Here is a 144,179-nt window from a genome sequence, read left to right on the forward strand (position 1 = left end):
TTCAAAGAAGGAATAATACCTATTCTACTGAAGCTGTTTCAAAAAATAGAAACAGAAGGAAAACTTCCAAACTCATTTTAGGAGGCCAGCATTACTTTAATCCCCAAATCAGGCAAAGATCCCATCATAAAGGAGAATTTCAGACCGATATCCCTGATGAATATGGATTCCAAAATCCTCAACAAAATCCTAGCTAATAGGATCCAAAAATACATTAAAAGGATCATCCACCACGTCCAAGTGGGATTTTTCCCCAGGATGCAAGGGTGGTTCAACATTCTCAAATCATTCAATGTGATAGAACACATTACAAGAGGAGGGAGAAGAACCATATGGTCCTCTCAATTGATGCAGAAAAAGGCATTTGACAAAATACAACATCCTTTCCTGATTAAAACTCTTAAGAGTTTAGGGATAGAGGGAACATTCCTCAAGTTCATAAAATCCATCTATGAAAAACCCACAGCGAATATCATCTTCAGTGGGGGAAAAGCTGAGAGCCTTTCCCTTGAGGTCAGGAACACGTCAAGGATGCCCACTCTCACCACTATTGTTCAACATAGTACTAGAATCTTAGCAACAGCAATCAGACAACAAAAGAAATAAAAGCTATTTGAATTGGCAAAGAAGAAGTCAAATTCTCTCTTTTTGCAGACGACATGATACTTTATGTGGAAAACCCAAAAGACTCCACCCCCAAATTCCTAGAACCCATACAGCAATTCAGTAATGTGGCAGGATACAAAATCAATACACAGAAATCAGTTGCTTTCTTATACACTAACAATGCAACTGTAGAAAGAGAAATTAGAGAAACGATTCCATTTACAATAGCACCAAAAACCATAAGATACCTTGGAATAAACCTAACCAAAGAGGTAAAGGATCTATACTCTAGGAACTACAAAATACTCATGAAAGAAATTGAAGAAGACATAAAAAGATGGAAAAATATTCCATGCTCATGGATCAGAAGAATAAACATTGTAAAAATGTCTATGCTACCCAGAGCAATCTATACCTTCAATGCCATCCCGATCAAAATTCCAATGACATTTTTCAAAGTGCTGGAACAAACAATCCTAAAATTTGTATGGAATCAGAAAAGACCCCGAATCGCCAAGGAAATGTTGAAAAAGAAAAACAAAGCTGGGGGCATCACGTTGCCCGATTTCAAGCTATATTACAAAGCAGTGATTACCAAGACAGCATGGTACTGGCACAAAAACAGACATATAGACCAATGGAACAGAATAGAGAATGCAGATATGGACCCTCAACTCTATGGTCAAATAATCTTTGACAAGCAGGAAAAAACATGCAATGGAAAAAAGACAGTCTCTTCAATAAATGATGCTGGGAAAATTGGAAAGCCACATGCAGAAGAATGAAACTTGACCATTCTCTAACACCATTCACAAAGATAAACTCAAAGTGGATGAAAGACCTCAATGTGAGACAGGAATCCATCAAAATCCTAGAGGAGAACATAAGCAGTAACCTCTTTGACATCGCCCACAGCAACTTCTTTCAAAACGCGTCTCCAAAAGCTAGTGAAACAAAAGCAAAAATGAACTTTTGGGACTTCATCAAGATAAAAAGCTTCTGCACAGCAAAGGAAACAGTCAACAAAACAAAGAGGCAACCCACAGAATGGGAGAAGGTATTTGCAAATGACACTACAGATAAAGGGCTGGTATCCAAGATCTATAAAGAACTTCTCAAACTCAACACCCACAAAAACAAGTAAGTCAAAAAGTGGGCAGAAGATATGAAAAGACACTTCTCTGAAGAAGACATACAAATGGCTAACAGACACATGAAAAGATGTTCATCATCATCAGCCATCAGGGAAATTCAGATCAAAACCACATTGAGATACCACCTTACACCAGTTAGAATGGCAAAAATGGACAGGGAAAGAAACAACAAATGTTGGAGAGGTTGTGGAGAAGGGGGAACCCTCTTACACTGTTGGTGGGAATGCAAGTTGGTACAGCCACTTTGGAAAACAGTGTGGAGGTGCCTCAAAAAGTTGAAAATAGAGCTACCCTATGACCCAGCAATTGCACTCCTGGGTATTTACCCCAAAGACACAGATGTAGTGAAAAGAAGGGCCATATGCACCCCAATGTTCATAGCAGCAATGTCCACAATAGCCAAACTGTGGAAAGAGCCGAGAGGCCCTTCAACACATGAATGGATAAAGAAGATGTGGTCCATATATACAATGGAATATTACTCAGCCATCAGCAAGGATGAATACCCAACTTTTATATCAACATGGATGGGACTGGAGGAGATCATGCTAAGTGAAATAAGTCAAGCAGAGAAAGTCAATTATCATATGGTTTCACTTATTTGTGGAACCTAAGGAATAGCATGGAGGACATGAGGAGAAGGAAGGGAAAAATGAGGGGTGGGGGAATCGGAGGGGGAGACGAACCATGAGAGACTATGGACTCTGAGAAACAAACCGGGTTTTAGAGGGGAGGGAGGAGGGGCGATGGGTTAGCCCAGTGGTGGGTATTAAGGAGGGCACGTACTGCATGGAGCACTGGGTGTTATACGAAAAGAATGGATCGTGGATCACCACATCAAAAACTAATGATGTATTGTATGGTGACTAACATAACATAAATAAAAGAAAAAAAGAATATAAGTGCATTTACACATCTTGGTTTATTCACTATATCAATAACAAAACTTGTCTCACTTTATTCCCAGAAGCAAAAATTTTTGGTGAAGAATAAACTAGAACTAGTACATTTATACATGAAATTATATAATTTCTGGGCAATTAATAAATATTTGATCACCAGCTGTCTCCTCATTGTTTACAGGAAACATCATTAACTGTTTGAGTGTATAAAATTTCATTGCTATTAACTTTCGAGTGGCAACCAAGAGTTCCCATATGGGAAAGGTTTTGATAGCAAGTTATTCCCAATTTCGAGTGTCTGCCCTTATAATTTTGACTTGATTCTCAAAATTGAAACTATCTTATTTTCTCTGACTCCAAAGTTTATTTTAATTGGTAGTTCATATGTACTGCCTTTGATATACCTAAGTGCCTGAAGAATGGTCTACCTTTTCGGGGTGACTAACATGGACATCCCAAGAGAATTTTGTATATGCCAAAGAGATTATATTTCAGACCTCAAAGTTCCAATTTGGGTAAAAAAAAATCTGTGTAGGTTTTTCTGCTATGAAGTAAAAGAATAATCAAGATGTTCTCATTTTTTAATGATGTGGATATAGAGATAGATGATAGATAGATATCCATTTCAAATGGATTTATATTGCCTTGTTAAAAATTTTCAGTTAGGACCATCAGTTTAGAACTACTTAGGATATTTGTCTTGATTTATACTCTACGTTAGAGAAGATGGTGATGAAGACTTGTAATTGATAAATGGAGTGGCAGAGACAGACTTTCAATCTGAGGATCATATTTTTTATTAATGACACCCTACTTTTTACTAATGTAGACTCTATATTGTCTCTTCTTATTTTTACATATTAGAGGTAAATAACACTTGCATTCTATAAGCAATTGCTTTTCATTTTGAACAATCATAGAATGTTAGAGCTAGAAGAGTTAGTGTTTATCTGGCCGAATCCCCTCTGTAACTGAGGTACTGAGTGACTTGCCAAGTGTCGCAAGCCCAGTTAGGGGGAGAACTAGGAGGCCTGGCTCTCAGTTCAGTGCTCATTCTCCTCTGTTATTAACCTGTGCCCCGGTACAGGTTGAGAAATTTAAAAATAATTATTGTTCGCATTTGGGTAGGTGCAGGAGGAGTGTTTCTGGAGGAAAGTAGAATATATAGGGAAATAGGAAATTTGTTGTTGCACTTGACTTTCAATGAGAAAAGCAACTTGGCCGTGGGTTGTAAGAAATCGTATTCTACGTATGCAAATATGACTTGTAAGTGATAGAAGGGACGGGGTCAGGAGGGACAGGGGATTTTCTTGGCCACAAAACTGCAGTGACTCTTTGAGAGAAAACATAAAGTGGCATGCATAGACCTGTGTCTAGGGCTGCCTATCCGAAAATATTGTGATGTACACAGATTAGAAAGAAGCAATCCGGGCTAGCTGTCAATCTGACCAGAAATAGAAAAAGACTAGAATTTTTTTAAAAGTAACTCTAGACCCCAAGGTAAATCATATTTTAAAAATCCAAAATCCAAAATCATAGGAATCCTTGCATTTAGAATGAATCTAGAGATACAGTGAAGTGTTATTTTTTTCGTACCCAAACACTTGACTAAATGGCCCCGTCTAGAGAGTTATAAGTTGGTTTGTTCCCCGACCTTTAACATTGGAATAAAAATATACACTTTATGTACTTTCCAGGGCCCTCGGGAGCTCAGGATGAGCTAATATCTGAGATGGTTAGGAAAAAGGTAAAAATACAGGTAAATTTTAAGTTCCCGTTTTGTAAATAACTGAGTATGGAGTAGTTTATTGCTTCTACAAGAACTCACAGTAGCAAAAAACAGAACAAAACAAGAAACTCGCACTAGCTCTACCAGGAATAGAAAGTGTCACTGGCAGGTTATTTATAGTTATCTCAGGAAAGGACATTTTTGTATACTGCATAGCCCTTGACAAGAAGGCAAAAGTTACCTCTGACAAATTCTATGAGGTTTTTTAATTAATATTTTACATAAATTTATAAATATTGTTAGAAAATATCTCAATATGGTGAGACAAAAACCTAAAGTCCCATTAGTTAAATAGTAAGGAAACATTTCTTATTAATCTGTAGCCTCATTATTACCCCTGCAGACAGAAGAGAAGATGGTCTAAAATAACAATTGGTACCCATTTAAGGGAGGGGGTTTGGGGTCACAATTGTAGCTAGTTTTTATAAATTTATGGTGATTGTATTGCTGTTGGATGTGATCTTCCTGGGCTTAATTGCTGCTTTATTAATTTATCATTAGTTGTTTTTTCTTTGATTATTAATAACCTCACTTACTTGGGAGTGTATTTATAACTCAGTGTCTCTATACCATCTATAATGTTAAATTTGGGAAATATTTGGATAAAATCCTATAAACTTTTATGCTGCTCTTTAGAGATATGTTCGTGAGATAAAAACAATGACAGCAAGCCTCCTGATGATATGAAAAAATGTAAATTCTTTCTGGTTGTTTTGTGGCTATAAAACAATCACTAACACATTATTTTTTCTATTTCTATGAGATACTGATTCATGTTATTAGAAACCTCTACATATTCTAGTCATAGTATTTGAACAAGCATTTAAAAAATTAAAATTGATATCTTGTGTGTAGGACAGTCACAAATACGAGGCATTTTTGACTGTGAAAAAAGTTATTAATGTGATAGTTTTTGTAAAGTAGATGAATATTTAACACAGATGATGGGCATGTTTATTATATTGTATATACCATTGTATTAGGACATTTCGAGTAATTTTTGTAATCAGAGCCACCAACAAAATAGGCATTATGTATATCCTCTCTTTCATCACACATATACACACACATACATATAATATTGTAAGAAAAAAATTCTTTAACTTTTAATCTGTTTGATGCCATTTATTCATCCATCTATTTGTTCACTGATTTATTTACTCATTAAATATATATTGATTAAACATGGATGTTTGCTCTACAATTTCTAAATTTCATTTGTTTTTATTTTTCTGGTTTTGAATTAAAAAAATTAGTTTTTTCTCCATCTATTCACATTTATATCATATCTATTCATGTCTGTATCACTTTCCAAATAGTTTATACATGTGAATTCTAATACATGTGAATTATTATTATGATAACATATTGAATTTTGGTATATTTATTCTTTGCTGGGTCTGGCAAATCAGAGATTTTTATGGGTGGTGGGTTGGGGAAAATCTAACTCAGTAAAAATGAAGAATGTGGATGTTTTACTGGAGAGGATAAAAAAAACCCTCAAGATATATAGTATTCGCCCACTGTGTTATAGGGTGGGTTCCTAATGAAGCCTACTACTGATTAGTCATTTTACAACTTAGTCTAGGATTAACATCTCTCATGAAAAATATACATTTTAAAATTACTTGCATATATGTAGTCATCCCCAAAGACAATATATATGTATTTCATTTTCTACTCAACTACTTTTTACAGATTTTGGTTTGAAATTTGATGCTTTGTAATGTCCTAAGAGCTTTTGCTAACAAATCAGTTGGCTGCCAGGGTCATTTACTGTAGTCTATTTACCCCCACTCTTTTTCTGTAGGCCTGTTATATATCACTTATTTTATAATTAATGCTTATTGAATGGATTCTTTCTTTTTTCTTTTTTTTAAAAAAGATTTTATTTATTTATTCATGAGAGACAGAGAGAGAGAGAGAGAGAGGCAGAGGGAGAAGCAGGCTCCCAAGGAGCAGGGAGCCTGATGCAGGACTTGATCCCAGGACCCTGGGATCATGACCTGAGCCGAAGGCAGACGCTTAACCATCTGAGCCACCCAGGCGCCCTGAATGGATTCTTTCCATAGACAGTAATTCCAGACACACTTCTACTCTGAAAATAGAAGGCAGGTTTATTGAGATGACTATGGAAAAACCCATGAAAAATTCAGCTTTTAAGCATTATTGAGGTGTTTCAAATTTTCTAGAAGACAGGGCAAGAAAAGACTGAGAGAATCATGGAATTTAAAAGTTATGATTAATTGAAATTCTAGTAAGAGTCAGCAGGGCTGAGTGTCATTCATCACACTGATTTGATATGAGGGATGTGAGACTTCAAGGTTAGGCAAGGTGAGCTGGGAATTTCATGGGAGGGACGGCTTTTCTTTATTCTCTTCTGAATGGAGATTATCAACCTAATAGTCAAGAAAAGAAAGCAAGTATTTAAAGAGGTTACCCTTTATGATACCAAATCCTGTCTTTGGTTCATCTTCTAAATTCATTCTTATTACTTTATTTAAATGCTTTTGAACTTTTCCTCAAGAAAAACTGGATTAGAAAAAGAAAATTCCTTAAATATTCTAAAGTCAGGGTACTTTGATAGAGGTAACATGCAAATATTTTTTAATCATACTGCCATACATTTATCAAGTTGAAAGGAAAATTGATGGGGTTATTAGTATCTTCGTAGGTCAAGGCAGAACACAACTTTCTCTGTGCTTGTATTGGAAGCCCCCAAGAAACAGACATTAAGAATTGTGTCTGGAAATCATATTTGGAAAAATATGGCTTTGCCTGTAGTAAAGAATGTCTGTGATTACTTCATGTGTGAATTTAACCTACCTACAAAGGCAAAGGCATTACTTAAAAAGCCACTGACCTCCCATCTGCACCTGACTGTGTAAAATTTAGGGCAAGGAGGGGTGCAGATTATGTGCTTTCTGAAGATAGCTGCCTCTCACAAACAGAAGGGAAAGACAAAGGAGCACATTGGACTCCTTTTTCCAAACTCACCAAGCAGATGAGTGATTTTTCCCCCTTGCAGAAAAGTGAGGAAAGGTAAGGATAAAGGCCATGAATTTTACTCCAGCAAAGTCTTTCCACATGAAAATATGGGGGATGAAGAATATGTGTATGCCTTTAATATTTTAAAGTCTTAGAGATCTGAAATCAATTCAAACTCATTTAGCAATTAAGTAGCATGTTATCTTGTGTTAGGTAATTACAGTCACAAGGAATATTATTAATTTAATTTCTGTCACAAGAGATCTAGAATTAACTTCCTTTGGTTAATATAAAAGGTATAGCAAAGTTTCAAGAAGGTGGAATTTGTGAGCAGATTCCTTTTTGCTTTATTTTCTGGGGGAGAATAAAATAATTGCTTTAATAATTCTTTTTTTTTCTTTCCTGCATTTTTTTATTGGGTTATGTTAATCACCATACATTACATCATTAGTTTTTGATGTAGTGTTCCATGATTCATTGTTTGCGTATAACACCCAGTGCTCCATTCAATATGTGCCCTCTTTAATACCCATCACCAGGCTAACCTATCTCCCCACCCCCCTCCCCTCTAGAGCCCTCAGTTTTTTTCTCAGAGTCCGTGGTCTCTCGGGGTTCATCTCCCCCTCCAATTTCCCCCCTTCATTCTTTCCCTCCTGCTATCTTCTTCTTCTTTTTAAACATATAATGTATTATTTGTTTCAGAGGTACCAGTCTGTGATTCTTAATGTGGAGGGAAAATTTATCAAAAGAAAAAAGTCCAAACATTTCAGATGCTATAATTCCACCCAATACTAATCTCTTTAATTCTTACCCTTAGGCTTTTTTTCCCAAAAATTTGGACTGGTTTTTCAAGTATATATTTGTTATGAGCACATGTATACATGTTCGGTGTATTCCTTGCTTTAAAAAAAAAACATTAGATATCAGAAAAAGTCTCTTGTCTTCAAGGAACTTACATTTTAGTAGGGAGGGCACAAATAAACATAAATGCATGTATCAAGTATGACAATTATGAACAAATTTAAGTCATAACAAGTGTTGTGAGGACCAGAAGATGGCAGTGGGTGCTATTATAGGTAGTTGGACTGACAAGTCCTTCCCAAGGTAGAGCTTTAGAGCAAAGACCTGAACAAAGCCATGTGAATATCTTTGTGGAGGAGCACTCTAACTAAGGAAAGAGGAAGGGCAAAGGCACTGAAATGGTGTCAACTATGCTGGGTGTGCTCAAAAAGCAGCAAAAAGCTCATATGGTAGACATGGAACAAGAAAAAGGAATAGCAGAAGGTAATTGTATTAGTGGCCAAGGGCTAGATCCTGTAGAGCATCATAAGGACTTTTTATTTCAACTGCAAGCAGTTATTAGAAGGTTTTGAGCTCTAATGACCTGATTTAAATTTAGAGATATCATTCTGATCGCTGTATTGAGACTAGACTTTTTGGAAAGTATGGGAGGAAGCAGGGAGAACATTCATTCAAAACATTTCCTTAATGTCTATTATATGCCTACTGCAGGAATGGAAGTAAATTCACCTTAGTGAATTAAAAAAACAGTCCTGTTCTCCTGAAGCTCATGTAAAAATAAATATATGACCTATTAAGGATCAGAATGTAGAAAAATAACACAGGGTATAGGGACAGAAAGTGGTGGTGGAGGTGTACGGGCATGTACATATTGGTTGTATAAAGAAGGGTCAAGGAGAGTGTTCCAAATAAGGTAACATTTAAACAAAGACCAGAAGGAAATGCAGATATTTTGGGAGAGATGCTTGAGAAGGAGGAAGCAGCAAATGCAAAGGCCCTGATGGAGCTGGATTGGAGTGAATGAAAGGGAAGTGGTTAAATGAGGTTAGGGAGAGAATGAAGGGAGAGGTGGTGAAGGGTTTTCTAGGTCACGGATTTTATGTTGAATGACATGAGAGACTAATGGAAGCTTCTGAACAGGGGAATGTGATGCTCTGACTCACATTTTAAAAGTAACACTGGCATGAGGGTTGCTGGAGTGGTCGGGGGTGGGAGGGATGGGGTAGCTGGGTGATGGACGTTGGGGAAGATATGTGCTACGGTGAGCGCTGTGAATTGTGTAAGACTGTTGAATCACAGATCTGTACTTCTGAAACAAATAACACAACATATTTTAAGAAAAAAGATAAAGAAGAAGATAGCAGGAGAGGAAGAATGAAGGGGAGTAAGTCAGAGGGGGAGACGAACCAGGAGAGATGATGGACTCTGAAAAACAAACTGAGGTTTCTGGAGGGGAGGAGGGTGGGGGGATGGGTTAGCCTGGTGATGGGTATTGAGGAGGGCACATTCTGCATGGAGCACTGGGTGTTATGAACAAACAATGAATCATGGAACACTACACCAAAACAAATTATGTAATATATGGTGATTAACATAACAATAAAAAATTAAAAAAAAAAAGAAAAAAAAGTAACACTGGCTGCTGTATGTAGAATACACAGTGGAGGAGCAAGACTAGATGGCAAGGAGCAAGGATGTTCTGGAAGATGGAGATTTATGCCAATCCAGCCCCCTTCAAGAAGGGACTTGCCGCCCAGCGATGAAGGGTGTGGTTAGCTGACAGCATCTGGTTGTAAGCTTCAGCACAGATTTGCCTCAGTTGCTAGAGTGGCCCCAACCAATCACTGAACAAGGTGATGGCGCAAGGGTGCAGCCATTTCTACCCAATGCAGGACTCCTCTAATGGGAAAACTTTGTTTCAGAACCCCTTGTTGGGCTGTCAGAGACCTTGGCAGGTTGGCATCATTGTCCATCCCACTTCCTTGCTTTTCCTTTCACAGGTGAACCTCAACCAATACACTTTTTGCACTCCTAACTCCATCTCAGTGTCTGCTTCCTGAAGAACTCAAACTTCAACAGATGGAAAAAGTTAGATGAATTAAGAAGCTAGGATGATAATTCAGGCAAAAGATGATGGGGACTTTAGGTAGGTTAGTGACAGTGGAAATCTTGAGAAAAATATTGTGGATATACATTGCAGGTGGAATGAACAGTAATTGTTAGAGGATTGAATGGGGGTGTGATAGAAAGATTCAGTCAAGGTTGACTTCAGGTTTTTGCCTTGAAAAATTGGAAACATGGGGCTGCTTCTCTTTGCTAAAATAGAGAAAATGGTAAATAAAAGGGGGGGGGGACAGGGTACAGAGCTTAGAAAAAATTAAGAGTTCAATTGTAGCATGTTAATTTTGCCATTTTAAGTTGGCTTTACAAGTCTGGGATGATCATTGAGGAGGATATGCATTTGGAAGTTATCAGCCTATTGCAGTATCTTAGCTACAAGAGTGGATGGGCTCACCTAGGAAATGAGGTTAGACAGAGAAGCATTACAAAGTTTACAGGTCAAAAAAATAGGCAAAGCCTGTTAAGAAGTCTGAGAATGTATAACCACTGAGTTAGTAAGAAGCAAGAGTGCAAATACTGGGGGCTCACTGAAGAAAGTCTTTCAAAAAAGAAGGAAAGATCATTTGATTCAAATATTGCTAAAAGTTACAGTATAGTGAAGACAGAAATCACTACTGGATTTAGAAACATGGAGGAGTTGATGGCCTTGATAAGGATGGTATTGGTGAGGTGGTGAACACTGAAGCCTGAGGGATGGGAGCCTGAGGGATGGGAGTTCGAGAGCAATATGAGAGTGAGGACAGTGCAAGCACAGTACAGTGCTTTAGATAAATTGACCAATAGCTGGAGCCAGTGTACTACTAGCGGGATTTATTACATGATTATTATTATTTTAATAAACACATTTATCAGGTACAATATGCCAGACACTTTCCTATGTGCTCTTATAAACATCTAATTTAATACCCATAGAAACTCTAGGTTGGAGACACTATTGTTATTTCTGTTTTCCTGGAAATTTGAGGACAGAGATATTAAGTACATTGCCTAAGATCACACATCTAGTAAGGTGTGCAGGTGGTAATTCAACCCAGGTCATCAGAATCAACAGCATTCTCCAGAATCAGTCCTTCCAACCCTGTTGCTATCTATGGTGCTGGATAGCTGTGTCTTGGAGTTTATATACTGATGGGAATGTTAGTATAAAGAAAATCTGATGATATAACAGGGGGAAGGATAATTATAGGAGCAAATTCCTTGAGTATGCAGGAAGGGATCTCAATTCAGTGCATAGCTAGAGAGTTTGGCTTTAGATAGGAGCAGGGATTGTTCATACATTGTGATAGGACAGAAGGCTAAATATTTGCATGCAAATTAGGTAGGATTTTAGTTTTGGTGCAAAGAGAGTGAGAAAGTTCTCTTCTGATTGCTTATATTTTCTATGAAACATGAACCCAGGCCTTCATTTGAGAGTGAGAAAAGGAATAAAAATGATGGAGGATTGAAGAGAATAAAAGAAGGTACAAAATAGTTGGGGGGGTGCTGCTTTTTTGTGTGTGTGGATCAAATTTAAACATTTAAAAAATAATAGCTAATGATTATATGTACTATTAAGCACTTATTATATGTAAGTCTTAAATATATTAATATATTAATTCATTTATTCCTCTCAGCAATAATATTAGTACTATTATACCAATTTTGCAGATATGAAAGTGAAGACATAGAAAGCCATAGAACAGTTTATTGGTTAGGACTCCGTTAGCAAGGGACAAAGACCAAACTCACTCAGAAGCTTATTGGCTCATAGTGTGGGAGAGTACAGGGAATGTCTAGCACAGCTGAGTTCAGGCTCTTCAGTGAGGTCATATAACCATTAATTTCGTCTTTTTGGTTCCCTCTGTGTTGGATTTATTCTCAGCGTAGCTCTTCCCCAACACTGCGATGTCCCAAACATTTCTCATGGTGGTGGCTTCTAATAGCTTTCAATTCACACCCTTAGAACTTATTAACCTCAGTGGAAAGAGACATTTTCTTTCCCAGTAGTTGCCACACAAATCACAAATTTTAGGATGATCTGGGATAGATGCTGTCCTTGAACTGCTGGAACCAGAGGGATGGAATTCATTGATTGGCCAAACCTACATCATGGAGAGGGTAGTACTGGTCCCATCTGAAATTCATGGGCTGAAAGCTGAGGAGGAATTGCTTCTTAAAGTAGATTTAAGATGTTATTACTAGAAGGGGAACTGGACGCAAGGCAAGGGAAAAAATGAAAATCTATTATTATTGATTACCTTCAATAATCTCATGAGGCCATTTAATAGTTTACCTTCAAATAATCTCATGAGGTTCTAAGGTTGTCAAAACCAGCTTAATGAAATTTCATTGAAGGTTTGTCAAAACTAAGAGTCAGCAATATTTATATTCTTTTTAAAAAAGATTTTATCTATTTACTTGAGAGAGAGAGAGAGAGCATGAGTGGGGAGGAGAGGGAGAAGCAGGCTCCCCGCTGAGCAGGGAGCCCGACGTGGGGCTCGATCCCAGGACCCTGGGATCATGACCCGAGCCAAAGGCAGTTGATTAACCAACTGAGCCACCCAGGTGCCCCAGCAATATTTATATTCTTGTAGGTAGATAATAGGTGCTGGCTGAACAAAATTATCAGAATTTTTACTTGTTCTTCCTAGTACTTTTTAGTCATCTCCTGAACATGTGCCAATTTACAAGATTTTGCTCAGTTTGCTTTAGCAAATTGTGTTCCACTTTTGTTTTATTAAACTGCAACTTGCACTTATATAATGATGCCACTGGAGGAAGAATTTTCAGTGGTGTTTGGAATAAATAATAACTATAATTTGATGCATGGGGAGACAGTTCTCAAAGGTTAAATAATTCATTTCAAGATTTACATGGGCTGAGATGAAATAGAAACTCTGTTTTGACTTATTTTGCTTCTTCTTCCCTATTCCTATTTTCCCTTCAGTGATAAATTTTCTCCAGGGAAAAGTTGAAATTTGATTTACTAATAATAGGAATGACCAGGATGCCATTAGAAATCCAAATGGGAACACAAAATACCTGCTTCTGTTTTACTCTTTGCAAAGGTTTTAACATTAATATATATCTGAGAAACATTGTCTATAATATGATATTGTTAGTATTTCACACCATAGTTGTAAGGTTGTTTTGGAATTACTTTTTTGGAAAATTTCAATACACAAGTCCTGATTATTTTATAATGAACTCTGATTTACTTATCACTCAGCTTCAAAAATTGTCTGCTCGTGGCCATTTCTTTCTTCTATGTTATGATTGAGTTTGCACTTTATAAAAGTAACCCTTTTTTTAGTGGTAGTAACACTCGTAAAAACAGTTTGAATTACAGTGAGGTTGGTGTCAGCAAAACATTTAAGTAGCTATTGTGTTAATCTAGGTGAGAACCTGAATTTAAGGAAGTGAGAGATTGGATTTTAACATATGTATGTATGCAAAAGATACAAGATCTATATAATCTAGCCATTGGTTGAATGAGCAATGCTCTAAAATAGTCTGACAAGGGAAATATTGGTGTCATTTTATTTTTTCTTCTTCAGTTTAAACATCACCAATATGCTACTAAACTAATTTGAGTGCTTGTTAGAGCTATAACTCTCTTTTGTAGTTAGTACCTAAAACTGTGATAATAGATTTATGTAACTTTCTTTTTTTATTAAATATATTTTTAAATATTTATTTATTTTAGAGAGAGAGCACATGCGGGGAGGGGCAGCAGAAGAGGGAGAGAAAGTCTGAAGCAGTCTCTGCGCTCAGGGCAGAGCCCCACACGGAGCTTGATCTCATGACCCTGAGATCATGACCTGATCCCAAACCAAGAGCTGGAAGCTCAACTGATTGCACCATCCAAACACCCCTATTTATGTAACGTTCTGATTAAAATTTATACTCAGATTAAAATTTGTTACAAAGTTTTGTGGAATGAGAAAATAATTTTTGATTTCCTGGCTTTTGAGAGAGGAAGAGAACATGTAGGAAGGTACCTGAGGCAAAATAGAAGCCTAATAAATGTGATCGTGGAAATAAGTAAATATATTCTTCAAAAAATAGTTTAGAAACAATTCTTTAATTTTGGTTTTAAAAATCTCACCTATGTCTAGAAATTGTCTGGGTATGTCTGTAGTAGGAATATGATAGAATAGTTTGTCAATTATACTTCAATAAAGCAAGAAGAGAATACAATAGAATAAGATTGTAGAAGTACAAATTAAAGAGGGAAAAACTCAACAGTGAAAAGAGGAGGAAGCAAGTAAATAACCATCTGCCATTGGTTTAGTTATGTACCTGTGAAAGTCAGGGGGCTGGTCTGGTTCTGTGATCCTGTGAGTAAAAGAAACTGTTTTTATTAAATGTATTTATATATAAATGTATATAGTATGTACACACACACACACACACACACAGACACACACACACATCAGTATTTAGTGACTCAGGAGGTTAACTTATAGCAGTACTTGGTTTAACATGTAGATATCACAACAGAAAAGATAAACATGACTTTGATTTCTAAAATTTTTATTGGAGTTTATATTGGCATTTCAAGTACAACAAACCATGAAAAGTGACTCCCTTCCTACTCTAACTTCACCACTTGTAACAACATCAGGGAGGAAGACAGAAATCCTGTGCTTTGATCATCAAAATATAGTGTCTACATAAATTGAGCACTTACAGGATGGCATTATGGGGGTTGATACTTACAAAAACACAGTGGAATAGATAAAGTGCAACTTTATCTTTTCACCTTGGACATTTATAATTCCCACTGTAAGAAAAGCTTCCCCTACCCATCCTCCCTTGCCTCTACCCCCAACACTTCCAGGAAACTTATAGTACTTCCAGTAACATGTTTGGTCACCAAACTGCTAGAAATTGGAGTGGAACACTGTTTATATACAAATCTGATTAGTATTCTTTGGAGAGTATCCACTTCATTGGTTCTACTCCATCTGAGAGCAGACGGAGCCCTAAAGTGAGACCATTCTTATTTTTCAAAACCATAACCTCTTCTGGAAGCTGTTCTTTTTAATGAAGTGAGTTTTCAGGATGGACAAAATCCTCTTCCTTGTCTATGTCTAATATACATGGATAACTGATTTCCTGATGTGAAACACATACTTTTGAAATAATGTTTTTCTTTAAACTGTGTGCAATAATTTACTTTAGACTTTAAAAATATCATCAGTTATTGTCTCCTTTTAATTTAAATTGTGTTAATATTTTATGATTCCTTTCACTTTGGACACTTTGCTTTCTCTGGGTTCATTGTTTTGTGTGATTTTTGGCACCAAAAGAAAGGAATTAAAATAAAAACTTAATAAATAAAAAAATTAAAAAGGCAACTTGGGTAAATCATGGAAAGAATCTTTTAAAATTAATGGCCCCATCCAGTGAAAAATCTAATTCCAAGAAACTAGTAAAACTTTGAGATTTTTCTGTATCCTTAAAAACTTTTCAAAGTCATGAGAACAGTAGCCACATAGCAATGTGATTCCTCACTTATATTTGCAAATGTTAACCAAAATAGCCATATGATGACAGCTTTTCAGTTTGGTTAAATATACTATTCTAATTAAGAAATTAGAGCTCTGAGAGAGACACAGCATTTATTGTTTCATTCCTTCATTATTTAATTCAAGAAGTATTATCGATAATCTCTTATGCTCTATGTAAGATGCTAGAACTTAAAGTATGAATAAGATGCATCCTTACTTTATGCCATACATATACTATTACTAAGTCTAAAATATGATTGTCATGAGAACCAAGGATTTATTTTTGTGCTTAAAATAGAACTCCCCCCAAAATGGAGGCCAATTGACTTAATGAAGCATGGCATTAATAAAGTTTCTGCGATAGTTTGATAAAAGTGGTGAGTGCCATAAGCACACTGGACTCAAAAAGATCCTGTGACAGTACCATATTCAACTTTTCAGCAGTTGTCTTATCACATTCTATTTCTGTATGTCCTTTTTTTTTTGCAATAGTTCCATTACCTACGACAGTGACTGACACTCAATAAATATTTGTTAGACGGATGAATGAAGCAGTAAATTGACATTGTCAATCATACTCATCAGAAAAATTTTCATTAAGCAGCATTTGTATTTTGGATAAATGGCCTCTCTTGCCCCAAATTAAAGAATCAAGTTGGCAGGCAACCAATTAAACTCATAAATACACCTTTCTATTTTAAAATTCAAAATTGGCAATGTCGTGTCAGGAATATAACATGATCTATGACATCAAGTGATGTTATTAAGTGAATTTTAATGGTTATGCAGTCTTTTCCAAACTTAATTTGTGAGTTTGTTTTGGTTTTGTAGTTATAAAAGGGTTAGCCTAAAGCACCTTAAGTTGCTGTGGTTGTTAGATCTTGTTCTCCGTGAAGGAACGAGGAAGCTAACCTGTCTAGACTCACTCTTGGAGGCCACTACAGATTGTAAAGGGCAAAGAGTGACATTTATTGAGTGTGTGAATGCACTGGCACAGCCTTTAGAGGTGGGAATGAGAATGGAGAACACTTAATAAGCCATTTCGCTGTTTATATGATCTACTTCTGCTTTCTGAAAAACACTGGAAAATTCTTTTTTTACTTTTTAGTTTTCAGAGGTTGCATAGACTGAAAGCAGCAGAGCATTTTTCCTTATTGGTTGAATATGACCAGAAATATCAATTTTGAAATGAAAATTGAAGCATTAAAAGCATAGCTTAAAGACAAAATACTCCAAAATACAGTCCTTTAGTACTGTACGGTGCAATTCAGTAATCCAAAGCGTATTTTCAAGCATCAAATATGAGCCTGCCACAATTGTAGGCACTTGGATCCAGCAGGGTAGAAAACAAAGCCTCTGAACTTAAGGGCTGATATATTTTTTCTACTTGAGGACAGAGAGAGAAGAGTGGAAAAAAATACTGGAATGGTGATTTGGAATTGCAGTGCCCACTCAGATGCTATTTAGCTTTTTGACATCGGCAGGATTTTGCCTTTGCTTCCTTGTCCACAAAATGTGAAGTTGGGCTTTTTTTTTTTAAATAATTTTAAACCAATAGAAAAGTTCTAAGAATAGTCCAGAATGCTCCCACGAAATGTTGATTTATAAAATGGTTTCAGTACCTATTACACTAATGTCTCTTACAACAGAAAGATCCAATCTAGTATCATATGTTGCATGTAGTCGTCATGTCTCTTCAGTTCCCTTATATCTGGAATTGTTCCTCAGTCTCTCTTTGACCTTTATGACCTTAAGTTATTTAAAAATTACAGACTAACTGCTTTGTAGGATTTAGCATTGTCTGGTGATTCCTTTGATTAGATTCAGGCTATTAATATCAGAGTAGTGGTTGTGTGCTTTTTTCACTGTGTTCCATCACATGGCACTTTGGGTTGTTTCGTCCCATCCTTGGTAATGTTAACTTTGATCACTCGAGTAAGGTGATAGCTTCCAGATTTTTTCACTGTAAAGCTATTCCTTTCTCTTTTATAATTATTGTGTACTTTGTGAGGAGATACTTTACACAACATAAATATCCCATTCTTCATTCAACTTTCACTCACTAGTTTTGTTGATTTTTTTTGCCTAAATTAATTATTATGACTATGGTTGTCAAATGGTAATTTTCAAATTCTATCATTGCTTCTACATTTATAAGTTGTCATTTTACTGCATGGAACACTTTATTATTTATTTCAGTGCAGATGTATGGATCCCCATTTTATTTGGTAGGATAGAAGCTATCACTAGGTTTTTGGATACTAACTTGTCTCAGTTTTGGACAGTGGGACCCCTCCTTCAAGCTAAACTCTCTGTCTGACATGATTCCATCATTTTTTGGGTGCATTTCCTTAATTGCTGGGTTAACATATTCCAGGCTTATTCTGTAATGTTTTTGCCCCAGTCCTAGAATTAGATTTCAATCCAAGAGGCCCTGGTAAGTCTTAGTGATGCAGATGCTGATTGCTATTGGGGTTTCACTGTTCCCAGGACCTTCTCAGTACCCAGAGCCAGGGCGTATGTATCTATAGATCATCTAGGTTTTCCCCTTTCTCATGTTTGTAACTTCTTTCTCTTTCTGTGAGAAATCTCAATTTATTTGTTTCTTTGTTTAATTTCCCAATCCCAAAGGACTGCTATCCCACTTAGAAGCTTCCCTGACCTCAACCCCCCGCCAGGCCTCTCTCCTTCCTTGATTAGGATCCTCTAATGGCTCTTCAAATCATTAAGGAAGGAAAGAAAGAAGGAGGGAAGAAAGGAGACTATTAATTTTGAACAAGGAAAATAGTGCTGTGCAGATTATTTTAAAACCAGAGTAAATGCATAGTAATGTATCAGGGTAATATAGCGGTTGGGTTGGATTAATTGTGTGACATTTTATTAACAAAGTAAAATACAGGTTATATTTTTAGGTTCCATATCTGCTGCCTTGCACCTTCAAATCTAACATTCTTCTCTCATGTCAAGAGTAGTGTCTTTGGACTATACATTTGCTGTTTACACTGTTTTTCAGTCTTCACTAAGGAAAGGAATGAATACATGGATTTCTTGGTTTCATCTGGCTAACGACTGAGAGATATCCTGTCCAATTTTTTGAAAAATGTATGAGCATTTTTAATTGAAACAATATGAGTAAATTAAAAATAAACTCACTGAAGGAGAAAAGAATCCAGAGACTTCCAATAGTTTGTGAGCCTTGAAAGAAGTTAAAAATGGGAATGTCTTGACATTCTTATTTTGAAAGGTTGAGCTTAAAAATAAAAGTGACCTGGAAAACACAAACCTTGATTAGACATTGAACCGTAACATTACAAAAAAAAAAAAAAAAAAAAAGGCTGAGAACAAATAAGTCTGAAAAAGAGAGAGCATTGCTAAGGGGCAGGCGATATTCTTCCATGGGAAAAGATAATGAATGATGGCTAAATGGATTTCGGAAGGAGTTTATTATTAGATAATACTCTGGGGAGGTAGATGGCATATTTAGCAAGTATTCTAACTAACGAAAGAACCACACCTTGAAAACCTTGCCTCTTTGATTGTCTCGGTTATTATTCATTCCTGTAATCTTTCTAACACCTGGAAGCACACCACTTTTTACTTATAGGGGCATTTCATTTTCAGTTTTTTCCATGGCCATTTCTAAATCTTCAAATTCTGGTTCTTATTTTAAAAGAAGTTAGTTTTTAAATACATAATGAGTTTCTCCGGCTGTTTTCCAGCATCTCCGCTCCTGATTTCCCCCCTACCATGATGAAGATGTATCACAGACTTGTTAATTGCACTGGTGGGTATCAAGTTTCCTGAAGGACAAAATTTTTTTTTAATCACTAAAAAGCTGCTTTTAGAGTACCTACTATGTGCAATGATCCCATTTGACATCACTGCCTCATAAAACATGCTTGTAGTCACATGGAAGATTAAAAAATGCATAGTAATTATAGTATTCCAGAATTCTCCTTGTTGATTTGGCTATTTTAATAAGATTCCTAGTTGGAAGTAACAGAAATTAATTCAGCTTAACTTAGAAAAGAAAGAACTATGGGAAGAATTTTTAGAAGTTCTGAAAACCCGCTGAAGAAATCAGAAAACAAGGCTCACTTGCAGGATACACTACCAGGATCTGGATGGAGCTGATCTGGATCATGGGTAGTTTATACAGAGAAAACTGGATTAAAGTAAGGAGGCAATAATGTAATTATAAGCATCTAGAGTACCAACAGTCCTAGTTTGCCTTGGATAATCATGGTTTTAGCACGGAAAATCCCCCTGTTTTAGCAGACTCTTTAGTCCCAGGGAAACTGGGATGGCTGGACACCCTTCTAGTAACATTTGGCTGAAATTTAATCCTTGTACAAGAATGTGATTTAAATATTTCAGTTAAAATCATGGAAAGGTATGCTTCATAGTCAATATATAAAACCCTGAAATTGAGAGGTAAATTCTGTTAAAATAGCAATTTAGCAGGTGCTTTAACTTAACTGGTCACTATCATTAGCCTTATTGATCCATAAATCTAGGTGTAGACACAGCTACGGTTAAATTTATAGAAAACTCCTCCATGTACATTGTGATCCATATTAAGTGCCCCATTTACCTAACAGTCTTCACCGGAATCTTCCTTCTACTATAAAGATTTGTTAACTCACAGTATAAACATTACACTGTCTCTACTTTGCTGGCTAATGCCGACTGGTAGCTGGCTTTGCTGAGTTCTACCTACATGATCTCATTTAATTCTCGCAACAGCTCTATACAATTGACTCTGAGAAATTTAGTTACTTGCTCTTGGTCACATATCTAGTAAGCAGCAGAGCCAAAAATTGAATGCATATTTCTTTGACTCTAGAGTGCATGCCTTAATAAATTCATCCAAATTGTCTCTCACTGGTCACTGACATTTTTTAAAACTATATGATCTTTTCAGAGAGGTAACTCCCTTGTGGGCATGTCATATATGCTGCAAGAGACGTGTATTAGATAGAGTTGCAGTTCTCAAATCCAGAGAGCTTTTAAAAATATTGGTATCTAGATTTCCCCCCCAGAACTCTGATTTAGCTGATTTGGCATGGGTTCTGACCACTTAACATATTTTTTTAAAAAACCTCAACAGGTGACTCTTAGGCTCAGCGAGACTTGAGAAACCACTGATATAGTGTACAAACTAGTATCTCTCTAACCATGGAGGTATGAACCATTAAGAACAAGAAGCTGATCTGAGAGAAGTTGAGGCAGGTTTGAAGGATCAGGTAGGGATATTATGGAAGATTGAAACATCATTGAATGAACAGCAATTGATTATATCACAGTTATCTGAAGAACGATAATCTTTCTTTTCATATCTACACTACAACTCATTTACTTCAGCTGTCCTCACACTTTATTGCATCCATCCCCTTTGTCACCCACTATTAAAATAAAAATGCACAGAAACAAATAACAAACAACTGAAACAAAACAAGTTATTAGCAAGCCACCTTGGTGCTCCCTTAAGTTAGATATCTGCCCTAAGTGAAATTGTGTTGATAATAAGTGAGCACAGTGCATATCATATCCCTAACTTTAATTTCCAAAAATCCAATTCCAGTTTTGAACTCTTCCTGGGTAAGAGAAAAGTAACTATTAAGAAAGAGAATAGGGAGAAGATTCTAAGTCTAGACAGCTGGGAACTGGAAGAGAAATCAAGATTCCAGGCAGATATACAGGTGACATGTAGGTGCTGAGATATAAAGCAAGATAAATAGCCAGAAAGGCAGCCACAATAACCTGAAGATTTTTCATAACTAGTACCCTCTGTCCTGGGGGCAGTACCCTCTCTGGAACCCTGTTAAGGCAGGACCTGATTCTTAGTTTAGCTAGTTTGATTGTCAGATTGGGTACTTGAGTGTTGTGGTCTAAGAGACAGTAGGAGAGAAGTGACTTTTGACAGCCTAATGGATGAGCTTAAATCTTTTTTATTGAATTATGTCATACTTACAGATAGGACCATTATATTCTCTTGAAACAATTAACCAACTTATACTAAATTATCTGCATGAATGCTGATGCAAAGCAGTTTTAGTAGTAAAAGAAGGCACACTGAATTCTTTGAAATGACCACAGAAGTCAGATTTGAAATGACCACAGAAGTCTGAGTTGAAAATACTTTCAAGTATAAGACTATATATATATCACTTATAGGAAAAACACAAACTCAGTATGAAAGCAGATGTGGTACTTCGGAATAACACCAACAGGATAATACAGTTGTTAAATTGGCCCCAAATACCAGCACATATACTTTTTTTAAAAAAAGGTTGACAGGGAAAACATATCTCTTGGGAGTGTAGGCTAGACTATCTGTCAAAGGGAGAATTGAAACCATATTTCCATTAGAGGTGGTCATTGATCATTCGGTGAAGATTTCTGTAGACAAATTGCATAGACTATGTCATCTTCCACTATCTTCTCTTACATATGCAGACCTCAGACATTCTTCAAGGAAAGGCAATTTGGCACTCAGAATTTGGGCAGGATTGTTAAAAATGTGATTCCAGGAAAGGATCTCTATAGACATCAGCTGGAGAAAAAGTAGTTGGAGAAAACAGAGGCTGTGTGTTGGATCTGAGCACCAGTAAATCAGCAATACTATAATCTAAGGCTGAAGCCCAGAGGTGGCTCCAATTTTTTTTTAAATTAAGAATTTGATTTATCTATTTGGTAGATATGGGGGCAAAGAAAAAAAACTGTAAATGAATTAACTGGAAAATTGAAAAAAGATCTCTCTTTCTGTCTCTCTCTCTTTTTGGTGGAGAGCCCTAGAGTAAACATTACTACATTAACAGAAATATCTTGAGTCATCCAATGGCATTCTCAGATATGAATATGCATATAGGTAATATATGAGTAACTTGAAAGCTGTTTCTTAGTAGAGACAAAAAATGTATATATCTTTTTAAAAAAAATTTTTATTGTTATGTTAATCACCATACATTACGTCATTAGTTTTTGATGTAGTGTTCCATGATTCATTGTTTGTGCATAAAACCCAGTGCTCCACGCAGAATGTGCCCTCTTTAATACTCATCAACAGGCTAACCCATCCCCCCAACCCCTCCCCTCTAGAACCTCAGTTTGTTTTTCAGAGTCCATTGTCTCTAATGGTTCGTCTCCCCTCCGACTTACTCCCCTTCATTCTTCCCTCCTGCTATCTTCTTTTTATTTTTCTTAACATATATTGCATTATTTGTTTCAGAAGTACAGATCTGTGATTCAACAGTCTTGTACAATTCACAGTGCTCACCATAGCACATACCTTCTCCAATGTCTATCACCCAGCCACCCCATCCCTCCCACCCCCCACCACTCCAGCAACCCTCAGTTCGTTTCCTGAGATTAAGAATTCCTCATATCAGTGAGGTCATATGATACATGTCTTTCTCTGATTGACTTATTTCACTCAGCATAACACCCTCCAGTTCCATCCATGTCGTTGCAAATGGCAAGATCTCATTCCTTTTGATGGCTGCATAATATTCCATTGTGTATATATACCACAGCTTCTTTATCCATTCATCTGTCGATGGACATCTTGGCTCTTTCCACAGTTTGGCTATTGTGGACATTGCTGCTGTAAACATTGGAGTGCATGTACCCCTTCCGATCCCTACATTTGTATTTTTGTATCTTTGTGGTAAGATACATTTGTACATTTGTATCTTTGTGGTAAATACCCAGTAGTGCAATTGCTGGATCGTATGGTAGCTCTATTTTCAACTGTTTGAGGAACCTCCATACTGTTTTCTAGAGTGGTTGCACCAGCTTGCATTCCCACCAACAGTGCAGGACGGTTCCCCTTTCTCCGCATCCCTGCCAACATCTGTCGTTTCCTGACTGGTGTGAGGTGGTATCTCATTGAGGTTTTGATTTGGATTTCCCTGATGCCGAGCGATGTTGAACACTTTTTCATGTGTCTGTAGAAGACAAATTAATTGCTTCTACAAATGTAGAAGACATTTGGATGTCTTCTTCGGAAAAATGTCTGTTCATGTCTTCTGCCCATTTCTTGATTGGATTATTTGTTCTTTGGGTGTTGAGTTTGGTAAGTTCTTTATAGATTTTGGATACTAGCCCTTTATCTGATATGTCATTTGCAAATATTTTCTCCCATTCTGTCGGTTATCTTTTGGTTTTGTGGATTGTTTCTTTTGCTGTGCAAAAGCTTTTTATCTTGATGAGGTCCCAATAGTTCATTTTTGCCCTGGCTTCCCTTGCCTTTGGCAATGTTTCTAGGAAGAAGTTGCTGCGGCTGAGGTCGAAGAGGTTGCTGCCTGTGTTCTCCTTTAGGATTTTGAAGGACTCCTGTCTCACGTTTAGGTCTTTCAACCATTTGGAGTCTATTTTTGTGTGTGGTGTAAGGAAATGGTCCAGTTTCATTCTTCTGCATGTGGCTGTCCAATTTTCCCAACATCATTTGTTGAAGAGACTGTCTTTTATCCATTGGACATTCTTTCCTGCTTTGGCAAAGATTAGTTGACCATAGAGTTGAGGGTCCATTTCTGGGCTCTCTATTCCGTTCCATTGATCTATGTGTCTGTTTTTGTGCCAGTACCATACTGTCTTGATGATGACAGCTTTGTAATAGAGCTGGAAGTCTGGAATTGTGATGCTGCCAGCTTTGCTTTTGTTTTTCAAGATTCCTCTGGCTATTCTGGGTCTCTTCTGGTTCCATACAAATTTTAGGATTATTTGTTCCATTTCTTTGAAAAAAGTGGATGGTATTTTGATGGGGATTGCATTGAATGTGTAGATCGCTCTAGGTAGCATTGACATCTTCACAATCTTTGTTCTTCCAATCCATGAGCATGGAACGTTTTTCCATTTCTTTGTGTCTTCTTCAATTTCTTTCATGAGTATTTTATAGTTTTCTGAGTACAGATCCTTTGCCTCTTTGGTTAAATTTATTCCTAGGTATCTTAGGTTTTGGGTGCAATTGTAAATGGGATCGACTCCTTGATTTGTCTCTCTTCTGTCTTGTTGTTGGTGTATAGGAATGCCACTGATTTCTGTGCATTGATTTTATAGCCTGCTACTTGACTGAATTCCTGTATGAGTGCTAGCAGTTTTGGGGTGGAGTCTTTTGGGTTTTCCACATACAGTATCATATCATCTGCAAAGAGTGAGAGTTTGACTTCCTCTTTGCTGATTTGGATGCCTTTGATTTCTTTTTGTTGTCTGATTGCTGTGGCTAGGACTTCTAATACTATATTGAATAGCAGTGGTGATAGTGGACATCCCTGCCGCGTTCCTGACCTTAGGGGAAAAGCTCTCAGCTTTTCCCCATTGAGAATGATATTCGCTGTAGGTTTTTCATAGATGGCTTTTATGATATTGAGGTATGTACCCTCTATCCCTATACTCTGAAGAGTTTTGATCAAGAAAGGATGCTGTACTTTGTCAAATGCTTTTTCTGCATCTATTGAGAGGATCATATGATTCTTGTTCTTTCTTTTGTTAATGTATTGTATCATGTTGATTGATTTGAGGATGTTGAACCAACCTTGCAGCCCATGGATAAATCCCACTTGGTCATGGTGAATAATCCTTTTCATGTACTGTTGGATCCTATTGGCTAGTATTTTGGTGAGAATTTTTGCATCCATGTTCACCAAGGATATTGGTCTGTAATTCTCCTTTTTGACGGGGTCTTTGTCTGGTTTTGGGATCAAGGTAATGCTGGCCTCATAAAATGAGTTTGGAAGTTTTCCTTCCATTTCTATTTTTTGGAACAGTTTCAGGAGAATAGGTATTAATTCTTCTTTAAATGTCTGATAGAATTCCCCTGGAAACCATCTGGCCCTGGGCTTTTGTTTGTTGGGAGATTTTTTTTTTTTAATATTTTATTTATTTATTTGAGAGAGAGAATGAGAGAGAGCACATGAGAGGAGGGAGGGTCAGAGGGAGAAGCAGACTCCCTGCTGAGCAGGAAGCCCAATGTGGGACTCGATCCCGGGACTCCAGGATCATGACCTGAGCCGAAGGCAGTCGCTTAACCAACTGAGCCACCCAGGCGCCCTTGTTGGGAGATTTTTGATGACTGCTTCAATTTCCTTAGTGGTTATAGGTCTGTTCAGGTTTTCTATTTCTTCCTGGTTCAATTTTGGTAGTTGATACATCTCTAGGAATGCACCCATTTCTTCCAGGTTATCGCATTTGCTGGCATAGAGTTGCTCATAATATGTTCTTATAATTGTTTGTATTTCTTTGGTGTTGGTTGTGATCTCTCCTCTTTCATTCATTATTTTGTTGATTTGGGTCATTTGTCTTTTCTTTTTGATAAGTCTGGCCAGGGGTTTATCAATCTTGTTCATTCTTTCAAAGAACCAGCTCCTAGTTTCATTGATCTGTTCTACTGTTCTTTTGGTTTCTATTTCATTGATTTCTGCTCTGATCTTTATTATTTCTCTTCTCCTGCTGGGTTTAGGCTTTATTTGCTGTTTTTTCTCTAGCTCCTTTAGGTGTAGGGTTAGGTTGTGTATTTGAGACCTTTCTTGTTTCTTGAGAAAGGCTTGTATTGCTATATACTTTCCTCTCAGGACTGCTTTTGCTGTAGCCCAAAGATTTTGAACAGTTGTGTTTTCATTTTCATTGGTTTCCATGAATTTTTTTAATTCTTCTTTAATTTCCTGGTTGACCCATTCATTCTTTAGTAGGATGCTCTTTAGCCTCCATGTATTTGAGTTCTTTCCAACTGTCCTCTTGTGATTGAGTTCTAGTTTCAAAGCATTGTGGTCTGAGAATATGCAGGGAATGATCACAATCTTTTGGTACCAGTTAAGACCTGATTTGTGACCTAGGATGTGATCAATTCTAGAGAATGTTCCATGGGCACTAGAGAAGAATGTGTATTCCGTTGCTTTGGGATGGAATGCTCTGAATCTGTCTGTAAAGTCCATTTGGTCCAGTGTTTCATTTAAAGTCTTTATTTCCTTGTTGATCTTTTGCTTAGATGATCTGTCCATTTCAGTCAGGGCGGTTTTAAAGTCCCCCACTATTATTGTATTGTTGTCAATGTGTTTCCTTGCTTTTGTTATTAATTGCCTTATATAATTGGCTGCTCCCATGTTAGGGGCATAGATATTTACAATTGTTAGATCTTCTTGTTGGATAGACCCTTAAGTAAGATATAGTGTCCTTCTTCATATCTGATTACAGTCTTTGTTTTAAAATCTAATTTTTCTGATATAAAGATTGCCACCCCAGCTTTCTTTTGGTGTCCATTAGCATGGTAAATCGTTTTCCACCCCCTCCCTTTCAATCTGGGGGTGTCTTTGGGTCTAAAATGAGTCTCTTGCAGACAGCATATTTTGGGTCTTGTTTTTGAATCCAATCTGATAGCCTGTGTCTTTTGATTGGGGCATTTAGCCCATTTACATTCAGGGTAACTATTGAAAGGTATGAATTTAGTGCCATTGTATTGCCTGTAAGGTGACTGTTACTGTATATTGTCTGTGTTCCTTTCTGATCTATGCTGCTTTTAGGCTCTCTCTTTGCTTAGAGGACCCCTTTCAATATTTCTTGGAGGGCTGGTTTCATGTTTGCAAATTCCTTTAGTTTTTGTTTATCCTGGAAGCTTTTTATCTCTCCTTCAATTTTCAATGAGAGCCTAGCTGGATATAGTATTCTTGGCTGCATATTTTTCTCATTTAGTGCTCTGAAGATATCATGCCAGTCCTTTCTGGCCTGCCAGGTCTCTGTGGATAGGTCTGTTGCCAATCTAATGTTTCTACCATTGTAGGTTACATATCTCTTCTCCCGAGGTGCTTTCAGGATTTTCTCTTTGTCTCTGAGACTCGTAAGTTTTACTATTAGATGTTGGGGTGTTGACCTATTTTTATTGATTTTGAGAGGGGTCTCTGTGCCTCCTGGATTTTGATGCCTGTTTCCTTCCCCACATTAGGGAAGTTCTCTGCTATTATTTGCTCCAATATACCTTCTGCCCCTCTCTCTCTCTTTCCTCTTCTTCTGGGATCGCAATTATTCTAATGTTGTTTCATCTTATCGTATCGCTTATCTCTTGAATTCTGCCCTTGTGATCCTGTAGTTGTTTATCTTTTTCTCAGCCTCTTTATTTTCCATCATTTGGTCTTCTATATTGCTGATTCTCTCTTCTGCCTCATTTATCCTAGCAGATAGTGCCCCCATTTTTTATTGCACCTCATTAATAGTCTTTTTGATTTCGACTTGGTTAGATTTTAGGTCTTTTATTTCTTCAGAAAGGGTTTCTCTAATAATTTCCACGCTTTTTTCAAGCCCAGCTAATATCTTTAAAGTCATGATTCTGAACTCTAGGTCCGACGTCGTACTAGTGTCAGTATTGAATAGGTCCCTGGCAGACAGTACTACCTCTTGTTCTTTTTGCTGAGGTGATTTTTTTCGTCTTGTCATTTTGTCCAGAGGAGAATAGATGAATGAGAGAACAGAATGCTAACAGGTTAACAATGTCCCCAGCAAATATACTCTATATAAATCAGAAAAGACCTGAAACCAGGGGACAAGAAAGGGAAAGAAAGAAAAAAGAAAGAGAAAAAAAAAAAAGGAAAAAGAAAAAGATAAAAACAAACAAAAACAGAACAAAACAAAAAAAAACAGAATATGATCAAATATGATCAGGCTAGTGCATAGATCAGTGCCACAGACTAGATTTTGGGCATATTCTGTTCTGTTCTGTTAGAAGAAAGTGCCTGCTAAAATTTTAAAGGAAGAAAGACTTATATATGTACAAAATAAGGGTTGATACAATGAAGGGATGGAAGATGACTGTAAAGATGAAAATTATAGAAGATTTTATAAAAGGAATTGATAAGTTGTTTGAAATAAGAAAGAAAATTAAAAAAAAAGAAAAAAGAAAAAAAAAGGGAGAGAATGTGATCAGGCAGGAGACTAGAACAAAGCCATACACTAGTGATTTAGGGTATATTTTGATCTGTTAGAAGAAACTGTATCTCAAAATTTTAAAGAGAGAACAACTTATATATATATGCCAAAAATAAGGGTAACTACTATGAAGGGACAAAATATGACTCTAAAAATAAAAAATAAAAAATGTTTTTTTAAAAAAGGATTGATAAGATTTTGGTTGAAAAAGGGAAAAAGAAAAATTAAAAAAAAACAGTTAAAAAAATTAACTTTGAAAAACTAATGAATCATGGTAAAAAAGCCATGAATTCTATGTGCAGTATTCCCCTAGCGCTGGAGTTGTCCCGTTCTCCTTGATCGGTAAACTTGGTCTTGGCTTGCTGGCTGTTCATGCTGATCTTCTGGGGGAGGGGCCTGTTGCCGTGGTTTCCAAATGTCTTTGCCGGAGGCGGAATTGCCCCACCCTTGTGAGTCCGGGCTAAGCAAGCTGCTCGGGTTTGCTCTCAGGAGCTTTTGTTCCCTGCAAGCTCTCGGTGCAGCTTTGGAGGACCAGGGTGAAAATGGTGGCCTCCCAATCTCTGCCCCAGAGGAGCTGAGAACTCGGGGTCCCGCTCCTCAGTACGCCCCCAGTGAAAAGCAGTCACTCCCATCTCCCCGGTCTCTGGCCGCATTCCGTGCTCACCTGGCCTGTGACCCAGCATTTCTATCTCTGGCACCCGACCCCGTGTGGAGTCTCCAAACCCAGCAGATACCTGCAGTGCGCTCCCACGCTGCTCCTCCTGGGGGAGGAAGGGGAGTCTCCCCAGCTCTGCCGCTTGTTGGGTCCCTGCTGGAGGAGCAGTGGCCCGACTGGGCCACAGATCACAGTTTATGGCGACCCCGAGCTGAGAGCCCACGCCTCGGCTCCGTCTCTGCAGCCGGCTTCCTTGCTCTGATACCTGGGAGCTCTGCTGCACTCAGGCATTCCCGGTCTTTCTGTGACCCCGAGGGTCCTGAGACCACACTGTCCTGCGAGGGTTCCACCCCTCGCTTAGCCACTGGAGCGACGTCCCTCCGTGGAGCTGACTTCTAAAAGTTCCGATTTTGTGCTCCGTGGCTGTATTACTTGCCAGAAGCGGCCGACAGAGGCCCCCTCCCCCGCCGTCTATCCTCCCGAATATCGCCTCAGATTCATTTCTCCGCAAGTCCTACGTTCCAGTAAGTGGTCGCTTCTCTGTTCAGAGAGTCGTTGCTACTCTCTTCTTCGATCTCCTGTTGAGTTCGTAGGTGTTCAGAATGGTTTGATTCAGCTGAATTCCTGAGACCAGACGAAATCCAGGTCTCCTACTCCTCCGCCATCTTGCTCCGCCCCCCCAAATATATATATCTCTTCAGAAAATGGAGTTACCTGCTAATTTTTATAAGTTTGGGGCAATTGTTTGGAACAAATGACCTAAGTCCTGACATTTTTTTTTTACATTTTTTAAATCTCCTATGTGTATAATATTAATATCTATTATAGTGTCTAAATGGTATTAACATTTCAGGTTTGTCTACAGATCAAATAAGAAATACTGTTTATATTCATCATTATTGACTTTCACTTTCCCCATGGATATGTTTTCTTGTTTCCCTAAGAAGATGAAATCTCCTTGCAGGTGTGGATTGTATGATCTACTTCCATGTATTCTCTATTGCATTTAATACATTGCTATCCCTCTAGTTGATACACATGGCTAGGTGCTAATAACTCATTATATGCACGTGAAAAATATGTAGGAAATAGGCTAAAGAAATTTTAAGTATTTAAGTAATATAAAATATCACCTTTTAAAATATTTCCTTTGCTCACTGAAAATATGTCATAATGATGCTGCATTAAAAATAAATTTTTAAAAACCTAAAAAAATTCACCTCTTCTGCTATAGCCAATGCCCCTGAGTTATTAGTAAACTAAAGAAAATATGCCATTGTTTGGGAGTGGTACACATTGTTTTCCCTCTCACTACCAATGTTTAAAGATAACATAAAGTACTTAATAAGTGTTAGTTTTTATTTGTCCTGATTATTTGTCTCAAAAAAAAAAAAAGATTTGCAAAGCGTGTAATGCCTATATCCCATTACCAGTGAACTTGCAGCACAATACGTATGAAGAAAAGTGACTTTTTACCTGAAAACAAGACCTTGCTAACTCACGGAGAGTGGACACAAGTATGTTGTTTTTTGGGTCTTCAGTCTGAACAATTTGCATTAACCCACATCTGCATGTACAAGAGCAAATGGGGCTCTATGTATTGAATAAGGCAGGAGCTGGGGGGGGCAGGTGAAAAGAGGAAAAGAACAGGATGAAAAGGGAACGTTATAGCATCTTCCTGTGATTGCTGGCTAGGTGCCCTCTTCCTTTTGCTACCTCTCCAGTTTGTGACTGACAGGGTTTTAACTGTGTTACAAATGTTTTTAATCTTTGCCATGTTAAAGAATCTTGAAGATAAATGTGTCTTGGTTGTCTCTCAGTGATCAGTCTCGCTTGTGTATATTCATCATGTCTCCATGCCTTGGTGAGTCACAGTGTGTTAGCTTAGGAAAGAAGATAAGGAAAATACATTTGGGGTCAAATACAATGGTAATTTAGAAACACTTGCCTGATCAGAGCTTTGACCTGGAGTGTCAGTGGAGGATGTTTCAAATTATTCAAAGTCAAATATTTTAAGTCATGTGATTATTTTCACAAATCCTATAATATGGACTGTTTCCTCATTCCAGTCTACATAACTGTTTAGCCATCTGCATACATATGAAAACCATGAGTTTTCAAAAATGTTCATATCTTTCAGAGTAAGAAAATCTGGGCAATCGCAGTGTCGAGTACTCTTATCATGGTCATTTTCTATTTAATTATCAAATCTTCTTTCTTCATATTTGAGCATTTATGAAATGGGCAAGCTAATCTTAAAAATCATAAAAAAAGATTCCAGTACATATCTACATTCAGCACAAACTTTAATGCTAAAAAGACTTCTGACAATGTGATAATTTCCATTGTTCCAAAATTTTTATAATTGATGATAGACTTTAGTGATCGATTGTAGTATTTTTAAAGCTTGTTCTGATTATAAGAGTACTCCTTTCTGTGAAATAAACTCAGATATCATTAATATTCCTCCTCAAAATGCTTAATTTTTTTTTAAAGATTTTATTTATTTATTTGAGAGAGAGAATGAGAGAGAGAGAGCACGAGAGGGAAGAGGGTCAGAGGGAGAAGCAGACTCCCCGCTGAGCAGGGAGCCCGATGCGGGACTCGATCCTGGGACTCCAGGATCATGACCTGAGCCGAAGGCAGTCGCTTAACCAACTGAGCCACCCAGGCACCCTCAAAATGCTTAATTTTTTCCATCTTATTATGAAGAACACATTTTAAGTTATCTTAAAAAATTCCTTTAAGCTCATTAACTCCTCTATTTCTTACTTTTACTATTGGCTTTTAGATAAAATCTTATTTCCTACCACATCTTTCCAATATATAATAATGGCAGAATATCATGTTTAATGTCTGTTTTAAGCTCAAGGATATATTTTACATGGAAATGGTTTTAAGTTTTTGTTGAGAATTACTTCCCTACAGTTTTAATCAAATTTGACTCAAAGAATAGAATCTCCCTGATGATTAGTTAATACAGTTAAGATGAGTAAAGGCCATCTACAGGAAATGTAATATGAATTTCATTTACATTTTCTTTTTTTTAATTTTTTTATTATGTTAATCACCATACATTACATCATTAGTTCTCGATGCAGTGTTCCATGATTCATTGCCTGTGCACAACACCCAGTGCTCCACGCAGAACGTGCCCTCCTTAATACCCATCACCAGGCTAACCCATCCCCCCACCCCCCTCCCCTCTAGAACCCTCAGTTTGTTTTTCAGAGTCCATCATCTCTCATGGCTCATCTCCCCCTCCGACTTACTCCCCTTCATTCTTCCCTCATTTTTACATTTTCATCCAGCCACTCAAACTGTACAGAGTGATGGCAAGATAATTTATTTTTATTTACTTATTTTTTAAAGATTTTATTTATTTGACAGAGAGAGACACAGTGAGAGAGGGAACACAAGCAGGGGGAGTGGGAGAGGGAGAAGCAGGCTTCCCGCTGAGCAGGGAGCCCGATGCGGGGCTCGATCCCAGGACCCTGGGACCATGACCTGAGCCGAAGGCAGACACTTAATGACTGAGTCACCCAGGCACCCCAATGATGACAAGATAATTTAAAGAGCCAAGGATTTTAAAGTTTTCAAAAATAAGTTAATGGAAGACAGTCATTCGCTAAGATATTTAAAAACAAAATCATTACACTTATATTTTAGAGCTCTTCTGAACAGTTAGTTGTAAAGAAACAGGCTTTAGGAAAACAAAGCATTGTTATTATTATTTCCACTGTAAAACTGCCAAACCTAAAGGTATATTCACACCGTCAATCCAGGCAGCATTTTCCTGAATGAACAAAGACAAGACTGTCACGGCATTTCTTTTTGGAAGAAGTCCTTTCCACCGTGCAGGCAAATGTATCACATTTTGAAAGGCTAGATCCTGAGGATAGAAGAAAGCAATATAACATTACAAGGAAGAGACTTTTTCTCATGCTGTTTTTAACATCTATCAAAACCCAGAGTCTTTTTGAATACTACTTTTAAACTGACTCCTTCCCATCAAACAAAATTACTTATGGCTTCATTCATGAAAATAGGCTTTTCGTTTCCCGTCAATAAGTGGCAATATGTTTTTGCCAACCTAACCAACAAGTCGGGCTATTTTACATCTGATATAAAATGCAGCTTCAGTCAGTGAAATCATTTATAGGTATAGAGCAAGAGAAGAAAGCTTTGAGTAGACAGAGGCTAACTATATTTAATCCACCATGTATATTGGGCCATCCCACTGGAATCAGACACAAGTATTTCCCTAAGTAAGCCTTCCTTCACCATTTTGAATGGAGCTATGAAGTATGTTTATTATGAACTTTTGAACTGTCTGAACTTATTCTATCACTGAAATAGTGCCTTGAAAATGCTCTTTTCAGCTAGTAATGTGACAGCTAAAGCTGTTGTGCTCTGTATCATTCAGCTGGAAGATATTACTCTGATAACATCTACTAGCATAGCCTGGGTTCCTTGAAAATGGGTAAGCTGCATGGTGAATAATTAATATTGGCAGAGTCATTATAAGCCTCTGTAGATAGACTCTAACGTATGCTCCTGCAGTACATCCCAAGTACAAAGCAGCTTTGATTTAATTCATTGTCCATTCCAGATTTGTTTTTCTTTTACTAGCCGGCCCTCTATGCAAGACATCATATAAATAAAATTACTGTTTCTGGCTTGAATCAGCACTAGACTTGAGTTAGTGGTTGCATGAGAGGCTAATTTAAACAACAGCAGGGCCACTGCCTTATATAGAAGACGACCATCCTTGGCAGTAAAGCTCTGTCCAATTAGAATGAATCATATTCACATTATATGTAAAATATATCATACTAAGGTAAACTAAGAATTTGCTCTCATAGAGTCAAGAATGAAAGAGAGCTTCAAAGGTTGTTAGCCTGTCTTCTGGCTTTCTGAGGGCTACAATTAAAAAGTCCTCAAGAATTATCTGCCAAGTCCTTAAAATTATTCAGACAAGTAGGCACCACAGTCTCCTTCTGTAAGTCATTACCAGGTCTGCCAGCCTTTATTGTCAGTAAGGTCTGCTTGCTATTTAACCCAGCCCTGAAAATAGTCTCTGGCCCATGTACAATGGTCCCAGAAAAAGATAGGCAGTGGATCTAATTTTTAAAGTGGGATGGGAATGAGACAATTTAAAATTTTTTCTCTCTCCACTTTCCAGAACTGTTCCTTCTGGTTTTCTTGGTAATCAGCCTTTTTGAAAAACCTTGGCCTATTAAACTGGTGGGACAGACTCTAATATTACTATGTGGAACTTTGGCTGGACCTAACTACGCCCGAAATCAAAATATATTCCCTGAAGAAGAGTTCACAGGGAAAAGCAGTCACATCTTGTAATATAAACCCCTGTCCTATCCCCCAGATACCACAAAATAATAATAATTTACATTTACCTAGAGCTCACTAATACATATTAAGCATAGATTTAAGACCTTCCAATGTATTAAATCCTCACAATGTCCTATGAGATTATTCTTCCCATTTGACAAATGAAAGCATGAGGTTCTGAGGAGGTCAGTCACTTGTGTAAGTCACCCACTAGTTAGTGGCAGAACTTGGGTCTGAACTCAGGCATTTTGGTGTCAAAGTCTGTGTTTAACTCTAATGAAGTAAAACCATTTGATGATTAAGAGTTTATATAGCTTTTGGGTGAAAAACTGAGCTAAAAAGCACAGAGCAAAATGGAGAGGGTCATAGTAAATATTAGAATTTTTAAAAAGATTATTTGAGAGAGAGTGAGCACAGATGAGGAAGGAGAAGAGGGAGAGGGAAAGAGATAGAGAGAGAGAGAGAGAGAGAGAGAGAAAATCCTCAGGCAGACTCCCTGCTGAGCATACGCCGGATGTGGGTCTCGATCTCATGACCCTGGGATCATAACCTGAGCTGAAATCAAGAGGTGGATGCTTAACCAACTGAGCCACCCAGCTCCAAATACTAGGCATTTGTGAAGGAAAATAATTAATTGTCTCCATGTTTGTAACAGAATTATGAGAGATCTTTTGAGGTGGTGGGAAGCCTCTTGTCCTGTAGAGGTAGGAGAATTCTAAGGAGTGGTTCTGATAAACTGTAATTTGCCATTTACTTTATCACAAATCTTGAGCTGTATAATTGATTGGAACGGGCTGTTCCAATTTAAGATTTTTTTAAATATGATAATGAAACTCTTCATGGTGCCAAGAAGGAATATTCCACCAGGGAATGACTCATTCTTGAGTTTAATAATCCCTCTACTCCCTAATCCCATCAGTGGGTTACTTTACCATGTTTCCAAACATTTTTGTTTACCTATTTGTTTCTCAAGTCAGCACTCTTCTCCCTAATTTTTGCAAAATATGATTTCCAACCTTCATTCTCCTGACACCTCTGACCCTTCAACCCCCCCCCCCTTCAATTTTGGTGATAGTTAGATATCCTATTTTAATGAGAACAAGATAATGTAAAATTGCAACTTTCTCTTCTCCACCATTGAAATGACAAACACACTCAACTTCTCTGATTTTCTCTCTTCCTTTCCAAATCTTCCACTTGTCCTAGCAACAAGTTCTATAGATTCCTCTCTCTCTCTTTTTCCTTTGCATTAATCTGTATATAGGACTTCCTCTCTTAGGCTAAAACTAAATAAACTAAGCAAAATAAAATACACATTATCCTTTGACCTACTGTCTACCTCCACTCATCCCTGTATTTCTCTCTTTGCATGTAAATTTCTTGAAAGATTCTCTACTTAATTTCTTAGCTTGCACTCCCCAAAGCATTTCTCCTTTAATGCTATCTGATTTCTGTCCCACAGTTTCATGAGTATTTCTATTATAAAGGTTACCACCTCTGTTTTAGAAAATGCAGTGGATATTTCTCAGTCTCTTCTGGCATCATTTACTACTATTGAGTATGCCCTTCATGAAACACTCTCTTCTCTGGGCTTCCATGACACCACGAGCCCAATGCGGGACTCGATCCCAGGACCCTGGGATCAAGACCTGAGCCGAAGGCAGATGTTTAACTGACTGAGCCACCCAGGTGCCCCAAAACTGACTGGTTTGGTTTGTTTGGTTTGGTTTGGTTTGGTTTGTTTGGTTTTGGTTAAACTAGCTTGGTTTGTTTCCTTTTTGCTCTTAACCCTGTGTCCTTACATGTTCTTCTTCCACTTGAAATACAATTTTTATGCTCCATTCTCTTCTCTCTTGGGGAAGGGGAGTCCCCTGAGAAATTGCATCAAACTTCATGACTCTAATTCCCAACTATATGCTAATGATTTCCCGATAAATAATTCCAACCAGGTACTTGACATTAGCATCAGATATACTCATTTATTTTTCCAACTTCCTATAGGGCACTACATGTAGTTATTCTGTCCAAATCTTAAAATTTAACACACAGCAAAACAGATTCATAGTTTTTCTCTGCAATTCTCTCTGTGTTTTCTACTTCAGTCAATAGCAAACCCTTTACTCAATTTCCAACCATAAACTCTGGTGTTATTCTTGATTTCCTTCTTTTTCATCCCTCATGTCCTGGTTGTTTAGTCTCTTACAAATCTTCAAACCAGTCAGTTTTTGGGCACCTGGGTGGCTCAGTCAGTTAAACATCTGCCTTCGGCTCAGGTCTTGATCCCAGGGTCCTGGGATCGAGTCCCGCATTGGGCTCCCTGCTCAGCGGGGAGCCTGCTTCTTCCTCTTATGCTCTCCCTGCTTGTGCTCTCTCTCTCTGTCAAATAAATAAATAAAATCTTAAAAACAAAAAAAAAGTCTGTTTTCACCATAGCTGTGACTGACTCAAGCTACTACCATTTCTCACCTCGATTCCTGCAGTAGTATCCTCAGTTGTTTCTCAACATTTAATGTTACCCCATCCCATTTTCTGGGTCATATCTTCCCCAAAGCCATATCTCATCATATCGTGCTTCTGCATAGCAATTTTCAGTGGCAACCATTGTTTTTACACTAAACTTGAATTAACAGAATTTACAAAAACACCCCTGATCAAGCCTTTGCTCAGTTCTCCAGCCTTGCCTTGTACCAGACTAAAGTGCTTTCAATTTCTTGAACACATCATACTTCTAGGAACTCTAGGCTTTTCATCCATTGTTTTCTTGATCTTCAACACTCATTTCGCCAACCTTCTTTGGTTTTCTTTTACAAATTCCTCAAATCAGTTTTTCCTTGTGAGATTTCTCCTCAACTATCAAATATGGGTTAGGCATTGTTGCTATGGGTTTTCAGTAGCATTCAGCCTTCCCTTGTCAGAATTCCCCTCCCACCATGCACAATGTTTATTTACAGTTATGCCATTTTAAATTATAAGCTTAATGAAGGCAAAACACTTACCTGGATTCTTTGTGTTAAGTTAGAGGCTTATGCACTTTCAGGAAATCTGTACTTAAAACTACTTGTTGAATATAAAACTAGATAATAAAAGCAACTTTGTCTTTGGACAATAAAGTTTATTATAGGAAATATGTGTATGCTTTGCTATATTTGTTTTCTAAAATTAATTTAGTGATAATTTACAATATTATATGTGGATTTGGACTATAGGCATTTGAAACTCCACATTTGTGCCATCATAATTTATATGATCTTGTGATTTTAAAGTTTAAATCTCACCAAGTTTGAGATGGGAATTTTTCTTTTAGTTTTTTAAAGATTTATTTATTTATTTATTTATTTATTTATTTATTTATGCGAGAGCGAGAGAGAGAGAGAGAGAGATTGCGCGCACAAGCAAGGAGAGCAGGCAAAGCAGGAAGCAGGCTCCCCACTGAGCAAGGAGCCTGACTTTTTTTTTTTTTAAGATTTTTTAAGAGATGGAAATTTTTCATGAGTCATTTAATTTTGGATATTTGGGGTCTTTGCAATATGTGGCTGGGTCCCTGGCAGAAGGACAGTAAGGTAGTTGGGCTGTTATTCATTCACTTCCTTTCCCCAGGGAACAAAAAGGAGTCCTGCCATGTGGTCTAAGTGTCAGGTCCCCTGGTTTTCTGGGTAAACAGACTAATGATATTTGCTAAGAAGAAGAGATTTTATATCTGAAATGCCTTTTGCAGGATTTCCCTGGGCAAAGAATTACCTATAGGAAATAGAGTCCAAGATTTAGAAGGCATGGGTCCCTGGGGAATGCATGTAAGCTATGTAAATTCTTTGAGGGTAGAAAATGAAGATGTTTTATAACTGAAACCTAAGTGAAATACTCCTAGTTGTGTGAAGTACCCAAGAAACTCATTTAGAGACCACATCTGTTCTGGGTCAAAAGAAAACATCTGATGCAGAAAAGAAGGACCTGAGAAACTGCTTTCAAGGTCTTAAACCTCCCGCTGCTCCTTCTGAGCATCTTTAAATTATTTTGTATGGATAAGATCTCTGATTCTTGTAAGTCTGATAGGACAATCTGATCCTATGTGGCAGTTTGGATGAAATACTGGTTTGGAATAATTTAACAATTTTCTGTTGATATTTATAATAAAAAAGTCTGTTGACTTTTATCAAGGTAACTGGATTCATGATCCCCCCCCCCTACATTTTCTTAAACAGCAACCTTTAGTTTTCCCATTTGATTATAAAATATTTGGAGGAAAATTCAAGCTCAGTTCTACAATCCATTTGTAACCCTAACAATTATTTTGTGCATTTTAAGCAGATTTAAATTGCATTAACTTTATTTCAAAAAGCATATATATTCTTTCAGAGAACAATGCTAAGGCCAGAAATGGGTAATTGCTAAACTGAGTTTTACAGATGGATCATTTCATTAGATACTTTAATTGAATATCTGTGAATAAACTCCATCACACATTGTACTTGGCCTTATAGTTTCAAAAAACGAAGTATCCATTTATTACAAATGGACTGTGGTGACATGAGCTGTTCTGGGAGTTCCTGAAAATATGGGTTATTCTATCTACCTCTTAAAGGGAATAATGGATATTTATTGTCTCAGAGGCTCTGATGAGTGGATGGAGGAAGGATGGAAGAGGGAGAGCAGGAGCGAGTTATGAGAACAAGATGTATTGCCATGTTTGCAGCAAAGGCAGATTGAACACAACGAGTCTCAGAAGATAGCATATAAATCAGGATATTCTGACATAACAATATAGGAAAGGTCTTTTAGTGGAACTGATTTCATAGTCTTGGTGAGTAATCAAACGTCTATTTGAAAAACTGCAATAATAATTAGACATCTGCTAAGTTTTCTGTATCAGTGTTTGCTGGAGGACTGAAAACTTGCCTGAGATTTTTTTTTTAAGACATTTTCTGAACTAATCACAAAAGGTGTTTTTTTGTTTGTTTGTTTTGTTTTGTTTTAATCAGAGTATCCTGTGTAAACCCCCAAACAAAAAATATCAACGCTATAAGAAGGAAGGGGAAATGCAGCATGGCTCCCTCTTGGAATTTCTGCTCAGTTAAAGAAGCCAGGAGCGATTTCAACTCTGTTGAAATGCTGTTGTAATTTTAAAATAGCCAAATTGCTACAAGTACTTTAAAGTTCTTGTGCCATCTCTAAAATTGTGCTTTGTAACAATCAAATTGGAATTTGAGTCTTACAGAAATACCTTGTAAGAAATTAGCAAGCAAGGGTGAAAAGAAACACATTTGCTCAATTCAACACAACACAGAAAAATTTATGTTAAAAACATTAGGTTTGGAGAAGTGTGAAAATTCCATTTTTGTCATCCCATCAGCAGAATTTTTTTATTCATTCTTTAAAAAATGAATAAATTGGACTTTTCTGAATTATACTCAAGGGATGATCTCATGAATTAGAGTCCTGTGAAGGAAATTTTTTTCCCTGCCCACTCACAAACAATTACCATTTTATTTTAGCAGCATGTTTTGATTTGTTTTTGTGTGTGTGTACAACACATTCAGAGATGGTAAAAGACATGCCTTATAATAGTTTATGAAAATTCCATGAATTTAAGAACATTTCTTTACCTGCAACCAAAATGCTTGAGAAGTAAGTGTGTAAAACTGACGTGTTTGGGGCTATAAGTGAGTGCTGAAATTCTTCTTGAGTATAGTATAGCTGTTGAGTTCCTACTCTTTCTTTTGTAATGGTAGTCTGAAAGAGAAAGTCTGAAATGTGAGCCATTTAATCCTTTCAGAATGAGGTCCACGTAGGTAATTAAAATGAGTGAAGGGGGCCAAATGACAGACAAAAGGGACAGCTCCAAGTAATATCTAAATGGTACCATCTCTACTCATCTCCTGCTGATGGTGGTCATGCAGGTGTACCGTACTGGCCCAATGGGGTAGAATCTTCTGTTTTCAAGAGCATTTGTGAATCACTACTGATATGTGAAGTTTCTCCATTTTAAATGTTGGCCAGACAAATCATGACTGTATTTATTTGTAGCTTCAGAGCTGTCAATTTCTCCATATCTAGTATTAGGGAGTATATATTCTACATCCCTGGCAAACTGAAAAAAACTCCTGAGGGGCCCCTGGGTGGCACAGTCAGTTAAGCGACTGACTCTTGGCTTCTGCTCAGGTCGTGATCTCTGGTCGTGAGATCCAGTCTGCATTGGGCTCGCAGCTCAGGGATGAGTCTGCTAAAGTTTCTCCCTCTCCCTCTGACCCCTCTCTGTGCTCACTCTCTTTCTCTCTCAAATAAATAAATCTTTAAAAAAAATAAAATAAAAATCCCTGAAATGTATAAATCAAAAGTTATTTAGCTTATCTTCTTGAAGTAACATCTTCACTAAATTGTATTTAATGTTGAATATTTGGTTCGAATTGAAAATTGATACATAAAATAACACTATGAAAAAAATACCTGAATATGCTATAAAAGGTATATAAAAATATACCTTTATATGCTGTAAAATAGACATGGCCTATTAGGTGTTAAATGTTACTTGTATAAGGATTCATAAAACATGTTCATTTTAGAATTCAATACCACTAAATTTTTTTAAGATAATAAGCATTACATAATAACATAATCTCCTTTAAGAATGAGGAAATAAATAAGGAAGTGCACTCAGAATTTAGTCTTAATCATGGTAATTATATGACTTCAAGAGAGTGATCTTTTGCATTCATCTTGCATATAGAATTTCAGATTTCTTGTTTTCTCTTTAAAGCTTGGTGTGGGTGTTTAGTTACGCGTGTATGTGTGTGTATGTTAAAATATAGATGTAAGTGTGTGTTATGTGTTTCTAAGTTTTAAGTGCTTTAAATCATTCTTTGGAAGACAAGATACAATTTTATTTTATTTTATTTTTATTTATTTATTTTTAAGATTTTTTTCATTTACCTTAGAGAGAGAGAGAGAGAGAGAGAAAGTGGGGGAGGGGTAGAAGGAGAGGAAGACAAGCTGACTTCCTGCTGAGTGGGAAGCCAGACATGGGACTTGATCCCAGGACTCCAAGATCATGACCTAAGCTGCAGTCAAGAGCTGGTCGCTCAACTAGGTGCCCCAAGATACAATTTTAACTGGAAATTTTAAAAAGCAGTTTGGAATCTTTCTGTTACAGTGTCTGTGAAATGTTGATACTTCATCAAAATCTTAAGACATTTAGATAAGAACCTAAATAGTGATAAAATTGGAAAGTGGCCAAATTGTTTTTTAAGTGCCCTTCCTTTTCTTAACTAATCTATACTAGTTAATTAAGAGATGATAATGGTTTTGGGATGCCTGGTTGGCTCAGTCGTTAAGCATCTGCCTTCGGCTCAGGTCATGCTCCCAGGGTCCTGGGATCGAGTCCCACATCGGGCTCCCTGCTCAGTAGGGAGTCTGCTTCTCCCTCTGCCGCTCCCCCTGCTTGTGCTCTCTCTGACAAATAAATAAATAAATAATAATCTTTAAAAAAAAAAAGAGATGACAATGGTTTGATATTCTTCCTTTGGAAAAGACATATTTTATTAAGTATATTTACTTCAAATCCTGAAGGAATATGAAACAGAAGTAACAGTATACACCATTAGAGAAGAGATATGAAATGCTTACAGATATATAAACACTGGTTTGACTCTGTGTTCTTACCTATATACTTTCTTTCTTTTAGATGGATCAGCGTGTGTTTAGGAAAATTATATTTATTATTGAAGATAATTATGCTGGGCAACTTTAGCCAGAAAAGGAATATCTCAAGGAAACTTTAGAGTTTCTAGATTGCATTTGTTTTAAAATGAGATTGTTTTATCCTTTACTTAAATTCACCAGGTGAAACTTTCACCAGGATTACATTTTGGGGGTGGGGGGCAATTTTGTGTGTAATTATAGGTATGCTTAAACTTTGTGTTTGAGAACAACTTTAACATCTTTTTAATCTTCATATCCTTTATACCCTAAGGACAGCAACAGGCATATTGTATGTTTTCTATAAAGGCTTATTGAACTCTATTAAGAGTATACCATATTTAAATAATTTTGAAAACATAGTGATATCAAAAATATTTTATGTATTACTGAATACTTTTGAGCTAAGTTCAACATTTTACTGATATAGTTTATTTCACATTAGAAACAAAGTTTCTAAATGGTTACTGAGTAATTACCTCCTTCCTATATTTCCTATATTTTGAGAATAATCAATGGTATTAGATAAATAAATATTGTATTAAATTTTCATATTTAATATGACCAATATTGCTTAAGTACTGAGATGTTCATAAAATATAATTAGAATGCTATAAACTGGTCTTGAAGAATATTAAAAGAATGCACATTTCCAAATTTGGATCCAGATGTATACATTTAAGTGCTTTTTATTTATGTTACGTATTTTTGCAGCTGCTTCTGCTGTTATCACACTAATTGTCTGACTTTTCATTGACTCCAGAAGGAATATTTTCTTTCAGTGATTCAGAGAAAATCTTTTTCCTAGTAACACTAAGCTAGCACAGTAAGGTAGGGCTTTTTTTTTTTTTCTAAAAGAAGCTTTATATTCTCTAAGGTTTTATCCCTGTCCTCCGTGAATAGTGGATTAAAAGATGTAGTTGCCAGTCTCCCTTCCTCTTTCCCTTCCCCAATTGCTAATCTTCACAGTAGGAAGACATGTACTCAGGGAAAAAGCTCAGTAGTCATAAGTTTGCATTACTTTTCAGAAAGTTAATGTGAATTATATTTTTAGATTTCCAAATGGCTTCAAATTGAGTATTCCTAGGGAATGGGTAGGGTGCATATTAATTAATTTGTCCCAAATGCTACTTGTAATTAAAAGCAGTTGAGAGGAAACCCTCTCTTCATATAATAATATGCATTGTTCTTTCATCAGTTTGCCTTGCTGCTGAGCCCTTTACTTATCTTCACATATGATTTATAAAGAACATTGCTCTTTCAGTTCTTGATTCAATTTCGTGTTTCTCTGCCAAGTCTCATCTAGGCATCTGACATGTAACAAGTAGCTACATAATTATGCAGACTAATAGCTATTGAATTATTACTTTTTCTCTTCATTCAGTTTAAAGAACTTTTCTGTAGTAAAAATATGTTGCTGTTGTCAGAATATAATAACATTGCATGGGGAAGGGAACCAAAGGCGTGAATTCATCATTAATATCTAGGGATTGTTTTCCAGTCAAACTGAATTAAGAGCTGGATGATGAATTTCTAATTTAGTGCTTATTTAGGATTCTGCCCTGTACAGGACTACCATTGACAAACATATATACAAAATGTTCACATTTCCATGTGGCATAGTAAAAAAGTCAAATGGTTCACTGTACTTTCATTTTGGCTCTGCTATTATTTGCATATTATTTTTGAGACTTTGAAGAAGTCACCTGACCTCCATAAGCTTTTGTTTCCTCAGTCATGCCAGCCTTCTTTCATAGAATAACAGAAGATGCAAATGCGATGGTATATATAACATTATTTTGTAGCCTAAGAAAGTATATAAATGGCAGAGCTTTTGCCATTGTTGCTATTTATTTGATTCTCTAAACATTCTGTGAGATAATCAAGACAGATTCATTAATTAAACAAATAATTATTATGAATATCAATGATAAATCAACAGTGATTAAATTAAACAGGGGCTTCTGCCTCCTTAGAGCTTCTATCCTACTGTCAGAAATAGAGAATCTAGTTAAAGCTAACCCATCCTAAGTGAGGATCATTTCAGTCCCCTGTACATGTAATGATGAGAATAAGATAGGGTGATGGATTCATGACTGCCTAAGGTGTGGATTTAGAATGTTCATTCTGAAGAATAGACATTAGCTGAGATTGGAGTGTTGAGAAGGAGCCAGTTACTAGAAGAACTGGAATATTTTAACAAGGGAAAGCCTGAGTGATAAAGGACTAGGAAGAAGGCCTGTGGAGCTGAACATAGTGAGCAAGGGGAAGGATGGCAGAAAATCTTCCTCTGTGAAATTTTCCTTGCAGTCCATCTCCTGGACCTTCCTGAGCATCCACACTATGCATTCCCACCATGGCCCCTATTTCTTTTATAATATCACATTTGACTATAATTACTTTTTTTTCATTCATGGAAGTTTTATTTTACCTTTATAAGACATAATATAATTGTTTAATTGTCTGTTACTTTCATTTGACTCTCAGCTGTGAGAAAAGCCAGGAATATATTTTCTTGCTTATCATTGTATCCCTAGCACCCAGAATAACTTAGTCCCTAGTGGACGCAGAAAATTATTTAATAAAATGGAAAAAATATGCAATCAGCTAATGAAGTATTATCCATTGTCTTCAGAATATTTAGTCCAGTATTCCTTCCACTATTCCTTACTACCTTCATTAGGTGGAAGCGATCTCTATTTTAATGGTCTGACAAAGGTCTTCTATTTTCTAATTTAAAATAGACTAGTGAGGATATACAATTATTAGTGAAATCCTGAAATAAAGCGAAGGCTTGTTCCAGTTAGGGTGTCATTTGTGGAGAACTTCTGTGGGATGAAATGAGAGAGATTTATAGAGTTTGTGTGAATTAACATTAATTATATGGAGTGGATATTCCTACGTGTTATAGAAATTAAACTACACAACATCCCTTCCTGGCAGGTATGCCTATTTTAAAACAAGGGCCAGAGTGTGTAAGTCATTCAGTCAAAATCATAAAGCTGTAAGTTGCCCATTTAAGTTTTCACACCTGGGTTATTTTTACCCCACTAGCTCTGTTGCACTTTGTATTTGCGTAACACTCTGTGTTGCTACTGAACCATTATCAAAGACACATGTTTTGTGTCTTTTTCTCTCTCTTTTTTTTTTTAGGATTACAGATGTGTATGATGTTGATTTATCCACCTCCACTCTCTTGCAGGGTTCCCTGTTTAACTTTAAAGATGCATGTGGCAAGATGACTGGGTCCAGAGAACTAGGGAGGCTTCTAGCCGTAAATGCAAACAAACTTCAGTGGAAATTGACCCTATGATCTTAGACTTCCTAACATTAAGCTCCCATTAAAGAAAATGTGAAAAACAAAGAAATTTAAAGTGCATGTGGGTGGAGATAAAAAGTTGACTTCTCTAATTCTTCAAATAAATAAATGATGCTGAGATTTTGAAAGAAATGCAGAAAGAGATATGCTACTAATTTGTTTTCTGGTTGCTACCAAGACATCAGTTTAGTGCTAATCCTTTAATAATTACCTAAATAATGATAATTCATTATTTTTGCAATCACCTTTTAATCTCTTTTTTTGGTACATGTTCATTATAATTAATTTGAATAAGTCAGAAAAAAAATTTTGTTTTGTTAACTCCAACTGTTTAATTACAAATAGTTTCCACTTCTACATCATCTTTATTTGTGGAGAATTTATTCTCTGTATAATAGTCCACTAGAAGAAGGATACTTAATTTTAGAGCATAAGTCTTAAAATTTGAAAAAACACAGATGTGGAACTTAGAGCTATGAAATATGATTAATATTATAGCATACTCACATTAGGCTTTAGAAACCAAAAAGAAAAAATACATATACAATAGCTAACAATAAAACTATGAAACCCTTTTATTAAAACGTTTAATGTAACTGTTACCTTTTTTGTATTGCAATTTACCAAAGTATTACAGAATAATAACTTGGTCTTTATAGTTTTTAGATAAGTAATTTTATTTAGAAAAAATTAGTGTAACATTATATATGAAGTATAACAATTCAGAATTCTTGAAATTCTTTTGGATAATAAAATTACCATCAAATGACTAGAATTATGATTCAATATAAAAAGTTTTTCTAAAAAGTTCTGTTAAAAATACTTTCAATCCAAAACTATGAATCACAAATAATGAGAAAGGAGGAAAGATGAAAGTCCTAACCATCTTGAATTTGAGACAGAGAAATTATACAGTAAACATCAAAGAAATGGAAGCAGACTTACTGAATGGGAATTTTCCAATTCATATCACTGATTTTACTTCAAGAAAACCACAAAGCATTTCTTCTAATTTAAATTATAGTCACAACTTATAAACTATCTTCTTGATTTTGTTTAAAGTTAGCTATAAGAGAGGGGAAAAAAATACCTGGAGAATTTTCATAACATCAAGAAAAATTTGGGCAGTCTGAGTTAGCAAAGGTCTTTAACTTGCTTTACAATGAAGTGCACAGACTTTCTGGTTTTTCTATCATAAGGCCTGGATGTTCTGAGTGGTATATCCTCTATCCAATAAACACATCTTCATTTTTTTTCTCATCTTCTCTATGACAGTTTAGATGAGATAGAGTCATTACTTGAACTGAGAAAGCTCATCTTCCAAATAACTGAGCTTAGCTGTCTCAGGTGTTCTTGATTGGATCCTGTTCTCAGACTTAACAACCTTATCACCTCTCCTATTCCATCTGGCCCCTTGTCTCTGTGTCGGCGTCTTATCTGAAACCACAGTTAAGGCCAGAGAGTCTCTCTGTCAGTATTGGACCTTCAGATCTTCACTGACTGGCCAACTGCACCTGTGAGGATTAATTTTATGTGTCACCTTGCCTCAGGTAAGGGATGCCCAGATAGGTGGCAAAATATTATTTCTAGATGTGTCTGTGAGGGTCTCTCCAAAAGAGCTTAGCATTTGAATCAGTAGACTGAGTAAGGAAGATTGTCCTTCCTAAGGCAGATCGACCTTATCTAATCCATTGAGGGCTTGAATAGAGCAAAATGTAGAGGAGGAGAATTCACTTTCTCTGTTTAGGCTGGGACATCCATCTTCTCCTGCCCTTGGACATCAGTGCTCTTTGGACTTAGATTGGGATTTTTACCATTGAATTGCCTGGTTCTCAGACCTTCAGACTTGGAATGAGTTGCATCACTGGCTTTCTTGGTTCTTTTCTTGCAAATGTCATTTCCTGGGACTTCCGGGGCTCCATTACCATGTGAACCAATTCTTTTTTATTTCTTTATTATTTATTTATTTATTTGAGAGGAGGGGGGCACAGAGGAAGAGGGGAAAGAGAATCTCAAGCAGACTCTGCACTGAGTGTGGAGCCCAGTGTGGGGCTTGATTCCACAACCCTCAGCTCACAAGCTGTCAAAACCAAGAGTTGGCACTTACCCGACTGGGCCACCCAGGTGCCCTATCATGTGTGCCAATTCTTATAAACGATCTCCGTATGTATATTTATACCTATCCTATTGGTTTTGTTTCTATAGAGAGTGCTGACTGATTCAGCACCCATATCCAATCGTGGGTTCTTCCCCAAGAAAGAGATGAGGCAGAGGAGACTGATGTGTTACTGTGCAGTGACAATCACATGCTAGTAAATGTTCAATAACTGGCTCTCTAAAAACCAAAGTCCTGATTTCCAGTATTTTTCAGTTTCTGTGGTATAAATAGTCCCACCATGGCTGATTTCAGACATTATTTAATGCAGAATTGGAAGAGATATGCCATAGTCTTTCATTATATTGTATTTCCACTCTACAGATATGTAGATGTAAATAAACTCAAGACCATAAGAAATACTAAAAGGTAGCAGAGTAGGAGGAGGTCATAAGATATGGATATTTATTACCTTTACTTAAAAGTAATTTATTTAAGTTCATGTAAGTTTATATATTTTGATTTTTAATAATTGCTTTGTTTAAAAACAGCTAGCACAACTCCTGAAAAGTTAATAAACTGCTCTCATAAACTGTTACAAATTGGCTCCAGCACACAACTAGGGAGAGCGAACGGTAAGGACATCATCTGGGAGGTTGTTGTCTTAATCTAGACACAGAGCATTGAGAGCATGGATCCTAACGGTGACTAATGCATAGAAATGGAGGAAAGCTCAGGAGATGATACAAGCGTGGAGCAAGAAGCCACTCAAGGGAAGGGAGGTCTCTTTGAGAGAAAGCACATTTTAAGAGATGGTAAAGTATAGGGGGCACCTGGGTGGCTCAGTCGTTAAGCGTCTGCCTTCGGCTCAGGTCATGGTCCCAGGGTCTCGGGATCGAGCCCCGCACCAGGCTCCCTGCTCTGCAGGAAGCCTGCTTCTCCCTCTCCCGCTCCCCCTGCTTGTGTTCCCTCTCTCACTGTGTTTCTCTCTGTCAAATAAATAAATAAAATCTTAAAAAAAAAAAAAAGAGATGGTAAAGTATAATCAAATGTAAAGAAAAGATCTGGGATTGGGAGCAAAGTTGGAAATTCCACTTGGTTTAGATAAAAGTGCCGTTAAATTTCTAAGAGTTTTGGCAGAATGATAACATAAAATTGAAAATGGAGGTTTAAAGAGTGAGTCAAGACTGATCCTTTAACCACATTGGGAGTCAAGACTATGAGACGGGAGTTAAGGAATGTAGACCAGTCTTTCAGAATAATGCATATTTTAAATAGAGGAGAGATTTGAATTTATTTTAAGAAAAAAGGGGAAAAAAACAGTACAGGAAGTGATGTTGAGGTACCACTCTTGTAGAGTGGTGTGATTTACTGTGTCCTGAATCTAATTTTTCTCTTAAGAACTCAGGAGATAAAATCAATGCTAAAATGAGCTCTTGTATGATGTACCATTTGAAAATGCAATAATTAATAGGAATTTCTTATTAAAAAAGACAAGAATAATGCCTAGAGAGATTGGAAAAGCTGGCCTAGTGAGCACAATTTTTTCCTCTTTTTTTTTTCTTTGTACTTTAAAAGTATCTCATTAGGCTCACCAGGTTAATGAGGGCTCAATTAAATTTACTGGCTGTTAATTTATAATCTGTTCAGTATTAAACTATTTCTTCCTTAAAAGAGTCCTGATATTTTAGTTGGTTTTGAGATTTAAGAGAATTAAAAAAGAAGTCAGAGCTGCAGAGTCATTTATTGGCCATCACTTCAAAACCAAAATGCAATTTCTTTTGATACCCTATTGTTGAGGAGCCCTGGAGGCCTGGTGTGTTGTGAGGTCATCTGTCTTCCTTCAAAGACTGATGCTCCACATCTTCAGGACTGAGGAAGAAAGTGACAGCAGGCATGTTATAAATTTACAGGTCAAAAGAAGCTCAGTGGCGTAAATTACATTACTTTGAAGTCTACATCTACTGCTGATCCCTTTGGAAATCTAATTTTACTCAATAAATCTCTTCCATCATACAAATATTATTTTCAAGGAAAAGATGACATGGCTTTAGAAAACAAGTGTCCACAGTAGGATACAACAAAGGAAAAAAAAATTAACTTTATTCTAACTCTGTGTTTAAGGGCATAAATCTCTGTTGGGACCACTAAATAATCCATACCCTAATGAGTTAATCATTTTGTCCAACATGAATGCTGGGGTTCATTATAGAGCAAGGGACTGCATACAGTTAGAGATTCCATTAGAATGTGGAATAGAATTGGTCACTTAGCCATTAACATTTACAAGAAATTACTGATTGAGATATTTGTATTTTTTTCCCTTTCTTTATGCAATGACTGTCATTTAAAAGTGGTATGTGACAATGCTAACTGATGTATGTCTTAGTGGGAGTGTGCTAAAAAAGAAGGGCAGTTAGCTTTGTGTTAGTTTCCGATGTGGAAAGGAAGAGGTAGAAGAGTGTATAGGCTATACTCTCAAAAGTCCCTCCTGGTAGTTCTTGCAAGCTGCAGGGAGGGACATAGCAGGAACATTGAGAAGGTTAGGGAATATGGTAGGCAGCATCTGAGATGTGTCCCAGTGAGTCCTGCCTTCTGATCTTCATGTTGGTGTGTAATTCCCTTGCTTTGACTGTGGGCTGGATCCAGGACTTGCTTTTAATGAATACAATATGGCAAAATGATAAGATGACACTTTAGAGACTGGAATCAAAAATATTCTTCCTTCTGTCTTATTTGTCCCCCTTTTTCCCCCTCACTGCTTTCTATGACTGTTGCCAGTTCCTCTGTTATAAGCTGTATTAAAAGGCCAATATGACAAGAAACTGAGGGTGGCCTCTGACTAACATATGTGTGAGTTTGGAAGCAGATCCTCTGCTAGGCAAGCCTTAAGATGACCTGCAGCCTTGCTTGACACTTGGACTGTAGCCTGTCAGAAACCCTGCACCAAAAAACCCATGTAAGTTGCACCCAGATACCTTCCCTACAGAAATACTAAATAAATACTCTAAGAAATACTAAATTTTTTTAAGGAATTAAAATTTGGTATAATTTGTTACATACAATAGATAACTGAGACAATTCCTTTTTATTTCTGTTATGAATCCCATACTTGCACAAATAGATACCCTGTAATTATATGTTGAACCAATTAAAGTCCATAGAATGATTGTATCATTCAGAGGCAAGGTGGGAAATAGATGACACCTCAGAGAGTTTAAGAACACTTTCATGAAGGAACTATTTATAGAAGGGCAGGAATGATTATGAGAGCCAACAAAAGATAGTGAAAAATAAGAAACTAACCTTAGTGGGAAGCTATTAACAACTATAGGTTTGAAGGGGCCAGGAAATAGAATGGTGTCCTTAGAGTCCAGAGAGGGACTGAAGCTTTGGAAAACTGGCCATCCTCCAGGAACTTTTGCCTGAGAATGAAGCTGCTAGAGCTGCAGCAAGGCTGGGAGAGTGTGGGGGGGAGGGAATCAATACATTGACCTCTTTCTTCCTACTTTTAGACCTTCTCTGTCTGTCTCCCATCAGCCAGACCCAACTAGAAGCCAGAGGGCAAGCAAGCCTAGAGGATACAGCCCTGAGGTCAGTCTGTCAGGCACAGACCTGGACAGAGAAGGGTGTGTTATAGATATAGGAGTATGAAGAGAGACTGAACAACACATGTGATATTCACAGTCGGAGATTCAATGTGAAGATGGTGGCTGGGAAAGAGTTGGTAGAGTGTAGGGCGCTGGGTGGCTCAGTGGGTTAAGCATCCCACATTGGCCTCCCTGCTCGGGGGGGGGGGGGTCTGCTTCCCCCTCTGCCCCTCCCTCCACTTGTGTGTGCTCGCTTGCACTCACTCTTTCTTTCTCGCAAAAATAAGTAAATCTTAAAAAAAAAAAGAGTCTGTAGAGTGTATTGGAAGGAAATTTTTGTACTTTTCAGGAAAACATGGCTTCTCCATTCTGGGCACAAACTATGCTACTGTTCCTACTTTCTTTTACAGTTAGGTATACCATATTACAGAATTCTGGCAATGGAAAAAGAGTAAACTGAGACCACTCTGATTTGGCCCATATAAACCTTGTATGCACTTTTGTCCTATGCTGTTTTCTGCTTTTTGCTGTGTTGGATGGTGCTCCTACAAGAATACTTTGGAATTTGACTGTTGAAGATGGTAGACTGCTCTTAGAGGCATGGGCCCCTGAATGACTCTATGGAGCAGAGCTAGCAATGGAAACCACCCAATCACTCGGAATTGTTAAGAAAACATGAAATAGATGATTATGTTTTAGACATTACATTTTTGAGTTTTTTTTTCTCCTTTATCCTAGCTTATCTTTACTAATACAAGAGGATGGGGTAAAAGTTTTTTGTTTAGTTTTGAGTAGAGCTTCTTATTATACACAGGAAGTCACTGGCCACTTTGCCTCTAAGTAAGGCTGCCTCAATACCTACATTTGCTTAGTATTAGCCAAGCTGGATTAAGATTCTGAAGATCCAGCAAAACCGTTGAGTTTAAAATGGCCAAACAAATCCCCCAAATGCCCAGTATGGCTGATCATATTTTCTCCAAATGCCTAAAACATTATGTGCAATCCCACAAGCTCTTTTTAAAATTTGTCTTTAACACTTTTTCTATTGAGATGTAGATGTATGATGTCCCTTCTCACATCTGGAGAACTTCTGCCCACAAACGAATAATGCCATGCGATTTCCAAGGATGGGTTATAAAAGGCAATACAGTTTCTACCTTTTTTTCTTGAAACACTCTTAGAACCTAGTTACCATGCTATGAAGAAGGAGGCTAAGAGGACTGATTACTTATAGTCAGTCCTCTTAGCTATTAGTTATAGAGACTTATAGAAAAGGAAGAAGGAAGGTAGTAAGACTTGGAAGGCAAAGCGAAGAGCCCAGAAAGTGAAACCAGGAGCTTAGTGGGAAAAGCTAAGGGCCACAGAGAGAAACTCTCAGGGAGCAGGACTTAGTTTAACTAAGAAACATGCTAGACTTCAAAATTGGCATGGAGCAATACTTGCTATGTGTCTCCTGTTTTTCACTTTTTTTTTTTTTTAAGAGAGTGTGAGAGAGAGGGGGGGAGGGGGAGAGAGAATCTTAAGCAGGCTCCACACCCAGCATGGAGTCAGATGCATGGCTCAATCTCACAACCCTGAGATCATGATCTGAGCTGAAATCAAGAATCTGACACTTAACCTACTGAACCACCCAGGCACCTCTCCAGTTCTCACCATTTATTTATTTTTTAAAAGATTTTTATTTATTTGACAGAGAGAGAGACAGCCAGCGAGGGAACACAAGCAAGGGGAGTAGGAGAGGGAGAAGCACCTTCCCGCAGAGCAGGGAGCCTGATGAGATGAGGGGCTCCATCCCAGGACCCAGGGATCATGACTTGAGCTGAAGGGAGACGCTTAATGACTGAGCCACCCAGGTGCCCCTGTTCTCACCTTTTAAATAGGAGTGTCTATAGGAGTTATTCAATAACTATCCCACCTTTGTTTGTTGGGTGTGCATAGGGCAGATAACTTTATTCTCAGGTTTTTAGATTGACAGAAATTGTACTGAAGGTGCTATATCCAAGTAATCACATTTAAAATTTTTAGCCCCACCTGCCCTTGGACCTGATTTAGATAATAAGATTCTTAACATGAGGCTGATCCTACAACTGGATTAGATTTAGGGATTTTGGAGGGGCTGCATACCTTTTTCCATATGAATATATGAATTTTGGGGGCCAGAGGGCAGACAGTGGGAAATTGTATTTCTCAAAAATAGTTCCAAACTTATTTCTTTCTTAACATGCTCTTCTTATGACATGTCCCTAATACTCCTCCCCTTGAGAAATAGGGGAATTTGAGTGTCCTTGTGATTACAGCAGAAGTCACGTGCATGTCACTTCTGAGTCTAAGTTATAAAAAGCAAGAAAGCTTGGTCTTTTGGGGACTGATGCTTTTAAGACTTAAGCAAAATTGTCCTAGCCAAGATTGGATCCTGCTGATTGCATTTCCTATCAGATATATGAATTAACAAGCCTTTAAGCCTTCAGATGATTTCAGTTCCCAGGCATTTTGTTACTTCTAGCCTTTGTATTTTCCTACCTAAAGCACCAGACATTGTGGGAGGTGGGGGGGGGGGGGAGGAAAGTTGTCCTGGCTTTGCCCTCTCTGAATGCCTGAACAACAGAATCTGGGAGCATAATTAAATGGTAGTTTACACAACTAAGTTTGCATTGTGCTGCTATAGTAACTGGATTACCTTGTTTCCATTCACAGCCCAATAGCTCAATTCTTTAATAGACTGATTTCTGAAGTATCAAAAAGTAAAGACCTTAGAAATTTCAGCAACTTCATGATCCTTTGGTCATTCTTTAGCCATCTGTCTACTAATTCTGGATTACTGGGTGACTGATTACCAAGACCATTACCTTAATTACTTTACTCTTACCACTTCATCAATCACCTCATTTGTTTAACTGCCACAAGCATGTTCACCTTGAGTGTACAAGGTATGTAACATAGACTTGATGAACTCCACATGCCTAGGACTTTCAAAATACCACCCATATGCCCATAGCATTGTTAATTTTATGTAAGCATGTACCTACCTATTTATGTATCTATGTATGTTTTTATGTGTGTATGTATTTATGTGTGTGTATTTGTAACCTCCATTAAAGAATGAAGAATATGCAAATGGACACTTGTAGTAAAAAAATGAGGAACTTGAAGACCTGTATTTACTTTGTAGCTCTGCCTGGAAAATGTTCTAGGGTATGCAGAAATAGAGGTAGTGAAAACATTAGATGGGAGTAGGAAATTAAATGCCCCCCCCAATTTTTTAATGAGATTCCCTATGCTGCATCTTTCCTCCCCACAACTTATTCATTCCACAACTGGAAGCCTGTATCTTCCACTCCCCTTCACCCATTTTGTCCATCCCCCCACCCCCTTCCCCTCTGGCAACTATCAGTTTGTTCTCCTTATTTATGGGTCTGTTTCTGATTTTTGTTTGTTTTATTTTCTAGATTCCATATATAAGTAAAATCATAAGGTATTTGTCTTCCACTTCTGACTTATTTCACTTAGTATAATACCCTCAAGGTCCATCCATGTTGTGGCAAATGGCAAGATCTCATTCTTTTTATGGTTGAATAATGTTCCTATGTGTGTATGTGTGTGTGTGCGTGTGTGTGTGTGTATGAATGTGTGTGTGTGTACATATGTATACATACATATATACATATATACATACCACCTCTTCTTTTATCCATTCATCTCTTGATGAACACTTGGGTTGCTTCCATATCTTGACTATTGTAAATAATGCTGCAATAAACATTGAGGTGCATATATCTTTTCAAATTGTTTTTTTAAAATTTTCTTTGGATAAATTCCCAGTAGTAGAATTATTAGATCATATAGTATTTCTATCTTTAACTTTTGGAGGAACCATCATACTGTTTTCCACAGGGGCTACACCAGTTTGCATTCCCACCAACAGTGCACAAGTGTTCCTTTTTCTGCATATCCTCACCAACGCTTTCTATGTTTTATATTTTTGACTCTAGCTATCCTGACAGGTGTAAGGTGATATCTCGTTGTGGTTTTGATATATATTTTCCTGACGATTAGTGATGTTGAGCATTTCTTCATGTGTCTGTTGGCCATCTGTATGTCTTCTTTGGAAGAGTGTTTATTCAGGTCCTCTGCTTATTTTTTTAACCAGAATATTTGTGGTTTTTTGGTGTTGAGTTGTATAAGTTCTTTATGTTTAAATGTCCTTTTAATGACTTTCTCTACCTTGAGGTTTGTTGTGTAGCATTCTGCTTCAAAGAACTAGGATTCACCCCAAACAAGAAAGTAGTTTATAAAAATAATGCTGTGTGTTCTCTAAGAGCTTCCAAATAGGCTTCTCCCTGCATAAAATTCATTAAAGTGATATAGCCTCCATCAGCAATAATGATGAGGGAGGGCAAGAAGAGCCATGGACCCCACATTATTGGGTTATTTCCTGTTGTCTCAGAGTGAAAGAGAAATTTTTGTAACTATCAGAAATGTGTTGGAACTGTACATTAAATCAGCTATAAAAATTATAAGTCTTGTCTCATTTTTTCTACTTGTTCTGTGACAGTGTAAAAATCATAATTTTTTTCTAAGTGGTCAATAAAAATAAAGAATTATGAATGCCATTTAATGAAGAGACATTCACTATTAATGTTTTCCTATGTCCTAGACAATATTTTATTATTTATATTTGCTTCTCTTTGTAGAATAAGAAACTTCTCTTCCTACCTTAATTGTATGCCTGTTGCTTAGATCAACTCTGCATTTTATTGCTTTGCTATGAACTCTGCATTTCAAGAGGATGGTGTTATAAGGGGCAAAGACTAATCAGAAAATATTGTCTCAAGGACAAATATGAAGTTGCTAATTCAAAACCTGCACCTGAGTATGGATTTACCTATTACGATTCTGTGGACCAAGGCATAGGCTGTAGTTTGTTCAGAGTATAGGTAAGTAACTGATGTGAGAAGCTCAGTTATGTCTGTTGCACTGAGATACAGGCTTTTTTTCCCCTCCAAATTCTAGTCAGTGTGCAATGTCTGAACGTAATAAGCCATTCCTCATTTCATCTTTTCTAGTGGGAAATCCTGCTTGAGGTGAAGCCGATTTATAATATATATAAGCCCTGTTGAAATTGTACATGAGAGATCTATTTTCAGGGATGCTGAAGGAACCTCCCAGGAAAGTATCTCATGCTCAAGACAGACAAAATCAAGGTAAATGAGCTTGCTCAGGGGCACAGGGAAAAATCAATGTTGAGTATAATATCAGCTATGACTCTTTCAGTCTCAAATATCAGAAACACATTTCCAACTGCTGGTGGAATGACTAGTTATTGGATAGTTTTAAGCAGTGGAATGACATAACTGGATTTTTAAAAATCATCACCGCGACTATTGTAGTGGTAATAAATTAATTTGGAGAGGTATTTCAAAGATGGATGCAGGAAGGCAAGTTAAGAATCAAGTTTAGCCAATGGTATTCTGGAAAAGGTTTAAGAACCTGCTAGGGGATATTATTTTATGTTCACCAAGTTCTGTGGTATAAAACCACACACCATGGCCAATGTCAAGATAGCAATAAGCAACCAGGTCACCAAGTTCCTAGAAATTTAATAATTAGCTCTCACATCCTGGCACTAGTTAGCTCCAGCACACAACAGAATCTAGCTGAGAGTTGAAGAATGCTAGTTGGAAATGAATTTATGATATTTGAGACTTAAAAAGTCACAGATGATAGTATACTCAACATTGGTGAGGATGTGGAGAAAGGGGAACCCTCTTGCACTGTTGGGAATGCAAACTGGTGCAGCTACTCTGGAAAACAGCATGGAGGTTCTTCAAAAAGTTAAAAATAGAGCTACCCTATGATCCAGCAATTGCAGTGTTAGGTATTAACCCAAAGAATATAAAAATATGGGATGCCTGGGTGGTTCAGTTGGTTAAGTGTCTGCTTCTGGCTCAGGTCTTGATCCCAGGGTCCTGGGATTGAGTCCTGCATCGGGGTCCTTGTTCAGCAGGAAGCCTGCTTCTCCCTCTGCCTGATGCTCCCCTTGCTTGTGCTCTCTCTCTCTCTGACAAATAAATAAATAAAATCCTTTTTAAAAAAGAGTACAAAAATACTAATTCAAAGGGATACATGCACCCCAATGTTTATAGCAGCATTATCTACAATAGCCAAATCATGGAAACAGCTCAAGTGTCCATTGACTGATGAATGGATAAAGAAGATATGTGTGTGTGTGTGTGTGTGTGTGTGTGTGTATACACACACACACACACACACAATGGGATATTTTTCAGCCATAAAAAAGAATGAAATCTTGCCATTTGCAATGATATGATGTAGCTGGAGAGTATTATGCTAAGCAAAATGAGTAAGTCAGAGAAAGACAAATACCGTATGATTTCATTGATATGTGGAATTTAAGAAACAAAACAAGTGAGCAAAATGGAGGAAAAAGAAAAGACGGAGACAAACCAAGAAACTGACTCTTAACTATGGAGAATAAACGGATAGTTATCAGAAGGTAGGTAGGTGGGGGCTGGGTGAAATGGGTGATGCGGATTAAGGAGGGCACTTGTGATGAGCACAGGTGGTGTATGGAAGTGTTGAATCACTATGTTGTACACCTGAAACTAATATTATACCGTATTTTAACTAACGGGAATTTAAATTAAAACTTTAAAAAAACATTCAATGGCTTCCCATTGTAATTTTATAGTAGCATTGTAGTGTGTCAACTAATTTAGAACTGTATCTCCTAGAATTCCTTTCCCTGTGTGGTTCTGGGCTTGCACTGGCCACCAAAGAAATTTGTGTGATACCTGGCAGGTGATAGTGAAGTAGCAGCCATACTTATTCTCTGAAAGTCAATGTACGGATGCTCTTGCCACAGACGACTCAAGTGCCTTGTGGTTGCCAGCTCATCCTTGCTCAGCCTTATCAGTTCCAGTTGTTCCTCTTTCTCTTCTGTTTTTTGATTATCTTCTCAAATGTCTTCTTTGATGACTTCAAGCTCAGAGACAAAGAAGCAACAGCTAGACAAATTGTTTAACCAACTCCCACAATTGCATTAAAATTCCTTTTAGTGTATCACTCCTAGTGGTTCTATTTCTCTGATTGACCCTAACTGATTCACCTGCAAATGAAAATCCAACTTCTCTAGCTATGAACTGTACTTACAGTTAAGCTAGTTACAAACTATCTTATAAACTGGATTTTAACATACTTCTGCGTCCATCTCTGACCTTGTGATGTAGCACTTTTCTCTTTGTCCCCTACTATTGCCACACTGACTTTCTTTATGTTCTTAAAACACATAATGACGTTACTACCTTAGGGCTTTGTGTTAGCTTCTCCCTCTGCCTGATTTGCCTGACTCCTTTCCTTAAGCTTTCATTTCAAATGTCGTCTTCTAAGAGAGGTTTTTATAGTCTGAGCACCCAATTTACAGTCTGAGTTGAAACCTGCTGTAATTTTCTGCAAAGCCCTGGTCACCCTATGATTTCTTTCTATTTATTTGTAACTATCTTTCTTCTTCCAGCAAAATCTAAATGCCTTAGCGATACAAATCTTTCTGACTTGGCCAATAGTAGATGCTCAATAAATATTTGTTCAATGCATGTTAATAACTTCTGCATTGTTGTTTTATATTGTAAGGAAAACAAAGTGCAGGTTATTTTTCATGATCATAATTCGTGCGAAAGCACAATATTTCTTAGTAAAAATGGCTTGATGACTACTTGGCACACAGGAGTAGAGAGAGAATTGAGTGAAGGGAGTTGAGGGAAAAAAAGAAAAAAAGAAAAATGGCATCAACACTGCATTCTCTGACTTCTACCCATGTTTTCATTAAGGATTAACTCATTTAAATTGATTGGAGACTTTATTTTCATTTTTTGATTACTTGAGAGTGAGCTCAGTTTTGCATCCATGTTAGCTAAGAAGCAAAACAAAATTTAGGGGTATTAGAGGCCAGAATTAGAGGGAATCACAGGAACCTAGGCCTTTGGGTATTAAAATTATCTGCAACAGTTTCTAGTCTTACAGGGGCACAACACTGGAATTTTGAAGGTATCTTATGTTAACTTAACTCTCATATGTCAGAGACACCCCAGCTAACATCTACATCTCAGAAGTAAGGAAGGTACTTTAGCTTAATAGTTAAGAGAGTTTTCTTTAGATCCAAATTTGGATGCACATTTTCTCTGCCACTTATTGATTCTGTGACTATCAAGTTACTTATACCTTCTATGCCATGGTTTTCCCAAGTGGACTTTAGGGCTAATAAATAGTACCTCCCTGCCGGGAATGACCAGAAATCCCAGTACCGATGGATGAAAGATGACTCCAAACTTTGCCGTGAAAGAGAGGAGAAGACAAGGGGGTCAACACTCAGAGAGGGAGACCCTTTGCTCTTCTTTGCTCCTGCTTTTATTGGTCCTTCAAGGATAATCACAAATCCTTATCACTGTTTCTCAAGCATGTGATGTGTGCAAGGGGTCTTACTGGAACTGGGAGGATCTGTTTCCAGGAAAGATACGATATGCTAATCTGTGTGTTCTACGAGTTCTGCTAAACATAGCCTAAGGGACAATGCATACATCTCTTAGATCCCAGGGCCGCTGTTTGGGCTAGGAAAACTTCTGGGAAGGCAACTCCCCACAGCATTCCAACTCAGAGTGGTCACGCAGGCCTTGGGATTCCAAGGACCTACGCCCTTCTCTGAAATCTTCCCTGCCCTCAGCAGCCTCAGTGTTACATTTTAGCAAGCCAGGCATTATGGATGATTTCATACTCTGCATTAACCCCAACATCTACCTCATAAGTTTATCATGATAATGAAATAAAAACACTTAAAGCACTTAGAAGAGTGCCTAGTACATAAATGTCAATCACTGTATGTGATTTTAATTTTAATCTGTATTAACATACATTCCTTTTCTCTGATCAGAATACATGTTCTTGAAGTTGGATGTTATGTATTATATGTCTATGTTCTCCATGCTTAACTCACTTCTGTTGCTATAATAATGAGGCATATGTTTATTAAACTATACGCCTTAAAATTAACTTTCCTGACTTTAATATATAATCACTACATGATAGTTTGTAATTAGTTATATCAACAAACTTTTCACATATATCATGAAGAAATATTCTGTGCATTTGGTAAAATTATATGCTGAAGATTTTGTGGCATAAAAATTCATTTTCTGGCATGATTAGACAATAACCTTTTGTTTTTTCCCCAAATTTTAAACACTTTAACAATTATTATTTAAAAAAATAGATAATACCTATATGTGTTATAAAATTCAGAAGATATAAAAGGTCTTCCAGTGAAACATCAGATTTCCTCCCATACTGGTTCCCCATGTCTTAATTTCTTTCTTCTGACCATGCAACCACAGTTACCTTCTGGAAATAATCTGCCTCATAGGACTATACAATGACTACAAGACACAGGCTAGATGCTTCCCTAACTCAGACAATGACCAATTGACTTTAGAGGTACAACCATATGTTCATGCATTCCCCTGATGACTCTTAAAAGGAGGAATAGCCACATGAAGACATTTGGAGTCTTGCTGTGCTCTAAGCACATGAAAACTTAAAAACCAAAAACATCAACAAAAAACTACTCAACATTAAATCCAGCTGCTTTCTATGTGAGTTCTCCATTTAAATGACAGAGAAGAATTTCAGTAAGCTCTCAAAGAAGGAACTATAAAAACCTAAGGCTTATTCATTATCAATAATTATGCATTGCCATTCAATTGTTTCCATGTATCACAAATTATTGTATGTGAACTGGAAATATTGTAGAGTAAAATTAAAAATACAAGCAAATTATGATGTGCTTGATCAAATTTTTCTGTGGAAACTTCTATCTTATGTTTGGGAAACTTCATCACACCATCTGATCTGTTTTCTATATAAACTTTCACATTTCATGAATGTACTTTTTATTGGAAAATTATTCATCTGAATAGGAATTTTTATTTTCCCTATTTTTTCAATAGATGTGTAAATATGGAAATAATAGGACTATACATGATTGATAACTATACATGCACATACTCCTATCACAAATTTTTAAAAACATAATTTTAATGATGACATCTGACATGTTGTTTTACTTTTATAGCTTGATTTTTGGAGTCCAGTGCATCTGGATTCATATTGTAGCTCCACAATTTACTAGCTGTATGATTTTGGACAAGTTATCAAATTCTTGGAGATAATAATGGTTCACCTTTGTTGAATGTTTGTCATTTGCCTCCCTGTTCCAAGTGCTTCACATATATTAAATCAATGTTCTTCTTTTGACAAATGAAAAATCTGAGGCATAGAGAAGTTAGTAATTGCTTGAAGATAGAGTTAGAGAATGGTGACACTAGAATCACACTCCAGACAGGGGCTTCCACAGCCTGCAGTCTTTTACCCACTGTATTATACTGCCTAAAAAGGCTGAAATTGCATACCTCTGAGTGAGTATAAGGATTTTAAATGGGATAATGCACAGAGGAAACACACATTAGATAATATTTACTCAATAGTTTGCTTCTTTTTGAAAAATTTAACTGTGGCAAAATACACATAACATGAAATTTACCATCTTCACCATTTTTAAGTGTACAGTTTAGGGGTATCGGGTACATTCACATTTTTGTGCAATCATCACCACCATCCAACGCCAGAACACTTTTCATCTTGCAAAGTTAAACTCTATACCCATTTAACAAGGACTCCCCATTCCCCTCTCCCTCCCACTCCTGGAAACTGCTATTATACTTTCTGTCTCTATGAATTTGACTATTCTAGGTATCTCATATAAGTGGAATCATATGGTATCTTTTTTATGACAGGCTTATTTCATTTAACATAATGTCCTCAAGGATCATTCACATTATAGCATATACCAGAATTCCTTCCTTTTTAAGGCTGAATAATATTCTATTTTATGTAGATACTATTTGAATCCATTCATCCATCAATGGACACTTTGGTTGTTTCTTCCTTTTGGCTATTGTGAATAATGCTGCTATGGGTATGGGCATAGAAACATCTTTTCAAGACCTTGGCATTGCTAAATCATGTGGTAATTTTATTTTTAATTTTTTGAGAACCACCATACAATTTCCATAATGGCTGTGCAATTTTACAGTCTCACCAGTAATGCACAAGCATTTCAATTCTCTATATCCTTGCCAACATTATAATTTTTTTAGTAGTAGCCATTCTAATGGGTATGAAATGCTATCACATTGTCATTTTGATTTGCATTTCTTAGTCATTAGTGATGTTGAGCATCTTTTCCCATGCATAATGGCCATGTGTATATCTTCTTTGGAGAAATAGATATTCAAGTCTTCCCTACTTTTTAATTGGTTTATTTGATTTCTGAATGTGGAGTTGTAGGAATTCTTTATATGTTATCGAGATGAACTCTTCTCATATAGATGACTTGCAAATATTTTCTCCCATTCTATGCTTTATCTTTCATTCTGTAAATTCTGTCATCTTCTTTCATTAACAGAAGTTTTAAACTTTAATGTAGTTTATTTTATGTATTTCTTCTTTTGTTTCATGTTCTTTTGATGTCATATCTAAGAAATTATTGCAAAATTCATTGTCATTTCTCCTAAGAGTTTTATAGTCTTAGTTCTTATATTTAGGTCTTTAATCCACTTTGAGATAACTTTTATATATGATTTAAGATAAGCATACAACTTTATGTTTTGTATGTTGACATCCAGTTTTTTCAATAACATTTCTTGAAAAGACTTTCCTTTCCTTATTGAATGGTCTTGGCATTCTTGTCAAAAATCATTTGACTGCATATGTGAATTTATTTCGGGGCTCCCTATTTTGTTCCATTGGTCTGTATGTCTGTCTTTAGGCCAGTATCACAGTGTATGGATGATTGCAGGTTTGCAATAAGTTTTGAAATCAGGAAGTGTGAGACCTGTAACTTTGTTCTTTTTCAAGATTGTTTTGGCTTTTCAAGGTCACTTTAGCATTCCTATTAATTTTAAGATGGAGTTTTCTATGTCTGTGAAGCATATTGCTGAGATTTTGATAGGAATTGTATTAAATCTGTAGATTACTTTGGATAGTACTGATATCTGGAATATTAAGTCTTCCAATCTATGAACATACACATATTTTCCATTTATTTTTGTCTTCTTTGAATTCTTTCAGCAACATTTTGTAGTTTTCAGTGTAAAAGTCTCATCTCCTTGGTTAATTTTATTTTTATTCTATTATTGTTGATGCTATTGTAAATGCATTTTCTTAATTTACTTTTCAGATGGTATATGGTTAATGTATAGAAATGTACTTTTTGTATGTTGATTATAATCCTTCAAATTTGCTGAATTTATTTAATAGAATACAGCTTTTATTATTGTTATGTGCAACCAAATTTTATTTAATAATTTTTTTAATTTTTAAATAAATATTTCTAAATTTTTGTGATTGTGAATAATGTTGAAATAAGTATCATTGTAAATGTGTCTCTCACTGCGTCTTTAGGACAAAGTCCTAGCAGTGAAGTTATTTGAGCACATAGTCTGGATATTTTTATGAGTTTGTTAACCACTGCCAAATAACCTTTCAGAAAGATTTGTTAAAAGATAATTTTCAGGAAAATGTAAAATCATGACTTTCACGCAGATATAAAATGGACACATGTTAAAAGACTTATTTTATTTATAAGAAATGAGGGAACCAGTCAAATGTTATAAACATTTCAAAGGGAAAGTCAAAATAGCACAGATTTATATGGAATAGAGGAATGTCTAGATGAATAGACAACTAGTTTTTCCACAGAGTGGGGTAAGCCAATTCATTTTTTTAACCTTTTTAAAATTATTATGTTCAATTAGCTAGCATATAGTACATCACATCACAGTAATTTTTGACGTAGTGTTCAACTATTCATTAGTTATGTATAACACCCAGGCGCCTGGGTGGCTCAGTTGGTTAAGCGACTGCCTTCGGCTCAGGTCATGATCCTGGAGTCCCGGGATTGAGTCCCACATCGGGCTCCCCGCTCAGCGGGGGGTCTGCTTCTCCCTCTGACCCTCTCCCCTCTCATGCTCTCTGTCTCTCAATCTCTCTCTCTCTCAAATAAATAAATAAAATCTTAAAAAAAAAAAAGTTATGTATAACACCCAGTGCTCATCACCACACAAGCCAATTCAAATCATTAGGAGACAGGATAGCATTTATTTATCTATATTAGTTACCTACAGCTTACAAAGCATTGCAAAATAACATTAGCAAGAGCAAGACTGGACTATGATAATCCAAAAGAATGTGCTACAGAGGATATAGTTTTCCACTGAAACACATAAACATCTTTTTGTAAGTTTATGCCAATTTACACTTCTAATAGAATTCTATATTAGGTCCTGACTCACCTTCCTCTCCTGGCATTAGATATTATCACTTTGAAAATATAGTAACTTAATAGAAAAAAAGGTGTTATATAATTATTAATTTAATTTACATTTATTTGATGATTGCTTTGACAGTGAATAAAGATTTTCATGGAGAAGGACCTTAAAATAGAAATTAAATTCTAAAACTGTTGTTACATAGTTCTTGTATCTCACCTTCTAAAAGAAAGGCAGTAAGAGAAATAAATTTAGAAGAGAATTACCTTAAACAGTAATAAACACTTGTTCGTAGTTAAGTGTCTGACAAATTTTTAAAGGTAAAGTTAAATATTAGAAATTACAAATATCAAATAACCATTTGCAACCAGAGTGTTTTTAAAAAGCAGTACAATGCCAATTTGATTATTCTTGGGATTCTCTCCTGATAATTAGGATCTATTTCCCTTTCAGATCCTACTTTATTCTACAAAGTGTGCTCAATGCAGAATAAGACAAAGAATATTAAATGTTTAGTGAAAGAAAAACTTTGTAAACCCATTCTTAAGAAATGGCTGTGGACATGACCAAGATGGCAATGTAGGTGGTTCCTGACTTCACTCCCACTCACAAGAAGAACAACTAACAACTAGGCAAGTTACCAAGGGCAAGATACCACTGAGAGAATCCTAGAACATGGAGACACCTAGAACCCCCTGCACCACAGAGACTAAGAAAGGCCACATTAGAAGAGTAAGCAAAACACGTACATGTTGACTACATGCTCCTCACTCAGGCCAGTGCAGCACCATGTGGAGATGTCTGCCCTGAGCTTCCAGTTCCTCCAGTTGCAGTGGGAAAAGATAACCCCGGGGTACAACCAACCTCCCCACCCCTCCTGCCAAGCATTGTGTGTTGCCCCTCCCTACCCTAAGACTATTGGCAAATTTCTCAACAGAAATTTTTCAACCAGGAGAGAATATAATGACATATTCAAAATGTTGAAGGAAAATAACTGTCAACCAAGAATTCTATCCTTGGTAAAGCTGTCCTTCAGAAACAAAAGAAAAAGACTTTCCCAAACAAACAAAAGCTGAGTTTGTTGCCACTAGATCTGCCTTACAAGAAATGCTAAAGAAAGTTGAGTGACAATAACAGAACACTAATAAACATCATAAAAACATTAAAAGGTAATATAAATCTCACCTGTAATGATATATTTATATATATGGATATATATAGATAGAGATATCTGTATAGAGATATAGATATATATGGTCATAGATTCTGTAATATGGTAATAGTGGTGTATAATTCACTTACAACACTAATTTAAATGTTAAAAAAAATGAACAAATGAATGTAGTAAAAGTAACCATAACCACAATAATCTTACTAGTTACACAATGTGAGAGCACGTAAATTGTAACAATAATTACCTAAAATGTGAGGGAAAGAGAAATAAAAATACAGCTTATGAATTGTATTGAATTTAAGTTGTTATCAGTTTAAAATAAGGTGTTAGATGTTAAAGATATTTTATGTAAGCCTCATGGTAACCACAAAGGGAAAACCTGTAGTAACTACACAAAAACAAATGGTAACCAAAGAAAACAAAACAAAAAAATAACCCCACACAAAACTCAGGAGTAGCTATGCTTACATTAAACAAAATAAACATTAAACTAAGAATGGTAAAAAGACAAAGAAGGACATTATAAAAAGACAAAGGCATCAATGTATCAAGAAGATATAACAATTATAAATATTTATAGGCCCAACATTGGAATACCTAAATATAGGAAGCAAAAACGAACAGAACTAACCTGAGAGACTATGAACTCTGAGAAACAAACTGAGGGTTCTAGAGGGGAGGGGGGTGGGGGGATGGGTTATCCTGGTGATGGATATTAAAGAGGGCACATACTGAATGGAGCACTGGGTGTTATACGCAAACAAAGAATCATGGAACACTACATCCAAAACTAGTGATGTAATGTATGGTGATTAACATAACATAATAAAAAAATAAAAGGAGAAATAAACAGTAATACAATAACAGTTGGGGATTTTAATATCCCACTGTCAAGAATGGATAGATCATCTAGACAGAGAATCAGTAAGGAAATAGCAGATATGAATAACACTATAGATCAAATGGACCTAACAGAATACACAGAACATTCTATCTAACAACAGCAGAATACACATTCAGATCAGATTTGTGGTTATCAGAGATGAAGGCTAGAGGGGAAATTAGAAGAAGGGGGTCAAAAGGCACAAACTTCCAGTTATAAGAGAAATAAGGACTGGGGATGTAATGTACAACACAATGACTATAGCTAACATGCTATATGATATATTGGAAAGTTGTTAAGAGAATAAATCCTATGAGTTCTCATCACAAGGAGAACTTTTCCTTGTTTTCTTTCTTTTTCTTACATCTCTGTGAGAAGGTGGCTGTTAGCTGACCCTATTGTGGAAGTCTTTCATGTTATATGTAAACCAAACCATCATGCTGTAAACGTTAAACTTATATAGTGATGTATGTCAATTATTTCTCAGTAAAACTGGAAAAAAAAAGAGAAAGATGCATGTAACACAAACCACTTTTATTACTGTATATTCCTGTTGTATATTCTAAGTTTGTTAAAGGAGTTTCTTTTCCTAGAATTTTAACCTTTCCACTGCTATTTTTTTTTAAGATTTTTTTATTTATTTGAGAGAGAGAGAGCGAGCACAAGCAGGAAGGAGGGGCAGAAGGAGAAGGAGAAGCAGACTCCCCGCCGAGCAGGGAGCCCGATGTGGGACTTGATCTGAGGACCCTGGGACCATGACCCAAGCAGAAGGCAGCCGCCCAACAACTGAGCCACCCAGGCTGCTGCTATTTTTAAGTTGTGTGATGTTTGGTTAAGTCCGTGGACCTTTATCTTTATTAGTACAAATGGTTTCTATATGTCCATGAAGGATTGTTTCAGAGTCAAATTAATCAATGTATTGGAGAGCACATACAAAAATGGTACTTTAAAGAGATATGAGAAAGATTTTAATATAATTTTTTTAAAAAACTTCTTACTAACCTCTTCTTCCTACTCAGAATCGATTGGCTTGCTCTCCTCTCCCTCACTCCATTCAAGCAGTAATGAAGGCGTGATGGCTTTCTCTTCATGGCCTGCAGATAGGGACAGTAAAAAGTCAACAAAGAATTAATTTTTTGGCTTTTGATCCTTTAAGAAGATTATTGGAAAGCTCTAGAAAAGGCCTTGCCCTGAGAGCCATGGTGTTCCTTTGTTTGGGAATGCCCCATCTGCTGGGAAAAGATATGCTTGTTAGCATGCTTGTAATTCTAAAATCTTTGCTTTACTCTTTCAGCACCAAATCTTGAAGAACCCAGAACTTAGAATATGCTCCATAAACTATAGGATGGAGTCCCCTTTCCCATTAAAAAAATGATAAAAATATCAGAGGAAAATTAACTGGGAAACCTTGTTGAGATGAGCTGAATCTAGCATGTCTGAGAGCAGCATCCCAGAGACCCATTCCATAGCCATTGCTACCCCTAGAAGGGGTCTAGAAATGAGTAGGAGGGCTGGATGCCTGGAAGGGACCTCACAATTGTGCTTGTTTCTGACAACTGGAGCCTATGGGCTACAGCAAACATAAATATTTTTAGTTGGGGCAAATGATTTAGTCCAATACATAGAGGAACAAAGAGCAACTCAGCAGAAATGGCAAAATACCATCCTGGGCCAAATACAGAAATATTGAGTATACAAATGGACAATGGCCAGACCATACATAAAAACAGAGCTCTGACCCGTAATCTCTGCAGCAACTAGTTGAGGAAGCCAAACCACAACCTTTGTAGCAATCAGCCCCCAAAAGTTAAGATTTGGTTTAATAACTGCCAGCTTCTTTAGTTTTTGTACCCCTCTGCTTCTAACTTAAGAAAAAAGCTAATATGCTCCCCTGAGCAATCGCATAGGATGCCCCACTTCTCGTCTGCCCACCTGTGTCTTCGCTATGCCAACACCATCCTATCACAGCCTACCTGAAGCCTCCCTTTTTTCTGCTTATAAAACTTTCCAATCCCCTGCCTGCCTTTGAGTCTTTGCCAAATTTAAGTGATGATAGCAGACTCCTTTGCTATAGAAAGCCCTGAATAAATAGCCTTTGCTTGTTCTTGAGTGATCTTTCTTGATTTTCATAATGTACATTCCCCTCCTCATGCATAAAATTATATATAGGCTTATTTCAAACCTAGATGCCACACAGGGAAGAGGCAAGAAGAAGAAGCAGTGAGAGAACCCAAATTGGCTAAGAATTAACTTAGAAACACTGAGTTTTAACCAAACAAGACTGAGTTTTTTGCATTTGTAAGATTAAATTTTCTAAAACCAGGCAGGAATAGGAGATTATGGACTAAGTTTAGATAAAAAGAAATAGATTTTATATATATTTTTGTAATGTATCAATGGTGTAAAATGTAATATACTGGAGAAAATCTTAATTATATTGGGCAGTATTGCTTATTTTATTTATAGTAAACAACGAATATGTAGCATTTATTCTTTGTTAATTCATTACTCACTAATCAAATTTTTTTTTTTAGATTTTACTATCTTCTGTATACTGCAGACAAAAGGAGAATAACATAGGTACCAGGTGGTCTAGCAGCCCTAGTAGAAACACTAACACCCATGTGGCACTGGAGTGAACACAATGGATACGTGCTTATATTATTTATGTCAGGGTTTGCTTACTCCAGACATCATCGCTATTAGAAGATAAGGGGAGGCCCCTCTGTTCATGGAGACCACTACAGCTCTGCTCTTAAATTTCTAAGCAGCTCCAATATTTAAAACTTTTAGGAAATTAATACTTTTCTCATGAAGCTGTCATAATAGTGCGAATGCAATAGGATATCTGCATTTTTTTGAGTACAAATATCTTATCAAAATAACTCAGCACTTAAGTTGTCCATCGATTCGGCTCAGTCTTTTTGACAGTGAAATTAACATAAAAAGCAATTTAAGGAGTTATATTATTTCTTGAACCCACTGTATTTAATCAAAGGTAGCAGTCTAAAATAATTAGGAAACATATGTAATTTACACAAAATCTGCTAAAGCAGATGTTTTTAACATGCAATTTATTTCCTATAGAGCAATGAGAAATTTAAGTGTAAAATTTGGAGATTATACTCCTTTTCACCCCTAACTCAAGCTTGTTTCACCAGGTGCTGTGGATTGCCTTTGCAGATCTTAAAAGATTTTTATTTTCTCCTTGACTAGCTCAGTGTTTTTCCCCATGATGTCATTCTTTAGAATGGAAAAACTATGAAGAGATGACAAATGTCAGATTTCAATATAAGTATCACATCCTGTAGGGATTGAAAAATAATGGTTAAAATAATAGAAAATTTTGCATGTTTAAATGTGTTTCACCAGGGAGCCTGGGTGACTCAGTCATTGAGCGTCTGCCTTTGGCTCAGGTCAGGGTCCCAGGGTCCTGGGATCGAGCCCCACATCGGGCACCCTATTCAGCGGGAAGCCTGTTTCTCCCTCTCCCACTTGCCCTGCTTGTGTTCCCTCTCTTGCTGTGTCTCTCTCTGTCAAATAAATAAATAAAATCTTTAAAAAAAAATAAATGTGTTTCACCTTTTTTTGAGCACCTAATATATGCCGGGCACCTTGCCAAATCCTGAAGGAATACAAACATGAATGACCTAGCCCCTATTCTTAAGGAACTTTTGGAGGTATAGGAGATTTAAAAAAAAAAAAAAGTTCCATTTATATCTTCTTTAATTTCTTTTAATGTTTTGAACATATTTCATTAGATATTTTTAGGTATTTGGTGACTTTTGATGCTATGGTAAAAGCTATCATTTAAAATTTCATTTTCTATTTGTTTATTGCTGGTATATAGAAATAAAATTGGTTGTATATGGACCTTCTATACAAAGACCTTGTTAAATTTACTTATTAATTCGGTAGACTCTTAAAATACAGATTTCTGTAGATTCTTTTGAGGCATGTTATCTGTGAATAATGACATTTCACTTATTCCTTTATGATCCTATGCCTTTTCATTGCCCTATCACGCTGGTTAGGAATTTTAGTATAATGTCAAATGGAACTGATAGCGGTTGGCATCTTTACTAGTTCCCAATTTCAAGGGAAAGTTGGCAATATTTTACCATTAAGTGTATGTTTCTTGTGGTTATTTTTCATTTTGTAGGCATTATTTATCAGATTAAGAACAACTTATTCTTTTCCTAAGCTCAGAACAATCTAAATATTTTAAGCAGAAAGGACTATAATAATGTGTGTATAAAATACTGTGCTTAAGTAGTACTTGTGTTTACAAAACTGCTGTAAGTACCGGAGGAGTTGGTTTCAGTGGGCTAACATTGGAGGTTTTGATTTCAAGAACACACGGCAATGTCTTCAGTATGGGGGTCAGGAAGTTGATGCTGCACCATTATGAACCACTTCTTAATACTCGTGTCTCAACCTTACCTTCCAGGAGGACCCATTACAAGATGTTGGTTTATGCCTCACTTCCACCTTCTAAATGTGCCCTGAGTACTTCTAATTGGCAGAAGCAAATTTACATGTAGATCCTGGTTTGTAAGTAGAGGTGAAAAGGCCAGATCCTACAGTATAGTAGACATGTGGAAGAAGGAGGAAAGTGTGCCAGTAAACACTATTGACCAACGGACGATCTAGCAAAGTCTATTCCTTTGACTTCTCAACATTCCTCTATATACATCCTTGATCTATTCTAAATCTTCCAAACAGCAAAGCAATAAACAAGTGCTCTTTTTTAAAATTTTTTTATTGTTATGTTAATCACCATATATTACATCATTAGTTTTTGATGCAGTGTTCCATGATTCATTGTTTGTTCATAACACCCAGTGCTCCATGCAGAACGTGCCCTCTTTAATACCCATCACCAGGCTAACCCATCCCTCTGCCCCCCTCCCCTCTAGAACCCTCAGTTTGTTTTTCAGAGTCCATCATCTCTCATGGTTCGTCTCCCCCTCTGACATACTCCCCTTTTCTTCCTCTCCTGTTATCTTCTTCTTTTTCTTTTTTCTTAAAATATGTTGCGTTATTTGTTTCAGAAGTACAGATCTGTGATTCAACAGTCTTGCACAATTCACAGCGCTCACCATAGCACATACCCTCCCCAATGTCTATCACCCAGCCACCCCATCCCTCCCACCCCCAACCACTCCAGTAACACTCAGTTTGTTTCCTGAGATTAAGAATTCCTCATATCAGTGAGGTCATGTGATACATGTCTTTCTCTGATTGACTTATTTCACTCAGCATAACACCCTCCAGTTCCATCCACGTCGTTGCAAATGGCAAGATCTCATTCCTTTTGATGGCTGCATAATATTCCATTGTGTATATATACCACTTCTTCTTTATCCATTCATCTATCGATGGGCATCTTGGCTCTTTCCACAGTTTGGCTATTGTGGATATTGCTGCTATAAACACTGGGGTACACGTACCCCTTCGGGTCCCTACATTTGTACGTTTTTGGTAAATACCCAGTAGTGCAATTGCTGGATCGAACGGTAGCTCTAATTTCAACTGTTTGAGGAACCTCCATACTGTTTTCCAGAGCGGTTGCACCAGCTTGCATTCCCACCAACAGTGTAGGAGGGTTCCCCTTTCTCCACATCCCCGCCAACATCTGTCGTTCCCTGACTTGTTAATTTTAGCCATTCTGACGGGTGTGAGGTGGTATCTCATTGAGGTTTTGATTTGGATTTCCCTGATGCCGAGCGATGTTGAGCACTTTTTCATGTGCCTGTTGGCCATTTGGATGTCTTCTTTGGAGAAATGTCTGTTCATGTCTTCTGCCCATTTCTTGATTGGATTATTTGTTCTTTGGGTGTTGAGTTTGATAAGTTCTTTATAGATTTTGGATACTAGCCCTTTATCTGATATGTCGTTTGCAAATATTTTCTCCCATTCTGTCGGTTGTCTTTTGGTTTTGTGGACTGTTTCTTTTGCTGTGCAAAAGCTTTTTATCTTGATGAAATCCCAAGAGTTCATTTTTGCCCTGGCTTCCCGTGCCTTTGGCGATGTTTCTAGGAAGAAGTTGCTGCGGCTAAGGTCGAAAAGGTTGCTACCTGTGTTCTCCTTTAGGATTTGGATGGACTCCTGTCTCACGTTTAGGTCTTTCAACCATTTGGAGTCTATTTTTGTGTGTGGTGTAAGGAAATGGTCCAGTTTCATTCTTCTGCATGTGGCTGTCCAATTTTCCCAACACCATTTGTTGAAGAGACTGTCTTTTTGCCATTGGACATTCTTTCCTGCTTTGTCAAAAATAAGTTGACCATAGAGTTGAGGGTCCATTTCTGGGCTCTCGATTCTGTTCCATTGATCTATGTGTCTGTTTTTGTGCCAGTACCATACTGTCTTGATGATGACAGCTTTGTAATAGAGCTGGAAGTCCGGAATTGAGATGCCGCCAGCTTTGCTTTTCTTTTTCAGTATTCCTCTGGCTATTCTGGGTCTCTTCTGGTTCCATACAAATTTTAGGATTATTTGTTCCATTTCTTTGAAAAAAGTGGATGGTATTTTGATGGGGATTGCATTGAATGTGTAGATTGCTCTAGGTAGCATTGACATCTTCACAATGTTGATTCTCCCAATCCATGAGCATGGAACGTTTTTCCATTTCTTTGTGTCTTCTTCAATTTCTTTCATGAGTATTTTATAGTTTTCTGAGTACAGATCCTTTGCCTCTTTGGTTAGATTTATTCCTAAGTATCTTATGGTTTTGGGTGCAATTGTAAATGGGATAGACTCCTTGATTTTTCTCTCTTCGGTCTTGTTGTTGGTGTATAGGAATGCCACTGATTTCTGTGCATTGATTTTATATCCTGCTACTTTACTGAATTCCTGTATGAGTGCTAGCAGTTTTGGGGTGGAGTCTTTTGGGTTTTCCACATACAGTATCATATCATCTGCAAAGAGTGAGAGTTTGACTTCCTCTTTGCCGATTTGGATGCCTTTGATTTCTTTTTGTTGTCTGATTGCTGTGGCTAGGACTTCTAATACTATGTTGAATAGCAGTGGTGAGAGTGGACATCCCTGCCGCGTTCCTGACCTTAGGGGAAAAGCTCTCAACCTTTCCCCATTGAGAATGATATTCGCTGTAGGTTTTTCATAGATGGCTTTTATGATATTGAGGTATGTACCCTCTATCCCTATACTCTGAAGAGTTTTGATCAAGAAAGGATGCTGTACTTTGTCAAATGCTTTTTCTGCATCTATTGAGAGGATCATATGATTCTTGTTCTGTCTTTTGTTAATGTATTGTATCATGTTGATTGATTTGCGGATGTTGAACCAGCCTTGCAGCCCAGGAATAAATCCCACTTGGTCATGGTGAATAATCCTTTTAATGTACTGTTGGATCCTATTGGCTAGTATTTTGGTGAGAATTTTTGCATCCATGTTCATCAAGGATATTGGTCTGTAATTCTCTTTTTTGATGGGATCTTTGTCTGGTTTTGGGATCAAGGTAATGCTGGCCTCATAAAATGAGTTTGGAAGTTTCCCTTCCTTTTCTATTTTTTGGAACAGTTTCAGGAGAATAGGTATTAATTCTTCTTGAAATGTCTGATAGAATTCCCCTGGGAAGCCATCTGGCCCTGGGCTTTTGTTTCTTGGGAGATTTTTGATGACTGTTTCAATTTCCTTAGTGGTTATAGGTCTGTTCAGGTTTTCTATTTCTTCCTGGTTCAATTTTGGTAGTTGATACATCTCTAGGAATGCACCCATTTCTTCCAGGTTATCTAATTTGCTGGCATAGAGTTGCTCATAATATGTTCTTATAATTGTTTGTATTTCTTTGGTGTTGGTTGTGATCTCTCCTCTTTCATTCATGATTTTGTGGATTTGGGTCATTTCTCTTTTCTTTTTGATCAGTCTGGCCAGGGGTTTATCAATCTTGTTAATTCTTTCAAAGAACCAGCTCCTAGTTTCGTTGATCTGTTCTACTGTTCTTTTGGTTTCTAGTTCATTGATTTCTGCTCTGATCTTTATGATTTCTCTTCTCCTGCTGGGTTTAGGCTTTATTTGCTGTTCTTTCTCCAGCTCCTTTAGGTGTAGGGTTAGGTTGTGTATTTGAGACCTTTCTTGTTTCTTGAGAAAGGCTTGTATTGCTATATACTTTCCTCTTAGGACTGCCTTTGCTGTAGCCCAAAGATTTTGAACAGTTGTGTTTTCATTTTCATTGGTTTCCATGAGTTTTTTTAATTCTTCTTTAATTTCTTGGTTGACCCATTCATTCTTTAGTAGGATGCTCTTTAGCCTCCATGTATTTGAGTTCTTTCCGACTTTCCTCTTGTGGTTGAGTTCTAGTTTGAAAGCATTGTGGTCTGAAAATATGCAGGGAATGATCCCAATCTTTTGGTACCGATTGAGACCTGATTTGTGACCTAGGATGTGATCAATTCTGGAGAATGTTCCATGGGCACTAGAGAAGAATGTGTATTCTGTTGCTTTGGGATGGAATGTTCTGAATATGTCTGTGAAGTCCATTTGGTCCAGTGTGTCATTCAAAGTCTTTATTTCCTTGTTGATCTTTTGCTTAGATGATCTGTCCATTTCAGTCAGGGGGGTGTTAAAGTCCCCCACTATTATTGTATTGTTGTCAATGTGTTTCTTTGCTTTTGTTATTAACTGCCTTATATAATTGGCTGCTCCCATGTTCGGGGCATAGATATTTAGAATTGTTAGATCTTCTTGTTGGATAGACCCTTTAAGTAGGATATAGTGTCCTTCCTCATCTCTTATTACAGTCTTTGTTTTAAAATCTAGTTTGTCTGATATAAGGATTGCCACCCCAGCTTTCTTTTGGTGTCCATTAGCATGGTAAATGGTTTTCCACCCCCTCACTTTCAATCTGGGGGTGTCTTTGGGTCTAAAATGAGTCTCTTGCAGACAGCATATGGATGGGTCTTGTTTTTTAATCCAATCTGATAGCTTGTGTCTTTTGATTGGGGCATTGAGCCCATTTACATTCAGGGTAACTATTGAAAGGTATGAATTTAATGCCATTGTATTACCTGTAAGGTGACTGTTAACTGTCTGTTGTCTGTGTTCGTTTCTGCTCTTTGCTGCTTTTAGGTTCTCTCTTTGCTTAGAGGACCCCTCTCAATATTTCTTGGAGGGCTGGTTTCGTGTTTGCAAATTCCTTTAGTTTTTGTTTGTTCTGGAAGCTTTTTATCTCTCCTTCTATTTTCAATGGTAGCCTAGCTGGATATAGTATTCTTGGCTGCATATTTTTCTCGTTTAGTGCTCTGAAGATATCTTGCCAGTCCTTTCTGGCCTGCCAGGTCTCTGTGGATAGGTCTGTTGCCAATCTAATGTTTCTACCATTGTAGGTTACGTATCTCTTCTCCCGAGCTGCTTTCAGGATTTTCTCTTTGTCTCTGAGACTCGTAAGTTTTACTATTAGATGTCGGGGTGTTGACCTATTATTATTGATTTTGAGAGGGGTTCTCTGTGCCTCCTGGATTTTAATGCCTGTTTCCTTCCTCACATTAGGGAAGTTCTCTGCTATAATTTGCTCCAATATACCTTCTGCCCCTCTCTCTCTCTCTTCTTCTTCTGGGATCCCAATTATTCTAATGTTGTTTCGTCTTATCGTATCACTTATCTCTCGAATTCTGCCCTCGTGATCCTGTAGTTGTTTCTCTCTCTTTTTCTCAGCCTCTTTATTTTCCATCATTTGGTCTTCTATATCGCTGATTCTCTCTTCTGCCTCATTTATCCTAGCATTTAGTGCCCCCATTTTTGATTGCACCTCATCAATAGCCTTTTTGATTTCGATTTGGTTAGATTTTAGTTCTTTTATTTCTCCAGAAAGGGTTTCTCTAATAACTTCCACGCTTTTTTCAAGCCCAGCTAGTATCTTTAAAGTCATGATTCCGAACTCTAGGTCCGACATCGTACTAATGTCCGTATTGAGTAGGTCCCTGGCTGACGGTACTACCTCTTGTTCTTTTTGCTGAGGTGATTTCTTTCGTCTTGTCATTTTGTCCAGAGGAGAATAGATGAATGAGAGAACAAAATGCTAACAGGTTTACAACGTCCCCAGCAAATATACTGTATACAAATCAGAAAAGACCTGAAACCAGGGGAAAAGAAAGGGAAAGAAAGAAAAAAGAAAGAGAAAAAAAAAAGATAAAAAAAGATAAAAACAAAAACAAAACAATACAAAAAAAGCAGAATATGATCAAATATGATCAGGCTAGTGCATAGATCAGTGCCACACACTAGATTTTGGGCGTATTTTGGTCTGTTAGAAAAAAGTGCCTCCTAAAATTTTAAGGGAAGAAAGACATATATGTACAAAATAAGGGTTGATACAATGAAAGGATAGAAGATGACTGTAAAGATGAAAATTATAAAAGATTTTATAAAAGGACTTGATAAGATAAGTTGTTTGAAAAAAGAAAGAAGATTTAAGAAAAAAAAAAAAGGAAAAAGGGAGAGAATGTGATCAGGCAGGAGACTAGAACAAAGCCATACACTAGTGATTTAGGGTGTATTTTGATCTGTTAGAAGAAACTGTATCTCAAAATTTTAAAGAGAGAACAACTTATATATATATGCCAAAAATAAGGGTAACTACTATGAAGGGATAAAATATGACTCTCAAAATGAAAAATAAAAATTGTTTTTTTTTTTTTTTAAAAAGGGATTGATAAGATGTTGGTTGAAAAAGGGAAAAAGAAAAATAAAAAAAAACAGTCATCAAAAATTAACTTTGATGAAATAATGAATCATGGTAAAAAAAAAAAAAAAAAGCCATGAATCTATGTGCAGTATTCCCCTAGCGCTGGAGTTCTCCCATTCTCCTTGATCGATCAACTTGGTCTTGGCTTGCTGGCTGTTTGTGCTGATCTTCTGGGGGAGGGGCCTGTTGCTGTGGTTTCCAAATGTCTTTGCCAGAGGCAGAATTGCCCCACCCTGGTCGATCCGGGCTAAGGAAGCTGCTCCGGTTTGCTCTCAGTAGCTTTTGTTCCCTACAGGCTCTTGGTACAGCTTTGGAGGACCAGGGCAGAAATGATGGCCTCCCAATCTCCACCCAGAGGAGCTGAGAACTCGGGGCCCCGCTCCTCAGTGTGCCCCCAGAGAAAAGCAGTCACTTCCGTGTCCCCGGTCTCCGGCCGCACTCCGTGCTCACCCGGCCTGTGATCGAGCGTTGCTATCTCTGGCACCTGACCCCGTGTGAAGTCTCCAAACCCAGCAGATCCCTGCAGTGCGTTCCCGCACCGCTCCTCCCCGGGAAGGAAGGGGAGTCTCCCCGGATCTGCTGCTTGTTGGGTCCCTGCTGGAGGAGCAGTGGCCCGACTGGGCCGCGGATCACAGTTTATGGCCACCCCGAGCTGAGAGCCCACACCTCAGCTCCGTCTCTGCAGCCGGCTTCCCCGCTCTGATACCTGGGAGCTCTGGCGCACTCAGGCACCCCTGGTCTCTCTGTGACCCCAAGGGTCCTGAGACCACACTGTCCCGGGAGGATTCCACCCCGCTGCTTAGCCACTGCAGCGACGTCCCTCCGCCGAGCCAACTTCTAAAAGGTCCGATTTTGTGCTCCGCAGCTCTATCACTTGCCAGAAGCGGCCGGCGGAGGCCCCTCCCCCACCGTCTATCCTCCCGAATATCGCCTCGGATTCACTTCTCCGCACGTCCTACCTTCCAGTAAGTGGTCGCTTCTCTGTTCAGAGAGTTGTTGCTACTCTCCTGTTGAGTTCGTAGGTGTTCAGAATGGTTTGATCCCTATTCAGCTGAATTCCTGAGACCAGACGAAATCTAGGTCTCCTACTCCTCCGCCATCTTGCTCCGCCCCCAACAAGTGCTCTTGATTAACATAATTTTCCCTGGTGCAAAGGGAAATACATTTATTCTTTTTTATATAGAGTACATCAGTCATTGAATCTATCTCTAGCTGAGTAATGTTCATTATCTTTGAAGTTTATTTATTGTCTTGATATCTTTAATAAAAAATTATAAAGTAAACTATCAACATAACTAATACAACATATATGAATATTGAAGGATACTTTCATATGAATTAAAATGTAGATAGTTATTTCCAACCTCATTTTTATAACTGGTCATGAGGCCATAGTTGGGTTCTATAACTTCGTTCTCCATGACTCATTCTATGTACGATTTACCAATAGCTAATAACTTAGATAGTTTGTTTATTTTCCTGGTGTGGGGGTACATGTCTAGATTCCTTGGGGACTTGAACAATTTTAGATCTGTACTAGATTGTTGTAGTTTCCCATTAACATTTAATACTGGCCTTGGGAAATTTAGGAGACATCAGATATAAACTATCCTCCTTTCCTCATTTTATGGCAGTAATATCCTATATTTATGATGCTCAGAATCAAACCCACAAGGCACTACAATCATCTCCTTTTTTTTTGTTGTTGGTTTGTTACCATGTGGATCCACAAATGACCAGATGGCAGTCTCAAATTCTAGTTCAGTGGAATAACTGCTGTGTCCCCAGGATAGAGTGGGATTTTTAAAACCTAAAAATTAACCAGCACAGAGTCCTAGGGAGAACAAAATTGATTGTTAGCCTTATTGGGTAAATAGTGAGAGGTAGTATTGCCATTTCTACCTCTTAATTCCAAGTTCTATGCATCCTTGCTATGTCAATAACTTCATTCAGAGCAAATTGCAGCATTTAGGAAAGTACCCAACCACACAAGGTGTTATTTTCTGGTTGCTACAACTGATTCATTGACAAGTCCTTGAAGTCCAGCTGCTTTGGGATGTTAAGGTACATGCTAACACCATGAGTCTTCAGAGCATGAAAGTATTGGTATACTTGTGTTGTTTAGTAAATCCAATAGTCAGATGCAATATTCTATAGGATACCATAAAGATAAATAAGAAATTCACAAAGTCCTCAGTTGTTGATGGTGGCAAAAGCATGGCTGGCTGACTAGGAAAATCCGTAATTAGAATATTTGTATTCCAATGAAGACAAATAGCTACATTCTCTGTGAGTTTTGTTTTTTCCCCCAAGTCTAGAATATGTCAGCTTTACCATGATTTCTAGGGTAATCTTTGATCATTAGATTCAATGAGCATGATGTTATCAATGTCAGTAAGATGATAATGGTCTCTGAGAACTGAAATATGATGAAGTTCAAGATGTTGTCCTGAGAGAAGAGAGTGGAACTGACCTGTGGTCCTTGCCAGGTAAAAGTAAACTAATTCTTATAGTCTACATTTATTGAGATAGGGGGTTAAAAGTTTCTTAAGTTTCTTTTGTTTTTTTTTGCTTGTTTGTTTTGCCTTTTTTTTGGGGGGGGTATATGGCTACATACCAGGTTTCAGAGACTGTTTTGAGTAAAGAGACTATATCTAGAATAGCAGCTGCTGATAGTCAAGTCACTGAATGTTTAAGCTTGTGACAATTGATTCTGATTCTTAAAGATCCATCTTCTAAGAGGACAAACAAGTGAGTTAAATAGGGATATGCTAGAAGCCATCTGCATCTTTGAAATCATTAATGGGGATACTATATTTGATTCCACTGAGGATTCCATACTTTAAAAATGGATATATTTTGGTAGAAAGGAACACTTCTGTAGACTTACATATGACTCTTCTGATTTTCTGATCACAATAGTTTTCACTCTGTGAATCAGAGTCAATATGCTAAACTTTCCAATTGCTGAGCAAGTTCACTCTAACTACATACTCAGATACTGGGGAAAATGTATGGGATGGTTTTTCAGAATCTGTTATAACCCTATTATGAAGATGAATTAATTTCAAAACTGCATTAATCACCTGACCCACATAAGTTACTAGTCTAACTGGTGAATGCTATATTATTTGTGGTAGAGTTGCCAAATTCTTCCTCTGGTGTAGCTAGAATCACTTTCATTCAAGGGCAATATGCAATAGCACAGAGACAAGATTTGATAAAGGGCTTTTGATTATGTGAAATCAAGTGAGGACTTATTTTCCTAAACTTAGACTTTTTGTCTATTTGTTTGCTTGTTTCTTCAGCTCATACAGGCCCCTTCCCCTCTTTTCAAAAATGTTACCCATCTATTTCAGTCTTAGGAATTCTGTTCTAGTTTTCCATTATTGCATAACAGATTGCCACAACTTTAGCCATTTAAAACAACACACATCTATTATCTTACAGTTTTCTGTATTAGGAATCTAGGGATGATTTAATTGGATGTACTGCTCCAAGACTCATAAGGCTGAGATGAAATGATCAGCCAGGGTGTGCTCTTATCTAGTGGGTCAACTGGGGCAGAATTCACTTTCAAACTCATTCAAATTGTTGGAAGAATTTATTCCCTTATAGCTATGTGATTGAGGGCCCTAGATTTTTTTTTATCAGCTTGAGGCTAACCTTGTTCCTAGAGAACCTCTACAATTTCTTGACTCATGGACTTCTCCAACCTGACCACTTACTTCATCAAAGACAATATAGAGTCTCTAGCCTCTCTTCTAACAAGATGGAGTTTATATATATGTATGTATTTGTGTGTATATATATATGTAGGTATAATGTATATATATGTATATACACATATATATGTATATGTGTGTGTGTATGTATGTGTGTGTGTATAATGGGAGTGACTTCCCATAATTTTGGCCTTAAAATATGTAATCACTGAAGAGACATCCATTACCTTTTCTATATTCTGTTGGTTGGAAGCAAGTCACAGGCCCCATCTACACTCAAAGGGAGGGATTACACAAAGACATGAACACCAGGACATGGGAATTGTTGGGGTCAGCTCAGGGACTGTTTGACACTGATGACATGTTGAATTAGCCATCACCAAAAATCAGTGCAGATCATAAATATAATTGCTCCATAAGACAAAGATGGACCCCTCTCTCAAATAATAAGTAGAATGTTGATTCTGATGACACTACACACCACATGAATTTGAGAGAAATTTTATTACTCAGACAAGGGACTCCTAGTGAGGCAGGGTAGGTACAGTCAGGTCCAGGTTGGTCAGGGTTTATGTGATTTGAACTTCCCCTGGCACCAAAGGAAGGGGCCACACAGATTTTCTTATCAGCTTACCCAGATGTGGGGTAGAACAGAGTATATGTTTAAAAAAAAAAAAAGAAGAAGATAATAGGAAGGGAAAAATGAAGCAGGGGAAATGGGGGGGGAGATGAACCACGAGAGACTATGGACTCTGAGAAACAAACTGAGGATTCTAGAGGGGAGGGGGTGGGGGAGAATGGGTTAACCTGGTGATGGGTATTAAAGAGGGCATGTACTGCATGGAACACTGGGTGTTATATGCAAATAATGAATCATGGAACACTGCATCAAGAACTAATGATGTAATGTATGGTGATTAACGTAACATAATAAAATAAAATTTAAAAAAAGAAAAAAGAAGGTAGGCTTAAAAACTGTCAGTGAAACTAGTGGTAAAAACCCTTCTCTGATCAATCTAGAATGAGAGAGTCTTTAAGCGTTAAGGAATTTAGAGATTGCTGATGGTAATAGACTCCCATTAAAGATAAGGAATGTAAGGTCTAAAGAAAGTAAATGAAATTTCAGGTCATGCAGCTAGTTGGTGAAAAAGTTAAAACTAGAATCTAAGTCTCTTTACCATGCCTATTTAGGAGGCATGGTAAGTAATCCCCTGGCTATAAAAATATCCTGTTTCTCCCTATAATCCCTTCTTTTGTGTTTAATTTAAAACTAGAGATTTTAACACAGAAGTATTCTTATTCTTAAATTTATTTGTGTTTTAAAATGAGTGCCATTTTAACATTTAATAGGCACTCTTACATTTTTTATGTTAAAGTCAAGTATTCACGAATTTTAAAGGACAAATCCAGTTCTGGTAGTACCCTTCTTCCAAACACTTAATCTGCATTGTCTACATGATGACAGGAATGGAGATATATTTACTATGCCTGATGAAATCCTTGATTCTTAATATCAGCTTTGGTTTTTATCTAGTATAATCTGAGGGAAAAGAAAAATCATTATGGGTCTCCTGGGTTTTGGCAAAGCTTGACCTCTTCTGAGAGGTGGAGCTGTGAAAAGGAAAGGCATGCTAAGAGGGGGTGATTATTTCTAACTCCCTTGATGTTTGTAAAACACCTAACTTAAATGCAAGGATTTACTCAGGGAAACAAATGGCTCTAACTGGTTTTGTAAGTTTAGATAGAAGAGTCCTAGGTGGCTCAGTTAAGTGTCTGCCTTTATTTGGCTCATGTAATGATCCCAGGGTCCCGGGATTGAGCCCCACATTGGTCTCCTTGCTCAGCGGGGAGTCTGCTTCTCCCTCTCCCTCTGCCTGTCCCTCTGCCTGCTTGTGCTCTCTCTTTCTTTCTTTCTTTCTTTCTTTTTTTTTTAGAGATTTTATTTATTTATTTATTTGAGAGAGAGAGAGAGAGAGAGAGAGAGCGCATGAGATGGGGGGGCACGTCAGAGGGAGAAGCAGACTCCCTGCCAAACAGGGAGTCTGATGCAGGACTCAGTCCTGGGACTCCTGAGCTGAAGGCAGTCACTTAGCCAACTGAGCCACCCAGGTGCCCATGTGCTCTCTCTATCTCTTTCCGTAACAAATAAATAAAATCTTAAAAAAAAAAAAGAGTCGATAGAAGAAATGAGCTTGACCTCCAATGGAGCAGGTTGGAGGGACCATTCTCATAAAACTTTTCTTACAGTAACTCCATATTCGGTTACTACTCATAATGGATTCTTTCTGATAACATCTTTGTAAATGAGCAAATTAATCTTGGGAGGCACACAGTGGTTTTCACTTGGTCCAGTATTTTTAACAAGCATGACATCTGATAGAGAAATGAACAGTTTAAGAGATTTGATTTCTGATTTTATTGGGAGTCAGAATTGGATGATCCAAAGAAAACATTACTTTGAAGATTTTCCTTCAAAACTGTCTTTTCTGATCTAGTGAGAGAAGATGTCTAGGCCAAATGTTGTTTTGTTAGGAGCAAGAGCAGAACATGGGTAGGCATATTTTCCATTTATCTTTGGGACTGAATTCAGGCAGAAAAGAGTGTGGCACTGAGGTTTCTAGTTGGGAATACGCACCTACCCAAGTACACAGCTATATTCTTAAATCTGTGTAATTTTTTTCCATGTGTTTTTTTTTTAAGATTTTTTATTTATTTGTTAGAGAGAGAGAGAGAATATGAACAGGAGGAAGAGGGAGAAGCAGACTCCCCACTGAGCAGGGAGCCCTATGCAGGACTTGATCCCAGGATGCTGGGATCATGACCTGAGCCAAAGGCAGACACTTAACCGACTGAGCTACCCAGGTGCCCCAGTCCTGTGTAATTTTCTAAAGTGAGACTGAGTTTAAGAACCTAATTTATAGTTGCCTTAGTGTGATCCAAATATCACCTAAGGTGATATTCCTGCACAGATTCCTGAGCTACAATGACAGACCTAATAAGAATCTGCAGAGTTCAGACTCTGGAATCTGCATGTTTATTTAAAAAGGACTACTGTTTTTTGTTTGTTTTTTTAGAGAGAGAGAGAGAGAGAGAGAGTATGAGGGAGGTGGGAGGGGCAAAGGGAGAGGGAGAGAGAGAGAGAGAATCCTAAACAAGCTCCACACCCAGTGCGGAACCCAATGCGGGGCTCGATTTCATGGCCCTGGGATCATGAATTGAGCTGAAATCAAGAGTCAGACACTTAACTGACAGCCTCCCAGGCACCCTAAAGGACTACTGGTTTTACAGTACTTCCTAAGATTTGTGAACCTTTGCCTAAATGCCTATCCTGCCATGCTTTTAAGAACTTCCACAACTCCCCTCTTCTTTAAGAAATTACTACTTTTCTTAGTTCTTTTTTTTTCTGAATACATTATGTTCTATACTGTGATTATCTTGACATCAGGGAAGATTCAGTCTAACTTCTCACCTGATGTGTTGAATAGTGAAGATGCTATTGAAGATGATTATGAATACTCAATGTACAATTTTATCTGAAACTTATTCTTTTTTTTTTCTGGAGTTTTTGTCAGTAGGAGCTAGAGATAAAATTAAAGATCAAGTATGGACAATTTGACAAATTAATAGTGCTTTTGAAAATATTGTTTCAAATAAAGACAAACATATTGAAATAATCATTATAAGAAATGGTTTATAAGACAACACTTAAAAAAAAAGTATGTTTAGAAGCAGGGTGCCTGGGTGGCTCAGTCATGTCTGACTCTTGACTTCGGCTCAGGTCATGATCTCAGGGTTGTGAGATCGAGCCCCTGTGGAGCTCTGAGCTGGACGTGGAGCCTGCTTGGGATTCTCTCTCCCCAGATGCCCACTGACAGATGAATGGATAAAGAAGATGTGTGACATAAATATATATATATATATGTGTGCAATGGACATTACTCAGCCATCACAAAGGATGAAATCTTACCATTTACATCTATGTGGATCAAACAGAGAAAGAATTATCTTATGGTTTCACTCATATGTGGAATCTAAGAAACGTGCAGAAGATCATAAGGGATTAGAGGGAAAATGGGAAGAAATCAGAGAGGGAGACAGACCATGAGAGACTCTTAACTATGGGAAACAAACTGAGGGTTGCTGGAGGGGAGGAGGGTGGGGGATGGAGCAACTGGGTGATGGGCATTAAGGAGGACATGTGATGTGATGAGCACTGGGTGTTATATGCAACTGATGAATTACTGAGCTCTACATCTGAAACTAATGATATTCTATCTGTTGGCTAATTGAATTTAAATAAATAAAAAAAAGATTCTCCCTCCCTCTCTAAAAAACAAAAACAAAAACAAAAACAAAAACAAAAAACTGTTTAGAAGCAATTCATTTTAATAGCTCTTTATCTTTTGTCTTTTAAATGAGGTAGACAAACTTCACAAACTTAAAACTTGAATCTAAAGTTAGCATAGCTCTGTGAACAAATATTGAAGATAAATACCTACGTTTGAAAAAGTAAACATTATATTTGAATTTTGGCAAATTAAGGCAAATTCCTGGTACTCTCAAGCTTAACTACAGATAGTTCAGATTTTTTTGAGATTAAACTTTGCTTCTATTTATAGATTCTGAGGAATTTTTTGAACGAAGAAACTCAGAAGAAGGGAAAGGCAGGTGGGGACAAACAAATATGTATCCTCTGTGGCTTGGGTATAAAACAAGTGCTAATGAGAAGTGCTAATGTCTCAGGACTGGCAAGTGACAATTCATGCTGTAGTAAATCTTGCAATTTTTGGTTCTTCACTTTTCATAATAGATCTGATAGCAAAACCAATCTTTTAAATATCATCACTGATTGGTTGTGTGGAAATGGAATGACCTGGCCATTATCCATTGTTTCCCAACTTGGTTTATCCTACAGCGAGGGTATATGTTAAAAATATAGATTTTTAGTAGCTTCTCTCCAAGTTCTGATTTGCTTGATCTGCAATGGGACTCTTGGGAATCTGTCTTTATTTTAGTTATTTTTAAAGTTATGCCATTCTTATGATCAGGTAACTTTGGAAACACTATTCTATCTATTTTTTCTTAGTCAAAATTGTCCTTTTTTAAAAAAAACTGTAGGATTATACTTCAGACATGATTAATTCTTATAATTATCTTTTCAACTTTCCATGTCTTCAACTTACTGAGCTAGTTTGTTGTGAATGAAAATCAGGATGTTTGGTTCTATTCCTACTTCTGCCACTTAATATGAATTAAGGCAAATCATATAATTGGCTTCAATTTCTTTCATTTCATTCCTCAAATGTTTCTTTATTGTCTCTTGTGTGCTGGATATTTATCAAAGGAAGGAATCAGGGCAGATGATCTCTTAGGTCATTTTAAGTTTGAAGATTATATTTACAGAACATACTTTTTTCTATCCTTAGAGTCAATTCTCAAGTTATAATGGACTTCACCTTTTCTTTTAAATTGGAAGTGTATACCATAACATACTCTGGGTTTTGACCTGCAATTTATTTCAACGATTCTTATGTTTGAATAGCCCAGTAACCTTGAATGGAAATACTCCTGAATGTAGGTTATCTTTTGGACTGTAAATTCTTTATATATTACAAATTCCCTGGCTGAATACAGATGTTTTAAGATATCAATATTTTGGTAAACTGTTTTATAGCATCTAGAAGGATCCTCAGGTATAATCCAGTTTCTGTCAGTGACAGAATAAAGGGTAAAACCTGGGCTTAGAGAATTTCACAGTCCAGCCTTAGTTGTACAAGTTTCATCATTTAAAATAAAAGTAACTTGGTCTCAAGGTTTGGCCATCTTGGAAGTGACAATAAAGAAATGATCAATAGATTGCATCTTCAAAACAGGTTTGCTTTATAAGAAGCAATGCTGTATTGTCCTTATCAGCAAGAAAATAAAATGCTTTTTGATTCTTAAATTTGATTTTTTATTTTATAATTTTCTTAAGTCAACATACCATAGGATATATATCCTATAGTCTTTCCTTTGTGCCAAATGTGCTGGGGATATAAGAGAGTAAAACATAGATTTCCCCCTACCCCCAAATCTCCATTCTTAAAGGGTTTACATTCTGGTGGGGAAATGAGACAATAAATTAAAACCTAAGGAAACTATCCAGATCATTAGAAAGTACACAGTCTATTAGAAATAAACAGAAGATGAGGGTAGGGTGTACTCAGGTACTGAGGTGAGATGCTCGTGGCAGTGATGGTCTCATGGAGAAATTTCTTCAGCAAAGACTCGAAGGAAGTGAGGGCTCAAGTTACAGTTTGTCTGTGGCAAGAATGTTCCAGGCAGAGGAAAGAACAAGTGCAGCAAATTTGGAGCATTCTTGGCAAGTTCTTAGAACTTCCAGGACGGCAGTGAGACTGGAGTAGGGAAAGTAAGGTCAAAGTATAGGTATAAGGTCGGAGAACTAATGGGTTCAGATCATGTAGGATATTGTAGGTCATTGTAAGGTTTTCAGCATTTACTCTGAGGGACATGAAAATCTGCTGGACGGTTTTGTGCAGCTTTGACTAAAGCTAATAAGACTGCTAGAGCAACTGTATTACTAGGTCTTCCAGGGCTTCTTTGCCCCTGTTTTTGTCCTACATGACCCTGTTGTACTTTTGGGTAAGATGTGAAGCTAGTAAATGACAAAATTTTATCGGATAGTTTCAGCCATGTCATCATGGTGAAGTCATTTGACAGTGGTGAAACTGATGACATAAATCAGAGATTTTCCCTTAATATGAATAATCACCAATGCATTGCACACACATATATATTTGAATTAATTTTAATTTTAATGAATAATGAATATTACTAGTTGCCACTAGTAAATATTATATTTTTGTACTTATATTTTACTTGGATTTGGTTGCATTTGTGATTAAGAAATTTGAACATAAAATAAATGAAAATACCTATGGTGTATATTTTATATTTTAAGTAACATTCACTTGCATTATATAATATTTTAAAGGTTAAATATTTGAGTATTTTAGTGATTATGAGGTTCAGTTATAAGTGTTTTAAGTGTTTTAACACAAGGTGTTAATGATAGGTAAGTTAATTTAGGGAATTTTAAATCTTAAATGTAAGCAGAAATTTAAAAGAAGATATTTCATTGCATTTATGATATTCAAACAAAGGCAAAAATTTAAGATTAATTTAGAAATAAAGTTTTCTTTTTAGAAATATTATAACTACAACTTTGTTAACTTCTTAGTAAGCATTTGCAATGGCATATTAAATTTAAGCTAACATAAGCTACTGAATATATTCTAAAATCTGTAGAGCAATAAAACTTTAATACATTTTCCAACATGAAAAGCAAATGTTATTTCTATATAAAGTTTAATAAAAAGGATTTTTAGATTGAACAGAATGGAACCATTTCATTACAAGTCTTTTTTTTTTTCATTTTTACTAGGAAAATCTTTTATAGGTTTTAATAATGACTCATTTAATTAGGAAAAAATTTTCTTTGTGAAACTGTGTATTTATGAACCATTGTATGTACTAAAACATATAATAAGGTATATGATACTATTTTTAGATTAAAGCAAACATCCAGGGAAACTTAAAATGTTTATAGGCTTCATTTCTATTGCTTAGTTTGACCGAACGATAACGTTTCTTTATCTTTTTTTTCCTACTAACATTTCCTCCTCTTGTTTTCAGCTTAAACTTTTTCATTCATTTGGATACCAAAATTAGATATAGGGGATATAAATTAGTAGAGCTTATCAGTAAGGTAAACTGATTAAACTATACATACATAGATCGAGTCATTTTCTAGGAATACATCTTGTTGCACAAATATCGTCTGATTCTACCATATGTTGTTTTAAATGCAAAGCACATTTTCCTGTCTGATACTTCCTAATCTCACTACAACAAAGTCAAATGCTTCCAATTTTTATAGACTTCAGAGAATGTTGTTCAGAAACACCCAGTAATTTATTTTTACATTATTTTGCAGTACAGCAAGATTACCTCACCATTGTTAACAGATGTTTTTGTCTCCACCAGAGTTTGCTGTTATTTCATCAAACACAAAGATACAAAGCAATGCAATAAGAGGTGTATATTCTTTTCTCTCATAACATTTATCACAATCAATACAGTATTGGAGCAATGCTAATACTGCTGTGGTCCTTGGAGGCTGGAAGTGTTTGTAGCTTAGCATGGTGCTGTGAGCTGGTGCCAGGATACATTCATGGAAACACTTAACGATAATACTTCTTCGGTAGAGGCAGTAATGGTATAAACAGGGCAAAGGAAATACCAGGATTGCAACAGATGCAATTGATTATATGCCTTGGGGAATATTCCGCTCATTTATTTTAAGTCCAGTCCATGTAAATCAAAAGACTGTAATGTTGTCAGTAAGACATATCACAGACATCGTAATGTTCTATGACAGTGCCCCTGCTTTACTGACACAGTGGATCATGCCTTTGGACACGAGAAGCCATCTGAAGCATAGTTCTTGCACTGTCAACTGTAGAAAATAATCTGACTTAAGCATCTGGATCACTATGAACTGCAATACGGCTTGTTCCCCAAATAAAAGGTGATAGGACTACTTTAGGTAAAGTTAACTTATGTATTCAAACTTGGTCTTAAATCTCCCACCAAGGAGATAATAATTTTCAGTAACACTCATAGTTGTCAATCTACACTTGAGTAACTTTCAGGCACCAAGATAGGCAACTTTGGAAAATAACTCTAAAATCAGGATTTCAAATGACATTTTCTCTTGTAGAGATGCTTTCTGTAGAGAGTAAGGCCATGAAGACCAAGTGTCTTTTTTTTTTTTATTTCTTTCCAGTTATTAAGTGGGCATTTTCTGACTTAAAAACTTCTCTTCCTCTGTCAGTTATAGATTGTGCCAGACCAGAAAAGCTAGGCAATATTTCTCAAATAAGATGCCGGGATAGCGCAAAAATTCTCTTCCTCTGTCAGTTATAGATTGTGCCAGACCAGGAAAGCTAGGCAATATTTCTCAAATAAGATGCCGGGATAGCGCAAAAATTAGGAAAAACAATTTACATTTCCTTTTATCTCTTACTGAATGAAAGATCCAGTGTACCCCAGATTCACCTTGAAAGCATGAAATTGGCCAAGTGGTTCTTTGAAAGCTAAGGCTTAACGGAAATTGCTAAGTATTTTAATAGATGAAGGAGTTGGAAGTCTTATAATGAATGCTGATGTATGGCCTTACTCCTATGAAATTACACATTACATGCACATTAATTATGATTAGCATCCCTTGAATGAATAGCAAAGGAAATAATAATGACTTGATACTTATTATACAATGCTATCACACAGTCTTTTCTAAAGAATGGGCTTAACTTGCTCAATAGATAATAAAGAGATGCTAAATTCCAGTTTATGACTCCTTTCACTAGATAGTTCATAAAATAAGCAAGCAGTGAATGATTTAGCTTCGACACTGCTCCTTTAAAAAAATCACAGTGTGGCAATTTAACTTGTGACTTCGAAAAGAAACCTATCATTTTCTTTAAAGTGGAAAATAGAATGCAATCATATTTTTATTATTATTCTTATACCACATTTGATCTGGAAACACAGCATAAGCTCTCATTCAGTCTTGCAACAACTTGGGAATCATGGAGGTACAAGTTTGGATTTTTTTTTTCTTTTTCATTTTTAAAAGATTTATTTATTTGAGAGAGAGAGAGAGAGCACAAGTTGGGTCAGAGGGAGATAGAGAATCACAAGCAGACTCTCTGCCGAGTATGGACTCCAACACAGGGCTCCATCTCACCACCCTGAGATCATGACCTGAGCCAAAATCAAGAGTCGGATGCTCAACTGACTGAACCACCCAGGCGCCCCTAGTTTGGAACTTTTTGTATGTGTTAATAATATACTTACTTCTGTTTATATGCAACCATATTGATATTTAATTTACATTTTATCAATTATGAATCATCCATAAATTCAAAAGGACAAGAAATGTCATAAACACACACATATACATATGATTAGATCAGACTTGGAACTTAGAAGGAATAAAATTTCAATCATTTGATTATTGCAGGCAACCCCCCTTCTTGGTGTTGTGCCGAAACTGACAAACTGAAGGCAGCCCCCTGGACTTGAATCTAGCAGTATAGCTGTCAATACATTCCTTGCTGAAGCTTGCAGGTTAATCATCCCTGGTGTCTTTATCCCAAATGTTGGCATGGGAATTTTTTCTGAGTCCATAATTTTACTTGGAGAGCCAGCCTCCCCAAAGGCAGCCCACAGGTGAAATTCTGCCACATGATGGGATGCAGCCAGGGACAGGAAATAGGTTCCCACTTTTCTCAGGATCCAATCACTTCCATCATCCCCGATTGTAAGGACTCTCAGCATTTTCCCTCTTATTTTGCGTGTCCTTATCTCTGTCAAAAATACGCTTTTTCCTCTTTACCCTATGATTATTCTCTCATCCTTGAAATCTAGTTTTCAAAACACAAAAGCGAAGGAGATCTGTAGTCAGTTAATGCTTTGAGCCCTGCAACCACAAGCCTCTTCTGAGATAAAGGGGCAAAAAGTTCTGGATACCTTATGGGAATGTGGGGATGGAAAAACACAGTGAGAACAGAACACAAATTAATAGCTCAATAAATTACCTTGCCTCATTGCTTGAAAATTCCACCTAGAATTTTTAATGTCTCAGTACCCATAGTTCAGTTTGGAATTATACATTCAGAAGGAGAAATGGGACACACACAAAGGGGAAAATGTACATGGGCTCAATCATTTCCAATCCAGAGATTTTGTGTCTGATTCAGAGAAACCTCAGCAGGCAAGTCAACCACACAGGAGGTGGAGATTATACTGTTCCTGTGTGTGAATATTTCTAAATGAGCTGTACCTTTCTACAATCCTGATTTTATCAGTGAGTTTGTGGTTATCAAACCACATATGAAATCTCATAAATGGTAGTCCACCATCCAACCTGCACTGTATGCAGTCATCTGTTAAAAGAATTCTTCCTTTGAGACGTATTTCTTTTCACAGAGCATTTAAAACTTAGTTGCCAGTTTGATCTGAATTTACTTATACTTATATTGCCATTTACTACTGTGGCATAATGTTCATAACACATCTTCACCCCTTGATGTAAAAATATTCAAAGCACAAGATCGAGACTAGACATAGGGGATTGGAATAAACGGCTGCCTGGGGGTTCTGTCAGTTCAGTAGAGTTGTGCTAGCAGTGAAGAGAGTGGTTAACACTTACATGTGTCCCCTGATGGTTTTAAGGGCTTTATAGGTATCAACTATTTCAGTCCTTCCAACTCAATGAGGCTGCTATTATTATCCCCATGTTATAGGTTAGGAGAACCGAGGTGGAGACTTTCAGTGATCGTCCAAGTTCACATAGCTTATAGGAAGCTGTTTGGGATGTGAGCCTAGTAGTTTGACAACTGAATCGCTCCTCTTAAACATTCTACTTGACATCATACTTTCCTAGGATGGAAGGGGGATACCGTCACCTTTATTCCCATCCTTCCCTGACCCAACCCAAATAAAATGTATGCATAAGCTTCCATTTCAGAAACAAAACAAATTAGGAAGTTTGTGCTTATTGCAGAGAAAAGTATGTCAAAGCATTTAAAAATAAGTTTTTATTTGAACCATACATAATACATATCTGATATTATTTATTTGTATTATGTAAAATTAAGATCAGAAGGAAGTACAACGTGAAGGTCTACTTTTTCATTTAACTTGATATCATAAGAATTTTTCACTTGAGTAGTTTTTAAAATATAAACTTATATTGTAAAATATATGAAGTTTTAGATTGTTCCCATCTTTTCACAGTTCTAGATAAAGGTAGTGAAAAATATTCTTGTATTCTCATGATCATTTTCTTAAAACATTTTCTGAAGTGAATCTATGGGATAAATCATATAAGCATATACAAGGTTTTGAAACACTTTCCCAGATTGTCTCCTCAAAGTAGTCTTGCTTTATATTCCCACAAATAATGCACAGGTGCCCTTTGCAATATGAGCTCAGCAACACTGGGTATTTCATTCACGTTTCTGTGTTACTAGCAAGGTCAAAAGGTTTGTTATATGTTATTGGGCTGTCTTAATTTCTTCTGCAAATGTCTATTTTCTTTGGTGTAGAGATAAAGGTGTTTTTCTTATTGTATTCCAAGTATGATTTCCCTAGAAAGAATAAGCAACCCTTGGCTTTTCCATAGGTTATAAATATTTTTTCCTAGTTTTCTGTTTGTTTTTACTTTGCTTAACATGATTTTTAAATGAAAGTTTTAAAATGTAGTTTAAATGTATCAAAAATTGCCTCGATAGTTTTCTCCTTTATTTTCAGGTTGAGAATAGCTACCTTCATTTTAATATTGGAAAAAAAATCAACTTAATATCTTCTCTAGTTATTTTTGGTTTAATTTAAAAAATTTTCACAGTGTAACTGACCTGAAACATACTTTGGCAAAAATTGATACTAAAATAGTTTGCATGTACTAGTATCTTAATAATATTGAATTGTCTTAGTTTATCAATGTTTTCTTTTGCTTTTCACTAAGTTTTCATAGTTTTCTTCATATGAAGCCTACAATTTCTCTTCAATTTTATCTCAAAATACTATGTATCTTGGATGCTGTTATGAAAAATATATATTGGCTTTCTAACTTTTTATTTTATTCCAGACTATAAGCAAGATATGAATTACATATATACATATGGTACATATTTATCTATCTATATAATTAATCAGCTTCTTGAAATCCCTAATTAATTTTAATGCTTTTAAATTCATTCTGATAGGTTTTACAAAAGCTGCAGGTTATACACAAAGATGGTCAGAACCATCTACAAAACAGATTCTATCTTCTTTTCTAATTGTTTTATGTCATTGTTTTATTGCATATGTAGAACTTCTAGAATAATATTAAATGGTGATAAAAACAAGTATCATTTTCTTGTTCCTTGTTTTAGTTGTTCCTTCCTAAGCAGAATATTGGCTGCTGTTGAGATAATTTACTCAAAAATATTTAAGCTTCTAATTTGTGCCAGGTACTCCAAAGATTCTAGAGAAAAAGGTAAAGAATAAACAAGATAAATAAGTAGATATATTAGTTTAGTCAATGCTAAATGTTAAGGGTAAAAAAATAAAAATATCCAGACAACAGAGTAAGGTATTTGGGTAGGTTGGCTCTAGATAGATAGGATAGCCAGGGAAGAACTCATTGAGAAGTTAATTGTTGAGTAAAGACCTTAAGGAGGGGCGCCTGGGCGGCTCAGTCTGTTAAGCCTCTGACTTCCGCTCAGGTCATGATCTTAGGGTCCTGGGCTTGAGCCCAGCATCAGGCTCCCTACTCAGCAGGGACTCTGCTTCTCCCCCCCCCTCCCCCAACTTGTGCACTCTCTCTGTCTCAAATAAATAAATAAAATCTTTAACAAACAAAAAGACCATAAGGATGTGAAAGAGCTAGTCGTGTTGATACTGGGCAAAAATTACCCCCAGAAGAAGAAGCAGCAAATGTAAAAGCCCAAAGATAGGAGTTCGGCGTATTTGAATAATAACCTGATCGTCAAAGATCTGGAAGTTAAAGAGGCACCAGCCCATGTAGAATTACAGATTATAATAAGCACTTTGGTTTTTATTCTGAGTAAGGTGGGAAGTTAAGAAAGGGTCTTGAAAGAAACTTGATTAGATTTTTTCTTTTTTTAGGAAGAAATAGGGAACCTTGAACATGAAACGTTTTATCAAGAGAATTATACAAGAGGCTCAAGGATTTTCTGTATCCATAAAACAAAAGTAAAAACAAAAATGGAAGTGAACTTTAAGTGGGTTATTAGAAAGTAAAATATCATTCCCCACAGCAAAGGGCATTACACATTGGGGAAAACAACAGTACACTTGCCTTAAAAATTATTACGAAATTTAAATGAAATAATGTGTAAAATATTCAGTTGATTTTTAGCAAATAAACAGTAAATACCCAATCTTGTTAACATATCATTATTAAAATTATTTCAACATGTCATTACATAGCAAGAACATTGCCATAGAAATATATACACTATTTGTAAGAAATGTAAATTTCACTTTTTAAAATGGAATTAAACTTTATTAATCTAGTCATACACCTTATCCCTTTAAATTTTCAGTCATGTAATTTTAGGATATTTCCTCAATGGTGACTTTAGCCTCATAGCAAACCTGGCTCTCTTGAAGGTAAATCCTAGGTATTTTTTTCTTAAATATACTTTACTTTTTAGAGCAATTTTAGATTCACAGTAAAATTGAGTGGAAGATACAGATCTTTCTCCTATACCACTTGCCCCCACACATGCACAGCCTTTTCCATTCTCAGTATCCCTCACCAGAGTGGTACATTTGTTACAACTGATAAACCTAAGTTGACACATTATTACCACTCAAAGCCCACTGTTTAGACTAGGATTTACACTTGGTGTTGTATATTTTGTGGGTTTGGACAAATGTAATGATACATGTCCTTCATCATAGTATCACAAAAAGTGATATATGACTTTATCACTTTATCACACCTAAAAATCCTCTGTGCTCCACATATTCAGCCCTCACTCCCTGACAACCATTGATCTTTTTACTCCCTCCAAACTTTTTCTTTTCCAGAATGTCATGTAGTTAAAATTATACAGTATGTAACTTTTTCTTGGTTTCTTTCCTTTTCCCCCCAAATTTATTTATTTATTTATTTATTTATTTATTTAGCATGAATTAGGGGAGGGCAGGGGAAGAGGGACAGAGAGAATCTCAAGCAGACTCCACGCTAAGTAGGGAGCCCCATAGGGGGCTCGATCTTACAACCCCGACATCATGATCTGAGCAGAAATCAAGAGTCGGACACTTAACTGACTAAGCCACCCAGTTGCCCCGATTTCTTTCATTTAATAATATGCATTTAAGTTTGATCCATGTCTTTCTGTGGTTTGATAGCTTGTTTCTTTTTAGCACTGAATAATATTCCATTGTCTGAATGTACCTTAGTTTATTTAGCTATTCACCTATTGAAGGACATCTTGGTTGCTTCCAAGTTTTGGCAATTATGAGTAAGCTGCTATAAATATGCAGGTTTTTGTGTAGACATAAGTTTTCAATGCCTTTGGGTAAATATCAAGGAGCACTAGAGCTGGACGGTATGGTAAGAGTATTTATTTTTATAAGACACTTTTAAACTGTCTTCCAAAATGTCTGTCCCATTTTGTGTTCCCACCAGCAATGAATAACCATTTCTGTTGCTCCATATTCCCTTAAGCATTTGATATTATCGGTGTTTGGATTTTGGTTATTCTTTTTTTTTTATGTTATGTTAGTCACCATACAATACATCACCAGTTTTTGGTGCAGTGATCCGTGATTCATTGTTTTTGTACAACACCCAGTGCTCCATGCAGTACATTCCCTCCTTAATACCCACCACTGGGCTAACCCATCCCCCCACCCCCCTCCCCTTTAGAACCCTCAGTTTGTTTCTCAGAGTCCATAGTCCCTCATGGTTCGTCTCCCCCTCCAATTCCCCCCCTTCATTTTTCCCTTCCTTCTCCTAATGTCCTCCATGCTGTTCCTTATGTTCCACAAATAAGTGAAACCATATGATAATTGACTTTCTCTGCTTGACTTATTTCACTTAGCATAATCTCCTCCAGTCCCATCCATGTTGATGTAAAAGTTGGGTATTCATCCTTTCTGATGGCTGAGTAATATTCCATTGTATATATGGACCCCATCTATTGAAAGGCATCTCGGCTCTTTCCACAGTTTGGCTATTGCGGACATTGCTGCTATGAACATTGGAGTGCATGTGGCCCTTCTTTTCACTACATCTGTGTCTTTGGAGTATATACCCAGTAGTGCAATTGCTGGGTCATAAGGTAGTTCTATTTTTAATTTTTTGAGGAATCTCCACACTGTTTTCCAAAGTGGCGGTACCAACTTGCATTCCCACCAACAGTGTAAGAGGGTTCCCCTTTCTCCACAACCTCTCCAACATTTGTTGTTTCTTGCCTTGTCAATTTTTGCCATTCTAACTGGTGTAAGGTGGTATCTCAATGGATTTTGGTTATTCTAATAGATATGTAGTGATAGCTTATTGCTCTCTTTATTTGTATTTCTCATAACATATAATGTGGAACATCTTTTCATATACTTATTTATCATCTGTGTATCTTCTTTGGTGAAGTGTCTATAAAGGTCTTTGATCCACTTTTTAAGTAGGTTGTTTTTTGTACTATTGAGTTTTAAGTCTTCTTTACATATTTTTGATAACAGTCTTTTATCAGATATGTCATTTGAAAATATTTTCTCCCAGTCTGTGACTTGCCTTTTTATTTTCTTAACAGGATCTTTTGCAAAGCAGAAATTTTAAATTTTAATGAAGTCCAGCTTATTAATTCTTTCTTTAATTGTCATACCTTTGATGTTGTATCTAAAAAGTCATTGCCAAATGCAGGGTTATCTAGGTTTCCTCTTATGTTTTTGTCTAAGAGTTTGATAATTTGTGTCTTACATTTAGGTCTGTGATCCATTTTGAGTTCATTTTTGTGAAGGGTATAATGTCTGTCTCTACATCTTTTTTTTTTTTTTTTTTGCATGGGGATGTCCAGTTGTCACACATTATTTATTGAAATAATTGAAAATTATTATTATTTATTGAAAACCATCTTTTCTTTATTGTATTGCTTTCGCTCTTTTGTCAAAGATCAGTTGACTATATTTATAAGAAGTCTATTTCTAGGCTTTCTATTTTATTGCCTTGATTTGTCTATTCTTTTGTCAATACTACTCTGTCTGGATTACTGTAGCTTTATAATAAGTCTTGAAGACAGAGAGTGCCAGACCTCCAACTTTGTTGTTCTTCAATATCGTGTTGGCTATTCTGGGTAATCTTAGGTACTTTTAAATATTAAAATGTGGGCAGGAAATCTAGTTTCTAGCACTAAAAATGTATATGATAAATCAGGAATACACTATCTTATTGTCTTTGAAATTTGCCATCACATTGTAATATGTGGGTCCAAGACAGAATATAATAACTTTTCTTTTTGAATACATGAAATTATGCTAAATTTTCTGTGTTTCTTGGAGATGGTAAGAGGGGAATGATAACATTAATAAAGGTGTGTGTCAGTGTGTAAAGTTATTTGGGTATTAAACAATCTTTGCATTTATTGAATGGCCATGTAATGCATGGACTACACTGCAACCTATTTTACAAAGAAACATTTCAGGTTTAGTTGGAATAAATGAGAGTCAGTGGACTCACTTCTAGGATATCACATTAAGAGTTTTTTTTGTACAGAATTCTAACTAGTGGTACCCAAGTCATCCTGGATCAATGGCTTGAAAAGGTGGTGGCTCACTTTCTGAAGGTGTGCTCTTGACCTGGACTTTATTTTACAGTGTTCTGCTTTTCAAACATTCTGATGGAGTCACTTACTTCTAGAAACAAATGAAGTAAGAGAAATCTGTTTTTATAAGCCTTTATGTGACATAAAATATGATAAGGGCTACTTGTGGTATCTGTTCTCTAATGTGGAAGGACTTTTGCTGACAGCTAGTTTAAGTCAAAAGTGACAAGAGGGCTTTATCTCTTGGTCTCTTATCTCATACCAGATAAGAAATATCTTTAGTTACGCAGGTGTCCAGCCCTTTCTTGCAGTTTACCCACAATGAGATCTGAGATAAACAACATTGCCTTGCTATAAGCCTAAAAAGATTTTTAAGAAGTTATTTTTCCAGTTGCAAAAATACTAAAAAGAAAGCAAATGAGATTATCAGATACAAGAGAACATTCCAGAAAATTACATTTATCAATAGAGTCAAGCATTTCAAATATTGTGTTTATTCTCATTAATTCAAAATGACCAGCCCTATATATATATATTTTGACCAGCCCTATATAGGGAAGCCCTGTTCTTGTATCCACAGAATCCACTGTTCACTTGAGCGGTGCTGTAATGTTAACAAAAGTTGGCATCTTGTGAAATTCTGTTGCTCTACTTGCTTTTTGAAGAATTTGAGGTTTTATTCCACATGACCATTTCAGATTGTGAACTTTATTATGTAAGGCATTTTCTTTACATCCTATCAACAACAACAACAATAACAACAACAACAAAACTTTCTGAGATATATGCAGTTATGTAACTGAACATGTTTTTCTCCTTTCACTTTGATTAGCAAGCTTAAATAAAAAATGAAGCCTAGTTTTGTTTTGTTTTTATACCGGTTATGGCTTATATATTAGAATTTATTTTTTTTGTCTCGGCTTTTTCTTCTAATAGTTTTTTTCTTTTAATTCTTTAATTTTATATCTATTTTCTTGTGTGTTAGCTGTCCCACATTTTTGTGAGTAAAGGTTGTGTATGCATGGATGAATAAATGTTGCTTACCAAAACTTTCTAACTTCTTTAGAAACTTTTAAAGGTTTACCACTCTTAGCCAGTATGTCCAACACAGAAAATTACCCTCACTGGAGAACACTAATAATCAGTCAGAATTCAGAACAAAAAATTAAGTTAGGGGAGGGGACTACGCCAAGTCAAATAAAGTGTATCAGCACTTCAAAAGCAGCTCACAAAAGTTATAACTTGATATTACCAGTCGTTTATAAGGGTTTTTTTTTTTAGAATTATATTTTTCTAGTAAACTAGTGCTTGATAAGGCACGTAATAATGATTTATCATAGGCTGACTCACAGAATTACACAACCTCTCATATATCCTTTGAATTTTTTACAGTAAAGGGATACCTTTATAAATGCCTTTCCATCTTAGATTTTTAAAATGAATATTATTTTAATACCCAAATTTGTATATAGTTTTAATAATTTCAAAAAATAGTAATTCTGCTTTCCCTTATAAAAACCATTTTCCACAAATCTTTGAAAGAGAACTCTATTTGAATATTATATTCAGCTTAAAATCATACATTTCACAAGATTCCTGGGTGTCTCAGTTCATTAAGCATCTGATTCTTGATTTCGGCTCAAGTCATGATCTCAGGGTCATGAGATGAAGCCCAGCATGGGGCTCTGCGCTCAGCAGGGAGTCTGCTTGGACATTCTCTCTTCCTCTGCCTCTGCTCTGCCCCCCACTTGTTCTCTCATGCTCTCTCTCTCTAAAATAAATAAGTATATCTTTAAAATAAAATAAAATAATCCATTTCAGGAAATGAGAAAAGGCTAGAGACCATTTAACGTGACTGGACAGGTGGGAAATTGTTTTTAAGCTAATAATCCAAAAAACTTGGCATCATTTATTCTGAAAAGACAAGTCAAGAGGGTAAATTGATAAGTCTCTTTAAATAAAAAAAGCTACTTTGTAAGGTAACATTCCCTTTTCACCTGTTCTTCATCTTCCCAGGTTTGGACTGAAGGAAGAAATAGACTGTGTTTTTTGTTAGGGAAGGGCAAACATAGGGAAAATGTCTTTTCCAGTATGATAGATCAAATACTGACATAGGTTGCCAAGGGTTGTTAGTTTGTTGTGAATTCTTGATCCCTAGGGAATCACTAAGTGTTGATAGACAACTATGTGATTTGAATGATTTAGACAATGGTGCTTGATACTAAATCCCTAGAAGAGATGAAAGTTGTGATATTTTTCTAATTTATGGTTCAGTGATTTTATTGAAGCAGACATAGCATATTCAAAGAGGTATAGTTACTTCTTTGAAAATTAAGCATACAGACAGATGATGTTTCTAAAATTGTATTTATTACAGTTATCTAGTATCTTTTTTTAAAATATTATATTTGGAAAAAGTTATATTTGGCTCCAGCGGCTTCCTATACCATGCTGCACATGCATCTTTTGAGGTATTCAGTATGTTGCATTGGAGTATATATTTCTTTATTTCACTAGATAGTAACTTTTTTGACAGCTAAGATCATGGTGAAAATTACTTGCATTCCTGGAACCTAGCACAATGTTTCATATGATGCCTGCAAACTGAGATGTAGATGAATGGAGAAAGGGAGAAAGCAAAAGGAAAGAAAATGAAATTCACTTTTTGGCTCATGTCTTAAAAAGCTGATCCTGTCATTTTGGCTTATAGCTATAAGGTGGCAGAGAGTATGCCACCACCAAGAAATTCACTCATTTACTCTTTCATTTAATCAATCATCTTAGAGTTAGGAGCTTTACTTTTCTTTCCTCTAGAGCCATGATCTTTCTGGAGTCTTGATGACTTGGAAAGACAGTAAATAATCTGAAAACCCTTCCACACAATACATATTTATTAATTGAACAACTGAAATCTTAGCAAGGTGAAAGTTTTTTTTAATTTTTTTTTTATTTAAGGCAAAAGTATATTGATGCCAAAATGGAGCATCCTCTGACAAACTGTCTTTCACATTCTTGCTTTTTAGTTTCCATACACACTTTTCTTTCTTCGAGAGACCTAATTTCAAGTTAACCAATTTAGCTGAAAATATTCCTGCACTTTCAGTGTTCCTCTGCTCTAATATTTATGTGAATATTGTCTTAGTGAGGAGGCAAAAAAAATCTATTGTTATAAAGATAGTGATCATTCATTGTGACCCCATAAGATATATCACTTCATGTATATGATTTCTTTTTCTCTTGCTTTTAAATTTGACTTAACATGTACATTCACTCTTTGAAGATCAGGAAACTAAAGAATTTGTTCAATGTTACACACAAAGTTATGGGAAGAAGCAGGGATTGGAACCTAGTTTAGAGTTCTCATATGTTTGGGCTCACTCATCAGAATGTATGTACTCATGTGGATTTTACTGTAAATTTATGTTTGCCTATGTCATAGATTTTATTTCCATTTTAATTCACAGTCAATGTTGAGATGACCCAGCTGAGGGGCTATCAGAATTCTGATCACAATGAATTGTAATTGTGCATTTACTTGTCTGTTTAATTAAAAAACAGATGAGGGGCACCTGGATGGTTCAGTTGGTTAAGTATCGGACCCTTGGTTTTGGCTCATGTCATGATCTCAGGGTCATGAGATCGAGCCTGTGTCAGGTTCCACCCTGAGCGTGGAGCCTGCTTAAGATTCTCTCTCTCCCTCCCCTCCCCAGCACACACACACACACACACACACACACACACACACACACACACACATACACACTCTCTCTCTCTCTCTCTCTCTCTCTCTCAAATAAATAAATAAAATCTTAAAAAAAATTGAGTTCTCTGAGGGCAAAGATGGGTGTTCTCTCTTTGTAGTTGTTCTTGCAGGAGTACTGTTGGTTACAAACCTCATTTTCGGGGCACCTGGGTGGCTCAGTTGTTAAGCGTCTGCCTTCGGCTCAGGTCATGATCCCAGGGTCCTGGGATCAAGCCCTGCATCGGGCTCCCTGCTCTGCGGGAAGCCTGCTTCTCCCTCTCCCACGCCCCTTGCTTGTGTTCCCTCTCTCACTGTGTCTCTCTCCGTCAAATAAATAAATAGTAAAAAAACCACAAAAACCTCATTTTCTTCTTTGAATTTCAGTTTTTTTATGTGTCAGAATGCTTTGTGTATTAGGGGACTATGAGACAGGGAATCAGTCAGGATAGTTCAATTCTCTTGTCTGTAGTTGAGTTAGGAGTGTGTGTGTGATACAATGCAAAATGAAAGAAAGTCTGTTGAGAGCTTGCTGCAAGTTTTTCTTGCCTAAAGTAAGGAAAGAGTTTGTATTCTTCTGCAATTGCATGTTTTACCATGAGAATATGATCGCTGGAGCTGTTTCAACCATTTTAAACATAAAAATCAAAATTCTGAAAATGGCAGAGCAGAAAGATGGAAGAATTTGACTACATTGTAGTTTTCTGAATTAATAACCTTTGAAATTTCTTAATCCCTTTTGTTGGGATCGATGATTTAATTAGAGCAATTACCTTATCTGCCATTTGTTCACCTCAGTTTATAACAAATTTTTCTACGCAATCAAATGTGGGCACAGTTGTGACAGAGAAGTTTCCTTCTCCTAACTGGCAAACATGCGGGGACTTCTATAGCATTTAGGGAAGAGCCAGATGCTACTCACTTTGAGCAGATTCAGCTGCTTCATACAGGTTCAGAACACTTAAAAAACAAAACAAAACAAAACAAAACAAAACCTCCTCATTCACCTATGCTAGGCCAAGACAGTGACACAAAAATCACTGGTGTGCTGGTAAAAGTTAACAACTGGTTTCCCTAAAACAAAACAAAACAGTGCATACATATAAATGTATTGTTTTACTGATATAAAGGATGTGTAGTGCACAGTTTACAAATAATAGTAAAGTATGCAATAATGTTTACTGTAGGTTCCATGAAGCCAATTGAGTCTCACATAATGCTTTGTTTGGTTTTTGCCAAATTTATATATCTACAGACAAGCTGTAGTTGCCACTGATGGATGCTTGTATTTCAACATTACTGTTGGTTGATATTTTTATTTGTGTTAAGAAAGACAAAATGAAACTGTAAACACATGTTGGAATTTCACTCAATTGCCAATTACATGACCAACTTCTCTGCTGAATCAGATCATAGTTTTCAAGTACTGGAAGAATATTTCCTAATATTTTGTCTATTCACAGTGTAACAGATACAGCCATAATATACTTGGTTTACACTGCTCTATCAAGACTGGATGTTTAATGTTTGCCAATTACTGTGGTATAAATATTCTCGCAACTGCTGACTTTAGCTACTGACATTGTGTCAAAGAACATAGAACTGGGAAGAGGTGTGCAGTGGCCTACTACAATATTTCTTCCATATAGAAATGAGAGAGATAAATAATACCAATAACAAAGATAATTATAAGATATAATAAAATAATTGGGAAGTGATGAGGTTTGAGTATTTAATACATGCAAAATTTACTGAATTGTAAATTTATGTAATTTAATTTTTAATAATAGTTGTGTTTAACAACCAACTTGGAAAATTCCTGAAAATTAAATAATCAGAATTCATAATCTGGTATGAGCCAGCTGAAGCTCACTACTATATTCTATGGTTCATCACAGAAATAAGTAATTCGTTTGCTTCGTTCGGTGTATCTAGTTTTGAGTAACAGATGATTTAGAACCTCCCGTTTCAATCAGATGTACTTTTTTTTTTTAGGCAAATAATTCTACTGGCAGATTGTTTTTTCTTTCTGCTCTCAAGAGTTAATGCCAGTATTGACATGATATAGTAGTTGAGGACCCAAATCTAATTATCTTAAGCGGCTCATGAATTCCATATCCCCAAATTTACATAATAGACTTAAATATTATAACTTCTGTTAGTATAAGTAACAATTGGACTTTCCTTCAAAGAATAGATGTCAATCAAAGCCTGGGAATTGGGCATTTATTTTTTTGTGGGTCAAAATTTGGCAAGTTGTTTGTGTGTGATATTCAAATAAACTAGTTTTATTTAAATTATGTTATTGTTAGCCTGAAACTTCATATAATTTTTCCAGTTTTCATTTACAAATCAACTCAGCCCCTTTTGTTAAAGCTGGTGAGTATGTGAAAGTGGTTTTCTTTCTACTCAGTGGACATAAATTTAGTGATTCAAGACTAATATAGCCTTGACTTTTCAGGTTTATTTAAATCAGAAAGGGAACAAAATTAAGGAGTTGAAAAGTGATATCAACAGTTTTACAATACTATCTTATAATTTGTCTTTTCCAATTTATGTTCAAAGAACAGCTCATTATGTTTCTATTCCTGTAGAGAATTTCTTTTTCTTTTTAAAGATTTTATTTATTTATTTGAGAGAGAGAGAATGAGAGGGAAGAGGGTCAGAGGGAGAAGCAGACTCCCTGCTGAGCAGGGAGCCCGATGTGGGACTCGATCCTGTGACTCCAGGATCATGACCTGAGCAGAAGGCAGTCGCTTAACCAACTGAGCCACCCAGGCGCCCCCTGTAGAGAATTTCTGATATTTACAAAACATTCCTTTTCGGGGATGTTTTCTCAGTCATGATTGTATGCACCATTGCTTTCTTTTGTTTTATGTTAAGTCAATGGAAAGAAAAGAAAACTACAGAAATAATCTTTCCTTCTTTAAATTTCATATTAAATGATGGTTTGTTTTTGAACTTGAGCAATCAGCTGATTTAGAAGAAAGGATACATAAATTTGGTATTAGATCAAACAATACCTAATTCTGCTCCAAATGCTTGAAAAACATATGTGAATTAAGTAAAATGTTGTTGAAATTGAGATCTCTCTTATCTCATAGGGCCAGGAAACAGAGAAATAATTATTTTTCCATAGCTCCATACTGGGATCTGGCTGAATTTTGCCCATTCTGCCTAACTGACTTGTGTTTACAGGTACATTACAGTTGAATGCGTGAGTAACTTGCTATATGAAATGTTAAATAGGATAAAAAAATTTATCCCTATTGCTATAGACATGATACTATTAATCTTGCGTAATTTGACACAATGTCTAGGCAATTCAAGAGCAATATTTTCTATTATCTAATAAGGCACATAATTGAGAAAAAAAATGGGGCTATAATGCTGACTTCTGTTTTTAAACCCAACCTTTTGTTTTTTGGTATTTTCAAAGACTTTACTTAAAAATTATCTTAATATTAATGTTGTATATGTTTTCTCTACTTACTGTCTTTATAAACATATAAAATTGATCTTTTTTCCAAGCATTTTTCTATATCTCTGTGCTAAAATATTATGAAATGGTTACATTTCATAAGTATAATTTATCAATATCTCATTTGAGAAATTTTAAATATAAACTAAGATTCCAAAGTTCTACTTTCAAGTACTTCTAATAATTATTAATGATAAGATAGAAGGGCAATGATTAATATGCTGATTTTTAAAAGAACTATATTAATTTTAAATTCTTTTCCACCAAAATAATTTTTCCAGAATATGTCTTGATTGAAAGAATATATATCCTGGATGTATTTTCCCTTGTCAGACTTATGCATGAAGTTTTTGATGATTTCTAAGGCATTTAAAAAGAAAATTTTATTTACCAAAGCTGATTATTTGCCACATAATGAAACAGTGAAATTTGCTACCCTGGAGAATCATTCACATATCCAGCGTAAAGAAGGAAGACATTTTTAGGAATAAATTCTGTAAGGTTTTCTTACTGATAGCTTGTACAAAATAAGGCAAAAGCAGACTTGTTGGCTTAGGGAAACGCTCCAAGATTTTAGGTTGTAGATACTGCCAAATTGCCTTTCTCCTTTTCATCTCATTAAAAAAAGCAGAAGACTAGAGTTCGATCCGTAGCGGGAGCGGAGAGCGGACCCCAGAGAGCCCTGAGCAGCCCCACCGCCGCCGCCGGCCTAGTTACCATCACACCCCGGGAGGAGCCGTAGCTGCCGCAGCCGGCCCCACTCACCATCACCGCAACCACGAGCAGCGAGGCCGAGACCCAGCAGCCGCCCGCCGCCCCCGCCCTCAGCGCTGCTGACACCAAGCCCGGCACCACGGGCAGCGGCGGCCCGGGCGGCCTCACATCGGCGGCGCCTGCCGGCGGGGACAAGAAGGTCATCGCAACGAAGGTTTTGGGAACAGTAAAATGGTTCAATGTAAGAAACGGATATGGTTTCATCAACAGGAATGACACCAAGGAAGATGTATTTGGACACCAGACTGCCATAAAGAAGAATAACCCCAGGAAGTACCTTCGCAGTGTAGGAGATGGAGAGACTGTGGAGTTTGATGTTGTTGAAGGAGAAAAGGGTGCGGAGGCAGCAAATGTGACAGGCCCTGGCGGAGTTCCAGTGCAAGGCAGTAAATATGCAGCAGACCGTAACCATTATAGACGCTATCCACGTCGCAGGGGTCCTCTACGCAATTACCAGCAGAATTACCAGAATAGTGAGAGTAGGGAGAAGAACGAGGGATCGGAAAGTGCTCCTGAGGCCAGGCCCAACAGCGCCGGCCCTACCGCAGGCGACGGTTCCCACCTTACTACATGCGGAGACCCTATGGGCGTCGACCGCAGTATTCCAACCCTCCTGTGCAGGGAGAAGGGATGGAAGGTGCTGACAACCAGGGTGCAGGAGAACAAGGCAGACCAGTGAGACAGAATAGGTATCGGGGTTATAGACCACGATTCCGTAGGGGTCCTCCTCGCCAAAGACAGCCTAGAGAGGATGGCAATGAGGAAGATAAGGAAAATCAAGGAGCTGAGACCCAAGGTCAGCAGCCACCTCAACGTCGGTACCGCCGCAACGTCAATTACCGACTCAGACGCCCAGAAAACCCTAAACCACAACGATGGCAAAGAGACAAAAGCAGCCGATCCACCAGCTGAGAATTCGTCCGCTCCCGAGGCTGAGCAGGGCGGGGCTGAGTAAATGCCGGCTTACCATCTCTACCATCATCCGGTTTAGTCATCCAACACGAAGAAATGAAGATGAAATTCCAGCAATAAGAAATGAACAAAAGATTGGAGCTGAAGACCTTAAGTGCTTGCTTTTTGCCCACTGACCAGATAAATAGAACTATCTGCATTATCTATGCAGCATGGGGTTTTTATTATTTTTACCTAAAGACGTCTCTTTTTGGTAATGACAAATGTGTTTTTTTTAAAAAAAAAACAAACCTGGTTTTTCTCAATACACCTTTAAAGGTTTTTAAATTGTTTCATATCTGGTCAAGTTGAGATTTTTAAGAACCTCATTTTTAATTTGTAATGAAAAGTTTACAACTTGATTTTTTCAAAAAAATCAACAAACGGCAAGCACCCGTTAATAAAGGTCTTAAATAATTAAAAAAAACCCAGAAGACTATAAAATGGTCACATTTTATTTAAACCTTGGTTGACAGATATTAATTAAATCTACTTAAGTGTACATCAGATTTCTAGAGCATATCTGTTCATTCAAATATATGCACAAATCACATTACACAAAATTGAAATTGGTGTTAATAAATCCAAACCAAAGGAATGAGGACAATTTCCTTTTAAACTTTTATTTCAATGTGCATGTGTTAATATGACCCTTTGGAATTGCAAGGAAGAGGCCCATTCTCATTTTATCTAAATATTTTTTAAGTCCTATAGTAACAGTGATTTGTAGTAAGGATCCACTGACAAGCAAAGTGGACTGAACTCTTCACTGTAAACCAGTTCCAGGGGAATACTATTAAACAGTCTGCCTGGGACATAGAACAGGGACTTCATTCCGGATCTGGATTGGCATGTTGAAGAAATGCAGGGGCCACCATTTACACTGTTCTGCCTTGTAGGGAGCTCATCATTTATGTTGTAGCCTATGTGGACAGCTCCCCCAATGCCTGGAGTTGTGCAAAGCATCACCCTGTCCAATACACATAGATCTAAAACACGTGTTTATTTTGTCTCCTCAAAATTGCAGCTATCAATTTCTGCTCTTACTCTACAACACAGCTATAAGAGCATAGAATTGGGGGTGCCTAGGTGGCTCAGTTGGTTAAGCATCTGTCTTTGGCTCAGGTCTCCATCCCAGGGTCCTGAGATGGAGCCCTGAGTTGGGCCCCCTGCTCAGTGGGGAGCCTGTTTCTCCCTCTCCCTCTGCCTGCCGCTGCCCCTGGCACGCACACTCTCTCTCTCTCTCTCTGTCAAATAAATACATAAAATGTTTTTTTATAAAGAGCATACATATGGAGTTTGTGATGGTTAATTTTATATGTCAACTTGACTGGGCTAAAAGATGCCTAGATAGCTGTAAAACATCATTTCTGGATGTGTCTGAGAAGGTTTCTGGAAGATACCAGCATTTGAATCTATAGATTGAATAAAGATCCACTCTCACTAATGTGATAGGCATTATTCAATTCATTGAGGGCCTGAATGGAACAAAAAGTTACAGGAAAGAGGAATTCTCTCTCTCTTCTTGAGCTGGAATGTTCATCTTCTCCTGCTCTCTAATGTAGAGCTGCTGGTTCTTGGGCCTTCAGACTCCGGGACCTTCACCACTAGTCTTTACAGTTCTCTTGCCTTCAGTCATGTAACTGGTAGCAACTCCAGAAGCTCCTTTAGTTTTCAGTCCTTTTGACCCAGGATGAATTATACTAGCAGCTTTCTTGGTTCTCCAGGTTGCAGACAGCAGATTGTAGAACTTCATAGCCTCCATAACCACACGAGCCAGTTCCTAAATAAATTTTCCCTTATATATATCTCTACATATCCTATTGGCTCTGTTTCTCTGGTAAATACTGACTAATAACTGACTGGCATGATATTTTTGCATGTTTAGTTATATTTTTGTAATTGCTACACATTTATATAGTGATTACTAGGTGCAGGCAGTATTTTAATCACACATACAAATATTAACTCACTTGGTTTTCACAACAGCAGAGCCAGTATTCAAACTGAGGCAATCTGTCTCAGAGCCCATACCCTCAACCCCTTTTCAGTGCTAAGATATCAGGTAGGTACCACAATTGCTGTAAAATGCAGATAAAAACAGTATCTTTCCCACTGTTTTTCAGGTGAAGAATGGATGAGTTACTCAGGTCATGATCTCAGGGTCCTGGGATCAAGCCCCACATCCGGCTTCCTGCTTAGCGGGGAGTCTACTTCTCCCTCTCCCTCTGCCCCTCCTCTCGACTCATGCTCGCTCTCTCAATAAATAAATAAAATCTTTAAAAAAATGGATGAGTTACTGCTTGTTAAGTGTAGAACAGTGCCTGACACTTACTGATCGTGTCAACTTTCCTACCACCTACACTCTCCCACTCTTCCTCCAGCCCTTGGCATCAGGATGGGACTTGATGACTTTCTTGTCATTGTCATCACTCTTCTCTATTTTTTTTCTTTTTATTTATTTCTTTTTATTTATTTATTTATTTATTTTCAAAGATTTTTATTTCTTTATTTGTCAGAGAAAGAGAGAGCACAAGCAGAGGGGAGGAGCAGAGGGAGAAGCAGGCTCCCTGCTGAGTAAGGAGCCTAATGCGGAACTCGATCCTAGGACCCTGGGACCATGACCTGAGCCAAAGGCAGATGCTTAACTGACTGAGCCACCCAGGTGCCCCTCTACTTTTTTTCTTTACATGTTTTTGTCTTTCTGTTTTTTCTAAAACCCGCTAGCTCTCTCCATAAGTCATACATTCAAACTCCCTGAGAAGGAGAATCTCATTGGTTCAATATCTGTAAAAGATTGCTAGCTTTTGAGTCAGTGTTGGAGTAATCTATACAGATGTCTGGCTTTTTAGTCTGATGCCCAACCCTGAGCCAACGATCCGTGGCAAGGATGGCAGAGATTTTAACTATGCTAAATATATGTTCCTTTCATTATAAATATGCTTTATTCCTCAGTTTAACTACTTGTGTAGCTTGCTTGAGATCTGCCCAAACCATGCCCATCTAGTAACACTGATCTACCTCAACATGTCATTTCCTCATTTTTGTAGATTGCTTTTGACTATTTGCAAAAAGCCAGCCTGATGTTATTTTAGATTAGATTCATAGCTTTTAAAAATTGAGTAATTTTATTATTTGTATTAACTTAGGATATATAGAAAGTAACTTCTTTATACTGTCAAATATTATTTACTATTTATATGCATCAGTTTTGCTACCTAAGTTTACAAATAGAGCAGAGCCATCTCTAAGACAAAACTGTAATTGAAAGTGGGTAATAAAATAGTAGAGCAAATGGTTCCTGGACTTGTATTTGGATGCATTGGTGTGAATTGGACAAAGGAAACTGGCAAAGATAAGATCCTGAAGACAGAGACTGAGGGAAGGTGAGTATTTTCTGTTACAACTAAGAGGGCTGGGTAGGAGCCTCATTGAAACTAAGATTGCCGGTAGAAGCTGAAAGTCTCATTTTTGTAAGGGATTCTCCTAGGTAGAGACACAAACTCAGTGGTCAGATAATGAAAGATGACACAGCTTTAAAAAACTGAGTATTCTCTTCAGATCATAGAGGATAGGATAGCCTCAGCCCGGTAGGATGGAAGTACATTCAGTTCCACTTTTGTCACCTCTTTCTTTGGAACATCTGAGGAGCAGGGGTAGACCCAAGTAGATAATCAGGCTTGTTCCAGAACAGATCAGTGGAAGGAGCTTATGGGAGTCATCATCCTCAAAGGTAGATGTTGAGGAAGGGATTTATCTAGTACATGCCAGGTGTTCAAAACTAGTGTGGAATGAATGATAAACTGAGGCAAAATCAGGTGCCAGTTAACACCTCTGAGGTACCCTAAGGATGATAACCTAGGGATAAGACTAGAGATCTAAGACTAGACAGGAGGTAGCAATGTACAAACAAAGTTTGAGTTATTACCGTTTGTGTTATTTATTTTGAATCCAAAGGGTGGTTGAACGTGAGAAAATATTAGTTACATATTGATCTCACATAGATTATTTCTTGATTGAACTGAGAAAATGTGTAATTCTACAAAAGGTAGAGATTATGCATATAAACAGTGAAGGAAATTCTGACGCTGAAGAATATGGAAGGCAGCTATTTATTTTTTACTACATTTATATGCCCCTGTTTGACTTTTCCTTCCTCAATATTGGATGGATTTAAAAAGTATATAATAAACTTCTAAGCTTTTTTGGATATTATTTGTTTATAACACATATAGAGTAAAAATAATTTAAATATTTAACAATAAATATCGAAATATCTGGTAAAAAATAGTTAAATTTAGCTCATATCATAAGGATTATGATCACAACTCTTACACATATGGTCCTAGATTCCCTGTGGTATAGGGAAAAAAAAACCAATATTTGATGAGTACCTCTATTTGTGGTATACTTCAAGATTCATTCTCTTTGTTTCACTTACTCAGTTAAGATGTACAGGACTTATCCTTATTCACCATACAGTTGTGGCTCCTAGTATTTTTAATTAATGTAAATTAAAGCAGAGACCAGTTGGGTGAAGGAAATTTTGATGATGATGCTGATAATGATGGTAATGATAAATATGCTGCTGATGATAATAATGATAATTTGGCTACATTTTCATGACACCCTATAGAAGTTAAGCAAAGTTTCATTTAATAAATTACCAAAATTTTTCCAGCCTTCTCTCAATTCTTCCTTCTTCCATAGTAACCAGTAGATTCATAAGAAAGGGTGAGGGTAAAGTAGAAAAAAAGTCTTAGGAATTTATTGTTTCAAACTTCATCTTGTATCTCAATAGGTTTTAGATACTTTCTTTTCCAATGGCCTTGTTCATTCTTTCATTTTCCAAACACAACATAATATGGTATTCTATGTCATACCTCTATAATACAAAACTCATAGGGAAAATCATTCTTGACCTCTTCCAATAACTTGGTGGGCTTGTTTTTATAATATGTTGGTCACAGCTCGAAGACAAGGTAGCAGTTCTGGAAAGTTTAAAAAAGTTACAGTGTCCTAGGCACAACCCAGATCAATTCAAATCAGGATTTCTCAAGGTAGGACCTAAACATCAATAGTTTAAAATCTCCCTGGTGATTCCAAAGTGCAGTAAGTTAGAGACCCACTCAGCTATGGAAACATGCTGGTCTGAGTAGTCCTTGAAGGTATGCTTCTTGGTTTATCTCTGATTCCAGAGCAGACCAACTCTGCTTCTGACTTAAGGGGACTGTGTTTAGATATGTTAATAAGATTTCCTGTCTTGGAAGGCATTCAGAATTCTTAAGGTGACTTTGTATATCTCATCCTGATTTATCATGACATGATTTATAGACTTATCCTAAGAAGGAAACCTTGTTTTCTTTGGGGATAATTTTTAGGTGGGAAGAAAAGGTGCATTTATGTCACCAGTTGTAGAAAAATGTAGAAAGATTCAACAGATCTGTACCTCTGAAACAAATAATACATTATATGTTAAGAAAAAAAAAGACGAAAATAGCAGGAGGGGAAGAATGAAGGGGGGAAATCAGAGGGGGAGACGAACCATGAGAGACGATGGACTCTGAGAAACAAACTGAGGGTTCTAGAGGGGAGGGGGTGGGGGGATGGGTTAGCCTGGTGATGGGTATTAAAGAGGGCACCTACTGCATGGAGCACTGGGTGTTATACATAAACAATGAATCATGGAACACTACATTAAAAACTAATGATGTAATGTATGGTGATTAACATAACAATAAAAAATTTAAAGAAAAATGTAGAAAGATAATAATAACAAAAAGTATACCACCACAGGCATTATTTTCAAGTAGCTGATATTAAAACGATACCTAGAAAATAGTCAGCTCTCTTTAAATTTTAATTGCTATACCTCCCAGCAGTAGAATTGGCTAAATAGATTTTAGAGAAGAAAGAAATTGCCCAGTGTTTGTCTCAATAGAACTCTTTATGTTGCTATGAAAATACTTGACACTTGCAATTTTACAGAGAAATATTTGGGTTTCCTAGAACTTTCAAAATTGTGCTGCTTTGTGCTAACAGGGCAGAAAATTGGGTCAGATTATTTGTCATCTGTCCATTTTAAAAGACAAAGACCTTGGAAACTGCTCTGCTACTTGGGTGGGTTGCTGTGCAGACATTATTTCCCATCACAGAAGAGAAACTGTGAGACATTTTCTCACTAATGAGGACCTGCATGCCCTTTCTTTGTTCTTGTAACTTTCAGGATTTGATTTTCTCTGATTCTTTTAGAGAATGCAGTCTAATAGAAATTTTTATTAATAAATTGGGGAATTAGGTGGGAAAGAGTGTAATATTGAATTGTTTGAAAATTCTTTGAAGTTTATGGAAAAATCCACCCTTCCCCCCTCCGACAGTTTATACAGTTCAATAGCTATTTAAACTTCCATTCAATTTCCAAACCTTTTTACACAGGGGGCCTTTTAATTTTTCTTTTTACTAGACTCTACAGTTTATCTTCAAACAAAGTTGGCTTTGAGGGAATTTGTGCTCTTGCTTCAGAAGTATCCTTTTATACATGTTGACTTTGATGTTTAATTATTACAAAGCAATCATAATACAATTAAATTGTGTTGATGTTTTCTTGAATTGTTTATCTGCTACTTTCATTGCAGTTTATTTTAGCTCAATTATTATAAATCAATATTGAGTTATAATACGGGCTTTCTGTGACTGTCACTGTTCTGGGAGGTCTATTTTGTCATTTAATTGGAAAAGGTTCAGGGTACCCTTTTAATGACTTAAAATTCTCAACCTGAATTATTCAGATATGGGAGGAATGTGGGAGTTGTGCTATTTAGAATAATTTTAATGCTGCAAATTATCAGACTAATTTTCAGTGGGGACACTGTGGCATGTGAAGTACTCAGATGAAAAACAAAACTTCTCGGTATCATAGTAGAGTTCAGAACCACTCCGTCCGAAGCTTAGAAATGGCTTCTTAAGAGATACAGCTGAGTGAATGAAGCTGTTGACCTGAAAGCTGTCAGCTCTAATGCTAGCTCTAGCTCTGATTTCCGCTGTTACTTGGGTAAACCATACAGCCTCTCTGCACATACATTTTCTTATCTATAAAAGGAAGATGCTAAAGTATCAACACTTCTCACCATGGCTTACGGAAATCTTGGGAATGAAATATGAGTATTCCAAATGAATTATTTGCTCATTCACTTCAGTGCAGCACTGAGATTTACAAGTAGTTTTTCTTTCCCCCCAGTTTAAGTTCTACCTGGATTTGATACATTCAGATTAAATTTTTATAGAGATGAAAAGTTTCAACATCTCCATTGCTTGCTACTTTCAGTAATGTTTAGGAAACATTGATTATGTGTGTTTTTCAAATTCCATATAATGGCTTACAGTCTAATGATGAAGGACGGAAAGAGACAGACAATTCAAGCAGTGTCTTGGGTTTATGACAGGGAAATTTTGTATGGCTAGGGCAATGAAGGTAGGTTTCTAAATGGAAGCCACACCTGATGCGTGACTTGAAGGATAGGTAGGATTTTAAATTATGGAGGTGGTGGGTCAGAACTTTTTCTTGAGAGGGAAAAACAGGAGCAAAATATAGTTGGCAGAAATGTACAAGCACTGTGCACAAGTAAACAGCTCATTTTGACTCGCCTAGAAGGTACACATAAAAAAGTCCTAAAGTTTGATGTTACTATGTAGGTTTGGGGTCAGATTCTGGAGAGCCTTGAAGGCCAGATGAAAGAGTTTCCATGTTACTCTGTTGGATGAGGAAAGTCATTAGGGGTTCTGAGTGACATAGTTGAAAGGGGAGAGGCAGAGTTAGCTGGCTGGTGTAATAGTCCCGAAGTGGGCTGTTACACTGAGTGTGGTTTTCCTTACCAGCTGCTGCTCAGTAAAATAATGGAATGACTAGCCCTGAAAATAACTGCCAGCCTTAAGTAGCTGACATCACTTGGAATTATTTTCTCATTGAATTTGTGTCTAATAGGTCAATTCCAGCTTTCAAACCACATTTTTTTCCTTTTGGGAAAACTAAATTTTTGAAAGAAAAGATAACTTTTTGTTGTTTTCAATGTCTTCCTTGCTCCCACCACTGGGTTTGTTGTTATTGTTCAAATAAGAGCTCTTGTTCTTTTAGCCAAGAAGATTTTATTTTCTAATTTTTTTCCCTAATCAGGCAGTGAATTTATAATCCTGTGTTTATGATATCATGTCTGTTTCCATGGGAATAGATGTAATACAGCATATTTAGCACCATGGACGGGATCCAGCTAAAAATATTTGTAAAAGCCTGAAATGTGAGGCTGTATACAGCCATTGGTTGGCTCTGCTTTGGTCTTGATGTCTTCATTGAAAATGTCAGCTTTCTGTGAAACTCAGAAAGCAATTAAAATGGCACAGAAGGGAACAACTCTGAAGAGGTAGCTTCTTGGCCACCTGAATTAGGTTGTTTGGTTTGTTCCTAAAGATGTTTGGGAGGGTTTGTGTGTTACTAGTTACAATCAGGTAAAAAACTTTAAGATCCTCGCTTCAGAAGTATGATTTTAATTGCAGTAGATAAAGAAGTGGGAATACTAGCAGGGAGAAGCAGCACTCTTCTGTTAAGAAACTACTGCCTTTAAATTCTTGGTTAGGGCGCCTGGGTGGCTCAGTCAGTTAAGAGTCTGCCTTTAGCTCAGGTCGTGATCTCAGGGTCCTGCCTGGGATCAAGTCCCACATTGGGTTCCTCGCTCAAGAGTCTGTTTCTCCCTCTCCTGCCCCTTCCCCCATGCTCATGCTCTCTATCACTCGTGCTCTCTCTCTCTCTCAAATAAATATATAAAATCTTAAAATAAATAAATAAATAAATTCTTGGTTAAGCACATGTAAAGTTTACAAAGAGACAGGGGTGCCCTGTAGACTATGAATAACATTCACTAACATGAAAGTGCTAGTTTAGGGGCCAAACAAGCCCTCCAAAAAACTAGTATTTTTGGTGATAAGGGATGTTTACATGATATACCAAATCTTGGATAAGAATAGAGTTTCAATACTTTATATATTTAGTTCAAATGATTATCCTTAAAAATATGATTGGGATTTTTAAAAAAAATTTTTCAGCTTTATTGAGATATAATTGACATAGAGTATAAGTTTAAGGTGTACAATGTGATAACTTGATACTCATATATTGAGAAACAATTACCACAGTAGGGTTGGTTCACACCTCTCTCACCTCATGTAATAATAATCTCTTTTTTCTGGTGAGAACATTAAAAATCTACTCTTGTAGAAACTCTCAATTATATAATATAGTATTATTAACTATAATCACTATGCTGTACATCAGATCCCTAGAACATATTCATCTTAAAACTGAAAGTTTGTACCCTTTGACCACCATCTCATTTCCCCTAACCCCCAGTCCCTGGCAACCACTCTTCTACTTTCTGAGTTTGGCTTTTTTAGATTTCACATTTAAGTGATATTGTACAGCATTTGTCATTCTCCATCTGACTTATTTCAGTTGGCATAATGCCTTCAAGTTACATCCATGTTGTTGCAAATGACAGGATTTCTTTCTTTCTCATTTCATTGTGTATATGTGTGTATAATATACATACATACATACATACATACATATATATATATGTACACACATCTTTATCCATTCACCTGTAGAGGGACACTTAGGTTGTTTCTGTGTCTTAGCTATTGTTAATAATGCTGCATTGAACATGGGAGTCCAGAAATCTTTTCAAGAACTGATTTCAAATATTTTGGATAAATACCCAGAAGTGGGATTGCTGGGTCATAGGGTAGTTCTAGTCCTAAATTTTTGAGGAATCTCCATACTGTTTTCCATAGTGGCTACACCAATTTATACTCCTACCAACAGTGCACAAGAGTTCCCAATACTTGTTATCTTTTGTCTCTTTGATGATAGCCATTGTAATAGATGTGAGGTGATATCTCATTGCGGTTTGGGTTTGCATCTCCCTCATGAATAGTAATGTTGAGCATCTTCCATGTACCTGTTTAGCAATTTTTACATCTGCTTTGGGAAAATGTCTATTCAGTTCTTTTCATTTTTTAATCAGATTGTTTTTGTTTTGTTTTTTTGCTATCAAGTTGTATGTATGAGTTCTGTATATATTTTGGATATTAACTTTTTTATGTTTGTTTGTTTAAAAGTTCTGTATTGTGGCATATAAACTGTCTTCATATACACATGCGTTAAGTGAAAGACTGCTCTTCCTTCTCCCTTGGATGTTAACTTTTTTTTTTAAGATTTTATTTATTTATTTGAGTGAGGGAGAATGAGAGAGAGAGAGAGAGAGCGCACATGAGAGGGGGGAGGGTCAGAGGGAGAAGCAGACTCCCCGCTGAGCAGCCCAATGCGGAACTCGATCCCGGGACTCCAGGATCATGACCTGAGCTGAAGGCAGTCGCTTAACGAACTGAGCCACCCAGGCGCCCCTTGGGTAGTAACTTCTTATCAGGTATATGGTTTACAAATATTTTCCCCATTCCACAGGTCATGTTTTTATTTTGCTGATTGTTCCTTTTGCTGTGCAGAAATTTTTTAATTTGATATAGTCCCATTTATTTCCTTTTGTTTTTGTTGCTTATGATCTTGGTGTCATATCCAAAAAATTGTTGCCAAGACCAATATCAAAACATTGTTACCTATATTTTCCTCTAGGAGTATTACAGTTTCAGGTTTTATGTTTAAGTCTTTCATCCATTTTGAGTTAATTTCCACATATTTGTAAATTTTCCACTTTTCCTTTTATTACTGATTTCCACTTCCATACCATTGTGATCAGAAAGGATACTTGGTATGATTTTAGTCTTCTTAAATTTCCTAAAATTTGTTTTGTGACCTATCATATGAACTATCTTGTAGAATGTTCCATATGTGCTTGGAAGAATGCGTATTTTGCTCCTCTTGGATTGAATGTTCTGTATATGTCTGCTAGATCCATTTTGTAGAAGTATAGTTCAACTCCAATGTTTCTTTATTGATTTTCTGTCTGAATAATCCAGCCATTGTTGAACGTAGGGTATTGGAGTACCCTACTATTATTGTACTGTCCTGTACTTCTTTCAGATCTGTTAGTATTTGTTTAATATATTTAGGTGCCCTGTTGTTTGTTGCATATATATTTATAATTGTTATATACTCTTGGTGAATGACCCCTTTATAGTTATATAATAACCTTCTTTGTCTCCTGATACAATGTTAGCTAAAAGTCTATTTTGTCTGATATAAGTATAGTTACTTCTGCTCTCTTTTGGCTTCCACTTAAATGAAATAACTTTTTTCATCCCTTCACTTTGAGCCTATGTATATTTAAAGCTGAAATGAGTCTCATGTAGGCAGCATATTGTGGGGATTCACAGTGCCTGGATAGATAAAACCTGACCTGTACATGCCTCCCTGGATGAGACTAATTGAAAAAAAGTGAAGACAGAGTTTGGCTTGAGGCCTTTCACCACTAGGGTGTCTGGCCCCCAGGCCTCTCCTTTCTCCTACTAAAGTGTCTGGAGTAATCTTTTCATTCACCATCTTAGAGTTTGCTGGCCAACCTGACAGCATATAGTGGGTCTTTTTTTTTTTTTCCCGCTTCCAGCCATTGTATGCCTTTTGATTAGAGAATTTAGTCCACTTACATTTTGAGTAATTTTTGTTAGTAAGGATTTACTAATGTCATCTAATTAATTTTGTAGTTCTCTTATTTCTTTCATTTGTTCTTTTCATCTCTTGCTTCCTTCCTTTGTGAACTGATGATTCTGGGTGGTGGTATGCTTTGATTCCCTTCTTCTATCTTTTGTGTATCTGTTGTAGGTGTTTGCTTGTGATTACCATGAGGCTTACATAAAACACGTCATAGGTATGGCAGTCTATTTTACATTGATAGCGATTTAACTTTTTTTAACTTTTATTTATTTATTTATTTATTTATTTATTTATTTATTTATTTATTTTTGAGAGAGAGAGAGAGAGAGAGAGAGAGAGCATGAGTGAGGGGGAGGGGCAGAGGGAAAAGCAGACTCCTCTCTGAGCAGGAAGCCTGATGCAGTACTCGATTTCAGGACCCTGGGATCATGACTTGAGCCAAAGGCAGATACTTAACTAACTGAGCCACCCAGGAAACCGATAGTAATTTAACTTTGATCACACACAGAAAGGTTACCCTTTTACTCCCCTGCCCCCATTTTTATAATTTGATGTCAGAATTTCCTTATTTTTATATTATGTATTCATTAACAAATTATTGTAGCTATAGTTATTTTTAATAAAGGAGTCTTGTTCTTATAAAGGATTTTGCTCCTTTAGCTTTTATACTAGAGTTATGTGTTTAATATACCATCATATTACAGTATTAGACTATTCAGAATTTGACTATGCACTTACTTTTAGCAGTTATATATTTTCATTTTTAATGTTACTTATTAGCATCTTTTAGTTTTAGCTTGAAGAACTCCTTTCAATATTTCTTATAAAGAAAGTCTAGTAGTGATTACCTTCATCAGCTTTTATTCAACTGGAAGTCTTTATCTGTCCTTCATTTCTGAAGGATAACCATACTGGATAGAATATTCTTGATTGATCATTTTTTTCTTCTAGCTCTTGAAATGTATCATTCCATTCTCTTCTGGCCTGTAAGGCTTCTGCTAAGAAATTTGCTGATAACCTTGTTAGTTATAAGCTGCTTTTCTCTTGCTGCTTTAAGATACTTTAAAAAAAAAACCTTTGCTATCTAAAAATTTTATTATAATGTGTCTTGGAGAAAATCTCTTTGAGTTTGTTTGGTGAACTATGAACTTAATGAATGTGGATATCCAAATAGCTCTACAATTTTGGAAGTTCTCAGTCATTATTTCTTTAAATAAACTTGCTGCCCCCTTCTCCTCTTCTATAGGACTGCAATAATTAGAAGATTGTGGCTTTTAATGGAATCCCATAGATCACATAGATTTTCTTCTCTCTTTTTCATTCTTTTGTTGTTGTTCTCCTCAAACTAGGTAACTTAAAGGCCCTGTCCTCTAAATCATAGATTCTTTCTTTTGCTTGATCCTTACTGTTTTTGATACTTTATTTCATTTTTAAATTTCATTCATTGTATTCTTTAGCTCCAGAATTTGTTTGGTTCATTTTTGTGATTTTTATATCTTTTTTTTTATATGGTTAGTTGTGTAGACTTTATTCTTTTTTAATATTTTATTTATTTATTTGACAGAGAGAGAGAGAGAGAGACAGCAAGAGAGGGTACACAAGCAGGGGGAGTAGGAGAGGGAGAAGCAGGCTACCTGCTGAGCAGGGAGCCTGTTGTGGGGCTTGATCCCAGGACCCTGGGATCATGACCTGAGCCAAAGGCAGATGCTTAATGACTGAGCCACCCAGCTGCCCCTGATTTTTATATTCTTGTTAAACTTCTCATTTTTTCTCATGTATTATTTTTCTGATTGTATTGAATTGCTTTCCATGTTTTCTCATAGCCCATTGAGCTTTAGATTTTTAAAGTTCCAGTATTTTGAATTCTTTATCAGGTCAACTGCAGATCTTCATGGTTTTGGTGTTGGTTCCTGGAAGATTATTGTGAATGTTTGGTGGTGTCATGTTTCCTTGATTTCTTATAGTCCTTGAAGTCTTGAATTTTTGTCTTCACATTTGAAGTAGCAGTCATCTCTTCTACTCTTTACTAACTGACTTTATATTTTTTTTAAGATTTTATTTATTTATTTGGCAGAGAGAGAGACAGCAAGAGAGGGAACACAAATAGGGGGAGTGTGAGAGGAAGAAGCAGGCTTCCTGCTGAGCAGGGAACCCGATGCGGGGCTGGATCCCAGGGCCCTGGGACCCTGAGCTGAAGGCAGATGCTTAACTGACTGAGTCACCCAGATGCCCTACTAACTGACTTCAGATAAGAAATATTTCCATTAGCTCTGCTAGGGTTTTGGCGGCTTTCTCAGACCTTTTATTTATATACCTGCCCCATGCTTCTTGCTCCCTCTTGTGACAAAATTCTTAAGTTTATATGCCTTTATTAATCCTGTAGTGTACCAGGCTGGGTGCTGACAGCCTCTCTTTTGATTTCCCAAGAGCAGAGGTAAAAACTCAAGCTTGTGATCTCTCTCTGGCCCACGGATTCTGGCTGATCTCTCCGTGTGCTCATTAGCTGTCTGTCAATGTTTGCTATTACTGCTGTTGAAAGCATGAACCAGGGAGCTGACCACATGGTGTGGGGGAGTGAAGTATGCAGATTACTAGGGCTGCCCATTGGCAAGTTGGGGAAATATGCATGTGATGTATCCCCAGCTGTTGTAACTGTGCTTCTTGACAGAGTCCTTGATCTGAGTTAGCAGGATCCATGCCCCTTTAATGGACTCTAAGAATCCTATTGACTGCTTTGCCAGCCTCTTTCTGTCCCCCAGTGATGCAGTTCATGACTCAGTGCTCTGCATGAGGCAAGAGAGAAATGGGCCTTCTTGGCACTGTCTTGCACAGCTGGGGAATCCAGGTCCTTACTCACACACTTTTGTTTTTCCCCACAGGGAAATCATGAGCTAAGGTATTGGCACTCAGCTGTGCTACCTTGGATGAGGGGTGATGCAGGTAAAGTCAAACTGTTACTCTTACTATCTTTAATGTATCCAAACTTATAATTTTGTTGTTGTTGTTTTAACAGTGTTCTGGAGCTTCTCTGTTAGAAAGCTGTACTTCCACACAAGCTCTTTCATCTATGGGTGATTGTCTGAGAATGTTGTCCAAGTTCTCCTGGACTTCAGCTGAGAGGGGCTAGAACCAGTTCATAGGTCACTGCATGGTCCACAGGACCAACGTGTTTATGCTTATTACCTAATGCAGAGGTGGGCAAGATTCTCTCCAGGTCGCTTGATACATGGTACTGGGTCCCACAGCTCCTACAAAGATCCTTTTTTTTAAATTTAATTTTATTATGTTATGTTAATCACCATACATTACATCATTAGTTTTTGATGTAGTGTTCCATGATTCATTATTTGCATATAACACCCAGTGCTCCATTCAATATGTGCCCTCTTTAATACCCATCACCAGGCTAACCTATCTCCCCACCCCCCTCCCCTCTAGAACCCTCAGTTTGTTTCTCAGTGTCCATAGTCTTTCATGGTTCATCTCCCCCTCCGATTTCGCCCCCCTTCATTTTTTCCTTCCTATCTTCTTCTTTTTCTTTTTTTAACATACAATGTATTATTTGTTTCAGAAGTACAGGTCTGTGATTCATCAGTCTTACACAATTCACGGCGCTCACCATAGCAGATACCCTCCCCAATGTCTATCACCCAGCCACCCCATCCCTCCACCCCCCACCACTCCAGCAACCCTGTTTGTTTCCTGAGATTAAGAATTCCTCATATCACTGAGATCATATGATACATGTCTTTCTCTGACTGACTTATTTCGCTTAGCATAGGTACTTTTAATTGTGGATGGATGCCAAATTATTGCTGTTGTGGGGAGGGATATAATGAGGGATGTTTTATTCAGCTATGATACTGATGTTACTTGAGGGAAATCTTTAATTCTGGTTTAAAAAAAAGATCTGAAAAGATTATTTTAGGATAGTTGAAACTTCACTACAAAATGAACAATTATTGCATTTGCTAGCAATTAATCATGGTGGACACACGTGAATCACTGCTCCACACAGATTATCCTTGTTTCCTTGTACCAATCCCTGAATTGACTTTGGAAAATATCCTCTTCCTCCAGTCAATCATGTGATTTCTGTGGAATTGTGTCTATCCCCAAAACTTGCTGAGGGCTCTCAATGCTTAATGCAAACATACAACCTAGCGATTGCCTGAGGGAATGGTAGGGGTGGTAGATTATATTATTTTGGCAAATATTCAGACACTCATACCCACATGCAAGGATTCTTCCAGTCCCAATGATGTTTATATTGGCCATGTTTTAGCCAATGTCAATAGAACATGAGGAGTGGTGATCCATGCTGCATCCAAGCAATCACTTTAAATGTGATCTTTTTGTCTGTCAGACTACAGGTGTATTAGTTAGGATTCAAAGGCAATGGGAGGCAGTTTTATAGAATAAGGGATTTATTTTAAGAATTTGAAATTATACAAATGTAGAAAGAGATAAAAAATTGAAAGACTAGACAAAGATTTTTGAGAATCAGAGGAGTCATTAATGAATATGAGAAGTCAAGCACATCTAACCATGGAAGGGGAAGATTGTCGGGAGGTCTTTTGTCAATGTACATCCACAGCCAAACATTTATTGGTCACCAACATTGGTCAACAGGATAGCACTTAGGAAGGATATTAAATTTAGAGCAAAAAAGAGCAAGAATGAACTAGAGTGCACTCAACACTTCCCCATTTGCCATAATGGTGTGTTATTCTGATATTCTTCAGAGAGTAATGGCGACTGTTTTACTTCTGTCTCACAGATATCAAGCAAAATCTTCTTCTGGCCAACTCTAACATGGAGCTCTGAAAGTCAGGAGATTTTGGAAACTGTTCTTAGCAAAGATGAAGAGTACAAGATACTGAAATGAGTATGTGCCATATTGGGACTACTTCTACAACTTTGATCAAATGAAGAATACATGAAATGGAACCACAGCTGAGATAGAGCTTCAGCTAATTACCAACTCTTATACAACATGAACAAGAAATAAGTATTTAATATAGTAAGTCACTCAGATGTTGGGGTTGTTTGTTATTTTAGTTCACTTGACAAATAATGAAACTGGTACTAGAAGTGCGGGGTTGCCTAAATCAAAAACCAAAAATATGTATCACTTCTTTTATTGTTGGTTAGGGAGGAAACAGAGATCTAGAGAAAGAGTAACCTGTGTTTTCAATGGTATTTCATAAAATGCACAATGGATAACTTGGAAGACATAAAATGACACAATAAAATTGAAGTTTTACATGAACACTTTTTGAAAAAGAATGTTCCTAGTGTTGGTTGTTATTTATCAGCTGCATTTAATAAGGTTCTATGAGAAAGACATGAGTTCATTAGAGGATTGATTTTTTTTTTTAAGAAAGGATGAGAAACAGAATAGACAACTTTGAGACAGAGATTGGAAAACAAAACTTTTTTTCCCTAATACGTAAAAGAAAATATTGATAATTTATAAAAACCACAATATCTATTTAGTATTAAGACATTCACAAGCAAAAAAAAAAAAAATCATGGGAAGGCCATCCTACTTTTTATTAAATCTTTTGAATAAATTAATGTGGCCCCCAGAAACATTCTCTGAATTAGGCAAAACAGCTCAGTAAAAGAGAATAAGAATTGTCTCATGGAAGCCTAAATAAAGTAACTAAGCTGAGAGAGAGAAAGGCATATTTCAAAAAGAATTATAAGTGTATCTATTGGTATAGGGATCTTAAGAATCAGACAGATAGTAAGCCAGTGATGTTTTTGAGAGAGCTATATGGCCAAAAGCAATATTAGCCTGAATTAAAACCTAAGGAGCACTGGGTGTTATATGCAAACAATGAATCATGGAACACTACATCAAGAACTAATGATGTAATGTATGGTGATTAACATAACACAAAACAACAACAACAACAACAACAACAAAACCTAAGGTGTTAAACAGCATTTAAAGTTTATGATAAAAGTGGCAATCCTATCAGGAAAACAAAACAATCCTAAATGTGTATGAACCTAATAACAGAGCTACAAAATACATGAAGCAAACCCTGAAAGAACTAAGGGTATAGAAAGAAAGTTTGGTAAACATATTTGGAGAATCAATTAGCCCTCTTTTAGTTAACTGGTTGAACAGTAAATACAAAATTAGTATTGGTATAGAAGATCTGAACAATAACATCCACCAACTTGAACCAAATCACTTAACAAACACTACTAACAATGGCATAATATGCATTCCTTTAGAGTATACAGGAGACATTCACCAAGATAAAACATATGCCAGAGAATAAGATCACTCCGAATAAGTTTAAATGCATTGAAATCTTACATAATATATCTTTTAACCACAATGGGATTAGAGATTAAAATTTTAAAGGAAAATGCACTTCTGAGTAATCCATGTATCAAAGCAGAAATCATCAGAAATATTAGCATATAAAATCACTTCACACTTAATAGTAAAAAAAAAGTTGAAATTCATGGAATGCAACTAATTCAGTACTTAGAGGAAATTTGTAACTTTTAACACCTTTCTTGAAAAATAAAAGAAACTAAAAATGAAAGATCTTTGTCTTCACTTTAGAAGCTAGAAAAAAAAAAGTAAGTCCAATGTAAAATAACTAAATAAATGATAATAGAATCAGGAATCAATAGTATAGAAATCATATAAGCAATAGGGAACATTTATAAAGTAAAATTTGATTGTTGGAAAATATTATTAAAATTGATTAAACCATAATACATATCAAGAGAGAAAAGATATAATACAAATGAACAATATCAAGGAAGAAAGAGGAAACATGACTATAGCTTCTACAGATAAAAGATAATCAGGGAATATAATGAACAACTTTATGGCAATAAATTTGATGTTAGATAAAATGAACACATTTTTGAAGAACATATCTTACTAAAATTAAACAGAGTACTGAAATATCCTCAAACTTATTACAGAAATTAAAAGTTATTAAATAACTTTTTTCCAACATAGAAAACTTCAGTTTGGTTATCTGTGCCAGTTAATTTTATGAAACATTTGAGAAAGACATACACCAATATTACTAAACTATTTCAGAAAATAGAGAATTCTTCCCAACTCATCTAATTAGGCCAATATATTTCTGAGACCAATACTAATAAAGACAGTACAAAAAAAAATTATAGACAGTATTCCTCATGAACATGGAAACAAAAGCTCTTAAGAAAATATTGGAAAATTAAATTAGTAATACATAAAAATGATATATTATGACTAATTTGAGTCAACTCCATGAATGGAAAGTTGGTTCAATAGTCAAAAGTCAAACAATGTAGTTAATTATTAACAGCATAAAGGAGAAGACTCATATGATCATCTCATATGTGACAAAATTCAATGTCTATGATAAAAGTTTCATAAATTACAACCATAAAAAAAATTTAGTTTGACAAAGGACACCTACAAACATCTTTCAGCTAACATATTATTAAATGGTAAAATATTAAACATTTTCTATCAAAGATTGATTGACGACTGCTATCACCACTTCCATTCCTTATTGTATCTAATGTCTTAGCCACTGCACTAAAGCAAGAGAAAAAAGAGACATAGGGTTTGGAATGGAGGAATTAAAACTCTCTCTATAAAGACAATATTATCTATGCAGAACATCAGAGGCATCTACCAAATACTACTAGAATTAAGTCAATTTAGCAAACCCACAGGTTAGAAGACCAATATATTTTAAAAATATATTGTTATTACTACAACTAAGAAATGGTAAATCAAAAATATAGAGGCACTTCCAGTATAATAGAAAGACATGAAATATGTAGATTAAACAAAACGAGTAGAACTGTAAACTAAATATTACTAAGCAGTGCTCAAAGAAATGAAAGACAATGTAAATAAATGAAGAGATATACCAAAACTGTGGGTTGGAAAATTCAACATATCAAGATGTCCATTCTCTCTATATTTAGCTGAAGAGTCAAGGCAAAAACAATCAAAATTCCAGCAGAACATTTTTGTCCATTGGGTGGAAACTTAAATGATAATTTAAGATTTACATGGAAATGCCAAGGACTTAGAATACCTAAAACAAGTTTTAGAAAGAAGGCAAAAAGTGGAGTTCTTTTCCTGCCTGACTTCCAGGAGTACTCTATGGAAAAACACATAAGTTGATGGAAGAGAAGAGAGATTCCAGAAATAGACCCACACGTATATTATTAATTGATTTTCAAAAAAGTTACCAAGGTAGTTCATTGGAAGAAATGATAATTTTCAACAATGGTGCGGAGACAACTAGATATTTGCACGAAAAAAATAAACCTTGACCAAATGCTTTACACAGAATACATTTGCTATTGGTTATAGACATGAATGCAAAATAAAAAAAATAATATTTTTACAGAAAACATAGTAGAGTTTCTTTATGGCCTTGGAGTAGGTAGATTTCTTAGGTCACAGAAAATACTAAGCATTTAAACAATGATAAATTGGGCTTTGTTAAACATTTGTTTTCTTCAAAAAACACCATTCTATTTTATAGCATTCTACTAAGATTTTTTTATAACATATGCATTATTTTATATATATTATTTTTAATACCCCAAAACTAAAACAACACAAATTTTAATTAACAGGAGTTATGAACAAATTGGGTGATATTCATAGTTTGGAATACTACTTAGCAATAATAAAGGTTGGAAAACTGATACAATATAGAGGAATGCAGCAACAACAATCAATCTTTAAAATATCCTTAGGGACAGAAGCCAGACACAAAGAATATGAACAGTATGATGAGGGTCAGCAAAATTTTTCTGTAAAGATTGTAAGCATTTTAGGTTTTCTAAGCCATATGGTCTCTATGACAAATACTCAGCTCTGCCATTGTCACATGGAATCCATGATAGACAAGATGCAAACACATGAGTGTGGCTGTATTCTAATGAAACTTTCTTTTCAAAAATAGGTGTCAAGCTGAATTTGATCTATAGTTGGCCAAAAGCTGCTGTATGATTTTATTTACATGAAGTTCTAGAATGGGCAAAGTAACCTATAGTGATAGAATTCAAAATAGTGGTAGCCTAAGGTAGAGGTAGGGTGGCAAATTGATTGCCAAGGGGCAGAAGGGAATTTTCTGGGGTGAAGTAAATGTCTATATATTGATTGGAGTGATGGTTATACAAAATATACATTTATCAAAGCTCATTAACTTATTTTATTTAGAAAGAAGAGCACATGCAGAGGTGTGGAGAGAAACTACAGCATGGAGCATACAGGAGTACAGGCAATCTCAAGAAAATTTGCATTACTAGAGGACTAGGTAGAGCATAGAAAGTAAGGGCTTAAATTTAGAAAGATTGGAGAACTGGTCATGTGACCTAGAGACTTTGCAGTAGTGAATGGTATATATATACTATATGCCCTGTTAGTGTTTATATACCATGTTACACATCGTATTCATGTTAATTTTATATTTTTTAGGTTTAATTTCAGACTGCTGGTTTAGTTAAGTCTGTAACTGGCCATTAAATTAGAACTCAATGTTAAATGTTAATTTCTAGAAGACTTGAGACACCTTTTGCCAAATACCTTCATATTTCCGAGCAAAGGTAGAATACTCAACAGAGCTTGTAAAGGAGGGATGATCTAAAATATGTGTTGCAAACTTCACCTCCCCTTCAAGTATATTAAAGAGTTTTCATACAACTCACCAAATTTGGGGGGGTGGGATTTCTTTGAAAAGAGTTGCTAGGATGCTATTGACTTCTTCCCCTACCTGGAAGAGACTATTTTCCTAAGCCTAGAGGGCTTTAGGAAGAATAGTTGAAGAGCTTCACCTTACGTCTTCAGTAATTTGTGGGCTGTGAAGAAGATAGTTTTCTAACCACACCTGAGAAAACCCAGAAGCAAGAGTCTGAGGTTGGGTAGTAGCTTTGATAGGAGAGAAATGAGATGTAGTAGCTTTGGGAATAGCTTGTATGCCAAGAGCTATTCCAGGTCAAGTATGATCCTGTGTTTGCCCTAGGAGAGTAAAAACAAACAAGCAAATAAACAACAATGTAAGCTTTTGTTCAAGAGGAGCGAGGTGACTCCAAGATAAAGTGTCTTTATAGAGTTGTTTAAACAAATGGCATTCACCCACAGAATACAGAGCCTGGGCTAAAGGACCTGCTGGTGAGAGTCCCCAGCCATGGAAGGGCTCTGAGGAACCCATAAATAAGCTTGAATAAAAAAGAATAATATTTTTGCATTGGCAAGCCTAGAGGAAACTCGTACCAAATTACATCTGCACCAGTCAAGGGGGATTTTCCTGTCCTTTGCCTCTTTCTCTTCCCGTTTCAATCCTGAAAGATCTAGACACAGCTCATGGAGTGAAGAAGCACAATTAGGATCCTCAGATGGAAAAAAAGAAGAAATGGACCATATCAACTTTTCCATTGTGGCATCCAGCCTGAAAGCAGGCCCAATTTAAAAAATTCAAGATATTTAGACTGTAGACTTTTTTTTTTTTTAATTGCATATATAGATTTGTGAATCTCTTGTAAAAACTTTGCCCAGTTCCAAGAATCTATGGTTTGGGAATCACCACCTCTTTGGAGAATCTGTGTTTTAGTTTATTCCAAAGGATGGAATTTATAGTCATTTCTTAAGTCAAAATGCTTTAAGCCTTCTTATCTCTCCAGCCTTACCTCTTACTACATCTTGTCATTTCTTGGGTATATCAGAATCATTTAAACCCTCCTCCAGCTCTATTCTTATCTCCCTTGCTATTTTGTTAAACGTCTTTAAACAGTTCTTTGCTGTTCCCCGGTCTCTCTTGTACTGACTTTTTTGCCCTCTGTCATTACTTCTAGGCTCTGTTCAAGTACTTTCCTCCTAGCGCTACATTTTTCAAGGCCCATCTTTCAAGGCCTGTCTTAAATGCTACCTCCTTTATAAATGATGTTCTTATTCAGTCAGAATTTCTCTCTCCCTTCTTTGAAACCTTATGATCACATTATGGCTTATATTATTTAACAAGTTCTGTGCTATACTATAATTATTTTGGTATCATTTTAGTTCCTTAGTTTTATTTTTTATTTTTATTTATTTTATTTTTTAAAGATTTTATTTATTTATTTGATAGACAATGAGAGAGGGAACACAAGCAGGGGGAGTGGCAGAGGGAGAGGCAGGCTTCCCACTGAGCAGGGAGCCCGACGTGGGGCTCCATCCCAGGACCCTGCGACCATGACCTGAGCCGAAGGCAAACGCTTAACCAACTGAGCCACCCACGTGCCCCTCAGTTTCTTATTTTTAATTAGTAATGTGTGCATGTTCTTTCTTAAAAATTCCTATAATACAATAGTAAAAGCTGTAAATTTACCTTAACTTGGGCAGTCGTTCTCAGACCCATTCCTACTCCACAATGTAATATTTTTAAAACTTTGCTTTGATATTTATCTTCAGTTTCCATATTTGTTAAATGGTTCCTCATAGTTACAAAGTTGGTCTGAGAATTATTGTAATAATCAATGAAAAACACAACACAGTACCTGGCATATTATTTTTTTAATATTTTATTTATTTATTCATGAGAGACAGAGGGAGAGAGGGAGAGAGAGAGAGAGAGAGAGAGAAGCAGAGGGAGAAGCAGGCTCCCAAGTAGCAGGGAGCCCAATGCGGGACTCGATCCCAGGACCCTGAGCCGAAGGCAGACGCTTAACCATCTGAGCCACCCTGGCGCCCTACCTGGCATATTATTGAGTGATTCCTCAACAATATTATTACTACTACTATTATTATTGTTATTATTATTATTGTTAACATCATTTCAGATTGTTCTCTAAGCATTTATAAGTCTTTATCTATGCATATATAAAGATATATATGCACATACTATTTCTTTTAAAAAGTATAAAAATATGAATAGTCTATATATTATAGAGAAATTCCTATGTCAGATTTGGAGGTTTACAGTTCTGCTTCTTTGCTGTAAAAAATGCTTCATTGAAACTACTTTTTTAAAAAACTACTTTTATATTTTTCTTTGTGTTTAAATATTTTTGAAGCATAGTTTCCCAGTTATAAATCATGATGTCAAAAGTTGTAAATATTTTCAGTTTTGATAGGTAGTCTGAAACATTCCCCTATTGGAGCCTATTTCACCACAACTTCATTGGCATTGGATATTGTCTGTCTTTTTTATTCTTTCTTTCTTTCTTTCTTTCTTTCTTTCTTTCTTTCTTTCTTTCTTTCTTTCTTTCTGTCATTGGATGGAAAAATAAAATGTCATTATTGCTTTGATTTACAATTCTCTGACCACTTATAAGTCCATGAATATCTTCAAATATATTTGCTATCTATATGTTTCTTTTTCTGTTAATTGCCTATTTCATTTTCCCAATTTTAAAGATTATTTATTTATTTATTTATTTGAGAGACAGAGAATGAGAGATAGAGAGCATGAGAGGGAAGAGGGTCAGAGGGAGAAGTAGACTCCCTGCTGAGCAGGGAGCCCGATGCGGGACTCCAGGATCATGACCTGAGCCGAAGGCAGTCGCTTAACCAACTGAGCCACTCAGGCGCCCCATTTTCTCAATTTTAAAAAGGGATGTTGTCTTTTCCTATATCTGTATCGGCACCATCTTAAATTTAAAAAAAATCTGGGGATTTTGATTATAATTAGGTGGTATTTATAGGATATAATGGAGGGAATTAATTTTGATAATGTTAACTGTTGCTACCTGTGATTTAGAGATTCCTTATTACTCATTTTTTTTTTTTTAATTTAACACAGTGCCCTGAATATTGTCTGGCATTCTTGTTTACTTGAATTGTATGAAGTGATGTATGTCCTGGCTCCTCTGTGTGTGTGTGTATGTGCGTGTATGTGTATTTCTAATTTGAAAAATTCAGTTATATGAACCCTCCACTTCTTTTCTTGGAAGGGAAAGAGGATGAGAAGATTTTAAACTTCACATGTTGGAATTAATGATTTTTATGGCTCATAACTTTTCCTCCAAAATTAGAATGAGTTAAAAAATAAATCTGTTAAGTATAAATGTGATAAAATTTATTAGTGTAACAATTTTAACTTTGGCATAATTATAAATTAAAATATGGCTATTCCTTTCCTGTCTACATTATTTGTATAATAGCAAGACCCATTGTCTCAGTGTGGCTTGTTCTACAGAAATGTAATGTTCTGAAATCCCATTTCTCCTATCCATTATATTTGAGTGTCACAAACCTATGATTAAATTGAATAAATTTGATAAAGCTCTGTGTTTAAAAATTATTTCAATGAATCCTGTCCCATTGGGATACCAAGAGTATCATTTTAGCTACATTTGCACATTTTGAAGCCTCTTTTCTTGGAGTTTTGATGACTACCTGGGGAAATTATTGCAATGGTAATAGCTGTTTCCCAGTTTTGGGTTTTGGGTTTTTTTGTTTGTTTTTTTGGAAGGTGAAAGATCTAATCTCAAGATAATGACATAAATAACTTTGAAATGACAACAGGAATAATTTCCTTAACAATGAAAGGGTAATTCTCCCAAAGGGATTTCAAGGCATCTCTGCTCCTGACAAAAAAGCTTGTAAGTATACTCTTTGGAAGCACAAGTTTTCCTTAGCTAATTTTATTGGGATCCCCTAAAACAAACAATTAGATTAGAACAGAAGGAAAAATCTTTTCATATAAACCCTGACAATTTGGGTATATTTGGTAACTCGCCCTTCTCTTTCAAATCACCAACTTTAATAAAGTGGGGATAGTTACAGGATGGGAAATTTTAAAAATAAATAAAAGCTGAATCATACTAACCTAGAGTCTGGAATGATTTAAAATATTTCCTTTGATATAAGTCCCAAATTCTCTATAAAAGTAAAGTAATAATGCAGAAATAAAACATGGTGTGGCATGTCTAGAACTTTTATAACTAGCCTGACTTTGAAACTGAATGAAATGAGTAAGAGATCAAAGCTTTAATGATTTCTGTTTTCCTCTCTTTTGAAAAGGCTGGTGTTCTATGGAGATACTGGAATAGTCCACACTTCAAAACAAAATTATATATTTAGTCAATATATAATATTGGTCATCTTATAATGAAGATTCATAGGTACTGTAAAATAGAATTTCATTTATTTTTTTTATTGCATTTGTCAAACTTGTTTAGAAACAGTTGACTAGGCCTGTGCTGAAAAAAAAACACCCAGGAGTCAAGCAATTCTGAGTATAATAATAATAAAGCATATTGTTAAATGAAATGGTATAAAAGCATATACTTCAGCTGAATATGCTGAATCTGCAGGAAAGTATTACTACATGTTAGGATAGAATGAAACATCAAATACCATTCTATCTGGGTATAAAAGTTTTTTTAAATTTTATTATTATTATTATTATTATTATTATTTTATTTTACATAACAGCTTGTGTGTTTAAGAGCAGGATCTGGCAATGGGTAATCCCAAAGAAGGCACAATAAAAAAATCAAATTGATTTTGCTTTGTAAAAATTCTTGAGTTTGATTTCTGTAATAAATTTATCTTCCTATATGTCTTTTCAGAGGGATCATTTCTAACAAGATTGCATTGTTTGGGCATGTGCAAACTGAAATACTTAATTACCCATGGAGTGACCAAATTATTATTCTTGAGTAGGCCTCTTTTCTCATCAAGACGCTTTCTCAGTTCTTCAGCTCAAATCAGTAACTTCTGCTACATCTGTAACACTGGTTATACCCTTGGCTCTCAAACTTAAACATGCATCAGAACCAGGTGGAGAGCTTGTTAAAACTCAGAAGGTGGGGGCCCTACTGCAGGAATAAAGCCCGGTGATTTGAATATCTCACAATTCTCAGGTGATGCTGATAAAGTAGCTTTGAGGACCATTGATTTATATAGCTTGCTTGGCTTCTTGAATCTGCTTTTTTCTCTCTTCAGACCTGAAGGTGCCTGTTTCTGAATCTACTGGTTTGAAGTTTCTTCGTATTTCCATCTTCAGGACTAATGGAAATCTAAGCAGGAGGTGTATTACCAATCCAGTCTTCGGGAAGTCAACGGCAAAGTTCACCACACTTCTAAATGTTGCTGAATGGTTCCTATTTCAAAGGTAATTTTAAAATTCTTAATTCCTCTTGAGGGTACTAGCCTTTTTCCTTTACAGTTTTCTTAGTGTCTTTTACTTTGTTCCAAGTAATAGTCTTCTTTAGTCTTCTAATACACCGCCTGCCTAATTTCCCTTATTTTTCGATAGATTTTATAAGTTCTACCCAGACAAATTTTCCAATGCACTGCTTTGCCTATACCACTCCTTCCTGAGGGATTAAGTGAAATAACATATATAAATGTTCCAAAATTTTTAATGTGTCAATAAAGTTGTTATTATGCTTATGATCTCACAACTGTTCCCAATGCCTAGAATATTTCCTAGCTATTGACCTTATAAGCTAGGAAGGTAGCCTACCCCTCGCCCCAGTCCAAGAGCACACCTGCTCCTTTACTATATCTCTCAGATCTGTCCTAGCTCAGATTCTCCATCACCCTCACATCCATGCCAGGGAATTTAGATTATTTACTTGTTGACAGTAGAACTAAGGTTTGTAAATGTGGGTGAAGAACAAACCTTCATATCCTAAATATGAAATTTAAATCTCCCTCCATTTTGACTTTTGCCTCTCAAATTCTCTCCTATTTTCTAAAGAGGCTGGGTCTGTGTTCTCCACCAGACACACTTCTAACTCATTGTATACCACATTTCTGCTGCAGTAAGTTTACATTTGAATCTTGTTCTTAATTTGCCTAAGTTCCACCCTTCCCTTAAAGTCAGAATTTTGCAGTCTTCTACCTTATAGACGATGTAGAGTTTTTCTTGAGGGTCCCCAAACTCCTAAAATGTCTCCCTCCACAGCTATGCTGTGATCTTCTTGCCCAATCCTTAAAAATTTAGCATTTTAAATGCTAAATTTAAATGCTCGAATTCTTTCTATTCTTTGTACCCGGTAGAGTGAAACTTTGCATCCTATACAAGTTAAAGCTTCTGCAAGTGCTATTGTAGTTGATGTGTGTTAACAAATAATGTTTATTGGTAATTTTTAAAAAAGTAACCTAAGAAAATAAAGCAGCAATGATTGAACATGTTGTTGAAACACAGAAACAAAATTTGGGATTCTTGTATTTAAAATTAGCTTTCAGTTGGTGCTGTGGTAATTTTGAAATGGAAGAAGTCTAAAAGAATGGCGTGGGCCAATATCCTTTCATCATCTCAAGAGAATGATTTAATATTGATGTGGTTTACCATCCTGATATCAAGCTAGTAATATATGACACAGGCATGATGTCTTACCACAACTTCCTTGTGACTTTCTCAGGCTAATATTATAAGAATTATAACTTAGGAATAAATCCTTTGAAATTTCTTGTAATATAGTGAAGAGTTTTATTTGAGGTGTGCCTATGGATTCCTATTCTATCTCCTCACTTCTGACTGGGGAACTGCTAATTCTACTTAAATGGTTATGTTTCATTTTTAGTGTTTACGTTCTTAAATATTTATATATCATTAGAACACTAAAAACTCAATACGTATTTACTTAATTTTAAAACCACGAGTAAATTTTAAGATCTTAATGAATTCTGCTTTCCTTTTTCAATTTTGCACCTATCCTTTTTCTTTTTTTCCAACTTAGGGTTGACCCCTTCTGCTTTATATTAGTATTTTCACTATAAAATTTCTCTATTTTTTTTAAGGTGCTCCTAATTTTTTTTTTTTAATTTTTTTATTGTTATGTTAGTCACCATACATTACCTCATTAGTTCGTGACGTAGTGTTCCGTGATCCATTGTTTGCGCATAACACCCAGTGCTCCACGCAGAGCGTGCCCTCCTTGATACCCATCCCCGGGCTAACCCATCCCCCCACCCCCCTGAGTTAATGGCCTGATTTTTATTCTTCCTGAATCTTGAGCATTCTGAAGGTGTATGTGCCATTCTTAATCAAAGCTCTTAGTCCTGTAAGGGGATTTAGAAAATGGTAGAAGTAGTACTGCCAAATTTGGCTCACAACTCAGCATTTTAGAACCTCCTCTTCTCTTAAAGTCTGCCATAAGCAGGGAATATATAAGATATTCCACAATTCTGCATTTCCTTAGATATAAACAGAAATAAAGTTTTCATGGCTTCAAATTTGAATAAGTAGACTATAATCAGTGTTACTTCTTTAACCAGCTGTGTTCATTGAGCATTGCCTGTCCCATTCACCGACTATCACTTCTTGGCAAGAATTGCTAGGCACTGTATAAAAGGAATGTCCAACACATGTCTAGTGTTCTTGGACTTTGTAGCATCTTTTATATATAGTTCTGACCTATTCAAACCTGGCTTGTTAGATTTGCTGACACCTGCAAGGTGATATTTGTTCAAGTTGAAACAAGGTACCAATGAGCCTGTTTCCTATACATCCTTTCTAAGTAATTTCCTGCTCCCTACCGCAGTGTCCTGTTGATTTGTTTTTCTGCATGGCAGCCATGCTTTCTAGTGAATAAATGAAAATATAGGGAAGAAGAAAACCAGAGGAAAATTCTGGAAAAAGTACAGGAAAGAGGAAAAACAGGGTTATAGGGCTACAAGACTTTTTTTTTTTTTTTTTTGGTCCTTTTTATGAACAAAGAGAAGGAATGGAAAATACAGTATCTTTTTGTTTTCATAGTTTGAAGTTCTGTGATTCTGAGACCTCATATATTGTGAAGGGTGTTCTGAATATTAAAAACTCGGTTTTGAAAACAAATTTATTCAAGCAAAAAGACTGACTCATGAATATATAGAGTGACCTGTGAATATGAATAGAATTATTTTTATTTTCCAGGAAATCGTCAACTCTTGGTTTGAAAATTAAAGTAATTTTTGATCTCCTTGAATGAATCCATTCCAGTTAACTGTAAAGTGAATGCATCTAAATATATTGAAAGGATTTACTCACTTTCTTATATTATATACTTTAGTAAACTATGAGGATAAACAGACAATAAATATTCACAATACACTTGCTTATTTTTCCAAATGAGTTTCATTACAAGGACAGAGAAGTTATTAATCTATTCATACAGAATAGATGTATGGGATCTACACATCCATTTAGATGGATCTTCCAAGGGATCCATCTAAAAATTTATTTACAAAAAAAAAAGAATGAATTATTCCTTGACCTGGCATAAGATTTGGCTGAATAGCTAAATCATGGGAATATATTTTCTAAACTTCCAGATCTATAAGGTACCCATGTGAATCTGATTTCTTGCTTGGGCCCATAATTCTTTACCTCCTACCTTTGTTCCCTCTCCCTCTGTATTAGTGCTCAGGCTATCATGACAAAAATACCATAGACTGGGTGGCTTAAACAACATACTTATTTTCTCACAGTTCTAGAGATTAGAAGTCCAAGACAAAGCTTCTGGCTCATTTGGTTTCTGGGGAAGGCTCTCTCCTGGCTTGCAGAGGGCCAACTTCTCTCTGTGTCCTCACATGGCTCTTCCTTGGGGTACATGTGGAGGTATGGAGAAAGAGAAAGAGATTTCTGGTGTGTCGTCTTATAAGGTCACTAATCTTATTAAAGGACCTCATTTAGCCTTAATTACTTCCTGAGAGGCACTGTCACTAAAAATAACCACACTGGTGGTTAGGACTTCAACATATGAATTTTGGGGGGGACATAAATCTTCAAGCTGTAACAACTTCTTTATTTCCCCTTTCCCAGATAATAGGTCTTCCTTTTATGCTCTGTGACCACTTAATTTCACTTTGCAGTGATATGTGATATGTTTCTTCCTTCCTTTTAGTGTTTCCACAGTTGAATTGCACCGGGCTGCAACTCACACTCTAAATGTGCAGGTGTTGCTTTAAATGGCACCTTCATAGAACTGTACCTCTGAAACAAATAATACATTATATGTTAAAAAAAAGAAGAAGATAGTAGGAAGGGGAAAATGAAGGGGAGGAAATTGGAGGAGGAGATGAACCATGAGAGACTATGGACTCTGAGAAACAAACTGAGGGTTCTAGAGGGGAGGGGGGTGGGGGTGTGGGAGGATGGGTTAGCCTGGTGTTGGGTATTAAAGAGGGCACGTATTGAATGGAGCACAGGGTGTTACACGCAAACAATGAATCATGGAACACTACATCAAAAACTAATGATGTAATATATGGTGATTAAAATAGCATAATAAAATTTAAAAAAATGCAGATAAATAAATAAATGGCACCTTCATTATCCCTAATATTATTAGGAGCCTATTCTCACTTTTTTTTTTTTTAAATAGAATCTCTTTTCTTTTTTCTACTCCTCATTTTTCTGTGGTTGGACAGAGTGGGTGTGGGTGTGGTAGGAAGAATGATGGATGCCTCCTCCCCTCTAAGTTATCCAGGTCCCAAGAACATGTGACTATGTTCTGTTACATGGCAATGGAGAATTAAACTTCAGATGAAATTTAGGTTGTTCATTATCTGACTTTTAAATTAAGTAGATTACCTGAATTATCTGGCTGGGACCAGGGTAATCACAAGATCCCTTTTAAAGTAGAAGAGGGGACAGAAGAAAAGGTCAGAGTCAGAGATGTGAAGATGCTCTGCTGCTGGCTTTGTAGATAGAAGGCACCACAGAAGTGTAGGTGACCTCCAGAAGTTGGAAAAGGCAAGGGAATTGATTATCCTTTAATGCCTCCAGAAGGAACACAGCCCTGTTAAGACTTTCGTGTTAGCCCAGTGAGACTCATTTCAGACTTCAGACTTCTGGATCTGTAGAATAAGTTATTTGGTATTTTAAGCCAATAAATTTGTGGCTATTTTTTTTCCTACAGAAGTAATAGGAAATAACACAGTGGGAAAACTAGCAAGCCAATAGAAATAGTTGCTAAAGGATTGTGGTCTAGATTACTATGATTCTGGATAGGAGCAACTTCATAATCTCTAATTCCTAAACACAGAATTTTCCAGAAATGTCTCTCTTGAGAGTCCCATCCCATCCTTCAAGGTAACCAGTGTTATTTTTAAGTCTTATTCCTGGTTGTTGACTATCACTCGTGGCCAGTAGATTCCATTTTCTGCTCCCCAGATGCTCCCTGCCATTGGTTCAATACAGAACATATATGTAATTATTGCTTTAGTTGAGAATTTCTCATGTGTAGTTGGGGACTATCCTCATGAGAATAAGTTGTGGTGCTCTACCCAAGACTTACCGAATCAGTATTTCTGGGTTTGGGACTCTGGCACCAGCATATTTAATGAACATTTCTAGTGCTTTTAATATACAGTAACATTTGAGATAAGTTGCTCTAATTTACCATCCTGTCTGTGAAAAGAGATTTTATAGATTTCTTAGATGCTAAAATATTATGTTTAACAATAAAGCAATTCTACACAGATATGTACCGAGAAACAAAAAGTATTTACTTCTAACTTCCAAATGATTGTAAACTAGTAACTACGTTTCTCTAAAACTCTTCCCATCCAGCTTATATCTTTACACAATATCTTCCATATAACCTGACCAATAGCAGTTTCCCTTTTTCTCATTTTCGAGAAAGCCAACAATTTTCACATTTGCTTTGGGGTTCACGTGTACATTTTTTTTTTAATAACATATCATTCCTATACTTCTTTCTTTCTCCTTTGGAGTATAGGCCTCACAATATAATGTGAGTCCCAATAGTTTTCAATATTTTTTGTGGTTAGGAATATACAGTTCCTTAATCCAGGGGACCACAAACTATGGCCTACTGCTTGTTTTTGTAAATAAAGTTTTATTCAAACACAACCACATTCATTCATTTATGTATTGCCTTTGGCAGTTTTATTGCCATAACCACAGAACTGATTAGTTGTGACAAGAACTTTATAACCTACAAAGCCTAAAATATTTACTATCTAGATCTTTACGGAAAAAGTTTATCATATCCTGTATTAGCCCATTATCAATTTCTCCCTTTAAAATTTATTTCCTGTTCTAATTTTTTTACACCCAAATCTGTGATAGGTCTTGTCTTTTTGAATACTAGGGATGACTGTATTTTATATTTTGAAAATTCTAGTATTGGAAGGTGGTTCCATAAAATACAGTTTGATAGAAAAGAATTTTTGGCTCTGCTATTCAGAGGCTGAGGTTCAAACTCTCTGAATATTAGTTCTTTTCTCTATTGCTCATTAAATGAGTTAATGCATGGAAACTGTTTAGCACCTTCCCTTTGCATATGGTTTACCTTTGTGACTTTGTGTAAAATTATCATTTGCTAAGTAGAAACCTGGGATGTTGGATAGTGGTTTAAGAAGAGATCACAGGGAATTCAAATAGAGTTTATGACTCACAGGTCTTGGAGGAGGTACATGGTATGCCTTGAGGGGCCACATGAGGAGGTCAAGAGAGGGTGCAGTCAGAGTATAGCAGGACCTGGGACATACGCCTTCATTAGAGAGTGCTTTGGGGTTCCTGGGCTAAGGCTAGATTGGTCAATTCAAACCAAATAGAGTTGGGTTTTGGTAAGCTTCATGGGAATTCTCTTTAAAGGGCATACAAAGGGAACCCTGGCAGGTGGAGGAAACTGTATCACATGGGTTACTGGAGAATCCATACCAGGAACCTACATTTACTTTTGGCTCTGTAGGCTGCTATCTAGGGCACCTGCTCTAGGGAGGGGCTAGTGTCCATTCAAGACCCCTGCAGGTCACCTGGCCACACAAAATAGGGTTGAGGCAGCAATATTATAGTTTGGCTAAACCTTTAATGTTTACTTTCACTATTTTGAATGATTTATTGTGTTAAAGTGAAAAGTGCTTAATGTGACAAGCCTATTTTTTAAACAATAAGGTTTTTGGGTTTTTTTTTTTTTGGTATTTACCTTGGTATCCATGTATATACTATGTATTTTCTGTATTACAAATATATTGATATATCTTAGGCCCTGATGTCAGTTCTACTAGAGGCTGTGAACTTACACAAATTAAAAAAAAATTAAAAAAAAACTTACACAAATTAGTAACTTCTGAGTCCTATTTTCCTAGTTTATAGGACAGAGATCTTTTAGAAAGAACATAACAGGGTTTTATGCTGTTTATTTCCTATAAAGAATAGATAGTACTTAATAATAGTACTTAATAATTATAAGTTATAAGTGATCAATAATTGGTCATTATAACCATTGTATGAATTTATTATTAAACAAATATTTATTGATGGTCTATTATTGGCAAGACTGAACTACTGGCCAGAAACTGTGTATCAAAAGAAACCAGTAAGTCTTTAGCCTCAATGAGATCACAGTCTAGTAAGGCATGTGTATGTGTAAATAGTTGCCATGTTGTGACAAGTGCTATACATAGTAAAGACAATTGAGAGTCCTAGTTGAGGCCCGATGGATGAAAAAGTTAATTATACTTGTTTTGGAGATGGGCAGGGGAGGTTTACAGAGGAGAAGAACTCCCTCTGAGTCTTGAAGTATAAGTAAAGGCTTACACTAATTGGTCATTTGGGAAAAGAACAATTTAAGTTGGGGCAATCATATGTACAAAGCATGAAAAGAGAACAACATACTAAAGTCGAGGAAAGGTAAGACCTTCAGGCTGGCTGCAGTATAGCAGTTGGGGAGATTTGGGAAGTGAGGCTAGAGATATGAGCTGAGGACAGCTTATGGAAAATTAAGAGACACAAGAGTTTAGATTTTTGTCCTGTGGGTGATGAGGTATATTTGAAAGGTATTTATTTTTTTAACTGAATTTAACATTGTAGTGTTTTTAAAAGGAATTTTGGAATCCTGTTGGACTTTCTCATGATAATTATAACAGCTGCAGTTATGTTCTTGGCATTCTACATACTTAATGTGAAATTTTACAACACTTCTTATAAATAAGCATTATTTTCCTCTTTGAGACTGAGGCTCAGCTAAATTAAAGGTCCAAAGTAACACGATTAAGTAAGTGAAAAAGTAAGGACACATACTAAGATTATTTTCAATTTGCTATTTTCATTGCTGTATGTTGGGCTTTTTCTAAGAATAGGCTGTCTTCAGTTTATAGGGTAGAAAAGCAATGAGATATAGGAAAATCAAGACTGAGAGAGCTGTTGAGAAGGTATTACAATGTCCTGAAAAAGAAAGTCATCTTCTCCCTTCCCATTTCCCCTTCTTTTACTGTCTGCGGCTACTTCCTTCCTGGCAGTTAGTACAGCAGCCAAAAGAATGGGGCAAGGAGGGAGAGTGGTAGAGATATATGAGGAATCAGTCCAAAGTTGAGGATCTCCTTGGAGGCATGAGATGGCAGACCTGGAAAAAGAGGACATGGGCCAGTGGGACAGCAGAGGTAGCCACAGGAAGAGATGGCTTATGTGCTGGGAGATGGGTAGCAACAGACATAAATAAGTAAATTGAGTGAATGAATAAATATATTGAGTCAAGTTTCTCAGCTGGAGGATATATAATAACATTACAGATATGGGGAAGACTTCAAAGAATCCTCAGATGTTAGACAATAATATGAAGCGGCAGTGTGAACTCATAGATTTAATTATGTAGATGTAATACATATGTTTCCTAGTTCTGAGAGGGCCTAGAAACGATGACATCTAGAAGCAATGAGGGCTCCAAGTGCCCAGAGCTTGCTTTCTAAATATCCTTCTTCATTAAAAGAGAAATGGCTGATTCCAGGAAGGCAACAGGGAAGGTACAGGATGTACCTTAAACATCCTGTGCAAAAAAAAAGTCCTCAAATAATGAAGCTGTTCCAAAAGGACAAAATATAAGTAGTCTGAAGGGACTCCCAAAGGACAAATAGAGAGTGACTTGGATATCAAAATAATGATAGCAGTAAGTTACCACCCACTTAATAAAATAAAACCTAATATATGCTAATCTATATTAATAAGTAAGCAATTAAGTAAATAACAGAAATAGGAAAGCTATTCGTCACAGAGTTTCGGTAAATGTTGGAAGTAGAGCATTACCATTTGACAGCCATCAGATGAGGTTGATTCAGTAGGGAATTGCCCACAAATGCTAAGGTTAGTAGGTAGAGTTTGAGGAATTACTATAATCTTGGAATCTCTCCCCACCGAATACTAATTAATTACCAGAGCAAAATTGTGAACTTAAGATGTAGAAAGCTGCCTGACACCACCAAAATTAGGGACCAGGTCATCAAAATTGATATCCATAGTGTTTTGGGACAGGTTGACATTGTGTGAGTCCTGATATGATGCAACACAAAAAGCATCACATCATTCCTGTGGTTTTCCTGCTAAAAATGCATGATCTGAGTCTGATCATGAGAACTCTTTAAATGAATCCAGGCTAAAAACCATCCTACATAGTGTAAGGCCTGTTTTCTTCAAAATGGTATAAACATCTAAGACAGGGGAAAACAAAAACTCTGGAATTGTTCCAGATTGAAGGAGTCTATAATACATGATAACTCAATGTAAGCATATTTCTAAGATACTGAACTAGAAAGATAAATGAGACCTTGTGAGGTATTTTGATACTTTCTGGGCAAAATGATACCCCATAACATAGTGACACAAAGTAATAGACATTGTAGTATATCTCATGTTTTTTAAGTCAAGAGTTTGGGCCAAACTTACTTGAACATTTGTTCTGTGCAGTGTGGTATTAAACATTGGCAGGTGGACAGGTATGGAGAGCCCAGTATGGCCTAAATCACATTTCTGAAGACTTGGCAGGGATGGTTGGGAGTCTGGGCTCAGCTGGGACTATCAGAAGGATTGTTTACCTGTGGCCACTCCAGGTTAGTGATCTTAGGGAATCAGACTTCTTGTATTGCAACTCAGTTTCATGTATGA

The 144,179-nt window shown here is 36.5% G+C and overlaps 1 pseudogene; it reads left to right on the forward strand.

The window, feature by feature from the left end:
* The first annotated feature begins 9,918 nt into the window (after positions 1 to 9,918).
* Positions 9,919 to 107,921, forward strand: LOC114210978 (Y-box-binding protein 1 pseudogene; annotated as a pseudogene).
* Positions 107,922 to 144,179: the final 36,258 nt, after the last annotated feature.

This window comes from Eumetopias jubatus, unplaced genomic scaffold (genome assembly GCF_037043125.1).
Source record: "Eumetopias jubatus isolate StellerSeaLion01/CBP00866 unplaced genomic scaffold, mEumJub1_p1.0 scaffold_8, whole genome shotgun sequence".
Taxonomy (NCBI): domain Eukaryota; kingdom Metazoa; phylum Chordata; class Mammalia; order Carnivora; family Otariidae; genus Eumetopias; species Eumetopias jubatus.